The sequence below is a fragment of the Leptinotarsa decemlineata genome, unplaced genomic scaffold (genome assembly GCF_025532065.1).
Source record: "Leptinotarsa decemlineata unplaced genomic scaffold, Ldec_3_MD MMD2_tig00002159_RagTag_RagTag, whole genome shotgun sequence".
NCBI classification, from domain to species: domain Eukaryota; kingdom Metazoa; phylum Arthropoda; class Insecta; order Coleoptera; family Chrysomelidae; genus Leptinotarsa; species Leptinotarsa decemlineata.
The window spans coordinates 4,572,739-4,701,261 of record NW_027412574.1 but is presented as its reverse complement, the minus strand read 5'-3'; the positions used below and the strand labels follow the sequence as shown (position 1 = coordinate 4,701,261).

The 128,523-nt window shown below is 32.8% G+C and overlaps 3 protein-coding genes and 2 long non-coding RNA genes across 10 annotated transcripts; 4 read left to right on the top strand and 1 right to left on the bottom strand.

The window, feature by feature from the left end:
• Window positions 1-8,500: 8,500 nt before the first annotated feature.
• Window positions 8,501-33,112, bottom strand: LOC111514654 (Heterogeneous nuclear ribonucleoprotein at 87F). Of its 6 annotated transcripts, XR_012465844.1 has the most exons (9): window positions 32,947-33,112; window positions 29,789-30,266; window positions 27,768-28,091; window positions 24,176-24,316; window positions 24,078-24,114; window positions 20,910-20,977; window positions 13,098-13,132; window positions 11,943-12,032; window positions 8,501-8,660 (listed from the first exon to the last, which is right to left on the bottom strand). XR_012465844.1 is itself a non-coding variant. In XM_074177086.1 (6 exons), the coding sequence occupies exons 1-5, from the start codon at window positions 32,968-32,970 to the stop codon at window positions 20,913-20,915; spliced, it is 1,032 nt and encodes a 343-aa protein (XP_074033187.1). In that variant the 5' UTR covers window positions 32,971-33,111; the 3' UTR covers window positions 8,501-8,660; window positions 20,910-20,912. The 6 variants fall into 6 exon arrangements, 3 of the variants coding, with proteins under 3 accessions (XP_074033187.1, XP_074033188.1, XP_074033186.1); XR_012465842.1 differs by lacking the exon at window positions 24,078-24,114 and having other exon boundaries at window positions 32,947-33,111; XR_012465845.1 differs by lacking the exons at window positions 11,943-12,032; window positions 13,098-13,132.
• Window positions 33,113-35,861: 2,749 nt separating this feature from the next.
• Window positions 35,862-51,519, top strand: LOC111512979 (uncharacterized). The gene is made up of 3 exons (XM_074177084.1): window positions 35,862-36,103; window positions 47,427-48,028; window positions 50,890-51,519. Exons 1-3 carry the CDS (start codon window positions 35,941-35,943, stop codon window positions 51,310-51,312), a joined length of 1,188 nt encoding a protein of 395 aa, XP_074033185.1. The 5' UTR covers window positions 35,862-35,940; the 3' UTR covers window positions 51,313-51,519.
• Window positions 51,520-59,792: 8,273 nt separating this feature from the next.
• LOC141482996 (uncharacterized) lies at window positions 59,793-60,737 on the top strand. Its single transcript, XR_012465841.1, has 2 exons — window positions 59,793-60,234; window positions 60,288-60,737. It is a non-coding gene; the product is annotated as an uncharacterized lncRNA (long non-coding RNA).
• Window positions 60,738-65,577: 4,840 nt separating this feature from the next.
• On the top strand, window positions 65,578-66,463 carry LOC141482994 (uncharacterized). Its single transcript, XR_012465840.1, has 2 exons — window positions 65,578-66,349; window positions 66,405-66,463. It is a non-coding gene; the product is annotated as an uncharacterized lncRNA (long non-coding RNA).
• Window positions 66,464-69,977: 3,514 nt separating this feature from the next.
• On the top strand, window positions 69,978-92,968 carry Mcm2 (DNA replication licensing factor Mcm2). Its single transcript, XM_074177083.1, has 12 exons — window positions 69,978-70,128; window positions 70,182-70,339; window positions 73,696-74,131; window positions 76,391-76,602; window positions 80,337-80,529; window positions 84,497-84,932; window positions 85,632-85,882; window positions 88,088-88,344; window positions 91,600-91,804; window positions 91,935-92,117; window positions 92,180-92,335; window positions 92,750-92,968. Exons 1-12 carry the CDS (start codon window positions 70,117-70,119, stop codon window positions 92,882-92,884), a joined length of 2,634 nt encoding a protein of 877 aa, XP_074033184.1. The 5' UTR covers window positions 69,978-70,116; the 3' UTR covers window positions 92,885-92,968.
• The last annotated feature ends 35,555 nt before the right edge of the window (window positions 92,969-128,523 follow it).

Sequence of the window (128,523 nt, the reverse complement as noted above, 5' to 3'; positions counted from 1 at the left end):
TTGAATCTGGGAAAATTTCAGCATCCTTCATCAACAATTTTCAATAGCTCATGTAGTATGATTTCATGACTGACTTCAATGTTTTGGTTGGTTTTCGGGTTTTGCTGTTGTCTTCTTTGGTAAACTCCAAACGTTTCAAGTGCAACTACAACAGTCAGCTGCGTTGACGAAGTACTCCTCATAAGATATTCATTGAAACTAATTTCAGTATCAACTTTATTCTCTAAGATTACTTCATCAACGCAACTGAATATGATTGTCTCAGTTGCAGTCAAATATTTTTACTGAAAATGATCAGGGCAAAGCCAGGAAACTAACTATTACGAAATTAGACAGGATGGGTTTATACATTCAGTTCGATTTTAGAAATATTTCATGCTGATTTCAGAATCGAAGTTACACTAAATCATTATTTTATCTATTCAAAATTATATCTGGTTTTATTGATTGTCCAGAAATTCTCTCACTTATAACTTCCAACGTTTCACGGAGGTCCATTAGACAAATAAAGCTATTTATTACACCATATCACTTAACTAACTACGGGTATCATTCTCCATCTCCAACATCTAAAATGTTGAGACTTGAAAATAACTACTCTGATAAAATCAATTTCTTCTGTGATGATGAAAATATTTTTAAGAATCTCACTCTTTGCTCATGCAAATGTTTTTCATTACTTTAATTTTGTCCTTCATTAAACACACATAAATGTGTCTATAATAATTATAGTAGTAGTAGTATAAGTGGTTACAGCACAAGCTTTCTTTGTTATATAATTTATTGTAAACAGAACTGAATAAATTGAGATCCCTGTAAATAAACATGGACAAAAAACTAAAATGGTATTTGTTAAAATTGGTTTTTCTGTAAACCAGCTGTCGTTCTCCTACGAACAGCAGCCCTCAGAAGTCGAAACTTGTGCGAACGAAATCTTACCTTTCAACGTGCGATTCTAAGCTAAATATAACCCTTTGTTCGATAACAACTTTTTCATTAATTTTTTTTTAAATTCCTACTGGCATTTAATTATAACCGTCTCACAAGAAGATTCTAAAAGATACACCTTTTTTTCATTATGTTCTCAGAAGAGGCTGTTTATAATAATGACAACGTATTTATTATTTCCATGTGTAAGCAGTAAGCTTACACAGATATTGACAAATATGAAATATCAGGAAATAGAGGGTAAAGTTAATGAAGTTAATTTTCTGTGAATCAGGCATTTATAGAAAATGTTCTTCAACTTTACCCCTTTCTTCCACTATCACCTTTTATTTATAGAATGATATTAGCACATATTAGCCCGTATTGAATAATGATGTATTTTTATGAAAGGTATCAAGGGAAAATATGGTGTAAAATATTGAACAAAACAGCAGTTGCGATCATTGAAATGAAAAATAATATGAAATGTTATAACTAAACTCCACACATTTGGACAATTTGTGACATATCCCTTTTTCAACACGATTCAATTAAATAATGGTTACATAAATATCTCTTCTCATATTACGTTATCAATAACTTTCTTTAAAGTCCGTTATGAGCCTTATATGAAATTTGTAAAAGGACATTGATATGCTTGAGTTGAACTGAAAACAACAACAATCTTTTATCTTCAAGAGAAATGAATGGCATAGAGTGTTTGTTTCCAACTGCGAACTTCTCAGGGTTACCGTTAGAGAACAGCCGGTTGAAAAGAACCTTTTTTTGTAGATAGGTGAAACTAGAAGAGGTTATTTATCATTTCATATATGAATAATTTGATATTTATCATTTTGATAACACCAAGTGTTCTCTCTTGATTTGTATGTGATCAAATTTGCTTTTGATACCTTATTCAACGGATACTTTCCAACTACAGAAATTATTAGTAAACGTTCTGGAAATGGTGCACGTTTTCTTGAAATTCGTACAATTAAGTACTTCTCTATAAGTGCACCTTGAAAAAATATACAAATCTTTGATAGGATTTATAGGTAGTGCTGTAGAAACTGAATACTCACATGCATGATGGTTTGGCACCCTTCAATAGTTTTTTCTCACCAATGAAATGGATGGGAAAATGCTTTGAGCAAATAAAAGCACCATCAGGCAGATATTTCCTAACAGCATCCATCCAGTTTCCTCTTGTTTTCATCCTATAAATTACAGATTTTGATCAGGTACAATGCACAAATAAAACCATTCAAATCACCAATTGAGAACAAGTAAAGTTAAAAGAGGATACTGTTTGGTTGCTTGGAATTCTATATGCTAACAACTACTACGAGTATATATTTAAGAGAGCATTAGGTTTCTCATCATACATGAGTAGTCTTTTAACCACCCAATAAATTTTTTTTATACAAGTCCACAGTACAACAACACCCTTGAGTTCTACAATAATTTTCCACAAGATTTCAAAAATATACATTCTGTTAGGCTTGGGGAACTATTTGTTTGACATGGAGCCCTACTCAGTCAGTGATTTTCGAACTTAATCTATGATTTATTAATTGTTGATATAGATTTAATTTTTTATTAGTTTTAAATTTTACGCTGATATTAATATCATGATATTTTAAATGGATGTTGAATTTCATGTAACTGTAAACTTACTTACTTCTCATAATAATTCTGTAGAAATGCAATAAATCTCTCTGCATACTGTAATATTCATCTGTAGGTATCTATGATTCTATGAGTAGACTTTTCTTGCAACTAGGTATTAAGTTGTATTTAAAAAATTTAAAAAAAAGCATAAGTGGTGAATGTTTATTTTCAATTTGATATTATGATTAAGAAAGTAATGATACTCTAGTAGCAGAAGGTGGATTTGAAAGGGTGAAGGATTATTCAAAATATGAAGTTGGTTTTTGGTGTAGGCTGATACAAACTTAGTTTATCCATGGTGGATTGACAGTAATTATAAAATGTTTCATTTACCTTTGGCACTGAATACAGATGATTACTCGAATTTTTACACTGTCCACACAAAATACAGAATTGTCCCATTTTACAAAAAGTATCCTTATACACTATATAAAACTATTCCTTATTACTACTGAAAAATGTAACCAAACTAAAATAACTGAGAACTAACGAACGAAAACTATAATAAAAAATGCGAACAATGTAAAGATTGGGATGACAAAAAATATCAATTTCAAAATACCAAAAGTTGAAAATTCTTTTTGACAATGACAGATAATAATTAATTTGACTGACTCAGCGGGGACTCGAACAATTCAGAATAGCGCCATCTTGGGAAAACTCTCGTAAGTGTTGTTAAAAGCAACAGGTGGTTCCTTCAAAAAGTTCAAAACAAAATCTAAGCGTTACCAACACCAGGGTTTCTAGGAATCTTAGACTGGTTGCAAATAGTTTGGGATTCATGTCCTGCTAGAACGCTTATTTGTGTTGATAAATGTCAATTGTCAAATTGTCATTTAAACTGACTTATTAGTTGGAAATTTGAAATTTATATTTTGTGCAGCGAAAAGTGAAGGTGAAAACCGATAAAAATGAACATATTAATTGGCTTGAATAGTCATCGGCTTGGTCAAAATGGAAGAATTCAAAATAGAAGAAATGTTAGAATTGGAAAAAGAAAAGTTATAAATAAGAAAGAAGAGAAATGAATTATTAGAAACAAGAAATAATTTGCTCAGACGAATGAGCAAAAATAAGAATTCAATGTTGATAAATATTCTGAATTCAATGTTAGTATGAGGGATTTAGTTTGATATCTTATGTCATACATAGGGTTCCTGTTATGTGATATTATATAGAAAGAAGTTATTAGTTTATGTGTTAGGACGAGTACTTACCGACCTGATTAACAGCCCGTTAAAATAATCAGTGCTGGGGCTGTGCTGTCTCTGTAGCAAATGACAGGATGTGGTGTCATTCTCAGCACCGATTATTTTAATTGACTCTTAATCCGGTCGTAAAGTACCCACCCTTGAGCAAATTATATTTTTATACTGTTTTAAAAATCATTCTTATTTTACCTGAATGGATATTTATTTAATTTATGCCAAACAATGAAATGAACATCAACAAACAGAAATATTACAATTTTATTGCTATCTTAAAACTCGTCAAGCTACAAAATTTCTGTGGTCTGCAGCATCTCTATTGATGTGATTATCTTCAACCCCTTCCTCATGGTGATGAAACAGCATTTCGATAATAAGTTCCTCATCATTAGATGATTCAGAATTATTTCCCCAATTTGATTCAGAGCTTGATGACTCTGATGACATTTCGGTTAATCCTACCTGTAATAATGGAGTTGAATAGTTGATGCTTAGTTTTCATTCAAAAACATAAAATCATTTTACCTGAAATTCCAAACGCAAATATGAAAAAATTGACAGTTTTGAGGATTGCCGTTCTATAAAAAACAAGATTTTTAAACCAATTATCAGGCCACTAAATATTTCTATTATGGTTTCTCATTTCTTTAGTACATAACATAATCAACAAATCCATATTCCAAAATCATAACAAACGTGATATCGGATCACTTGATCACTCCGAATATTTGCGCATGTCACAAACTGAAAATCCTTACGAATTCCTCTGGACTACTTCGACAGTTCTCATACGGTTTGCAAACTGGATTTCGTCTTCGCTAGAACATGCGACTATTAGTTCGAATCCTGGATTTGCTTTGCTAGAACGCCTATATTCGTATGCGCATGCTTCGTACGATTCCGTATCGTTTGAAATCGCTGCTAGAACAAACCTATTATTACACGTTTGGCATTACTGGCATTTGGTCTGAAATGACTCATGCGCATGTGCTATGCCTAGTCTTGCGCAGTACATTTTGGGTACAATTTTTTTGGTAAATTTCGGTACTTTTTGAATTGACCATGCGGCAGCACTGCTCAGGGGCCCTATTCTTGAATTGCTTGTAGTTACATGTATACGGTATACGTAGTTCTTCGAATCGTTCACGCAAATGATTTCGTAAATCCAGTATTTTTGAGTCCATGCCTCAGAGTAACTCTGAGGTTCATGCTACTATTATTCGCAGTCATTTATACGAATCAGTCGCATAGATCCGAATTATGGGGTTCCCATTCTTGAATTACTCGTCGTTCGCAACATATGTGCATGTTCACCTGACGTCATAGCGAACGGTCCCCAAAAAAATTGACCAGAGAGCTTACAGTTTACTCGTTTCCTGTTTCTTTAGTACCGTCATCCATTTGTATCCCAGGAATTCTCATAAAATATTTTGCTGTTGTCCAAATAAGATCTGAAAAATATTCCACTTGCATAACAGTTTACTATTATAGGGCATCACAATTAATATTAAGGTGTTGTTTCCTTAGGATTTCACCGTGTATTCCTTAGGATAATACGCGATACGATGATATTATATATTATCTTCGCCCTGCCCTCGAAGTATTATGAAATCATAACTTTGTGTGGTGAGGAAAATTAGTGGAAGAGAACACACGATTTATATACCTACATATTACAAGTGTTTAGTTAAAAACGAGTTTCCATTTTTAAACAATCGCGACGATTCAGAACATATTGAATTTCCATTTTTGGTCTCAATATAAATACGATCTAATTTTTTGTGGTAACAATTATTAAAACTTGGTATAATTTGTAAAATATCATTTTTTCGTATAGTATATCTCTGATGAAAAATGTAGTGAAATGTTGAAACATTTCATACAAATGAAGAAATACAGTGTTCCATTTGAAAAAGTTGAAATATGTCTGTTTGAAAATGAATGAAACTTGACCGGTTTTACCCTATATATTGTTTCCCAAATTTGAGATTCCAGAAATTATCCTAGTCGACTAACTATTCCTAAAAAATCCACTTAATTGCTGTAGAGATGCGGGTGGTGAATTAAAAAAATATTGTATGCAAAATAGGTTGTTCTGGAATAACTTGGCAATGCCGCAACGTAAATTCGAAAACAAAAATTCCTTAGAGCTAAAAATATATGGAATCGAATGACGTACTCATATACTGGGTGTTCTATTTGAAAAAACATAACTTTGGTTGGCCACACTCGGCTGAATCACTTAGCATTCGAGAAAATATTGTTGGTGTTGGGATTAAACTTCAGTAATATTCTTTACTTTCGAAGTTTTTGTTTGGAATCTCGACGAATTCTTTTCTCAAATCTGAGAATTGGTTGATTTTCATGAAATAAGTAACCTCCCCTTTCGCGTATTATTTGGTTTTGTGCAATTCGATTTCATGAAGTTTTCTACGAAAAATGTTGAAACGCTGTCGTTCTTCTCTCAGGTTCTTGAATTTGCTATGATCGTTGTGTGGAATGAATGTTAATTTAAAAAAATTATAGGAAACAAAAGTGATTTAATCCGAAATTTCACGTCTGATATTCTAAATAAAAAAGGGTAAATACTTCAAAGGGTTCTTGCCGTAATATATCAAAATTTTTATAGAAAATATTGTTTCATGATTTTTCAAATGATGGAATCATCGATTCTATGATCTATTATAAAGTATGTTTATCGTTAGAGAATAGGTAAAAATGAAAAATAATTAAATCAGATTCTCAATCTCAGAACTCAGATTTGCAATACAAGCATTATGTCTTCTCCCAATCGAGTGCCACACACCTTCAAAAAAATCCTGGGGTGTTGCGTATGTCATACGCAAGTTTGACATTAGAATTATGCATAATTTTATTTCTCAAGTCATTTTCATCGAACATCAGTGTGGCATAAACAAGCAATTTAAGATATCCCTCAAAGAAATAATCCAGAGGGTTCAAGTCTGGAGATATAGGTGGCCATGGTTGAAGTCTTACACGACCTATCCACTGGTAAGCAAAAGTGTCATATATTTATGAGTGGTTACAACAGGTGCTCGTCGTGCATAAACCACATGTTTTGTCCCACTATCAGACATTCACCGAAAATTCCTTCTGATATCCATTTTCCACAGTAGCATGGGAATTCTTTTAGGGCCAAGAATGATTGTTGCGAAAGTGTATGATGGCATTTCTTGAAAAACTTGCCTCATCTGTGAATAAACCTTTCCGAGTTAAATTAGGATTTTGTACCATTCTTTGAAGGAACTACTGACAAAAATCTAATCGTCTAGGAAAATCTCGCAGTAACAGCACCGTAGGCTGCCCGGTGCTTGTGGTATGGATACAATACATTTGTATGCAAAACCTTCCAAACACTTTGACGACTGACATTGAACTGTGTAGCTAATTTTCGGGTACTTGTTGAATAATTGCAGTCAACCTGTTTGAGAATTGCTTTCTCTAATTGTTGTCCTCGGTCCACCAGGATGCTGATTGCTCAGCCTGTTTTGTAAAAAATCAAGTTTTGGTGGTCTAGCGTGTAATCTGGTGAAAATTATTTGAGCTGGAATATCTGTTAGAATTAACTTTCTCAATAGAATGTTTGCGCACACTAAAATAATTTGATGATACTATTTATCACCTGTCAAAAAATTTCACGATACTAGTGACTTGTACCTACTGTGGTTAACAATCAGTATTCGCTTATCTTTGGTATTATTTTTAAATTCTACATAAAAAAAAAAACGGGAGAACCTATAAACATCTTATTTCAACTGAGTAAAAAACGCTATCATATGTATACAAGCTAAGGTCCTTTCAACATTAAATGACGAGATAATTGAGTTCTCTCTCTTTGAGATACGCACCATTCAACATGAAGAATCGCCCGATAACAAACCACACTACCAAAACATTATACTAATCATGTAAAAATATTATCGAGCTAAAACTAACCGATTTGTATTCCAAGAACTCCAGACATACACTACTGGAAAAACACATGATGTAACTCATTTCTCATTTTCTTATAATAACCATGAAAGGAAGGTTGGTATTTCTTTGTTGTACCAATCTAGTCATATTTATTTGCTTCTAGAAGCCTGGATATGAAACGTTTTCAGTTGATCTAAGTGAATTTCATTTAAACAAATATCTTCTTCGTATATCCAACATGTAAGGGGTCGTTTGTTATGTGAGAAGGTATGAATTTAATTGACTTTTATTTCTGGCAAACACATGAATGTATGTCAAGTCAAGATATGCTTTATTGTATGAAGATTCGTATCTTATTGACAAAGCTTGGTTAAAATAATTAAATAAATAAAACAAACAAACAAAATTACACATATTAGCTATCGCTACTTAGTCATATAAAACTGTAAACTATAAAATAATATACAATTTCAAGTAGATACTGAATATATGTATATGTAACAAAATAGGACTGAAAAATATAACAGAAACAGTTTGTATTTACTTAGCACAATATAATACTTTATGAAAATAGCCAGTAATAATGTATTTTAAAAATTTCCAATATTGATTACATGAACTGTATTGAAAGTCAAGTCACAAATCAATCCATCATGGTTTATTGCGAGGGAGTGACTCTTTTTTTGTAAAAAATATACTCAGAAATAAATCATAACTGAACTGCGCAATAGTCAGTGAAAGAAAAGGAGAAATAATCGCATATTTTAAACATATATTTCTATAATGAATAAATAAAAAAAATTTTTCACAAGATAAAATAGAATTTGAATATCTTCCGCAATTTCTTCAGTTTTGGCCACACCTGTAATCAAGTTCCATTTCCAGGATTTATTACCAATCCAGAACAATTTTCTCAACCTGAAAAAAAGGTCGTGGATGAAGCATGAGCAATGAAGAAAACAGATTTAATATATATTATGGTAATAACAATTTTTCTTTCAAATTTCAATTGAAAATTTGGATACAATAAATTTATAAAATGTGTGAGACACTGTGCTTTTTATGTTGTTGTTGTCTAAGGTGAAAAGCTGGTGTGAATCTTTATCACATCTTAATGAACGAAAACAAAACTAAAGTTCTCTCCTTCAAAAGCGAGGTGCCTGATATGCTATTAGGGAGTGACTGGCAAGTGGATGTTTTGACGACTCTGCAGCATATGGTTCGAGTGGTCTTTCAGAAGTTCAAAGTAAATTAAACTTCATGGTTTGTTGTCTCTTGGACGGATACAGACATGTTATAATGTTGATTTATTATTTTACTTATGATAAGTATTATAGCGTAGTCTTTACATAGGTGCATAAAACCATGAGTGACACAATTCCGTTCATATACATGTGCATCGGTTATTAAAATCCTCTTACAATTTATATTATTATCATTAACAATTTTCTAACCAACTGTCATTGATTTTTATTTCTTACATTCATCGATTTTTATTGCTTACACATGTTCATCTCAGGTCAAAACAAGTCATGGGATGTATGACCTTGTTTCCTTAAGTCACTGCTGTGTGACTAGTATTTGTTAATACTAGTTAAAACTAGTATTTGTTAATTTCATCTTTCATCTTGTCGGTAATCTTGGAAGCTATAGGGTGTTTATGGCTGTTAAAGTGTCTGGGTGCTCAATTTTTTGACTTTTAGGTGCGTGCATTTAATATTCAATTCTTGACTTCAGTTTTGGAAACCTTTTTACTAGTTCATATCTCTATGTTTATTCTAAACATTAGTGCAATACTTTCTCAAATTTTCGGGACTAATTTCGCGGTCATGCTCAAATGTAGTTACACTATTTTACTTACAAGTAAGATATGGTATACCATTCTGGGGAGTTGTGTCAAACATTGTATGCATTCTATATTAGCTAGGGTTTTCAGATATCTTTGTAGGGCCTGATAAATAGTAAGACTCAAACAAATCTCTATTCCACAAATAAAAAATTCTGTTATCTCATTTTCATTCTGGAAGTTGTAATTACAGTCAATTCATATGTCTTTCATCAAAACACTCATTTGAAAATGCTTATTCCAATCTCAAACTTGGTATGAGATTTTTTGATGCTTAATGAAGTTGACATATACAATAAATTACCTCATGGAAATTATCATTTATGATAATGGTTTATTGAAAATAGAATAAATTATGGTTTAGCAAAAACCAAGTACTTTCAATTACAGTTGTGAGTTATGAAGATAACTATTAGGAATGTATAAAACAGACTAAAATTGAGACAAACAAAAAAAAACACACTAGTAGAATCCAAGCGAGTCTTTTAATGCTATTATGAAATCACTTGTATTATAATAGTTATTTATTATACAAGGGAAAAAAGTATTAGATTTGGCTCGAGGTTGTGTTGTCACAAAAAACCGAGAGCTAAAATCTAATTTTTTCCCATGTATAATACACTTTTCTTCTGTGACGGGAAAAACAACGATTCAATATTGAAAAATTAAATTTCTACCTCTACTCTTATATATATATATATATATATATATATATATATATATATATATATATATATATATATAGGTTAATGCAGTCAAGCTGCTGGAAAATAATTCCATGAAAATAAAAAAATAAATAGATAAGTACTCTTTGATCATTCCCATATTGATTTCAATTTAAGAGCCACCGGTATACAGCTGTTTCAGCCTATTGGGCATCGTCAGTACCGGGCAGGCGGTCCTCGATTGAAGACAAAATGAAAAAAAAAACAAGAAAGTACTTGATAAAAATAGCTGCGTAAACGCAAGCGAAACATAAGTGGAACCACCTATTGGTGTGACACCCAAGTCAACTTGCCAAGTTTTTATGTCACTGTTGGTAGTTTGACCAATCAACCGACAACTGCGGTAGCAGAAATTTGGGAAGCTAACTCGAAGGGTCTCACGGATAAAGTATGATGAGCTGTTTTTTCGGGTTTCGCTGTGTATTTTATCCCCATAAGGGTTATTTTCACAACGTTTCGGCGAAGTCTCATTTGCCATCTTCTGGTGATGTCTGGTTTTTTCAACCAGACATCCAGACAAGTACTCACTTTTTTCACGGGGACCGGTGAAAAAAGTAATTTCATGAAAAGTGACATTTTGTTACCTGTCGCCAGAGATAAAATGTCAAAACTTTTTTCCCGTCAAAGAAAAAAGAATCATTTTACTAAGAACGTTTCTCAATGTTGACAATGTGAAAACATCTGGATGTTTCAAATTTATTATGAATTGATGGAAAAGTGGAAATGCAAAAAAGGTTTACTTTTACCTCTATCCAAGTATTATTGCTTAAAGGTCAACCCCTTCTCCCCAAAACAATATGGATGTACCTTTGGATTCAATGCTTGCTCATGCAAATCATTAACTTTTATCACAATTATATATACACCTGCATGATTCCATCACAATTTGATATTTATTTTAATTACAGTTCACTTATAATTATGTGTAATCTAAAATAATAGAGCGGATTGAAAAACATCAATCAATAACAACAAATCAGGAATAGCAGACCATGTTTGGACCCATCAACACATCGAGTAGTCCCAAGCTGAGATCTTGCACAGAGAGGAACATTGGTTCAGGAGAAAATTTAAGGAAGCCGCATACATGTTGTCCAACAACGTATTCAGCCAGGCCAGCGTAGATATACGAAACATATGGAAACCCATCATCAAACGAAAAATGACCAACTCCCGCCAAAACGGTCATCTCTCACGAAATCAGTGAAGCGGAAAATGGAAAGTAGAGAAAGTGAAAGTATTTTCAACGACCTATAAAATAGTCATCTCTCGGAGGAATCAGTCCAGTCATCACCCGAAGACGATTGTAGATACCAACAATCGAAACGTCGTGAACTAACGTGACTTGGAATCTCTACACTTTTTTTTTTCATTCCTTTAATTTTTATTTTTTTTATTTATTCAATTATTATATTTTTTACTTGTAGGTTATTTCACTATCACTTCATTTCAGGTTTATTGTTGCTTAATATAATTGTTATTTTCAACTATTCTTTTTTAATTATTCTTTTTTACTTGTTTCAGGGATTTCAAATCATTTTATATAGTAGACAATGGAAGTCCGAACTAGTGAAATTAATCAATAATTCTGTTTGAAATAGTGGCAACTCTTTTAATTTCATCACTTACTTTGTAAACAATCTCTTCAATGTGGCACTTTGACCTCTTCAAAGGAGAGGTTTGTTCTTGTTCCATTTTAGCCAAATATGACTAGAGAAACTGCAAAACACAAAAAAGCATATAAAATTAGTAATTCAACATCGTGAATGACACCTAGTTAATTTCAATTATGAAGGAGAAACGAAAAAAGATATGAAAATATTTATTAGTGTTCAATTTGAAAAAAGAACGGATGTCTTACAGTAATGGGACACTGGATAATCACTGAATGAGCATTAGTTTCAAATAGGTACACAGCACACAACATGGAGATTGAAAACATCTGCCGTTCACCTATATACAAAAGGACAGCAACTGTTCACAGTGTCTCCGAACATTGTGAAGAATATCCAGTGTTATTTATTGATGCTCATTAGTAAAGCGAGTCTTCGAATCTTTCGAAGATTCAGGCACCCCAATAGCACCCCTCCTGCCAATCCACCTACCAGGAAACATGTCCCAGAGCTGGGATTCTCTAAATAATTCTGAGTATCCCATTTGAATTTTCTGGTATGAATGGCTTCTTTAAAGCAGGACCGTTGATCAGTTCTGTTGAGTACTGCCTGTGACTTAGTTATTGTCTACATATTCATATGAAGAGACTTGGGCATTCTGTTTGGAAGACGTTGAAACAGCAGAGGTTATACTTTATGCCTGCCTGCAATGAAATCAATTAGATTTTTAGTATTTGAATTAATTTTTCTTCACCATCGGACCTGATAAGTCATTCACCAAATGAACTTATCGGTTTCGTAGGTATCTTACAACTCTGGAGCGTTGAATATACCCACTCACTTTGGACCTCCCTACCTATTTGAATACGTAAGAATAACCCAAAAAAAAACTGAAAATATTGTTGTTTACATTTTTTTTTCAATCTTCATTAACTAACTCATCCGAACATTTATGTCCTAATATATCTACTAGTAGAGTTCAAATCTGTTAGCAATCTGAATCCCATCATTATTCATTATTCTACAGAGAAATCTCACTAACGAGCCCAAATACTTTTGATTCTTATGAATTAATTCTTTCATACTTCAAAATGTTTAAATTATTGTCTGAGAACTAAAATCATTAAAATGTATTTTTAAAATATCTGTCCTTATTTCATATAATACTCACCAAGCTGTACAAATCCATGTCTCAATTTCTCACATCTATCAGAAAACAAAACAAATTAATTAATTCACTTTTGATATCAGTTACATACATGGTACACCATAAGTTGGTTGACAAATTCAAAATAAAAAAACTTATGAAGGAAAATTTAAATGAATAGTACCTCCTTTGAAAAAATGGTGTTGTTGTGTTATTCAATAACTATTCTGATTAAAAAAATGAGAGATAGCAAATTAGGCGACAATGTCAAAACAAGAGACATTTTGATTACTATATATATTATATATCAATTAAAATTTGTCAACGAAATTATGGAATACCCTGTACAATATAAGATGTAAATCAAAAATTTATTATTTATCTACAATCAATGATATCAACTATTATTTATCTATCATCAATCTATTATTAATAATACTTATCAAATATAATTTTGGTAAAGGTGGCAGATGATGTAAATGTAAATAAAACACAATAATAAAATATTGGACTTTTTTGTTGAATATTCATTTGTTTGTTGACATGTAATTTTATTTGCAGAGAAATATGAAAAAACCATTCTTTTGAAGAAATGACCACTTATATAAAGTTTTGTTTAATCATAGCACATAACATGAATCTGATTTCGATATGGAATTAAAAATGTATCTAGAACTGAATATGCTACCATTAAAATTGTCGAGATAAAATGATAAATAAGATGTACTTCATTTGAAAGATATATTAAAAGTGATAAGTTTTTCAGTTGCAACTATTGATTAAAAGAGGGTTTGAGAAATTTTTGTTTCTGTCTCAAGTTTACATATCTCACTGTAAGTTTCTAATTGAGGTTCAGTTGGTAGGATTCAATGTTAAAATAATGCCTTCCGAATGTAAAATGAGTATCAAACTGAATAGGAAAATGTTTTTATTTTTGTAAATTCTTTTGTTCATATAAAAGTAGTTGTTTCAAAAAAAAAAAAATCGTTTCCGTAATTTAATGTAGTTGTTGTTTTGAGAGGGCTTTTTCTTTCAGCTTCGTGCCAAAGTTATTTCTTTGCATGATCTACACATCTTTGTTAAGAGTTTATTTCGAAATTAATTGCTTTCTTCCTTTCTTTGGAAGATTCCCACATTTTTGTTGAATAAAGACGGAGAAGTAGAAAGTCAAAACCTTTCTTTCTCAACAAGATTTAAAATATATCAAATGAAACGAGCCTCTTCAAAAATCCTCAACAAACATTTTTATTCTAATGTTTGATCAGCTGACTAAGCCGAATTGTCGATGGGTCCATTTTGATCTATAAATATTTTTTGTAACTTCTCAAATCGTTTGAAGAATGAAAATTAAATATTAAAATGTATGTAAGAGAATAAGAGTGATTAATGAAGAAGCAGAAACTCTTAAAGAATATAGATAGAAAGTATGAGAAGACGTTCCCTATCCTGACGAATTACCCAAATACATACTTACTTGAGAACTTTAGTCAAACTTTTAGAGCGACAGTTGTCAATAATAGCATAATTTTTGGACATATCCTTCGCAATTATTATACCACTACCATTATCTTCAATAAAGACTTGTTTACAATTGGATCATTTACACACTAGGTTAGATGGTACAGTTCTTTGAAATTGGGAAGTCCCATATCTTCATCATATTTCGTTGTTTATCTTTTATAGGTCTCTAAGTAAACAACAAAGCATGTGAAAATATGAGGCTCATGGAGGAGGCAATACGACCAGGTTTGCTAAATTGTACAAAATACTGTAAAAGATACACTTTTAGGAAACTAATACCAGGATACACAAAAAATGTGCAATAAGCCAATGAATCTGCAGTATTCTGCACAAACTTGGAAGAAATGAACAAGTCAGATGGTTTCAAACCAGTAAAAATATCTGAATATGTTCCAAAAAGTCCATATCAAAACATCTACAAAAGTGAGTTTTTAAAGCATCCCAAGAAAAGGTTTTGTAACATGAATTTACTGGTTGATATTGGACTCCGTGTACTCCACTTGATGACCGTGTTAGAGTTAGGCAAATCCAAAAACTTCATTATCGAGAATTGTTTTTGATTAGTTCTTCAAAGTACACATTCTCTTTGATGATCATTGTATTGGTATCAGATGAGTAAAAAATAATCAGCCTTTAACAATATCCAGACTTTAGTATCAACCTAATACACCTAATACAGACTCACAGGGAAGTAGATAATCGAAGTGACATCTCGAAAGATATGCTGATAATTGCCATGAAAATTCGTAAAGAAGCAGCGGGAATTCAGAATATTGACCAAAATGGATATGGCTTGTTTTGCAATGGCACGCTTGTTGTAGCAACCTGACAGCACCACACTGTGGCGGTTTTATGATCCAAGCTTACGATGAAGAACAATGCTAGTCAAATTCAATAAGAGGTTTGAGTATGAGTATAAAGGCTCGAATTCAAATAGGACTCAATATTTTTTTCAAGAAACAAATTTGGATGTGATAATATTTAAAAATGACTTAAAATAATATCAACATTTTTTACAAAGCTATAATGTTACGATGGAGGACCGTGGGAATATAGCGAGAGGAAGAATGAATTTTTATAGTCACCAAAGTTCATAAAATCAATCCATAGTTTCTTAGCAACAGAACCAAAATATTGCCTCTTGACTAACCAAATTAGTAGCATCAGGATATGACATAAACTAAATATTACAACTTCGAGCTTTTATATGCATCTGGGCGAACCATCAAATGCAGGTACTTAGGTGAGTACATTATATCGAACTGGTTTCTTTCTGTAATTATTACGTAGAGCAGACAAGGAGCACACTTGATTCTAACTAGGTCTGCGTAACGTGCGTCAAGAGATAGTATTTTTATTCTGGTTTGGAAAAAGTGCTTTCAATAGATTCATTTTACTTCAGAGGTTTCAATTACAAATATCAATATAATGGTTAGGTTGCATTGGAATCTTCAAGTATTACATGAGAATCAGAATTTTAAAAGATACAGAATGAACAAAATGAGCGCGATATTACAGAACCAAAAAATTCAAACCTAAACATCTGCATGAATAAATAATTGAATCATCATAGTTAAGCACTATAACAAAACTTCACAACTTGTTTCCAAATCGGAGACGTTCACTTATTTATAAATCCTGGAACCAATATATAATTATACTTCATGACAACACGTGAACTGCCTACCTAGTTAAAATAATATAAATGATTACCTACCGACTTTGAAGCAAATGTGAAGGAGTTTTAATCGGTCACGAATTTGTAACAACTATTTTTTGCAGTTAAAAATTGTAATAGAATTATATTAGGAAATAAGGCACTGTGATTACTAAAACTATTCCAAATGTTCCCATGAAAGCAAAATAATTAACCTCAAAATTACATTTTAATATTAGTCCTGCAAAATAAGTTCATTCAGGGTGTTAGGAGTATAATTCTTGCCTACAAAAAATATTCTGAAACCTTAAGCTAAAAACGAATATTTTGGAGATATGTAATAGAGGTTCAGATATAAAACATTACTTATTGTTCAATTTCAAAACATATATCTTAGAGAATTCTGATAATGTATTAGTCTGAATACCAACGACACTAGACTTGGTAATTGAAATAATCAACAATAAAAATAGTCACCTACTAATAACATTGTCTATGATGAAATGGAGAGTCAAATGAAGTAAGGTTAAGTGGGGCAAGTGCAGTAGTTGGTAATAAATGTTGCTCTTGAAATAAAAAAATTGTATTCAGTATAATGGTTGAGTTAAGAACTATATGCCGGCATACACCCATCCGTCAAAGAGCGCCTAAATCACGAGTAACCTCAGTGGAAGGTTGTAAAGTCACATGGTGCATTCATCAGTCAGCTACAACAATGCTGAAGGTTGAAAAAATTGATAACTCGGAAAATGATCGTTGGAAGTGCTGCACATTTCCTGGTGAAAGTGAAGCTAAATTCAAGCATTTCGCTGGTCTATTACAAACTCTCAATGTTTTGACAGGGAAAGTGCATAAGTAATACCTTAATTAAAGTCTTTCTGAATATTAATGCTAAACATTTTCAAGGTTAAGACAAAAAATGTATAATTGAAAAAGGAAATTCGGATATATCCATAGCAAAAGTAAATATTAACCCAGTATTAACAGCTGATTTTCGAGGTCTTTCTGTGTTAAACTTGGCAAACCATACTACACACTTGTCCCACTTCAAATCTCCAAAGACAGCATACAATATATACTAAAGAACCAAACATTATATTTTAACCATACATATGAATAAAATGAATCTCATATATTTCGCATGGCATAATTTAGGTGGATTGTATCCCTAACACCCAGTGCAAATAAACTGTACAAAAACATAAATAACCTACCAATATCTAAAACTATACATACCTATTAAATCCTAACCTCATCAATGATCCCTGTCATGTTCTTTCTGTCTACACTAACACTTCTGCTCTTCCTAACAATATCCTATATTCAGACATGAATAATAGTGCTTCTGGGTAGCATTACTAAATCTTCATTGATGTAGAGAATGAAATATGCATTGAAACATCGTTTAGCAGTTGTGAATCTCTGTTCCTAATTGTCTTCAAAACCTACCTACCTACCTCTCCTTTTTTATAAACTAGAATCTATGTAAGTTACAGTATAACTATTGATTTGCTTCTGCAACATAAAAATCACCAATTTTGGATACTTATTTCTTCAGTCAGATTAAAAAGTTCCTGTTTTTTTGTAGTAAAAAGTAATTCAAACTAATTTTGAGTTAGCAGCAACACCATATTGATGGTATCATATTTATTTTGGCCTATTGAATGCCATGCAACTGATTGTTATTCACATACAATAAAATATAAAATAAAAAAATATATGTTAGTGAAGAGGCATTTTTGGGAAGTTTACCTTTGATAGACAAGTTTCAAAAATTCACCAACATAATAGGAGCTATCTTCATTCGGGTTTGAAGGCCGTCGTAGTTTCAGACTGCGTCCCAACGTTTCGCCAGCACAAGTGGCTGGCTTCTTCAGAGGTTTATTCGTCTTGATGATTCACCAATGACTGGTGATTTCTAGTTTGTAGGTTGAATGTATGTTGACTCAGGTAGCCCTCCTCTTTTGTTGATGCATTGCTATTGGCCGAAGTGTTATTACCTGTTAATGGGATTTGGAATCCCATACTAAAAAATGATAAAGTGGCAACAGCGCAATGCAATGTTACGTCATTAACAGGTAATAACACTTTGGCCAATAGCAACGTATCAACAAGAGAGACGGACTACCTTAAGTCAACCTAAATACAACCTATGAACTAGAAATCTCCAGTCATCGATACAAAAAACCTCTTCGATTCATTCAATCATCAAGATGAATAAACCCCTGAAAAAGCCAGCCACTCGTGCTGGCGAAACGTTAGGTTGCAGTTCCAAACTACGGCGGCCTTCAAACCCGAATGGAGATAGTAACACTGAAAATCTCGGCCGCTAAAGCCTTAACCAATTTATATAATAGAAGTTTATGTATAGATAACAGGAAATGTGATAAAAATCTGCTATTATACCAAATAAGAGTTATTTGTCTTGAATAATCCTCATTTTATATATTTTATGATATGTAAAACTTGGTTTTCTGGTGTTTGTCAATTTAAAAAATTGAGAATTCCCAATCATTATTAATGACAATTTCAGAAAATGTTACTGCTTTTCTTTATTAGGATTAACTGATCATATGAATCTGTCAATTCTGAAAAATCTATTCCAGAAAATTTCAACTTGAACCTTGAAGTGAGGAGTCTCCAAGTGAAATAATGGCCTTAGAATTCAAAACATATTCTTAAACATTATTTGTATTCTTATTGTTGAAAAAGTAGTCAAAAACTATTTTCACATGTGAAATTTGTAAAATGCCCCATCCCTGATTATTGTTATTCAAGACAGAGTTGGCTTTAATCTAGCTTTTATTCTACATTTCTACTGAGGCCTGTAACGATTCCCAGATATAAACATTTTTGGAAGTGCACAATTAAAAACCGATACTATTCAACTGTTTTTAGTTTCTTATCAGGCTTAGTGAATTAAAAAAAAATGAATTAAACATAAATACTGCTCCTACAAAAAACAAAATTGTAATACTTTTCTTGGAGCTAGTTTCCACCAATCAAGTCAAAACAAACTTGCACGAAAAGATAGTTCTGGTGTGAGATGCTAGTGGACTTCCCAAACCAAGAGGTGAAACTATTGCAGAATCGCTACTGCATAATACTATATTAGGGTCTCAGTTTTAATTGGAACAATGTGTCAGTAGGTACGAAAGCCATGGTCTTTGTGTTTTCATGTCTGAACACGCATTCAGCGAAAGAAACCACAGAAATCTGTTTGAAAACATGAAACTCATTGCCCCAACCAGGGATACCAAGAATAACAAACATCATGACGGCAAGGAGAAAAGGGGTCAACCAATGTTATTGACTATATACCCAATCCAGGTACAGGAATTAGGGCACCAAACTACCTGAATCAACATAAATATGCTTGTTTGAAGGTGGTTGACAATGTTTCATGGTGAATTTCGTTAGTTTGGACTTCAATTGTCTAATATGATATGATTTGAAATAAATGAAAATTAAAAATTAGGCAAAAGATTCAACAATTAAAATGAAATAAGAATTAAGAGATTTCAAGCCAAGTTACTTCACGACGTTTCGACTGTTAGTATCCACAATCGTCTTCGGCTGATGAATATGCTTTACGCAGTCGGAATACCAAGTTATCGAAGATAAGCTCAAGATGTATGAACCTCTGAAGAAGCTAGCTACTCGCTCCAGCGAAACGTCAGTAAGAATTTCCAAAAATCAACAGCATTCAAACCCGAACAAAAATAGTGACACTGAAAATCTCGGCCACAAAAGCCTCAACCATTTTGTTGATTTAAACTTCAGAGATGCCAAAAATTTGGTTCAATTCTCGGTTTGAAAGATAACAGTTCACAAGATAGAGCAGTCTTTTCAGCAATATCAATATATTTCAGTATAATTTTTAACCAGATTTTAATCCTAATCAAATAATTTTAAATTGATCGGTGGCAAGATATTGACTAATAACGAAAATAAATACCAACTATGACTCTGAGATAATAAAAGTGATCAGGTTCTGTTACTTAAGCAACCAATGGAAGTTCAATAATAAAAAATCAGGAATGGTTGAAGTGAGACCAACCTCCACTTGTAACTGTTCTTATTCAATCAGTTACTTTCACAATGTTCAATTTTCTGACTACAATGTAAAGAATCCGAAGTTAAGAAAGAAATACCCTACCTGCATTTGTTATCCTCATTTGAAAATAACCTAATTCTATCCTATCGACAAAAAACAATGAATAGAATAATCAAACCTTTAATATTCTCATTACATTTTACATAATAACCTAAAACTACCATGAAGTTGAGAAATAAAAGTTCATTAACTCTAAAGAAATATCCTAAATGTACTGTTACACAAACACCAAATTCCTTATATATAGGCATACTTGCCTTAATTATTTGACTACCAATCGAAAATTATAATGTTATGAGCAGAATCAAATTAATTTTAGAAATATGGTTGTTCATTTCCATTTGTTAAGGTGCAGTATTTATCAATTCCACAATTACGAATTTTTTTTTAATAATCATTCAGTTCTAAAACTTTTATTATTTACTCAAAATTTTATAATTGTGTATTTTCATGCTCTCAGAGCAGCAGTACAAATAAATACCTGTACACTTGGCACTGCCTTAAAATAATGTTTTCATTAGCAGTGTATCAGTGCACTTACGTTTTAAAACCTCCTGGGGCCACCTGGATTGCCACCATTCGAAAATCCACCTCCATAACCTCCAGTATCTATAACAAAATATAATATAACTTAACTCACTGCATTATATAGACAAATGGGCCAATCATAAATAAAAATTTATGACAACTCCAATGTAAACTTCCCTAAAAATATTATCACTAATACTATCCCTGAATCAACTGTAAATGTAAAATTTATAGTTTTCAAGGCTTTCCCGTATTCTCCAACAGCTTTCATTAGCTTTTTAAAGGAGCTGTGAAATTACCTAGTCAGTGTTTTTATTTGTGTCATACTTGTACCAAGAGGGCCTCTTTTGGTTTCAAACATTCATGAGAACAATCACTATTTTTCTGACCTACGGTATAATATATTATTGTATAGGGCTATTCAAATTCTAGTAAAAGGTAAGATATAGAGTAGGTTAAATTGTGGGAAAGTTGATTATTTTTGGAATATGTTCATTCATTTATTTAGTAATGGAAATCCTTCAGTTTATACACTATTGGGTAAAATATACATATATAACAAATACTAAGATTGCTAAAAGAAATAAACTAATAATTCTGTTAAAAAAAATTTGTTTAAAATCTGTTTTTCCGTCAATCATTACTTTTTTTTTAAATTCTAGTTTGTAGAATATTTATACAGGATGCCGTCCGCCTTGAGCCAATCTCAACTTTGAAAAGTCAAATATAGATCATCCATCTTTTTAGCATTTTTTTGTCCAACAATGCACACATAATATCTTCAAATAAAATCATTTTCAATATTCTTAAAATTTTTCGATATTTTGGAAGTTCAAAAGATTCATCATTCTTTAATTACCACCCTGGTAATCAAATGAATGGAAACAACTGTTTACTTATTCAATAGAATTCATTGAGTGAACAAAATCATGGACACTTATTATATGTATAAAAGAGGTACCAAATATATATGTTTTCAATTTGAATCCTCTATTTCCAGTGAGATTACAAATCAGTATTGTGCAAAAATGAGCCAGAGGCATGCATTGGGTAAAATTGCTATAAAAATAAAGATCCATATTAAAAATTTTGAAGATGAAGGTGGCCCGTAAAAAAATTCTATGAACATATTCTGATAGCTAAATGAAAGTTCCTGCTACAAAGTTCAAAGAAATGTTCACTATTTCTTCAGACAAAAAAAGAATTTTAATTTTACATATCTTACAAACAAAAAAAGTTAGAAGTCAATTTTTTGGTATTGTTCAATGGTACCAGGAAATAGTCGATTTTGCCAAAAAAGCCCTGTATATTTAACTGGTTTGAAAAATATTTTTATTGCCAAAACAAGTTGAAAATGTATTCTGTAAGATGTGTTCCTAATCTCACATTTGCAGTTGACTCATATGCACCATGAAATGTTTTACTTCAAATATGACAATGAACCAAACTATGTAATGCTCCCTATAATTTGGAATTTTATTTCTGATCCAAATTTCAAAGTAGTTTTCTATCATTCAAATTATGTTACACTTTTCATAAAGTATATGTTTTCTTGTTACCGTGGCTTTCGTTTTAAATGCATTCAAAACATGCTTCAATTTGTCTCATAGTATTTTTAAGACTATCTATAGCACAGTATATATATCAGCAATTGACAGATTTTTCATTTTTTAAAACGAGTTCCGCTGATAAAATATACATTATCAGTGGAACTAGGCAGAGTCATGAATGCAAGAGTTGAATTCATTCTTTTCTAAAGAGAAGACTTCTGTAATTGCTCTATTGAATTTGTTAAAATTTATTTCAAAAATATTTTCAAAATCGAAATCAATATGTAGTGATGAATAATTGTAAAAGTTTTGAAACACTTTCAACTTTTGGTGTCCCACAAGGTTCGGTTTTGGCCCAAATTTTTTATTTCCTCTATGTTGATAATATTAAAATTATAGGTTTGATGAATGATGACTTTTCATTTTCAGATGATCTTGCACTGTTTTATTCAGAAAAAAAAAAGTGAATTCATTGGAAAAGATTGAGAAATGGTTAAATGACCTCAATTTAACAATCAACTTAGGAAAGACAGTTTTCATGTTTTTCAAGCAGAAAAATATGAAACTGAATCTTAAAATTAAGAACAAATTATTAATCAATCAAGTTGAAAATCAAATATTTAGGTAAAATAATTTATAAAGATTCGAATTCTAAAAGTTATATAAATAAAATTATAGAATCGATTGTACCACTGGTAGGAGCAATCAGTACATTTTTAAGATACTCATAAATAATTTATAATGCTTATATTCTCTCTTGAATTAGATATAGCAATTACAATTTGGTCACTGCACTAAAAGGCAAAAAATATAATTTATCGTTTGATGAATGAAGCTATAAAGGTAATATTTAATAAACCATGAGATACTCCAACTGTGGAACTATACAAAGTGACTAATAATATGACTCTGAATCATTTGATATTCTTCAAAAAAGATCATAAATGCAAAATTTGAACTTATTCGGTAAGAAGCAGGTTATGACAGTGATTCACAGAAAATTCATAATACAAATATCACAGATTCACACGTTCACAGACAGATGCTAGTCAGGATGTGCTTACAGAAACAAGCTTTGCCATCAACTGTCAAACGATAAATCGCTTTCATGATCTCTCTATCGATTTTACTGCAAACACACAACTAGATGATTAAAAAAAAAACAGGAGCAGTTATTATATGATAGTCTTATTTTTCTCACTTAAATTTTAGCAACTGTTTCAATGACTCTCCCGAAGTATAAAGACATAATTGGAATATATTTGATAAATATGTTTTTTTCCAAAACTGCTAATATCAATTTGATGAAAACGGTATTTATTTTAAACCGGTCTGAAACTATATTTTTCTTAGAGATTATAAGTTTAAAATATACCTAGCTATCTACATCAACAGTTACATATAAAAAATTATTATTTATATTGCACTAATTTTCAATATTATTCAATATAAGTGATTCACAAAAAGTAAAATTTTATCTTTATCTTTGAATAGTGGTAAGCATTTCAAAGTGTGATTCATTTTCTACTTCCTTTGATATGAAACTTCCCAAGAGAATAAATTTCATCACAAAGGCCCCCTGAATTTTCATTCATAATTATATAATCAAACTATCTACTTGTGCTACTCACCTTCAATGTGGGTTGCTACCTACTCGCTTTAACGATTCTTAACATACATAACACAAACATTAGAAAGCAAGTAAATTAAAAAATTAACTAATACTTACTATATGGAGCAGGTCTCTGTTGTTGATAATTGTTTCTCATAGGGCCACCCCCTCCATAACTCTGTTGATAATTGTTACCAAAGGAATCTTGCCCTGCACTTCCGCCTCCGCTTTGATTCCATGGCCCAGGAGCACTGTAACCTTTAAAGAGAACAAAGTCATTGAAGATACTACTCAAGATTTGTTTTTGATTTGATAAAAAAACATCTTACTGGCAAGTACATGACAACAATCAAACCATTATTTAGGTTTCAAAAGATTATATGATTTGCAATATTTGAAAATATAATTTCTTGTCTTGACAATACTGTCCGGTTTCTCCAATAACTGGAATGGAAGAAGGGGAAAATTAGGAGGCATAGCTTCAAATCATTACAGAGGTATACATCAACCATTAATCGGTTATATAATCAGTGATGACAAATAATGTCAATGAAATCCTCAAAATCACTGATCACCATGATTGACTATACACATTCTAAGGAATATTTAATCAAATCAAACATATAGATAGTATAAGAGACTTCAATAGCAATGATTTTAATCAAATAAATTTATATTGAAGAGTATTAGATAAATGACAAAATATTGGAAAAGTGGTTGATTGATAGGTCCATTGAAAATAACCGATGGTATGATAATGAAATTAAAAAAAAGGTTAAAATAAGAAAAGACAGCTGTGCACTGACCGAGTGTGTTACAAGAAGTTTGTGTTGAACATGTATTTCAGTATCATGTGATACAAGAACATGTTTCGATATTCTTTTATTCATATTCAGAAATTTTTGCTATACCCGATCCATACTTGCTTCCTCCATTATTACAAGATGTAAAGGATAAAGATTCAAGAGTTTCTCCAATTCAGCTGTTAGTTTCCTTTATTCACAAACACGCAAGTCTGCACCTTGCTTAATTTGTTAAAAACATACATATGTTTCATCAATTATATCACAGATGCATCTATTATCATGGATTTAACCACCATGTCTGGTTTCAGCCCTCATGTCTTTCCGTAGGTGCGTCTGGCTAGCATCAGTGATATCTCTGCTTTTCTTTTCACTCTTTCTAGATATTGGTTCCAGGTCAGTTTGGGAACTAGTATCACTCCCAAATATTTGATCTCTGACAGATGTATCTCTGCACCTCGAAATTAGAGATCCTAGGCCCTTTGTTTTGGTCCTCTTGGTGAATGTCACTATGATCGATTTCATTTGGTTTTTGTTCAGCCTTTCATTGGTGAATCTAGTTATAATACTCAGGATACGCTGCATGCATCTCTTTCTATATTATTAGAATTGCCATGGACTAGGAAGACTAAATCGTCTACAATGCTCAATATTTTATCTTCAAGAGTAACTCTTTCACTGTAAAGTTCCACAGTGTGGGGACCAATCCTCCCCTGAGGACTACCCCTTGCTTCCTCATGTCACACCGTCTCTCCTGTAATTGTTATGTATACAAATCTTCTTCTAAGCAGCATGCAGTCTATCCACCTGTAGCTTGTGCTGTTGATTTTCTGGGAAATCCCGATATACAAGAAAGCAAGTAAAAATACTTCTGGTAGTCAGTGTTATGTCCCTAATATGTCTAACAAGTAGTTTTTCCAATGACTTGAATGCAAAAGACATGAGACTGATTGATCGTAAGGCCTTTGCAGAGTCCTGTTCAATTTTCCCAGGTTTTGGAATGAAAGTGGCTCTTGTCCAAAGGATTACACACAATTGTCCAAGTGGAAGTTCTAGTCCTTTTTGCAGCATTACTGGATAAAGGCCATAAGGTCACGACGACTTATGAGGTTGAAATGAAACTAAGATAAGAAGAAGACTATCATCTCCTGATAATGCTAACTTGGTTAAAGAAATGCGCGCCGAGAGACAGCATTTTTGTTCTAGCGAGGAAAAAGTGTATTCAATAGATTGTTAAGGTCATTACTGAGGTTTTTTGCAATTTATCAAAATTGAGAGAATTAGTGAGTCATGGGAGGGTTGAAGTTTTCCTCTTGGTAATTACTTAAAAAGTTTCTTTAATCTTGTTTGTCTCCATTTTTTTTATATATATTTTTTATTGGTATACTTGATTTGAATTTTTTTGGACAATGAAGACATCATAAATTTTCAGAAGATATTTTATTGTTGTTGTGAGCCCTTCTTTTTCTTCCTTCATTTTCCTCACTGGAAATAAATTATTGTAGATAATCAAGAGACAACTGCGAAGGTTCATTCTGATTTAAAATATCTCTTTCAACTTTAATAAAAAGCAAGAGAAATATAACTTGTTAAGTTTTTCTTGTGATACATCCTTCCAATGACGATTTTTTTTTCAATTTTGAAAAAATATTCATTTCCAATGGCTACATGATCAGGGAGTCCTGAAGGAATTACATTACATTCAAAAATATTGGTGCAAACATAATCAATGATAATACTAGATGTTGTGATATGCATGTAGTTGATTTACTTTTTTCCGAAACAAAAATCCCATTAACTGGCCATACAAAATCAATCAATCAGAACTGAAAACAACAAACACAATCAGAGATTTAGGAATCACCCTCAACCCAAAAATGTCATTTAAACCCCATATTGCAAATATTACTTCTGAAGCTTTAAAAATGTTAGGTTTCATTCTTAGATCTGCAAATGAATTATCTCTCACTTCAATAAAAATCATATATTGTTCAATTGTTAGATCAATAATTAAATGTAATTCCATAATTTGGTGGCCTTCATATCATGTGGATATTGATATGCTTGAAAGTGTTCAGAATAAGTTTTTAAGGTACTCTGCATATAAACTGGGATATCATATTGGTGAATATGACTATAAAATTATATTGGACATTCTCAACTTGAATACTCTGGCTCATAGAAGATTAGAAGCAGACCTTACACTAATTCAGAAAATAATCAATGGTAGCATCAATTCCACGGAACTTGTCGAACTTAAAACTTTAAATGTGAATCCAAGGAGAACAAGAAATTCGGATACCTTCAAAATACCCTTTTGTCGCACCAACTATGGTCGGAATGAATCTGTAAGTAGAATTTTGAGAATTGCAAATACATACAATGTAGATTTAGAATTTTTTAATTCTTCTTTGAAAACATTTCATTATTTTTACGATTTTTTCATTTTATATATTTTTTCCTTAAACCTAGCTTACATTACTGTTGAATACATATGTGTGAACTTGTTAATTATCTTGTAAAAAATATGCATTGCTGTAAATAAATAAATAAACATTGAATTTCACTGCCGAAGTCACGATTGATTAGAGGGATCAAAATCCGGCCTGGTGAGTTGTGAAACAAAAGGAACTTTTAATAACAAATGTTTGTCTGCTAATGCGGTAGGTATCTTCGATGGTGTATGTGAGGACGAAGCTAGTATCTCAAAATCTCAGCAATAACTGACGACATTAGCAGATGAAACGTTTGATACTACAATTTCCTTTCAACTAAGGTCTATTAGCCCAGATTTTGATCTTTTTGATTGTATAAATATTATTTAGTTTCAGTTCACCTTTCTACAAAAATGTAAATTGAAATTTGTAAAATGGGTTTCCCATCAATAATCAATATAAAAAATATACCTCCTCCTTGCTGTCCCCAGCCTCCACCGCTTTGATTATCCCAAGGTCCCTGTTGGCTCCACGGGCCACCGCCGCTATTTCCGCTTGGGCCGCCACCGCCATATCCCATATTGCCCTGTGTATTCCAATCGCCTTGTCCGCCCCGACTGTTCCAATTGCCACCCTGGTTAAAATTACCCCCTCTACCTCCCATTTGACCACCTCCACGTCCGCCTCCTCTTGGTCCTCCAGGCCCACCACCCCCACCAGAACGATCCATTTCTGCCTTACTCAAAGCCTTCTTGACATCAACATGCTTGCCTTTGATGTTATGATTACGTTGCACTGCAAAAAAAAGAATAATGTGTAGCAATTTTTACTATACTAAGACATTTAGGAATGGAATACTAAGGTCGTAAGAGGAGACATCAACTTTTTTATTTGAAAAGGTAGACCTCTTGGTTACTTTGAAGAAAATGATCAGCATCGAAAAATAAAAATTTTGTAGTGTCGGCCCGTTGTCGTATGTACAATTTTTGGGAATGGTATAGTTTTGAAATTTCACACTTTTTATGTAACTATACTAATAGTTCAGTAAAAACTAATAGAATATTTTTTCTTGGCCACAATAACAATCAAAACATTTCACTACTGTTTTTTACTAATTGCTAGAATTCAGAAAAAAAAACACCTTTTGAATGTGGTCCTAATATTCACATTACCCAAGAGTAGTTTGACAATATTATTTTATATGAAATTGCATTGAAACTACTATCTGGTCTACTCTCAGTAGTAGTATACTTTTGAAATAAGATGAAATTGTAACCACTACTATTTGGTATTTACATGTAAAAAATCACCATTTCGAGATTATCAACCTCTTCAACTTCTGCGTTGTGATTGTTATTATTACAATCTTTTATTAAACTTAACCTAGTAGTTAGTGCGGAGGATATCTTGAAAATAAATTTTGAACTAGTTAACCTCAAACGTTTTAGCTGAAATTTTACATGCAAGTTTGGTTCTCAAAACAATGCAAAATCAATTAAATGTTGCTATTTCCAATTAATCATTTCCACAATAAACCCTATTATGGGTATTAAATGAAAGAGTTTAATGGAGATCTGAAGAGCTCATAATTTACTGGAAAAAGATTTCTTAATAATAATACACTGGCTGAAATGGATAGTTCAAGATTTACAAACTGAAAAGCTTAAAATAAAATATGTAATAGCACAAAAATATTTCAAAACAAACTATTATGAAAAACAAGCTGGTGTACTAAAATGAATAAAATAAATTTTGCTCAAAATAGAGACGAAATTCTAGTTAAAATAAATTATATCTTACTCAATATGGTTATCATTGATAATAATTCAATGTTGAATTCCTTATAGTTTGCTATAGGCTTTTTGTGCAAGTTGCTAAAGATTGATTTACGCTCAAGCAATTTCTTCATGCAACATTAAATTTTGTGTCAGCAGAAGCGCTAATGTAAATAAACAATGAGCTGACGCAATTTTCAGTCTATTGCAATAAAATCAAATAGAATAAGTTTTAATTTACTTATGATTTTCAATGTCACATCGTAATAAAAGATATATATATATATATATATATATATATATATATATATATATATATATATATATATATATATATATATTACATCCATAACTATAAACCATTTTCAAAAATGACTGTGACATGAAAAACATACATTTCTGCATATTAAATGCATGGTTGCAGATACATTAAATGCATCTGCATGCATGAGCACATCTGAATGATGAAGCCTTCACCAACCCCGTGAGTTATGCAAATTTAATGTGAACTATGAGTGTCCTATTTCAATCATAAAAAATCAGTTTATTTTTTTTAATGAATGTGAAATGAACTACACTATTTCTTAGTGTCCCTTTGAAACGAATGTATGTTTTAGTGTTCAAAAAATATATTTTATTTTATTCCATCAATCATAAGCCAATATCATGTGAGTCATATTGAAATTCATTAAGGATTGAAATAAAAAATATACTCACAAACAATTTTATCAACTGAATCATAGTCTTCAAACTCAATAAAAGCGAATCCTCTCTTCCTTCCTGTTTCTTTGTCAGTAACGATAGTACAAGATAAAATATTTCCATATTTTTCAAAGTGTGCTTTTAAATCTTCTTCTTCGACATCTTCCTTCATTCCTCCAACAAATAATTTTTTAACTGTTGCACCAGACTCAGGTCGTCCAATTTCTTGTCGGGGTACAGCCCTTTTAGGTTCCACTACTCTACCATCAACTCTATGAGGCCGGGCGGCCTGTGCATCATCTACCATATGAGCTTCCGAATAGGTTATAAATCCGAATCCTCTGGATCGTTTGGTGGTAGGATCTTTCATCACTACTACATCGACTATTTCGCCCCATTGTTCAAAATGTTTTTTCAGAGAGTCATCAGTAGTACGGAAATCTAAGCCGCCAATGAAAAGTTTACGGAATTGCTCAGGTTCCAGTTTATCGCCCTAAAAATATATATTACCTAAAGTCAAATTAAAACAGCCATTTTAAAGATATTTTTTCAATTATTAGAAATTTTGAAGACTATCTTCATTCAAATAAAAACTGTCATCTGAAAAATGTTCTCACTCACAACCTAGTATATTGTAGTGTGTCGACTATAGCCATGTTATTTGACTTTAACGAAATGAATAAAAACACTTTTGTGTAATTTTCACTAGTTATTTTATTTTTACGACCGGTTTCGGGTTTTACCCCATTATCAAATATAAAACTGACATATGAAATCTGAAAACTAGGTTATATAGGGAGCTTTTGGGTATGCTAGAAGGCGAGGTAGTTAAATGAACAAGGGTGCCAACTATAAAATTCAACACTGAAGATTTTAGGGGTTGTCAAACTTATGAATTCAAGAGTGGAGACCTACATAAATAGAGTTGCTTCCAACAAGCCATGAAAATTAACAAATCAATTCAAAACCCAAAATATATACCGCTAAACAAGCAACTCAATATATGAAGATTTCCACTCTTGAATTTTATAGTTGGCACCGTTGTTCATTCAACTACCTCGCCTTCTAGCTTACCTAAAAACTCCCTAAATAACCTTGTTTTCAGATTTCACAAGTTAGTTTTATACTTGATAATGGGGAAAAACCCGAAACAGATCATAAAAATAAAATAACTAGTAGAAATTAGACAAAAGTCTTCTTATTCATTTCATTAAAGTGATCATGAATTTCCACAAAATGGACAAGTCATCAATCACACATGTTATTCGAATTTGTCATTGTTGTATCTTCTGACACCAAATGTTATGCTTTCCCTGTGGGTTTACCAATAATTGACTACACTCTACAATAATCAAAATCAACTTTATTTCACTGTTAATACAAACAAACTTTCTTCAACTGTTATTTAAATGTCTATCGCATTGTTAAATCGCTCTGTTGTGCACTGTCCGCAAAACTTCACTATTTGACTTGACTATATTGATATGCTCGTGGGTAGCAAAGTGTTTGGTTGTATTTTTTTCAAGGACAAAACATAAGCACAACAGGAAAATCCTCAAGGCGCTCTTAGAGCGTGAAAGTAGCAATTAACGTTGGATTTGAATCGCTGGATATTAAATCCATTTGGAAAAACGTTCTCAGGACGTTTATGACGCAGTTTATGAATCAGTGAAATAAAGTTAATTTTGATTATCATTCAGTGTGGTCAATTATTGGTAAACCCATGAGGAAAGCATAACATTTGGTGTCAGAAGTGGAATGATTTACGATACATTAATGTAGCACATAATTCAAAATGTGGGGCCACTTTTGAAAAAAAATTATTTTTAATTTTTTTTAAATACTAATCAGCATGACTATTGAGTGTAAGTGCTCCATCATCAATCATGAAACTTAGTAGCAATTTCAAGATGTTTTTTTTCATTTCCTATTTTGATATTCACTTGGAGAAGTACTCACATGGGTGAGAAATGCCCAGTTGAAGCTACATTGTACAAATCAGATACATTTGCTTGGTCATGTAATTTCAGAAGCCCTAATAAAATCCAACTTATTCTAGATCTAGTTTGTAAAGAACTGGCTCAGACCAATGGATAAATAATAATAGAAAACAATACTCGTTCTGTTGAATGGAATTACTACGTTACAAGAAAGAAGCTTCCAGAAAAATAGTGAAATCCTTCAAGCACTCACAGTCACAGAAACATTATTCAGGAAACCATGTTCAAAACAGTAATGAAAGTACTATCAAAGACTGGAAAACAAGGAAGTCACTATTCAAGAAAAGTTGCATTGCAACAAGCTGACCTATGGACGGAGGAATAGATGAAATCGGTAGTGAATTATAATTCAATTGTCAAGGATTACTGGGCTGTGAGATTCCCTAGGTTAACGCAATGGACTACTGTATAGTAAGTAGGAGATACTAGATGAGACAATGGTAGTGCATCAATTGCTCATATTGAGGAAACAAATCAAAGATCTAGAATAATAGTAACTGAGCAGGGGCAAAATACCTATCTTCAGCATTATGAGATGACAAAAACCTGATAATGCTAATGTGGTTAGCGAAACATGAAACTTTTTCATTAGATAAGAAGTACTACAATATTCATCTAATACAGAGGCTGTTTTGATTTGTCATATCAACACCATAACTTTGGTATAGTTACGTACTTGAAGAAATACGCCAATTTACCTCGAAACTTAAAACCGCTCACCACCTTGCGGGATGTTTGATAATTTGAATCAGTTGAAATCTTAAGTAATATGACCCTTACCATGAATATTCTTTTATCCTCTATACACACACACATATATTGTTTTTGTTTTACCATCAACGGTAAGTGTATTCAAGAAACACTTATTCTGAGACTGTTTGGTGAACATCTCACAATAAAGCGTTTCTTGAATACGTTATGGATTTTCAAGTATAGGCCGATACAATTATATTAATGGTAAGTGGTGTCAGCTTAACTAGTGGCATGGTATAACATTACTTGGCAAATACCAGGATTTGTAATAATGAAGTGAAAAATAAAGTAATAGCAAAATGAGGTATGGCATGATCAGGTCGATAGGGAAGTGACGCGTCATTTTCAAGCTTCATATACAAGCGTCCATCTTCAAGCTTCATATAAAAACACCCATCTTCAATAAAAAAAAATACGCACCTTATCATCCTGGTCTCTTCTCATTTTTTATTAAAAATCGAAATAACACAAACTAAATGATCAATGAAAGAATTAACTTTAAGAAATTCAGACGTTAGAATCGTAAAATACGTGTATTGCTACAATCAATGGCGCTGATTCGTGTCACTAGTCACCAGTTATGCCAGTGTTGCGAATACGGGATCATTAAAATCCCCAGAACAAAAAAATAGCCTCACATTTTAACCAATTCATTTGAAATTCCTCACAAAACCCTCACATGGTAATTCTTTTCGTAAAATCTTATTTTTGATATTTTTCAAAAATCAAAATGAATGCTTTTTGATTCCTGATAATTAAATCAGAAAAATAAAAAAAAACTCCATGAATGCATAAAACGTAGGTGTGAAACATAACAATTTTAAAATGTGAAAAAAATGGAAAACTCTTGATTTCAAAGTAGGGATATATAAATTATCTAAAAGAAAAATTCATTTAGGCCAGTCTCAAATTACCTACAGTGTAGGTTAATGAACTGACACCTATCAGAAAACAAGTACTTCCCTGGCTAATACCACGAAGGGCGTTGAATTGTATTCGACAGATGTCAGTGCAGGATTTTTCATTGAAGTTATTCTTGCATATGCTGTTGGAGATACAACTGCCGGAATCGATTTTCAATTATTGGAACACACTCGCAGATCGGTTTTGGTTTGTTTGGCCACTCGTCAGGGCAAGGTAGTATCTATTATCAACACGAAGTCGATGATTTCCGATCATTGAAAATCGAATTCCTTTCAGAGTATAATTCCTCAATCTGCGAGTGTGTTCCAATAGTTGAAAATCTATTGCGGCAGTTGTATCGCCTACAGCATATGCAGGAATAACTTCAGTGAAGAATCCTGCACTGACACCTGTCGGATATAATCCAACGCCCTTCGTGGTATCAGCCAGGAGAGTAGTTCTTTTCTGATAAGTGTCAGCCCTTTAACCTATAGTTTAGGTAATTTGAGACTGGCCTAAACTAATTGTTCTTTCATATAATTTGATTTACAGCCAATCTCCAAGTATGCTCACTGATTTTATGAAGTAATATATAAAACAGGTATGTTATGTATTTCTCAATATGTTTAAAAATACTCTGTGATTCTAACATTATTGGCAGGACGATTGTTTTGTTTTACTAATTATAGAAACTATTCCAATATTTTTCTAATTTTATTTTCATTGTTTAAACAATTATTGGAAACAAATACTTGGTTTATGCATGTAAAAATCTAAATATACCTCATTCGGTGCACTGCAATAAAAATGATTCCTTGCCAATTGGGAAAAATCGTTTCACATTTCGAACTTCAATGGGTGAAAGACATTCGATATAGTAAAATATTTTATATTGATATATGATATGCGACTTCATTGATATGGAATCAATGAAGTCGCTCTGGAGCGCCAATTATTTTTGTTGTTGTTTTATAATTTCATGATTTGTTCTTTTAAAATATTATCTTTATTCATTTCTTATTTTTTTTATAGCATAGTTTAAGATAGCTTTCCAAAATCTTCTTGGTTTGCAAGTTCTCCATTCGAAAATAAAAAATATATTTCAACCATAATAAAAATGCGTACGGGGCCTTTTTTATCTCCAGCACACTCATATGAGATAGGAATAAAAAAAAGACCCGATGTGTACATGTGGCGAAATAGAAAATCTATCACACATTTCAATTGAATGTCCGATGAATTCCAACTTAACCATACTTGGAACTTATTGAAGGCAAACATGATTTTGGACCAGTTTCATTAATTTCGATACTAATTTCAATGTAAAAATCCATCAATTCAATAGATAAATTTCTGTCAGGGAATCCATATTTGATTGATACTACCACACCTCAGATAACAATGAATGAATTCAAACCACTAGTGAACAAATATTACTCAAGAATCAGTGTCACTATTTTTCGGGCTCGAAGGCCATGGATTTTTTGAAATTCCTTCCTGACGTTTCACTGGCGTGAGTCGCTACCTTCTTCAGCGGTTAATACATCCTGGATTGATATCCGATGACTGAATATTAATGTTTCGTAATGCGTATCTGTACCTGGATTACGTAATTTGTCGGTAACATTCATTGCTGTTTTCTAAAAGCTGCTATGCTGTTTGCTATCCTTGAACTTCTCAGAATGGAATTCCATATTCGATTGAGGTTCACCGCTTCTTCTTTTCTGTTATAATAATAATAGCTTTATTCTGTTGAAATTATCCATGTGTTTGTGGATCTGAATTGTCTTCCATACCAGTCGGCTATGGTATCCCTGATTGGGGGCAATGAGTTCTGTGTTTTCAAACAGAATCCTGTGGTTTCCTTCACTGAGTGTTCTATCACAGCCGACTAGTCCGTTTGACCCAGTCTGCAGTTTTTTCATGCTCCTTCAGCCTTGTTCCAATAGATCTTTTGGTGGTTCCGATATATTCCTTTCCACAAGTGCACGGTATGCAATAGACGCCCGCTGCTGATAGCGAGTCTAGCGAAACGTCAGGAAGAAATTCCAAAAATCTACGGCCTACGAACCCGAAAAATAGTGACACTGAAAACCTCGGCCGTTACTTTGTCGTTACTCATGAATGTTACACAGAATTACAAAAATTAAAACGACTTGGTTTAAAAGAAATTAAACAAAACATAATAAACTGAATAAGGTGAAATAAAATTGATAAAAAAAAAAATATATACCCTATTCTTTCATTTTCTGAATATGGAGAATTATCGTTTACCTTCCTTTCTGATAATTCAATCCTTATACTAAGTGGAAGAGACTGAAGGGTAAACAATCTACTTAAGAATAAGGACAAAATACAGGCTATTTTGTCGAAACTGCGTAATCACCTAGAAGCCAAAAAAAAGAAGAAGAAACAGGTTATTTAATTTTTATTTATTATCAATATTCAATATTGTTTTTGCTTTGGATCGTTGTCTTTATATTTACCGAGTAACTTTTTAACTGTGACGGCATGGACACAACAAGTGTTAGTGAAGATGTGAAAGATACTTACATATATTTAGATTTCAACGGTAAACTGCCAGTTGATGTCTTTGAAAAAGAAGTTTTCATTCGATTTGCCAATCTACATAAAAATAATGCATTCGTTCAAGTTAATGATAGTGTATATAAAGGTAATAAGGTTTTTTTGTTATTTTTAATATGTTTTCTAACGTCTATACAGTAAAAAGTACAGCAAAAACCAATACAGTAAAACTTTTTGATATATTGGTTCGAAAATGTCCGTATAGGACGAAACTGCAGAAGCGATAGTTACAAATAAAAGTGGTAAAAAATATAGAAAGTTTCATTTATCATTTTTCATAATGATCTACCATGTAGAAACGACTGCATCAATCAATTTATTATTGGAAAATGTTTCCGTGCGCACATTAAACATCTTACAAAAGCTTTGCAATGTTTGCTTATATGATTGGTTCTCAAACAAGAAAAGCAACCTCTTTTTTCCACATCTTTCTCTTTCCTTTCTTCCAAAAAAAGATTTTGTGCAGCGAAAAAATCTTGACTTGCTATTTTACAAAATATAGGTACTGTTTGGTTTCTTACTTTTGGAGGATTTTTTTGGATTAACATTATACAACGCTACATCTGAATAATAATAATATTTATTCACCATTTGCGATACATGGCGTACATGTTGTAGAGTTCAGGCTCACCTTGAAATAAACATTTTCCCTTACTATTATGTTTTGGCTGCTTCTTTTCAATTCCAAAACTCGTTTTTTCCCAAATCGATTCTTCTGATTCCACCTCGGTTCTCAGGAAATCTAACAACATTGTAAGATAGTTATCAGAAGCATAAGTATCTTTTTCACCTTCGAAATACGATGTCTTTTCCAAATCTTGAGTAACTTACTTGGAAGTGCGGATTTAACTGATGGGAAAAACATTGCAACGTTCGTAATTGAGTTGTAATTGTAACTACACTTTTGCACTGCTCTCATTGCATTTCCATCACTAATGTATCATATAAAGATGGTAATGACATGTCTGATTTATTTCTGTTTACCTAGTAAAGAACTAGGTTCAGCAACTCTCTCACATGAACCTCAATCAGAAATTTGTCCCTAGCGAACCATACTTTCAACTGGTCAAGTGCTCTTTGGTAGGTTGCACCAGATAGATGAATACTAGTGATCCTTATTCCATTGCCTGCACCAAATACTGAAACTTGTCTTCTAAATCGATGTCTTCATCCTCGTCTACATCTAGGTCGCTGCATATGCATATCAATATTTTAAATATGGTATCAATATAATTTTATTATCAAATAAAGTCTCAACGTTTGTTTGAAGGTGATTGACAATGTTTAATATGGTATATGATCTGAAATCCCTGAAAGAACAAATAAAATTGAAATGAATAGCTGAAAATAAAAATTATATTACGCAAAAAACCCTGAAATGAAATTAAATAAAAGTTGAGCAAAAATTGAACAATCAAAAATGAAATAAAAATTGAAAGATTTCAATCTGAATTACTTCACGACGTTTCCATTGTTAGTATCCACAATCTTCTTCTTGTAATGACTGGACTATCCTTCGAGAGATAAATATTTATAGGTCATTCGAGTGCTTTCATCTATCCCCTCTTCTTCCTCTCCGCTTCACCAGTTTAGTGGGAGATGACTGTTTGGCGGGAGATGGCCGTTTAGCGGGAGTTGACTGTTGTTGCGCTAGCTTGGCTAAATGCGTCTTTTAGTCCAATAAAATGAGGATTTAAATTACCATGCAAAAGGCAAGCCTACATTTCTCAATATAAGTTGATTTTAGCATACATCCAATGGATTTATAGTTAAAAAATGTTGAATTTCACTTAGGAGATAGAAAATGAATAAAAACTACCCCAAAAATCCATTTTTTGAATATATCTCGAAAGCATAAAAATATATGAATAAAAAGTTGAAATAAAAAATGTAGGCAATAAAATTTTCTATTAAATCGTTTCTGATCACTTTTGACGTATCTGCAATAGAAACCGAGATATTTGCAATAATCAGTTAATACTTATAGTTCAGACGGGCTGCAGTAGAACGGCTAAGACAGTAGAGCGATAAGACATTCACCGAGCAAGCGTTATAGATTGTGAAATAAATCATTGTAGTTGGGTGTTTGGGAGAGTGACCACACTTCACACTTCCCGATTTTCGCGGGGCAGTCCAGCTATTTGGTGGGTTTGGGTTACAAGATCTTTTTTTGGAACTTCTGTCCAAGGGCACCGAAAATTATGATCCAATGCTCATTCGATTCAGAATGACCCCTAGCAACTTGTTGAAAAATTTCGAGAGAGGCTCAAAAAATTACAAAAGTAAAAATAAAAAAAAGCGGGGTTTGGTTTTTTGCAAATATCTCTGAAAATATTAGATATTCGAAATTAGAAAAAAGACTTTTGGAGTGGAAAAAAGTTACTAAAAAAACAACCTTCCCAAACTCTATCACCAACATTTATAATTTCAATTAAGAAGCGAAAATAGCTCTAAAAGCAGGCAATGCGCGTCTCGTACGCGCTGATCGATATGGACCTTTGTACAATAATAATTATTTCAACCCATTAAATATCATCATTAAGAAAAACAACTTCACATACCTTCTAGACACTTGAATGAACGAAAATCAATGAAAAAAAATTTTTCTCGTGATTAATTTATTAGATATACTTTGGTTAATTAACTAAATTTTAAAAGTTTTGAATTTACATAAAAACCTTGATAATTTTTAAACCAAAAACCTCAATTTTTTTACTTCTTGAAACTCCTCTTGGAAGCTTTTAAAAAAGATTCCCGTTAAAAAAATATAAAAATTTTGATTTTTCACTTTATTAATATAATTAAAGACAGTAAAAAGTGCAAAATTCAATTGAAGCAATGAAAAATTTTTCTTTATATTCGGATTTATTTATATTCTTATTATTGAGAGTTTCATAAAAATGGTTTTACGCAACTTTCAGCTCTATTTGTTTGAAAAATTGTTAAAAACAAATGTATTGTTTATGATATATTTGAAATTTTTTTTGAGGGGATTTTTATCAGTAATGAATATTATGATTTTTAAAAACAAAATCATTTCTCAAAAAAAATTATTGCTTAAAAACACATTTGTTGATTCACAATTTTGTTTGCTACTAAATATGAATATTGAGGAATGATTTTTTTTAATCATAATTTCTATTTTTTTGATATCCTGAATAAAAACTATGTTTTTAATTCATATTTATTTAATAAACAATTTGTTTTGAATAAATTAATTTCTACAATTTATATTTTTTAAATGCTACCAAGAAAAAAACAAAAACCACAATTTGTTACTTTTTGTGACACATGGTTTTTGAATTTCACTAGTTCTAATATATAAAATGATTTGAAATCCCTGAAACAACTGAAAAAAAAGAAGAATTAAAAATGAATAGCTGAAAATAACAATTATATTAAGCAAAAAAACTGAAATGGAATAATAGTGAAATAAAATACAAGTGAAAATAGAACAATTGAACAAAAAATTAAAAAATAAAAATAAATAAATGAAAATGAAAATAAAAAGTTAAGAGATTCCAACCCAAGTTAGTTCACGACGTTTCGATTGTTAGTATCTATAATCGGGTGATGACTGGACTGATTCTTCGGAGAGATGACTATTTATGGGTCGTTCGAGTACTTTCATTTATCCCCGTTTTCCATTTTTTCCGCTTCACTAGTTCAGTGGGAGATAACCGTTTGGCGGAAGTTGGCCATTTTTCGCTTGATGATGGGTTTCCATATGTTGCGTATCTCTACGCTAGCTTGGCTGAATACGTTGTTGGACAACATGTATGCGGCTTTCTTGAATTTTCTCCTAAACCAATGTTCCTCTCTGTGTATGATCTCAACTTGGGATCACTCGATGTTTGTTGATGGGTTCAAACATGGTCTGCTATTCCTGATTTGCTGGTTTCCCCTCGCTGTGTGTGTTTCTTGTGCTCGGCATTGCGAACATTCAATGGTCTCTTAGTTTCACCAATATAGGATTTTCCGCACTCACAGGGTATCCGGTAAATGCAATTCTTGGAATCGCAGTCCGCGTTTGGTGACCTGGTTTTCGTGAGGCTGCTACGGATAGTGTTACCGGATCTGAAGCAGGTTCTGATGTTGTACTTGGAACCAATTCTTCTTATCCTCTCCGATAATCCTCTGATGTAGGGAAGTGCCATTTCGTTGAAGATCATTTTTGATGATGTCTATTTCCTTCTCGAGACCTTCGTTCGTATTACATAGCCCGAAAGCACGGTCTAATAGTGTCTTGATGATTCCTCAGATACTGTCCCGTGTGAGTGGGTTTTCGGTATACAGATGTTTCCCACTTGGTGTCGGTCCTCTTCACCAAAACGTCTAAGAATAGTATTCGTTGTGGATTTTCTTCTCCATTGTGAAAGTGATGGAAGGTCTCACGCTGTTGATGTGTTTTAGGAAGGCGTCTAGGTCAGTATTCCCATTGTTCCATATTATGAACAGAATAAAATTCAGAATAAAATTGTGTTTGTTACAAATATCTGATAAAAATTTCGTTTGTGTAAATGTAACAACCATATTTTTGTCAAAATCTACATCTGCAGCAACATTTTTCTCTTGTCTTCGATATCTTTCATAAGACTTGACACCAAATTGATCACTGCTGTATCCATACAACCACTGCATTACTAGTAAAATGAGTAACAATGTATTGACGATAAGATTGAAATAATTCCAAGTATGTTTTACCATGAGGCCAGGTGACTTGGTGGAGTAAAAACCCCCATCAACGACGAATGAAAAAGATGATAACAATTTATCACTTTCAAGACTGGTTTTGAAAACAATAAAAAAATCTGACTTTTGGGTCTTCCTCATGAAGCCTGCAGAATCGAATAATGATAGTGAAAATGGCGCTAATTCGTATTTAGAAGCTTTTTTAGTAAGCTCTTCATCTTCTCTAGTTAAGACGTTATGTTGTCTGATGAGTGTACTTTTCTCTTAACGGTCATGCTAATCAGCAAAATTGCCGCTACTGATCAACGGAAAATCATCACTGGATGAAAAATCATTATAATCATTTGAAACTCAAAATAATGTAATTCCAAGTTTAGCCAATTTATATCCTGATCCAGGAAACCCTTTAGTTCCAGTGAATACGATATGGTTTTAGCAGGATGGAGCATGGAGGCGAGGATCGATTGAATGGCCAGCACGATCACCTGATCTTTCATCATTAGATTTTTTTATGGTGATATGTGAAGGGCAATGTGTACAAAACTATACCTTCAGATTTTAATGACTCAATAGAACGAATAACGCTTGCGATTAGGTCGGCCATGCCTGATATGTTGAATAATGTTAGAAGACAATTTTATTTGAGATTAGGATATTTCCGTTTGCGGTTAACTTCGTTAACATCGATAATCTGTTTCATATTCTACATTCAATTACGTTTTGCATTACATTTAGTTTTTGAGTGTATTTAAAAGCGATAACATCAAAAAATTGGAGGTTATACCAGTCATTCGAAGGGGGCTGAAGGTAGGGGTGACATTTTCAAGTAGAAGAATGTCAAATGATAATTTACATTTGACGTCTTCCGGTTTTTTTTAATATGTACTGTAAGCATAGTAATGAATGTATTTCATTTGGCTTTTACACACTGTATATATTTCACATAATATTAAAGAATACAAATTTATTTTCGATAATATTTTTGTGACACATTTGTATAATAAATTATTCAATGAATGAATAAGATGAATAATTCATTATATTCTTATAAATCATTTCTTGCAATAAAAACATTTTACTGTTTTCTGTCATCGTAAAGTAAAACATAAAATAATATACAGTATATACAAATCATCATGAAATCGACATGACTCCCCTTGCCTTCCCACATTTTATATTTCAGGTCATTTTTCACTTAACTTTTGTCTATCAATGTCTTCAAATGATTTTTTTCACAGTTGCAATTGTGTCACTATCACTTTCAAGAGGCAATTCACAAATTGAGTACAATTCACGTTCCATTTTCACTTTTCACAGGTTCTTCAATAAAATGCAAAAAAAACACTCTAATGAAATGGATGCAAACACTTTCGGGAATGAAAATTAATATAATTCGCATTCATTCATATGTGCACCTGGGAAACACCGACAACACTTGATCTATTTCGTAGTGTTGGAGAGATATAGCCGCTCTACTGCAGCCTGTCTGAACTATAAGTATTAATTGATTATTGCAAATATCTCGGTTTCTATTGCAAATACATCAAAAGTGATCATAAACGATTTTATAGAAAATGTTATTGCCTACATATTCAAATAGCACAGAACAGAACCATAAAAAAAGTCTATTAATTACCTAAAAATGTACAATCTTTCGAATTTAACACAATCCTAATATATTTCAACGAACGTCATCACAACTCACACCTTTATTTGTGATAATCTCACAACATAACATCATTTATCAAGGGGGACAAATCTGGTGAATTAGGTGGCAGAGGCATGATTACAGTCTTGTTTTTGTCCAAAAAAGTACGAACAAGCAATGACGAGTGAGCAGGTGCGTTATCGTGATGCAAAAGTGATGAATTGTTTTTCTACAATACCGGATGTTTTATTTGTATTGCTTCTCGCAAGTGGCGCATAATTTCAAGATAATACTCCTTATTGACCATACGACCACGTGGCAAGAAATCCTGATACACTACGCTATGGTAATCGAAGAAAAAAAGCGAGCAAACCCTTGGCATTTGATCGAACTTAGCGTGCTTTTTTTTGTCTTGGCTCTCCTGAGCTCTTCCATTGGGACGATTGGACTTTGGTTTCGATGTCATAACCATACCCATGATTCGTCACCAGTTATGACCCTTTTAAGCAAATCTAGATCGCCGTTGACGTCATTCAACATTTCCTGGGCGATGCTCATGCATGACATGAGTCAACCGATATGCTTACATCCTCAGCAACTTCTCGAATAGTGATTCGACGACTCTCCATAACAATTTTCTTCACTTTTTCAATATTTTCATCGGCTGTTGATGTGCTGGGGCGACCAGGGCGAGCATCGTCATTCACATCTCGACCTTCTGTGAAAAGCTCTTATAGGTAGTACTTGTAAACATTTTTCTGGCTCAGGGTACAATCACCATGCCACTGTCACCACTTCAAGTGTTTTTGAGTACTTAATTCCAATTTTTACACTTTTGTCTCTCACCAACAAACTAAACATATGTTCGAGACGAGTGTTCCAACATTACAAAATTAAAAATAGCTAATCCAATATACGTAGCCCGCGACCAGGCCTCGTATATTTGACATTTCATAATTATTCAAATTTTTTTTCATTTCAGGTCACAATAATTTGTTTGCTTCACAAATTAGCGTTCTTACTTTTTTAATCTTCATGCTCAATGCTCATTTATGTTTGCTCAATTTTTTCTGTCTTAATTAACTGTTTTAATTAAGTCACTGATCTAGGTGTTACTTTTGATTCATCCCTCTCTTTCAATAACCATATTGACACTACTCTAACAGCAGCTTATCGCATGTATGGATTCTCAGTTAGAAATACAAAAGTCTCCGAAAAAGCTTCATTGAAATTACTTTATTTCACTTTTGTTCGATCTAGGCTGGAATATGCATCTGTCGTGTTGAATCCCTACTATCAGGTTCATATAAATCAAATAGAGGCGCTTCCTAAAATATATGTCTTTTAAACTTCAAGGCACGTAATCTGCTACTGTAGGAATACCCTATTATGAATTGCTTGTAATTCACAATTGTTGTAGTCTCGAGGTATGGCGTAAATATTATTCATTTCTTTTTTTATTCAAGGTCATAAACACTATCATTACCTGCTCTCAACTGTTACGTATGTAACAGTTGAGAATTTTAGGGTTCCTAGAAGGTCATCTAGGAATAGTGTCACATTTTATCTCAACACTCCGCGTACAAATATAATGAAAACATCTCCAATTTATACAATGTGCGATATTTCTAATTCTGTTAGTCATGTTCTTAGCTAACTGACACTTCTGTTTTTATTTTTTTTATATAGATTCACAAATTATATTATGTAAGTACATATTTGTAAATTCCACTGTTACTCCCTATTCTGTAATTGGGTTCATCATGTACAATAGTGTATGAAATAAATAAATAAATAATTATTTCAGTACAGTAATTTTAGGTATTTTCAATAATTTTAATATTTCATTCGAATTCATTCTAATTGTTCTTTGATAGATTTCAAATCTGTCAACACCTTTTTTAGACAATGGAAATCCGAATTTGTAACATTCAACTATATATTACACTATTATTGTTAGGTTTCGTTTTTAAACGAATTGTATTTATATAGGGTAAGCCTTTATTGTGATTTTTTTTCTAGAAGTAAGCTATACTGACGAAGCTATTGTATAGTGAAATACGTGTTACAGTTTTATGAAATGTTCAGTGAAAATCTCACTATGAAGTTTTACTTAAATTCATTATCATGAATTTTCATTATCATGAATTTTCATCAAATACCCTCACATATTTCAAGAATTGGATTTCTCAAATTATACTAATTGTGTACTAATTTTGCCTGAATCTTTCTTGTGTTCCACATACAGGGTCTTTCACGACGATCGTTCGTTATGAATATATGGAGTACGATTCAAAATAAAAACTTGAAATTTTGTGATAGTGGGTTTTACAAAATTGTCTTCTCAACTAAAATATTTTCAACTTCCAGTATCTTTCCGTTATACCGGAAGTTGAGGGCAACTTCTTTATTTCAAATATAACACCCTGTATTTTATTACATTTTTGAATTTCTCATAACTCATAGACAGTAACAGTTGCAAATGTGAAATTTCACAGAATCACACCTTAAGCATCAAGTCATGAAAAGGTCCATCGAATTTTCGAAAATACTCTACAGGGTGGTCGAAATTTCCACCTAAAACATAACATCGAGAAAACTGATGAAACACAATTTTTTCAAATGGAAACCATACACTATTCTAGTATTTTGGGATACTACGAAAAAAAGATATCAAATTCATGAAGAATGTCCAATACTTAAAATACACCCCTGGCAAGATACATCCGATTTTGGGAAATATTTGAAATGTAAATCATTCGAAGCAATACCAAACCAAAAAAGCTTTGAAAACAAATGAAGTTACAACCAATATGTCAAAATTTGATGCGATATAATTGACGTGTATATTTCGTAGTTTTCTATTTGTGTGCAAAATGTCTTGTTTGGGGTATTCTAATGAAGATTTCCTGAATTTAATAATCATTTATGGTGAATGCAATAAGATAATGGACAGAATTTGTCGTGTTTTTGCAGAAAGATTTCCAATTCTACACAGACCGAATAAATATTCGGAGAAGACTTCTAAGAAACTGCCGTGATTTCGGATCTTTTTCGTCTGTCACCAACAAAAAAAAAACACTCGTAAACAATGAGGACATCGAAATTGTAGTTTTGGCCTACTTCAGCCTATCCAGAAAATTCGTTGAAAGACGCAGAAAAGTCACTTAGAATTTCATGTTCGTGAATAAACCGTATTTTAATCAATAAGTGGCGCCCCTTTAAATATCACCAGATTCAAAATATGAATATATCAAAGAAAATGTTTATGCGGATCCTGTGAGTGATAAAGAAAACATGAAACGAAGGGTTCTGAGAGCTTTCAATAATTTGATTCCTGACTCCATACAGAAAGCTACAAATAGTGGTATGCAAAAAAGAATATATTCTTGTTTAGAACAAACCAGCAATGTCTTTGAACATCAAATGAATGAACCACAATATTATTTGAATTACCTTTTACCAACGACAGAGTTAATATGCTTTATTGTCGAAAGAATACAATTCTTGTTGACAAAGTCAGTTGTCGTACATGGATGTATGTTAAAATATTGTTAAAATAACACTTACAGATGTATAAACACAAATGAACACAGGATCTGATCAAATTAGAGTAAATAATGGTACATATATATACACCCATCCATACATACATATTCACATAATTGAGCCTCAGCAATGACAGATATGGATAATGAGTTCATTCAGATAATTTGGCTATAAAAAATTCATCCAAGCTATAGAAGGGATGATCAAAGAGTAAAACCTTCACACTACCTCTGAATCTATCATAATTCTTGATTTCCCTAATTCTTGCTGGAAGGTAGTTGTATATTTTCAAGCCGTTATATATAATAGAGTCCTTTACGAGGCGACTTTTGGGTATAGGCAACATAAGAGTCGAGTTTTGGGAAGATCGAGTATTGTAAGACGATGACGCTCCTTTACATAGATCACGGTGCTTATGAATCAAACAAGATGTTTCCAATATAAAAATAGAGATCACTGTGAGGATTTGGTGATTTTTAAAGTATTCTTTGCACGATTTGCGACTCTTAATCTTGAAGAGGGCTCTAATGGCTCTTTTTTGTACAACTTGGATCATCTGTAATAAATTTTTATTGCATGCACCCCAAAAAGCAATTGCATAACCTATATGCGATTCAATTAATGCATGGTAGGCAGATTTTGCTGCTGCAAATCCTACCTCATTATTGATGACTCTAATGGCATAGCACCCAGAGGATAGTTTTTTAGACAGTTTTTTAACATGTTCATCGAATCTCAGGTTACTGTCAATATGAAGACCCAAGAATTTTGTGCAGGGGGAATTGTCAATATTAGTTGAATCAAGAATGATGATATTAGTTTATTTGTTTTCAAAGCTTTCTTCGTTTGGAATTGCTTCGAATGATTTACATTTCAAATATTTACCAAAATCGGATATATCTTGCCAGGGGTGTATTTTAGGTATAGAACATTCTTCATGAATTTGATATCTTTTTTTTTCGTAGTATCCAAAAATAATAGAATAGTTTATGGTTTCCATTTGAAAAAATGTGTTTCATCAGTTTTCTCGATGTTTTAGGTGGAAATTTCGACCACCCTGTAAATTCTTTTCGAAAATTCGATGGACCTGTTCATGACTTGATGCTTGATGATTCTGTGAAATTTCACATTTTCAACGGTTACTGTATATGAGTTATGATTTTTTGGAGTGGTGCTGTAACTGTAAAATTTTTCAGAAAAAAAATAATATCTCGAAAACTAACAAATTTGGGTATAGTCATTGTTATACAAAGTGGGCCTAAAATGTGCTGAGAAATTCAAAAATGTAATAAAATACAGGGTGTTCCATTTGAAATATGGAAGTTGCCCTCAACTTCCGGTATAACGGAAAGAGACCGGAAGTTAAAAATATTTTAGTTGAGAAGGCCATTTTGCAAAACCCACTACCACAAAATTTCAAGTTTTTATTTTGAATCGTACTCCATATATTCCTATGGTGGCTCGTCGTGAAAGACCCTGTATAGGTATGTATCATTCAGGAAAGTAAATTTATTTTTTTCAGGGGTGTTTGACCATGCCATTGGAACTAATTTATTTTTCAACTATGAAAAGGATGTATCTCAACAAATCGATGCCTTCGATAATAGAGGACCAATTCATCTTGAGTATATTCTCGGAAATACCAAGGTACTATCTTTGAAGCAAGTAAAAGTTCCTCCCAGGAAAGTAAATTTACCAAAGGAAAAGAAAAAAATAATTTTCAATTTAGATTGGGACTACAATACACTCTTAGAAAAATTGGAGAATGGTTCGTTGAGTGGTGAAGATATTGTCAGTAGAACAAAAGATGATACTTGTATGAAAACAGAACCGATTGATATTCGTGAAAATCATGAAGAAATTAATAATGAGAATCTAGATGAAACGATTTCAATTGACCAAGATCCTGAAGAAAATACAAAAGTGCAAAATGAGTCACCTGATTTGTATAAAATCGAACAAAATTGGTATAATCATTCACCTGTGAAAAAGTTGGAAGAAAAATATAAAAAACTGAAGGATTTGGCACTGAGACCAATGCAAGTACAGGTTACTCCCGAAATTATTGAAGAAAGTGATTCCAAATATAGAGCAGCTCATGAATATGACTCGCTTGAACGACAGGTAAATTCACCCAATACTCTTATTTTACTAGGTACAATATAGAGTGAAGGTTATTATTTGTGGAGGGTAATTGCTTATTCGTTTAGATATACTCGAACAGTATGGTATTAGAAATGTTGACTTGAATGGTACCAAAAATAATTTCAAACAGGGTGCCATTTTGAGACCAATTTTTTATATTCATTTACAAAACCGATATCATTAATGCAGACATTTTTTCTTTGCTTATATCTGACTCGAATCAACCAGTACTTATGGAACAGTGTGCTCGAGCCATACATAACACATCATCTTTTTCCTATACTTAAGATCTGCATTTGAATACAATTACAGCATAATTAGCTTTCATATGTTTCAAAATACAAATGTGTCAGTTTTTTATTCATCGTAAACAATACTCTGTTGAGTACAAGTCAAACCTAGTAAATTTTCCGGATGTATACGAGGTATGTTAAAAAAATAACGGTATGTTTCATTATTTGAAAAAATATTTATTCGTCTACAATAACGTGTCAACTTCAAAATAGTCCCCATTAGATATTATGCAATTATGTAGGCGCTTCTTTCAATTCTCGGAATACTTCTTAAACTTGATATTTGGGATAGCCTTTAGCTCTTTCGCCAATGCACTTTAAATGTCATCTTTGCTTGTAAAACAACGGCCTTTTAAGGTTCTCTTTATTTTTGGGATTGAAAAAGTCACAGAGTCATGTCTGGCAAATATGGAGGCTGGGGGATTGTTACACTATTGTTTTCAGACAAAAAATCACGAGCAAGCAATGTAATGAGCAGGTGAAATTCTCGACAGTGAAACACAACATTCAGATCGGTAACAAAATATACAAATACCTACCTGTTTAAAAGTAGTGTATGTGGGTCAGTGTGCCATAATAACTGGGCAGCAAGAGTAAAACCTTGCTGTGATGTAGCTATTACTAACCTAAAACAACTTGAGCCCACTCAGCCCAACAAATTTTTGAAACAAAAAAAAACGAATTTCTGAAATAAATTATTGTCGATAAAAATACAATTTTCCATGTTTTTACCTCTTTTATTTGTAACTGTCGTTACTGCAGTTTCATTTATTAGTTTTATAGGACGAAACCACAATAACGATAGTTACAAATAAAAGTGGTAAAAACATTGAAAGTTTCATTTTTCATGATGATCTCCTACCACGTATATAGTAATGGATACATAATTCAATTTATTAAAAATACAATTATTAAGGAAACTCTCATTAATCTACAGAAAGATAAAATACATGTACTTGAAGCAAAGTTGGAATATGTATTTCTTGGAATTCAACATAAAAATGACCTTGGAGTGATGTGTGCGTGCGTGCGCGTGTGTGTGGCGCGCGCACGGTAAATTTTATCACCTACCGTATAAATGGATTAACTAGTACAAAAAAACCTACTTCGAACATCTAGTGAAAATGAGTACCAGGAGTTTAAATTTTGGTACACTATATTACTTTTTGTACACTAATGTCACTTTTTCATCAAATTAATATTGCTTATATTTTGACCTTTATACATTTTGAAAGTAAATAGCAAATAACAAAGAAAATATTTTTGTCATGGTCATTCCCATTTGATGAAACGTTGTGTTTGCCAATGAATTCGCGACTGAATTAATAGTCATTGGAATTTTCAATATCAAAATCAACTGTAAACCGCTTTTATCTCAATATCATGTTTTCAGATTCACTTATAAGGAAAATCTATATCCAAATATTCCGACAAATCTAACTGTATTTTAAAGTCCTCTGGTTCCAATTTGTGGACTAGTTTCACTTTATGATGAAATTTGTTCTTGTTCAATATCCTACTACAGGAGATTCTTGAAATCCCACTGTTGATTCATATTTCTTCTAGACATGTCTTCGGGTCATTATCAACTTGTTGTGATCTATAGCGGAGGCCTGCTTTCTTTCATAATATGGTTTTTCGAACCATATTTTTCTACATTTCCACATATGAGTTGTTTACAACCATTTGATCATTAGCAAAAAAACAATGATCAGTCTTCTGTTGAACAAAATACTGAGAAGACATCCTACATCAAAATCTCTGTTCGGTTTCTGCTCAACTTACTATGGAATTTTTTTTTACAAATGACTAAAATGAAGTTTTCGTTGCGTCGTTTGTATCATTTGACTAACATTAACAGTCTAACCAAATATTTTTCGAATAAGATTTTAATATTTTGATACTATGACACACTTATTTTTATGTCACAAATTTTAGAAAAAATCATGACAAACGAATTCATATGAATATTTTCGGAGGAATGTATTTAATTATAGTAATAACAATCATTATAATAGGATTGACCAAAATGAAAACACTTTTATATTTCATTATCAAGCAGAAATGGATAGATAATAACAAACAGTAACAAAATTTATTCATATTGAGAATATAATGTCGTATATAATGATTTTAGAAGTTTCATCGAAGACATTTTTGATATTTTAGAACTTAGTAGTAAATTCCTTTTCTATTTCTGAGCTTCAAGATGATACAAAAAACTATTCATCTACATAGTTTCACATACCAAATATTGATGAGGTCATGAGGAAAATTTCCTTAAATATTTTTGTTTCATTGATATCATTTAAATTATCAATGAAATTTCAATCAAGTTTCTCACATACTGATTTCATCCAACGCTTTATACAAATACATTTGAATTTCTAATATTCATGCTATGTTCAAAAATTGCTTTTCATTGATTTCTGTTTCTGTAGTTAGTAAGACTTCTCAGGGATTTATAATGCAAAAGATAAAAATATTCTGAAGAAATGTATTTGAGATATTATGTTTATAAATAAATAACTTTTCAATATTTTTTAGGTTGTCAAAATGAGCAACAGTTTTCGTGAGGAACCTACAGCAGAAATAAACTCGAAAACGTTTTTCAGTCATGTGGATATTGACCGTTGTGTTCTTTATGGAATCTTACCAAAATCTGTCAAAAATTCACAGCTGCTTAGTGAAAAGGAAAAACAGAAAGTTCTCACTCTCGATAATTTTGACAATCTCTCCTTGGTTGCTCGTTTCAATGTATTGAAAAAGCAGGTTGAAAATTTGGAAGTAGATTTTAAGAACAAAAATGAAAGAGAACTCAACCTGAGAGATGAGTTTGGCAGAACCCCATTAGAGACTTTAGATATCTATAGAAGATTACAAGATGCTGTGAAAAATCGTATTGACAGTATTGGCTGTACTCTAACTAATTCTGAGATTCATAAAAAATCTCTAGATGGAATTAGTTAGGAGTTTCATTTGGCAAACTTACACCTGAACAGATAAATTGCTCACCAGATCTTTGTTGACTGCTCAGAATATCCCAAAGTGTTTGAACAAAAATCAAGAAGGAGAGGGCCAGAAAGAGGAGTTGCTGGTTGTCAAACGAATTTATTATTTATTTATTTATTTATTATCAAATGAATTCTGAATGATTACAATAAAAGATTCAAATTTTGTGGTTACCCATCCTTTACCCTTCAAATTCATAATATTTGTAGGTATCATCACCTATAAACGACAATATTTTTGAATAGAACTGGCCGATACTTGATGAAAATCCATATTGAAAAAACTAATCAATACAGTTTATTGTATGATTTTCACTATAATTATATTCACTATAGTTATAGTGACATTCATACAATAAACTATCATACACTATAACTATAAGTTATAGTGAAAATCATACAATAAACTGTATTGATTAGTTTTTTTTGGCAATATTTTTCATCACTGTCTGAACTTCGTATGAATGTAGTAGTAGTAGTAGACTTTATTTTAGGAATTAGTCACTCAATAAAAAACTCATCTACTTTATAGTAACATTTACTGATTAGAAGCTTTCTCAATTTGCTTTTGAATATTCTGTAATTCCTCTCACTCGCAATATCCTCAGGCAGCTTATTGTATAGTTGAACCCCTGTAAAGGAAGGGGCATTTTCGAACAGGGTTGTTCTATTTTGTGGTATCTGCAAGCGAGTACCGTATCTTGTAGTATAATTGTGATTATCACCACTTGTCGGGAGGTTAGAGAGTTGTAATTTAATTGACAATAATGCTTTCATGATGTATATACATGGCACAGTGAGGATATTGTTTTCTATAAAGTAGGGTTTGCAAGAATCGGTACGTTTAATTCCGAAAATGAGGCGTATTATTCTATTTTGTGATATCAGCAATCTTGGAGATGATACTGTATTACCCTAGTAACTATATTATAGGATATATCGGGATATATGAGAGCATAGTAAATATTGATAAGTTGAAACTTATTGAAGATGTTCTTCATTTGCAGAATGACATAATACCCACTATTTACTTTCTTGCTGATATGATCGATACAATTTCTGAAGGATAGATTGGAGTCTAAGAACGAGCCTAAAAACTTCGTAAATTCTGACGTAATCAATGTCCCGTTAAGTTACATATACTTATTTCCGGGACCATATTATTGTTTTTTATAGAGTATTGCATAAGAATGGTTTTGTTGTGGTTAAGTATTAATCGATTAGAGACACACCAGTTACTAAATTTGTTATGAAGTTCGTTAACTTTCTCATCAAATTCACATTCATTTTCGCTGTGAAATGCAACAGATACATCATCGGCATATAATACTAAGCAATCGGCATTCATATACTCTGGCAGATCATTGATGAACATAAGGAAAATCAATGGACCCAGTATAGATCCTTGTGGTACTCCTAGATTGATGTTATGCAATTCAGATCGTGCTCCATTGAGTTTCACAATAATTTTCTGGGACTCAAAAATGACATGAACCACTTCAATATATTTCCACGAATTCCTACTGAGTACAGTTTGGTTTCAGTATGATCTAGGTCTAGGCAATCAAAAGCTTTAGTGAGATCGAATAAAAGAGCACCTACAAGTTTTTTTCTATCGAGATATTTATAGATGTACTCAACAAATGTACAAATAGCTGTCTCAGTAGATCTCCCAGGATAGAACCCGTTTTGTGAGTCCTTAATTATTTTATGTTTGTCAAGGTAAGGTATCGGTCTATTGTACATAGCTCTCTCGATTATTTTGCTTATAATGCTGGGTACAGATATTTGCCTATAGTTATACATTGAGAGAGGATCGTCCATTTTATAAATTGGAGTTACCATGCTAAGTTTAAGTTCTTCAGGAAATACCCCCGATTCAATAGATGAATTTATTATATTTGTGAGCGGTTCAGCAATTTGCAAAGCTATGCTCTTCACCAATTTTGTTGAGATGCAGTCAACTCCTACTGAATTTGAATTCTTCAAATTTTTTATAATTTGTACAGTTTCTTGATTACAAACCGGGTTAAAGTAAAAGGAATTATTAAAATTCAAATTGCACTTGGTACATGGTTCAATATGATCAATTCCAAAACGATTGTCTATTGCAAGTTTGGCAGTTTTTGAAAAATGTTCGGAAAAACTATCAGCAACCATTTTTTCATCATAAATAATTTCACTACCGATTTTAAATTCAATATGTTTTCGATAAATCTCTATATTCTAATTCTAAGTGTTCATCTGTGAAATTATTTTTGACCCAGTGCAAATTTTTCAGAGTTTCCCCCATTTCTATCGTTTCCTTAGTTATCCAATATTTTTTATTGTTAGTTCTTCCATTTTCATTTCTTTTTACAAGTGGGCAATATAGAGATTGAGCGCATAGGTAAACATTTCGAGAAAGCTTCTATACATTTCATTAATGTCAACAAGGGTATTCAAAAAGGGAAAGTAGTCCTCTGTTAAATGATTTCGTAAGTTTTATATGTTATCTTCTCCCACGTCCCGGAAAATTGATTGGTGGCTTTGCCTTATGCATAATTTCATTTTTATATTCAAATTAAGGCCATAGTGATCGGCCAAATTCAGATCATGATTACTTTCGTCATAGTTTTCACTGGGCAAATTAGTGAAAAAGTAGTCAATTTTTGTGCTTATTGTCTTTCTGTTAATGTTTTTGAATACCCTTGTTGGCTGGGTATTATTTGTACATAGATTGTAAGATTGCATGAGATCTAAAAAAAAAATTTTTGTCAATCATATGTCATGTATTATAATTTGATATATTCTAATAATAACTTTTTGAATACTTTCAAGGAATTTACATGTTTTATTTCATCAGGTAACTTATTGAAACTATCTAGACCTTTAAAGAACAATGAATTCATTCCACTCTCATAGTTTGTTTGGGATATATAAAATGTATTAAATGTTCTTGTGTTATATGAATAAATGTCACTATTTCGAACTAAATATCTGCTAAGATAGGCTGGTTGTCTCCCACTCGTAATTTTGAAAATAAAAATCATGCTGAAATAATACAGTATTTTATGTACCGGCTGCCACTGTAGAGTATTCAACATAGATTCAATAGGGGTATACTGGTTGCATCTCAAAATGATTCTCATACCTCGATTTAGTAGTTTCTGCAACTGTCCTATTTGATTTTGGTTGGCACAGTGTGGCACAGTAGTCAAAGTGTGGCCTTATTATGCAGTTGTAGCATGTTAGTCTTGCAAAGGTTGATAAAGATTTTGAAATTCTAGAGAAAAAATACATTTTCTTACATATCTTTCTAATGGTATATTCGGCATGCTTATTCAAATTCAATTGATGGTCTATAATGAATCCTAGGTACTTAATTTCATTTAAAATTGTGAGTTGATTATTGAATATGCTGATATTAACGTCATTAGTATCAATCTTTCTTTGATTCAAATTTGTTGTAGCAATCATTGCCTTAGATTTATTGATATTCAATTTGAGTTTATTCACTTGTAGATATAATTCAATGTTCTTTAAAGATATATTGATATTTTGTACAGCTTCTTTTAAATCACAGTTTTCCGTATATGCAAGGGTATCATCAGCAAATAAATTAATATGGTGTGAACCAGGTACATACTTGATATCATTTATATAAATAATGAATAGCAGTGATCGCAAAACACTGCCTTGTGGTACACCTATGTCATTCATAATTTGATCTGACATTACATTACAAATTTTAGTCCTTTGACTTCTTTGCTCAAGATAACTATCTAACCAGTTTAAAGCTTTTCCATTTACACCATAATACTTCAGTTTATTGATTAAAGTTTTCCTATTAATTGTTTCAAAGGCACGCTTGAAATCTAGGAATATATAGCAACAATATATTGTTTCTTATCAATACTTTTTTTCCACTCTGTGACTGTTAGTTGTAACGCTGTTTCGCATGAGTGATTTTTATGAAAACCTGACTGATTTTCGATGAATAATTTATTTCATTAAAGTATGTAACTAGTTGTTCATATACTGCCAGTTCCAGTACTTTTTCAAGCGTTGGAAGACTGTTTATTGGACGAAAATTACTTGCATCACTTGTATTATTTATTTTTGGAATTGAAGTCACTGTACTAACTTTGTACTGGTTTGGAAACAATCCCGTGTACAAGGAAGTATTTATAAAGTTTAATATTATATGCCCAGACACATCGAAAGTTTCTTTTAAGAATTTACTATTTATAATTTCACTTTTATTTACTTTATCAAGAGAAAAAATTATTATTATTATGTTTATTTTTTTCAATTGATTCAACCTACTGTTTATGGGTTCATAGTTATAGTCATAGTAACTGTATTTGTTGAAAAAATTTATGGTATTTTTGTATTAACATTTTCTCTGAATGAATGAAAGATATAATTTCAAATCTGCAAGTATGTTCCAATAATTGAAAATATATTGCGGCAGTTGTATCGCCAACAGCATATGCAGGAATAACTTCAGTGAAGAATCTTGCACTGACACCTGTCGAATATAATCCAACCCTTAGTGGTATTAGCCAGTGCAGTAGATGTTTTCTGATGTGTTCTAGGGCAATTACCGAATTCCTATTATTACTGCATCTCATATTACTGGCTTCATTCAAAGAAGTATTTTTGGAGAGACTATTGTTTCGGGAAAAACTCTTTTGGCATTCAACTTTTGGCTTACTACAAAAAATATTTCAAATAAGAACCAAAAATCAACAAAATCATTAGTGAATTTCCTCGTCACATTTCATGAATTCAGTTCACTATCGCTACAAGCATAACCGAACCACTCAGAAACATTGTAGATACCCAGCAAGTTCTATGAAAATAATCTGAACTTCATGCTGATTATTTCCCCCAATGTATGAAAACGAATCAGTTGAATTATATGCAACGTTTAACCAAATAAAATGTACATAAATGGATACTCCTATTCCACGTAAATCTTAAGATTTAGATTTTGAAAATACGTTTTGATTTTGAAACGACTACATTGATAGTCAAAGTTAACTTATGTGATATTTGTTAAAGATTAGAGGATTGGCCTACAAAGTGCTTTGTTGAAAACTTCTCTAGGAAGTGTTAATAACTTTGGTGCCTCGAATGAATTATGTATGAGCAAGTATGAAGCAGATCAGTTTTGTTTTCACAATCTATAAAGAGCAGCCCGAGGGATGTTAAACAAGGCGAAGAAAATGAAGTGTGTTTGGCTTGAAACAAGCCTCAAGAGCTTAGAATAGAAAACCTGATGAGGTTTTCACACGATTTGGATACAAAAGATCTTTTTTGGAACCATATAAGTACTACAGAATTATTGGCAAGAGTATCATAATTATAGCAGTTTTTGTTGACGATTGTATCATTTTCTCAAATGACAAACAGAAAAAGCAATGATTGAAAGAAATAATGCAAAGATTTGGGAGAAGCCAAGTTCTGTTTGGGAGCGAGAAAATAAAAGAACATTATATCAGAGATATCCTAAAAAATTGCTATGGTCGACTGTAAACCAGTAAAAACTCCTATGGACCACAATCAGGGCCGTCGCCATGGGGGGATGGGGGGAGCCTCCCCCCGGCCGGGAGAAGGTTGGGATTTCCCAACATGCATAACTTGGAGATCCCATACTTTGAAATTCTGAGTTGTTTGAAAACTACAAAAAAGTTTAATTTCTCCCAAGTAAGAGAACAGTCCTGAACAGTCCACAAATTTTGAAGTGACAATTTCACAAAATTCCCAACTTTTCGCTGTTTTTTCGACTTGGAAAAGTTGGGAAATTTCGGGCCGTGAAAATAAAAAAAATAATAGTAGAAAACAAGCACAATATTATTTAAGTATTGTTTCCTTTCAGTTGTATTGAATATTCCTATACATGGTGGATATGGTGAAAGATACCAAGGACCTTGGTCCAAAGTAGAATAATTTCCATTATTATTTTTATAATTACCAAAATTTATTTTTGTTTGTGCATACCCTAACGGGCATAAGCATTCAGCCAATCTTTGGATAGCTAAATAAGAAAATTATTATATTAGAGTAGTAACTGATCCCTCGGTTTTCATTTTTTCGAAAGTTGGTAAATTTTGCTGGTGGGGTTGGGAAAATTTGGATTCCCTCTCCCCTTGGTATTTCTTTTCGCTACGGCCCTGACTACAATCAAAAATTGATACGTCCAGAAGAAGTTGATCAGGAGGAATTGAAACGATTTCCTTATCGGTGTATGGATCATTAATGTACCTAGCAGCATCCACAAGACCAGATATTGCACACATGGTCATTGTTCTGAGTCAGTTTAACAATTTTTACACTGAGGAACATTGGAAAGCAGCAAAAAGAGTACAAAGGTACCAGCATATACAAATGTTCAGTTTTCTCAAAAACTGGAGAAGGAGTAACAGGATTCGTTGATTTTGAATGGGTAAACGACGAATCGGATCGCAGATCATACACAGGATACATGTTTGAATATGGTAGAGCAGCCATATCATGGGAATCAAGGAAACAGAGGACTGTAGCAGTTTCCAGCTCTGAAGCAGAGTGTATGGGGTTTACTGAAGCTGCTAAAGAGGCCACACATCTCAGAAATCTTCATTCAGAGATAACGGGAAGAAAAGAAACGATTATTTTATTCAACGACAAGGAGCACAAAAATTATCCAGAAATTCTGTTTATCACAAAAGGACTAAGCATATTGATAGAAAGCACCACTTTATACGGGATTGCACGGGAAGCACATATATATATATATATATATATATATATATATATATATATATATATATATATATATATATATATATATATATTTGTTCATTGCATATTGGTGAGCCCGGTATATGAACGGGGCGTTGGTCCACCCAGCACTTCCCGAATATATTTAGGTATATACTTTTCGGAATACTCTTCAGTGGTATGATTTTATTAATAGGCCCATCAGAGGGGTAGATTTTTTCTGAAAATAAAAATTTTACATATCCTTTAAACCTTTGTCAGCCCCATGCTGTTGGTCAGCCCATAGTTATACAAATCGCTATATGAAGAGCATCTTGGTCAGCCCTACAATGCTGCCACATCGAAGGGCTGACCAGGAACGCGATCCATTTCAGTGTATCATTGGATTTCATCGTGAGGGTATCAAGTGTTTTTAAAATCCTGGCAAATCCAGTTTTTCAGAGGTAAACTATGTGTTAGTTTACCGGAAAAAATATATTAGGAAAAGAAAAAGATGCCGTTACTATTGATTATTTATGTTTCATATAGTTTCTGTATTATGTATGATTGATTACTTGTTTATTTTGTGGTAATTCATGATCACTTTATTGAAATGAATAAAAACACTTTTGTCTAAGTACCACTAGTTGATTTTATGTATACGACCAGTTTCGGGTTTGACCCCGCATTATTAAGTATTTTTTCAATACTTCAAATCAAATCAAAAATCTTTATTTCCGTAGACCTAGGGACGGCATGGAAAAAGTCACATAACTCAGTACAATTACAATGAGGTCACAATCATAAAACAACATAATTATATGATATATTACATAACATTCAGACCATAAAAGGGGTACAAAAATTAAAATTTAAAATTCCAAATCAGACTGAAAAAATTCATCAAGCAAATAAAATACCTTTTCACATAATACTTTCCGAACTTTTTGTTTAGAGAGCTTTACATTAGTTATTTTTTAATGGATATTGGGAGCTTGTTGTACAGTTTTTTTGACATGATATGAGGTCCATTAGTCACCTTGGCTAACTTATGACTAGGAATTAAAATGTTATAGTTTTTTCTCAGGATGAAGCCCGAAAGAAGACATGTATCATCTCTGTTCTAAAACTTGGAGCAATTTGATTTAACGTAGATTACGCAATTAAAAATATACATGCAAGTAACAGTTAATATATTCAACTTTGCAAATAGTGGTTTACAGGAATCGAGTTTTTTTTAAAACAAATTGTTCTATTTTTTTCTGGAAAATTAATAAGACACTGATTCTATTGCAGTTGCCAAAACAAATAATACAGTAATTGAGGGCAGAGTAAATATATGCATAATAGTAACTTTTAAGAATTTCAATAGACACAAAATTACGCAGATTCCATATAACGAAACAATGTGTCGCTAATTTCTTCAGTATGAAATCAACATGATGATTCCAATTGAGTTGGGAATCAATAAAAACTCCTAAGAATTTTTTATAGTTTACCTGTTCAATATTTTTAATCTCAGACCTAACCAATACACTACAATCAGTTTCCTGAATTGTAAAAAAAATGGTGTTGGTTTTAAGATTATTTAGAATCAAGCCATTCTTAGAACAATAATTTTGCTTTTTGAATACAGCATCATTTGCTCTTACTGACAATGTTTCACATTTCGAACCACTGACAGTAAAAGATGTGTCATCAGCAAATTGGATGATTAATTTTTGAAAGGTCATTAACAAATAAAATAAATAGTGTAGGCCCCAAAACACTACCTTGGGGCACACCTGTAACAACGTTTCGAAATTCAGAGAAAAATGACCCAGTCTGAAGCCTAACTTTAACAACCTGTGTACGACCAGTTGAATAGGTTTCAATCCATTTCAGACTTGGACCACGAACGCCCATGCCAAACAGTTCATCAAGAAGAAGACCATGATGACTGATATCAAACGCTCGTGTCAAGTCGAAAAGAACACTAAGTGATTTTTCATCGTTGTCGAAGTTTGATAATACATGATTATGTAGAGAAAGGATGGCATCCTGGGTTGACAAGCCCACTTGAAACCCATATTGGTTGTCAGATACGATATTGTATTTATTTAAAAAGGACACAAGTTTTGATATGATTCTTCAAATATTTTCGAAAATGGAGATAGTAAAGCAATACCTCTGTAGTTCGACATTACATGCTTATCGCTTTTTTTATAGACTGGGACGACCATTGCTTGCTTGAGTCGGGAAGGAAAAATACCTTCAGAGAAAGATAAATTGATTAGATAAATCAGAGGTTCCATTATTTTCAAAGCAGCCTTCATTAAAACATTGCCTGGCAATTCATCAACCCCACTGGAATTTTTCGAACATGCGAATTTAATTATTTCCACGAGTTCAGTTTCATCTATTGGATAGAGGAAAAGACTCTCAGTTTTTACACAACGATTTTCAATGCCACCAGGTGCAGTATTTTTTACTAATGACTCCACTGAATCGACAAAATAACTACTAAATGCTTGAGATATACCGGGACCATCGTCAACAAGTACACCATCGCCAATGTCTTAGATGAATCGTTTATAATAGTATTTTTCCTGATGATAGACCAGGCAGCTTCAGATTATGTTGAGCTTTGGGGAATTGATTATTAAAGTATTGACTTTTTGAGAGCACAATTTTTTGTCTATGATTTTTTAAGAGTTGCTTATATTGACCCAATAAATGTACATTGGTTTGGCTCTTGTTCAAATTATAAATACCTATCTCTGAGTAATATACCTTCTTCAACGATATCCTTAGTAATCCATGGTTTGTGTCTACTTGAATTTTGATTTTGTTCAATTTTTTGAAACTGTTTAGGAAAGGATATATCAAAAGCTTGAAGAAAAACATCATGAAAATGGGAAAATTTAGTATCGAAGTCAAATTCAGTGAAGTATAGAAAATTGCACTTTTCATCCGATAATAAATTTATGAAATGGAGTTTATTATGATCATTAAAATTTCTCTTCAAAAAATAAAGGTATATATCAGCGGCGACGAAATTTATAGGTAAGGTAATACTTGGTATTGGGGTCAAACCCGAAAACGGTCACATAAATAAAATCAAATATAGGTAATTAGACAAAAGTGTTTTTATTCATTTCATTAAAGTTTCAGTATTCCTACGAAATCTGCAATTGTTTGACACGCGTTAACTATTTTGGCGCGAAACTGTTTGAGAACCGTTAAGATCTTTGCAATGGTCCTAATGCTATTTTGTTAATTGGCTTGCCAATATTTTGGTATACTTAGAGAATAATTATAGAATATATAGGTATATGACGATTACAAATAAATATCATAGAATCTACTTAATTTTAAGTAATTCACTGTTTTCCAATTCCTAACTCAAATGAAATATTATTTTCCTGTGTTTCCATTTTAGTTCCAAATTAGGTATATCGATTTGATGTGAATGTGTGTAGAAAGTAGCAAGTATTAGAATAAATATGATACTTCACGGAAGCTCATCATTTTTTTTTTATCAAATAGACGTTACAGTTTGTTCAGGACTGTTGTATTAAATATTCATTATGCATGTATTTCTTCAAGCATTACGATATCCATTTATCACTAGTGAATAATGAAATCATTACAGAAAAGCAAGTGGGCAAGTTCGTTGAATATGTCAATTCCATCCACCCGTCAATAAAATTTACCACTGAGAGGAAGGTAAATAATTCATTAAATTACCTTGACTCAACCATTACAAAAAATAACAATGAACATGAATTTGCAATTTTCCACAAACCATCTTACACGGACATTATCATACATAATTCCTCTACGCACTCTTACCAGCATAAAGTTGCTGCATTCAATAATATTCTTCATAGACTATTGAATAATTTCCAGAGAGAGCTGAGTTTAATCAAACAAAAACTACAAAACCAAGCCATGGACCATATCTACCCAAATTCAAGATGCGATAACGTCAGTTATGAGACATTGTCATTTTTGGCTGAACCAACTAATAATATTTTTTTAAGAAAGACTGCGTAAACTTAGCTCACAGAAATAGTAATAGTCCGGATAATAGTGTAAGTACATTTATTAAAAACAATAAAGACAAAACTTCGGTATCGGATAGATCAGGAGTATATCAGCTGAGTTGTGGCTCTTGCCCAAAACTGTATAATGGCCAAACAGGGAGATTATTTTCCAAAGAATTAAAAGCTTAGATGTAATTTTGTGAATAGAAAGACCAATTTCACATTTGCAAACCACCTTTTAGCAGAAGTACATGAGTTCAGTCATGAATATGACATGTTATATTTAGAAAAGAAGAGTTTGAAATTCAATCTTCTAAAATGTCAAGCAATCAATAGATTCAAGAATTCGGGTAACTAACTAAATGATCAATTAGAATTGAATAACCGTTACTGAATATTTTTCGAATGTGGGGACTGGGACATAAGCTCAGGTCATTTAATTCATTACAAACTTAAGTACTTGAAATGTAGGTACTTTAAATTTTAAAATTAGGGATACCAAGCATTAAATTTGTAAAATATAGTAGATAAAGATACGCCCGAAGAAGCCATTGCATGGCGAAACACGTGTCGCGTTTTTATAAAACTGTTTAGTGGAACATTTTTGGCTGTGAGTTTTAGAAAGTATTTTGAAGTGTTTTGTGTGAGAAACTTTGCCAAAAATCCGACAGATATAATTCAACGCGACAAAAGTTGTTTTCTGTTAGGAACTTAACAATAGAAATAATTGTTGTATACATTTTTGTGAGAGATTGTATCAATTAATCTAAAAAGTTGTTCACTTATACTTCAAGGTCCTTCTTCACAGTAAATTAGAAATCAACCCTGAAAAATCATTGTTGAATTCCTGATAAAATCACTTATCCAATAGATGGCATATATGGGGTTATTTTGTTTGATATTTTGAAGAGGAGTGTGTATACGCATCTTAACGATACCTTATATTATTTCACAAAAATTAGGTGTTTCGGGAAATTTACATTACTGTCTTATTTATGGAGATATTGAACGTCGCTCCTTTTGAAAAAAAATCCCTATATGCAATCAATTATTTATATTTTGAGCTGTTTTGGAATCATCCGTATCTGTGAGTATAGGTTGGAAATGAGTCAAATCACTTTTCAGTATCGTCCTTCCATTTTTTATTTTTATCGTTCATTTTTGGATCCATTTTCAACCCGTTTTGAAAACAATAAAACCTTCTCAAAAACAAACTTGGTCTAAGGAGCAAAACGAAATATAGTCAAAAAGTTTTTCGCTCCGAAAAAAAAAGAAGTGCTAGAATTGAATTAGTTCTTGTTTGTATCTAAAATATGAGGAAAAGAAATATTCATCATTATTAAAAAATAGAAACTGGGCTGCAATCAAAGAATACGTTTACTGTTGTTATAGAAAGAAGAAATAATATTAATAATTTTCATTTGATATTTTTTTACCCATGTTGTAGTTTCATTTCATCAGAAATTATGTTATTTTTTCATACTACGTGTTTATTAGTTTACCGAACAATTTTTGTCAGCAGTTCTCAAATTGAAGAATAATACTCCATTCAAATAAATGTTTATTCAACCTGATCAAATTTTTTCTGTGCTGAAATATTCCAAGTCTTTTTTATTTTGATTGAAATGTCTGCTGCAGGTTATAATCGATGATGATATGACGTATTCAACGTCATGAACAGTCAACATAATAAAAAAACATTGGTTTAATCTCCACTTCATTATGTTCAACCTGAACAACATCATACCTCCAAAAACTGAAAGGGAGTTTTCGAAAAAACTATTGTTAAGAAAAAGAGAATTGAAACTTATCACTAATATCTGTTTCACAAATTATATCTTACTTTATGCTAGTCACTCAGAATTTCGTTTCGTCATAGAAAACATACTTAGTGCGATTTTTACCTAATTTTTGAACTAAATTATATATCGGAAATCCGTAGTGCTGCTGCGGATTTTTATATAGAATTTATTGAAACTGTAGACATTCTGGATATTCACTATTCATTTCTCAATAAATTCATTACCAGATCATTCATCACATTTTAGATTTTTCGTTTGTGAAAAAAATGTCATTTTTCATCTACTCATTTCTACTCAGTCACACTTCGATTATTTTTGTGCAGTCAAGTTTTCAAATCTACAATTTCAAAGTCAAATCCGAAGTTTCCTGCTTAATGTCTAAAATTGATTTACACAACGCGATTTCTGTTGAGGCGTCCATGCCAAATAATTAGAATTTGAAAATCTACATTTGAAAATACAAACAGGAAACGGTTTAAAATATGTTTGTCGCACCCCTACGAACGACAACCCTCAGAACTTGTACTAGCTATAGATTAACGAGGTCTTACATTTTAACGTGTGATTCCGAACACTATATTGATATTTTCAACTTATAACATATTCAAATTTTTGTATCTAAGATAGTGCAGAGGTTAAAATTGCTTCGACAAGCTAAATGGAATACGCACTGTTAGTAATTATATTATTATTATCCTAACTAGAACGGAAACAGTACATTTCCGTACTCGACACCGTTATCCGAAAAAGCTGATTTCGGGTAAGTAGTCGAATGTGGGAAAGTATGAGTTCAGATCAAGCATTTTTCTACAAGTGAATATTTTACGAAGCTCTGATAAAACTTTTATATGCGAAACAATTCCTGATCTAAATTGCTTGTATAGATATAGGGTGATGCACGCACACGAACGCTTGTACAAAAAACATACAAAACAGGAACTTTTTCATAAAATTCTACATCTCTCAAAAAATTTTCCATTTCTATTATCGAATTTCTGCACCACGACAATCTAGTTAGAATCATGAAATGCAAGTGCAGCGTTGCCCGATTGTGGGCTGACCAACATGCTATCCATTGAAAGTATTCGTATAAACCTGGGCTCACAAAGACACTATTCACATCAGGTGTATACAATTACACAGCCACGCCTCCTGGCGAAGTTTTGTGAAAGTAGGTGGTGTATCAGCTATGTGTATATGGTGTAATGGTCGGCCCAACCTAAAATTTGCTAAACGTCATTTCACATGATAACATGTCCAAAAAACACTATATACAGTGGGAAACGTTGGTGAGCCCGAAACCGGGACGACCGACGTTTCCGAGGGCTGACCAGAGTTCACATCGTATATTCTACGGGCTGACAAATGACCGTTTACATATATATATATATATATATATATATATATATATATATATATATATATATATATATATATATATATATATATTCATATCCAAAAACCTTATTAAACAAGATATTGTTTAACACGTCCCCAAATGAAATAGATCATAACGTTCGTCTTTCAATCTCTTCAAGTCAGGACAATGATATCAATAATAATAATAATGAAATTCAGATAAATAATTATCTTTTTACTTCCTTACCATATACCAGTGAAATTACACCAAAACTCAAAAATATTGATAACATACAAATTGCACACAAACCTATTTTAACAATTAATTCCCTTTTTTCAAACTTAAAAGATAAAATCCCAAAAAAATTTCAATCTCAAGTGGTTTATAGTATCCCTTGTACAAGTTGCAGTGCTGAATACATTGGTCAGACTGCCAGATTATTAAAAGACAGAATTTCTGCACACAAAAGTGACTGTAGACTTCATCCAGAAAGGTGTGCCCTTAGTGAACATGTTTACAATAATGGACATGTAATGGACTTTAACTCAGTAAAAATTTTGACCAAAGAGAGGAATGTTTCTAAAAGATTATTCCTTGAAATGACTTACATTTCGCAATCACAAAATTGTCTGAATAAAAAAACAGACTTACAACATTTAGGTGAAATATATTCCTATTTACTTTTTATAGACAAAAATTGGAATTCCTTCAAAGACAACTCATTTGACATTACTTAAATTCATTTATCAACTTATTAACAAAAATTATACAACAAAACTCTTTCTTCTGGAGGCAACTGTAACTCTTTGATTAATTGCACCAGCGGCAAATGCCAAGTCTACTTCTTCTTCAAAATTTAATAAATTGACAAGTGATGTGTTTCTAACCTAAGATCACCACGTTCTTTCTCAAATTAAAAAAAAACATTTTATGAATATTCCTCATTTAACTTTTATATTTGTAGCTTTCACTTACTTCATATGTCTTGTAATTTTACAGTTGTTATGTGTTTTTATCATGATCACAACTTTCATATTTTAATTTTAACTCAACTCACATGCGACCAATCTCACTAACATTGTAAGTATCCGTCTGTTAACTTAGTTCTGTATTAATTCAAAATCTATCATCTTAGCTCCCTGATGATGACAATAACCATTGTCGAAATATTGGAAATATAATGTTATAAGAGTACACTTGCGCTTCGCTGCTATCCCAAATAACTCCAAGGAATTGTTTATATATATATATATATATATATATATATATATATATATATATATATATATATATATATATATATATGTTACTCCCATCCATAAATGTACGTTCGATAGTGTACATTTCCAAGTAAAGTCCACTTCTGGATGAACATTTTTGGATATTTAAATCAAAGTCCACAAAAGTACGTCCATTGGATATCCATTTTGAATCCATGGATGTTTGAATCTGTTTTGGATATAAAATGGACGTCCGTTGGACGTCCCGTGCTATGTGGGTGTCTCTTGCATATGATAGGTTCCATACGTATGATACGTATTTAAAATGAGTTTTTACCAGAGAGCAATAAAGACTTTATAAATGAAGTCAGAGGTGCGCATTTTGGGAAGCCAAGCATTTTGAAAGACTTCATTAACAGTGACTGACGTGGGGCTGAAACGAAAGTGAGTTGTCTAGAAGAAAACTCAACTTATTTTAGTTTCATAATTTTTTGAGTGAGACTTGATTTATAGATTGAGAAAATGTCATAGGAATATATTCACGGCTAAAAATCATGGAATGATATTTACATGTGTATTAAGTTCCATACTAGTAAAAAGAAACACCTAGTAAAAAGTTGTTTCAGTCCGCTCTATAATATAGAATTCAACAGAGATAAGGAAAGACGACAATATATTCATCTAGGACAGAGGTGTCCAAACTTTGAAGCCTTCGGGCCATAATTATTTTTTCAGTTTGTTCCAAGGACCAATTTCTGCCCTTAACTATATTTCTAGACTAGGATAGTCGCAAAGTGCATAACCTAAGCAAACTTACGCTTTTTTTGCATTTCAATCATAATTGTGTATTGTGACACTTAACGACATCTAGTGGCGAGTAGTGGTACTATGTACTATCTTTTTCAGCTACCCGCTAGGTGGCATTAGGCGTAATTAAATATTTAGAATTACCGCGTTGGTTCGAGAAAGTTCTGGTTTTAGCTAGTGTATTCCGATCACCTCGAGATGGCAGTAATAATTGCATATAAAAAGGCTAGCGGCGCAACTGCGAGTTAGTCTGCGTAGGAAAGCCGTCAATAAAAGTATTTTGATTTGACTTATTGTTTTTATGTGTGATTTGTTAGTAAGGAAAAGAAGCGAAAAATCGACAGTGAATACAGAACGTTCCAAGAAAAATGGAACTTTCAGTATTTTGTGATTGAGTTCAGTAATAAGGCACTATGTTTAATTTGTAATGAAACCATAGCTGTTCTCAAAGACTATAACATTAAACGACACTTTGAATCGAAACATCTTCAAAGTTATTCCAAGTATACAGGAAGTTTGCGGAAGGAAAAATTTGAAGCTTTGAAACGCGGACTCAAATTGCAGCAATCTTTGTTTACCAAAGCGAATACTGAACAAGAGTCTGCAACTCGCGCCAGCTTTCGTGTGGCTCTTGAAATCGGAAAACGTGGCAAACCATTCACCGATGGAGAAATGATAAAGAATGCTTGATTGCAGTAGCCGAAGAAATATGCCAAGAAAAGGTAAATTTATTTAAAAGTGTCAGTTTGTCAGCAAACATCGTGGCTCGGAGGGTGCAAGACATCGCAGAAAATGTATCAAAAATGTCTGACAAAAATGGACATCATGAGTGGTTTTCTCTAGCATTGGATGAGTCAACGGATGTGTCAGATACTGCTCAGGTGTTGATTTTTATTCGCGGAGTAGATAAAAGCTATGAAGTGTATGAAGAACTTCTTGATATTGATAGTATTCACGGCACGACAACTGGGGCAGATATTTTTAAGGGGGTTGAAAATGCCATTAATAAAGAGAACCTTCGATGGAGAAATTTGAAATCTATAACAACTGATGGAGGCAAAAATATGTATGGTAAAAATAAATGAGTGGTTGCACTTGTGTCAAAGGCTGTAGAAAATGATGGTGGATCAAAACCATTAGTCTTACATTATATCATTCATCAACAATCCTTGTGCGGAAAATGTTTGGATATGTTTGAAGTTCTAAAACCAGTCATATCAGTTGTTAACTTCATCAGATCCACTGGGCTGAATCACCGACAATTCCGCGAGTTTATTCAACAGATTGGAGAAAATGATTTACCATATCATACTGCCGTACTCTGGCTTGGTTGCGGAAAAGTCCTTAAGCGCTTTTTTGAACTTCGAGCAGAGATCGAAATTTTTTTAAATGAGAAGCAGCGCTCTTTTGCCGATTTAGAAAATAGTGAATGGATGTGGAAGTTAGCCTTCTATGTCGATTTGACAAATCATATGAATGAACTGAATTTGAGATTGCAAAGAGAAAATCAGCTTCTCCCTGATTTATACACCAATATCAAATCCTTCAGGCAGAAAATAATACTATTTCAATCGCAATTACGTAAAAAATGTTTCACACATTTTGAAACATGTGAAATATTCAGCCACACTACAGAGACTGAATTTCCCGTCAATTTTGTAATCGAAACTTCGAGTGCTTTGAAGATAAATTTTGATACTCGTTTTTCAGATTTTGATGTCATTGCGAATGAAATTAAGCTTTTTCAAAATCCTTTTGATTCTGACATTGAAACCCTGGTTCCGGAAGTCCAAATGGAAATTATTGATTTACGGTGCAGTGATATGCTTAAGAACAATTTGATAATTTGTATAAAATTGCTCGTGGGTTGTTTTCTGTTTTTGGTACTACTTACTTGTGTGAGAAAACGTTTTCCAAGATGAAGTACACAAAGAATGTTTACAGATCTCAATTAACCGATGAGCATCTTAAATCTCTTTTGATAATTGATACAAGTAAAATTGATCCACAACTACAAAGTATTGTCGGTGTAAAATCACAATCACATAAATCTCATTAGTGTTTTTGTTTTACTGTGATTCATTTCAATTATTTGTTAGTTATTAACATGCTTAAACTTAGATACTTAAGTTTTCTTTGTCATCATTTCTGTCGTTAAGTTTTACCTTGCAAGTGAATAAAACCGAATAATTATCATTCTGTGTTTTCTTTTTCAACTTATCACATCAACAATAGTAACAACAATTAGGTAATCATTGGCTGTCGCGGGCCAGATTGATGACAGTAAATCATTGGCTGTCGCGGGCCGGATTGATGACACTGGCGGGCCGGATTTGGCCCGCGGGTCCTAGTTTGGAGACCCCTGATCTAGGAGGTTGACGTGATGTTACAATTGGGATGTTGTGAAAATATTATAGATAGATATTTGCCATCATGGTGTAACGTTTTACTGATATTGCAATCTGATATTTTCACCATATATTAATAAGTATGTAAGACAAAAAAAGGAAACCGATGAAATGTCTTTTTGACATCTCAAAACCATATCGCAAAACTTTGTGTTATCCCGCCGTAAGATGTAACCATGTTGGCTGATATTCCCTATCACTTGTCCTTTTCCTGCAGAAAGGCTGACTGTTGTTCCGGTATCTCTCTAAAAACATTTGAATCTTCTAAGAAGAAGAATTTATAGGTTACTTCAATTTTTTATGATTTCCCGGTTTCCCGCCAGATCTCACCGTTAACCTTCATATTGTTAAATTTTAATTTGTTTTGGGCCGTGTTGTTGTGAAGTATTTTTAAGTGAAAAATAATCGAAATATGTCCCAACGTGTAATAAATATGATTATGAAATTTATCTCTATTTTAAGTTGTATTTATTTTAGCCAGAGGAAGACTCTCCTGTGGGGACTCCGCGCTCCAATGTATCTTCTCCAGGACCTGATTTCGAACCTTTTGAAGATGAAGGTGCTCTTCTTGGAGACATTGATGCAGACATGGAAGAGGAAGATGGAGAAGAACTATTTGGGGATAATATGGAAAAGTAACTGACACATTTATAGATCTGACACCTTTTTAAGTAGTATATTAATAATAATAATCGTTTTTATTGACTGAAATACAAATTATATAAATGCATAATAATATGACATTACAAAATATATAGAAAATATAGAGAAAAAAATGTCAGTCAAAAGGCAGAGTTCAAGTCTAGTAGGCAGAAGAGACTTGTTCTTCCACTCAACCACCTTTATCATTTATTTCACTTCATTCAGCAAAATCAAAATTAAGATTGATATTCGACTTTTGGTGCAAGTTAACAAAAGACCTGGCATAGTCTTCCTAATAATTTTTTATAGAAATTTCAAATTTTTCAAAATATATATCAGTATTCTCACCAAAAAAGTTGATTTTCGTTTATTTTGTCTATTGTAATGCAGATCTATGTATCCTATCTGTTCTGCCTCAAGGAAGCATTGCAAACTGATATAATGTTCTTGTTATCAAAATTTGGCAAGCTTTAAAACTTTTTTGTTTTTTCCACAAGTTTTAGTTGGTGGATAAATGGGGTTTCTCAAACTACTGATTTAATAAAGAAAAATTATAAGCAACTGTAATCAGCTATTTTTTATTTGCCAATATTGCACTATTGCATTTAGGCGTAAACCTGGCAAACATGAGCATCAGTTTGATAGGAAGTTCTTGCAGTCTCTTTTTCTATTGAACACAATTTTGGAGGGTTTCAATAATTGTTTAGAGAGAAGAACCGATTTTACATGATTGAAGGCAATTTTGTGTAACTGAATGGGTAGCAAATGCTTCTGCCACAAATAGGGCCTTGGAAATGATCAGCAGTATCGAGATATTTTAATACTTTAAGACACATTTTCATTTCAATATTTCTGTTACAGATGTGAAAAACTTGTTTTAGTAAATAGATAACAAAATGTAAACCAATAGGGTTATTTTTAATATTATTTAGACCTTTTACATTTATTGCAGATGAATTGATCAAAATATGTCTTGAAAAACTCAGAGCAATTAAGTACTACCTTGATGCTCATTGAACTCTGGAATAGATGTAACATATGAAATCGAGAAAAATATGCCAACTAGTGAAGATGACTCCCAAGAGAAATTTCAAAGATTTCATCAAAATCCAAGAAGGTTCGAAGATTACGACATGACTTGTCTAACTTTGAAAATATTGAATGGTGATGCAACAGTTTATGAAGAAGCAATGCACTAAGGAATTAAGGAAAAATGGCAAGAATCCATGGTAAAAGAAATGGAGTCGTTGGCCAAAAATGAAACTTGAAATTTAGTTCCTCTATAAGATTACATGAAATCGATCGACTGTAAATAAGTTTACTAAATAAAGGAATGAAGTGACGAAAATATAGATTCACTATATTTAGAATTCTGTTGGAAATGGCAAATCAACAAAGATTATATATTCACCAAATGGACGTCAAAACAGCTTTTCTAAATGGGTAACTTTCTGAAAAAGTCTACATGAAACAGACTAAAGGATTTGTGAAAAAAGTTTTGTGTGCCAACTAAACCGAAGTTTTTATGGACTAAAACAAAGCCCAAGGAATGAAGCGAATGAAGATAATCATCAAAATTTCGATAAACCGTACAGGCAACTATTAGGATCACTTATGTTTGCAATACTTGGATTCAGACCAGACTTGAGCTATTCTTTGAGTTACTTGAGCCGATTCCAAAATTAACCAAATGAATAAGCTTGGAAATGCCTGAAAAGAATTTTTAGGTATATAAAACGAACTTTAGGTATAAAATTAAACTACAACTATACGATGATTCAAATGGGGGTGATGATATAAATGGAAGAAAATCAACAATTGAACTTTTATTCAAAGTTTATGATTGTCCAGTATCATGTTGCTCCAGAAAGCAATCTATGGTAGCTCTTTCTTCAACAAAGGCTCGAGTATGTAGCCTTATTTACTGAAGCATGTGAACGTATGTGGATAAAAAGTATATTGGAATAATTAGAGACTCAGAAGGATCCTGTTATATATCGTAACTTCATACCGATAATTAAAATAACCAAGTTTAGAGTTAGGAATTAGCCAACTTTATCTCTTGAAGACGCCGACTTAATTTTTAAAACATGTGTTGAGAATAATGTTGAGTTATGGCGTTTGTAAGCAATTCTAGTTTTGGAAAATTATTTAATTACATAGTTCGGACTTCCATTGTCTAATATGATATAAATTGATTTTGAGATCCCTGAAAGAATCTATAAAAATTAAAAAGATTAGCTGAGAAAATAACAATTATATTAAGCTAAAAAACTGAAATTACAATGAAATAAAATACAAGCAACAGTAAAACAAAAAACTGAACTATTAACGCGAGATGAAAATTAAAAATTATCAACAAGACAAGAAAAATAAAAGATTCCAAGCCAAGTTACTTCATGACGTTTCGATTGTTAGTATCCACAATCAGATGATAACTCATCCTGGATACTAACAATCAAAACGTCGTGAAGTAACTTGGCTTGGAATCTTTAATTTTTTCTTGTTAATAATTTTCAATTTTCATCTTATGTTACTAGTTAAATTTTTTGATTTATTAGATTGTTGCTTGTATTTTATTTCATTGTAATTTCAGTTGTTTGCTTGATATAATTGTTATTTTTCAGCTAATCTTTTGAATTTTTATAGATTTTTTCAGGGATTTAAAATCAATTTATATCATATTAGACAACCACCTTCAAACAGACGTTAAAATTATTCAACATCGGATGTATCAATATCACATATGACAAGTTTTCACAAAATTAGAAAGAAATAACTTAATATGTTTTGCTTATAAATAAATTACGTAATTACGTTCACCATCATTAGATGCTCTTTTCTGTTTTTTGAAGAGACGTATATGTATAACCCTCATTTGGGAGATATACAGTCACAGGCCATTGAAAAAATTCAACAAGAAAAAACTGCCAGGGAAAGATCTTTATGCAAAAATCCAAAGACATGACATTTGTTTGTAAGAGGGATAGGTTGTGACTGAAAAGAGCTTTTGATCACCCAATTGAAAAAGGTTTCTGATTTCTTAAGCAGATAATGGTTGAGGATGGTGGTTTTGCAATGGTTTTTGGGTGAAAACTTGTCTTTCTCATAGACTTGACATATTTTTGGATATTTGCAAAAGTTTTTATGCCTTACATGACCCACATGCCTTCGAATTACTCACTAGAAATTTATAATAGTAATCCTGTAAGTAGCTAATGACCTAGCAGTTGATGTGGCCTAATAAAAAAAGGAATACTATAGAAATCCTGTTCGAGGAAACATACAAAAATTGACTGTGAATATTTCTCTCGGAATTAATAAATTTCAGTGAGATATATGATTTTAGTGATTATCGTCCCATGCCTCACTTGGATCGTTATGATGACCGTATTTTGGATTCTGAAGAATATGATCAGATGTCAGTTGGAGAGCGGTTGGCAGCAGAAGAAGAACTCCGCAGAAGAGATAGGGAAATGGGTGTATACAGAAGAGATGACAGAGAACTCTTCTATGATCAAAGCGATGATGAAGAAGATCCAAGACAAAGAAGGCGTAAGGAAGCAGAGAAAGCCGCTACAGGAGAAGTAGATGATTCTGAAATGATTGAATCAATAGAAAATTTGGAAGATACAAAGGGATACTCAATAAAGGAGTGGGTTATTATGATGGGTCCTAGGACTGAAATAGCTAACAGATTCAAGAACTTCCTGAGGACATATGTGAACAATAAAGGGCAGTATGTATACAAGGAGAAGATAAGAAGGATGTGTGAAAACAATCAGGTAATTATTTTTAATATTAAATGTTGAGTTGAAATGTATCATGGATATGAGAGAGTACCAGTCAATGAATAATCAATCATTTATTTAATCCTGTGGAACTTACAAAGTTGTTGGACTAGTCAATTTCAAATGTAAGTGTGAAAATCACTCATTAATATAGTATAACTAGTCATAGGACAGCTAGTTAATTCCATCCTTTTAATTTTTTGTAATTCAGTGGTTCAAAACAAAGACTGCTTTCTCAAGTTACTTTGCACTACGTAGCTAAAGCGCATAATTCAAACAATCTATTGTTGCTAGCTCTATAGACATATAACACATTGTTTCTAATTTGGGTGATCAAAGCCTTCTCTGAGGATAACAGTGCAATAGAAATAATTTAGAGGTAATAGTAAACAAAAGTCTGTTGAAATTGAAAGGAGATATTTTTAGGAGAGATTGGTTTTTGACTTTTTACTTCTCCATATTTATATAAAAAATGTATCTGAAAGTAACTTCTATTTATGATTTGGGTTAGGGTTAGGTTAGGTTAGGTCCAAAGTGAGTGGCTGTATTCGACTCTCCAGCGCAACCTGCAAGAGTTGTGGGTCACAACTATTCACACTCGACCAAATAAACCCAGCTTCTTAACGAAGCCAATTAGTTTGTATGGTGAGTGGTCTTTCAGGTCAGATGGTAAGAGTACGGCTCTGCCGAACTCTAAAAACCTGATTCGCTCCCCAGCGGGGCAGGCACAAAGTATGTGCTCTGCTGTTTCATCATTTTCCAAACCGAGGCGACACACACTGTCTTCCGACAGTCTGAGTCTCTTCATCTGATGATTCAGATGACAGTGACCTGTAAGAGGGCCTGTTAGACATCGTAGTTCATCCCTACTGTAGTCCAACAACTGAACAACTGTTTGGTATCTAGCTTCGAAGGGTGAATAAACGCCTTGGAGTGAGCCAATCCTGGAAGATTCTTCCAAAAGTCTATAAATCTTCTTGCCACCCAGGTGTTCAATTTTTGTTTGACAAAGCCATTGTGTAGTGTTCCTCAATTTCATAACGAATGTTTGGAGTACAAATTGAATAGAAAAATATGATTTTCATATAATTCAATGATCATATAAAAGAAGTTGTTTGAAAGTACTCTTTATTTTGCGTAATTCAATGTTCATGTCAAAGTAGTTGTTTCGGAAGAGCTTCTTCTTCTAGTTTGAATCTGAAAGTAATTTGTAATGCATAATCTACACATCTTTGTGAATAGTTTATTTCAAACTTAATTACTTTCTTCTTTCTGGAAGTTTTTCACATTTTTTGTATAAACATGGAGAAGTAGAAAGTCAAAAACTTTTCTATCAAAAAAAGCCTGTTAGTTCCATTTAAATTGTGTATTTTTGAAACATTCTCAAAAACAAGTGTGAGAATACATAATATAAGTAAGTGAAAATAATCCCGTTATATTCTGCGTGAAAGTCATTCTTTTTAGATTGCCCCTTTTTTTAGTACCACTCTGGTTTATAGGAAGTTTGACTCATGATGAACTCAAGCAAACAGACATTTTTTACACTGATTCACTGCCATCAGGGCATGAGTCAGAGCATGACATATTATTTGATAATGAAAACTAAATAGAGAGTGGGTTCAATTATGATTTGGGTACTATTGAATAACATACAAAAATCGATTTTAGCTTTTTCGGATCCGGAGATATCAGGGAGAAACAAAAAATCTTGGTATGTATTTTTTGCAAAGATATGGGGAATCTGTTTATACATTGCACCATGAATCTTCAGTGTAATTTCTATACAGAATGTCACGTTAAGGAAGGTGTCATTGCCTCATTGTCTACACTGTCTGGTGTTGAATCATGAATGCTTTGTTTTTGGGCTCTTTCAGCTTGACAATATTTAATACAGTTAACAATTGGCAATTTTGAATACCAGTAAAATAAGTTGAATTATTAGATAAATAGCTCAGTTTGTGAGAAATTCTAGTAGTTTAGATGATGATGAGGAGCTTATTCTATTCTCGCATTTTAGTTAATAGCAACAAAACCAAATTCATCAACTATAAATCCTAGAATGAAAGATTTTATTTGTTATTGAATCTAATTTTAATCAAGAGTATATTTCTAATAAACTAATAACCAGTAAATATATAGTCTTCACAAATTAACTTACACAGTTAACCAGTAATGTTTAAAAAAAATTGCAAACTTCAATGAACCTTTGATTTTCTAAATATCGATTTTACTTTATTTAATTTTTTTTTGCAGTCCAGTTTTAGTGTGGAATTTCCAAACCTTGCTAACAAAGAACATGTACTTGCCTATTTTCTCCCAGAGGCACCATTTCCAATGCTGGAAATCTTTGATGAAGTTGCAAAGGATATTGTGCTTTCAATGTATCCCAGTTATGATAGAGTTACGAATGAAATTCATGTGAGAATATCCGATCTTCCACTAATTGAAGAACTACGGACATTTAGGTGAGGAAATAATTTTAAAAATGGACAAATCGTGTTTTGTAGATACTAAAATATTTCCTTGAATTTCCAGATACTGCTTAGTGTGCATTTGAATTTATTATCCTTTGTACGTATTATGCAATGTTATGAATAAACTTACCTTAATTCCACAAGTTTAAGAAATACACTTATTTTGAAGAAAGCAACTCCCTGAAGAAAGAAATCCGTAGAAACTTGTAACATTTCAGTAACAAATTGTAACTGATTTCAATGAATAGCTTAATATTTACAGAAATTTTCATTTGGGGATAATCTCTTCCTATGACACTATATTTTCTCTGTTTTCACATTAACATTTTTGCTTCCATAGTAGAAAATATCTTACCCAAAATATATTCATTACATTAAATCCAGTTGAATAAATTTCATATACTTTAAGGGTGGTACAATGTATGACATTTATACAGGGTGTTCCTTAAACACATGCTAATATTTGAGGAGGTAATTCTTAGACCCATTTTAAGGAAAAAACGTCCTATGGACGTATGTCCTAAACGCCTTAACTTTTGAGATACAGGGTGGCAAAGTTTCCAAAAATAATCAGTTTTTTAATATTAACTGAGATAATTTTGTAGACATCTTTGGCATATTTGGTACATATGTTCCATGCCTCAAGGCGCATTTTCTGATGTACAATTTTCTTAATTTTCTCTGCCAGTGGCGTACGTACAAGTTTTGAAATGTATATTTTTGGCGAAAAAAATACTACGCCACTGCTTTATCTTGAATTAAAAATTATTTTTAAAATCTCCATACATTTTTGAGCACATTTGATTTGCTGGGTTTTCTTTGTCCGACGCATGGTTTTCGCTCAAAAAATTAAAAATCGCTTTACTTAAGGATAAATTCCTTAAAAATCTGATGCGGTATCGTACATCGACTGAAAGCAAACTAAGAGATCAGATTTGTTGCAAAATAATTGAGGATCTAAAAGGTATTTGTTTGTTGTCAGATGCACTGTTCTTAATTAAAATTACGTCATAAGCAGCACCGCTTAATAATTTTTGAAAACATAAATTTAGTTATCCTGGAATAAATGACGTGTAGCAGAATTTATTTACTGCACCTCTTGGAAATATGGAGTTTGTCGATATGTGATTTCTTTTAAAGATTAAAAGCAGAAAAAACAGCGTACACACCATAGCAATAAAAAACGAATTCTCTGTATGTACAAACGTCAGTAGCTAATATTGATGTTGGTTTAAAGTAAGGTGTTGGTGTTAAAAACTGTCACAGCGCGCTTTGATTAATTTTGAAGTGTTATTGAAGTTATTTTGGTAGTCCGCTGTTTTTCTGAATATCAGTAAATATGGTAAATTATACGAATGCGGAAATGGCGCAAATGCATTACGTATATGGCCTTGCCGATGGTAATGCAACAGAAGCCAGGCGCATTTATCAGGAAAGATATCCTAATCGTGCCTTACCAGATAGCCGAACCTTTTCAAATATTCATCGTCGACTTGGGGAAACTGGTAGTTTCAAGAAAGGGACTCCGGAAGGTAGACCTCGTGTACTAAGAACTCCTGAAATTGAGGAAGCGGTGCTGCAAGAAATTGAGGAACATCCTGAGACGAGTACGAGGAAGATCGCTAGAACTCTGGATATTTGTCATCAAATTGTTTGGCGTATTCTGGTTGATTTTTTGTTATACCCATACCATATTTCAAGAGTGCAGGCATTACTCCCCAGAGATTTTCCACAGCGTGTGAACTTCAGTCAGTGGAATCTACAAAGTATTCTCGGAATGCCATTCAAAATTTCCATAACAATCATGTGTGGGCTGAAGAAAATCCCCATGCAATAACCGAAACCCATTTCCAACACCAATTTTCGGTTAATGTATGGGCAGGAATTATAGGTGATCATCTAATAGGCCCATTTTTTCTACCAGTACGCCTTGATGGTCGTTCTTATTTACACTTTCTCGAAGAAGACTTACCTGGGTTATTGGAAGATGTGCCACTTGCGTTAAGGAATCGAATATGGTACATGCACGATGGCGCCCCTGCTCATTTCAGTGTAATTGTCCGAAACCATTCAAATACAGTTTATCCTAATCGTTGGATAGGTCGCGGAGGACCTCAGCAATGGCCAGCAAGATCCCCCGATCTCAACAGTTTAGATTTCCATGCGTAGAAGGGCGGAAGCATGCATACTAAGTGCAGGTGGCCACTTCCAACAGTTTTGGTATTATTACTAATTAACAAATTTGTGCTATTCGTTTAGACTTACTGTCACAAAATAAAATAAAACTCGTTTTTGTGAAAAATTTATTTTTTTGCAGATTATGTTTTCAAATATTATTAGGGAATTGGTACTGCGTTATGAAGCAATTTTCAGATTCTCATTCATTTTAGAATTGATCTAATTTCTTAATTTGCTTTCTGTCGATTTTTATTTTTTTGAGTGATAATCATGCGTCGGACAAAGAAATACCAGGAGATCAAATTTTCTCAAAAATAAATGAGGATTTTAAAAATGATTTTATTTTGAAAAGAAAGCATTGGCGTAGTACTTTTTCCCCAAAAATATTCAATGCGAAACCCGTAGGGATGCCACTGTTTGAAAAAATACAAATTTGTGTACATCAGAAAATGCGCCTTGAGGCATGGAACATGTGTAACAAATATGCCAAAGATGTCTACAAAATTATCTCAGTTATTATTAAAAAACTGATTATTTTTGAAAACTTTGCCACCCTGTATCTCAAAAGTTAAGGCGTTTAGGACATACGTCCTATTTCAATCTTTTAATACCTAATAATCACATTTTATGAGCAAGAAGAACCTCAATCAATAGATAATTGAGCAAAATTGTTATTTTCATCCAATAAACTGCATTGTTTTGGAGGAGAATATATGTAAAAATAGAACTCTTCAAATTCATTTCAAAGTCTAAAATATAAGCATTTTAAAAATCCACTCGATGATCTTCATCTATTACGTATTCTGCTAAAGCACAATATTATATATTCCTTCTACATTCACTTTTATGTCCACTCATTCGATCTTCTTTATAAATGGAAAGTTGAAGTCAACTGGATTAACTCAATCGTCTAGTCTAGAAGATCAATTAGTATGTAACTTGATAAAATAGATGATATACTTGAACCCAAATATTTGTTTGTAAATTTTCCTTCAAATACCATATCAAAAATGAAATCTATAGTGAATTGAAGGGGTTATATTTTTAGGAGTGATTAATTTTTTGGGAAAGAAAGTAGAAAGCCAAAAACTTTTTTTCCCAAAAAATCTATAGTGTTCATGAATGTTTTTTCATGAGACAATTACTTCATTTACTTTCAATGTTTGTTTTTACCAAATTCAATGAAGGATTTCTAATGAGATATTCTACATCTAAACTTTCAATAACACATTTTTTTGGTAATTTATTAAAAATTATTTATGAGACTGCTGAATTTTGAAGAATCGCTAACATAATTATCAGTATTATACAAATTTGTTAGAATATCTGATATCAATTTAATCATTCCAGTGTTTGGTGAATTTATTGATGAAGTGATTGGTCTCTATACAAGAATGGTTTTATGAATTTTAGTAACTAAATGGAATATTGGTACTTGAAAGTATGAAAAAATTCAATAACAGATAAAAAAAATCAGATTCATACACTATGCATTTGATGAAAAAATCAATTGAAAATACAACAGTGCTATACGTATCTTGTTTCAGAAAACTTCATGTAAACCAACTTGTGCGAACTTTAGGTGTTGTCACTGCAACTACAGGAGTTCTCCCACAACTTTCCATTGTCAAGTTTGATTGTAACAAGTGTGGATTTATCTTGGGACCTTTCACACAGTCACAGGATTCTGAAGTTCAGCCAGGTGTCTGTCCTGAATGTCAAAGTAGAGGACCATTCATGGTAAGCTGTGACAATTTAAATGTTCAGTCTATTTGCCATAACATACTTTTATTTTTTTTATAGAAAAAATATGTGCTAAAGTTATCATTATTTGGGTTCAAACCACTATAAAATCTATTCGTTTTTGAAATGGCCTATGAAAGGTGGTGAGTTGAACCTTGAAGGGATAGGTAGTCTTAGTTTGCTTCTGTCATACTTTTGGAGAAATCAAGTAGAATAAGTCAATCGAACGCTTTCCATCGAAGCAACTACAGAAGGAGGTACCAGTTAACCTAATAATTCAGACTATTAAGTTTGCTCATGATGTTCAAATGTTCAATTAGTCTGATGGGTGTTTTTAAGAATCACGCAGCCTTAGATTATACTTCATGGTGAACCTCGAAATGATCAATATAAAATTTCAAAGAGTTGTGATGATTGAATTCAGATGTAATGCAATCACAAATTATTTAAACAGATGACAAATATTTAGAAATCATATATGTGGAGGTGATGTGAACTGAGAGAGAGAGAAAGCGAGAATATGCTTTTATTGTTGCAAGATACAAAATCTTGTTGACAAATTGAAGGCCTAAAACTATCTTAAATCAAGGTAAAGTAAAATACGCATACCTACAACAATATATAAAATCTAGCACATGAGATACGTCATTATGAAATGACTATAATAGGGTTTATCCAATAGGAGAGCTTTTACTCCCTTTCTGAAATGTTCTACGGAACTTATTTCTTTAATGTGTTTTGGTAAGTGATTGAACATCTTACCGTCTCCATAAATTACTGAATCTTCAATTAGTGTCAGTGATGGGATCGGGAGTTGGAAGTTGCCAACTTGACAGGTGAGGGGATGTGTGTAAGTAGTGTCAAGTTTGTGAATATGTTTTTTATTTAGATATGCCGTTTCCATAACAAAAATTGTGAAAACTGTTTACATTTGAATACATTTTGAATACATTTTGTGTTTAACAAAAAGAGGTTTGCAGGAATCTTGAATTTTTGCTTTGTACATGTATTTTACTGAACGTTTTTGTAGTGCAATAACAGAGTCCATGAGATTCATATTACACATTCCCCATAATGAGATTCCATATATATCAAATGGAATTCTACTAAGGAATGTATACATCCTTGGCGGAAGAAAGACCAAATTCATTCAATGTCATTCTTACTGCATAACATCCAGAGGACAATTTTGTGTTCAAATTTGAAACCTGTGTGATTTGATCCCGTTAGACTTTTTCTTGTGAGATCTTCTCAATTCGCAGGTATATGCGAATAAGTCGCAAACCACAGCGGTCCTCAAAGCCAACATAACCCATGCCATTGGTCAGATTCAGCCTGATTTATGCACCTGTGTCATGGAAGATTGGACATTTCAGATGCGCTCCACCTAGAGAAGCCTTGGACATTTGACATCAACAGGTCTGATTGGAATAGTGTCTTGCTAGAAGAGACACTGTTCGAGGTATTCTATAGAATACTTGTTGAACATTTGGAGACCGTGTTTCCCAAACAAAAAATTAACAAAAAGAAAAGGAAACATTGGATCAGTAAGAGAAAAAATATAAGATCTCTTCATCAAATCAGAAAGTTTACTAATAGTTTATTTTTTGACTGTTACTTCAATAATTATAGGAAAGTCTATAGAAAGGTAATCAGGGCTGCGAAAAATTTGTACTATAGTAACAGAATCACGGAAGCTGACAACGAAGCTTAAGAAAGCTGGTTAATAATCAACGAACTCAGAGAAAAAAATATGTATACAAACACAACAGATACATCCTTAAATACGGACCTTTTAAACAGCCATTTCTGCTCCGTAACAATAAAACCCGGTTAAAACATTGTACCTACTCACGATCCCCTAGAATATCTCAGTGATATCTATGTAGACAGTACCTTTTCATTTCACCACATCAGTATAAATGAATTGAAAGAAGTGATAGAAAACATAAAAAATAAGAAAGCATCTGGCTTTGATGGAATTTCTATTAAAATTCTCGAAAGTCTTCCTGAGACTGCGCTCAATATACTTGTTGAACTGATTAACAATTCCTTCGAGTAAGGAACATTTCCTTCAATTCTCAAAACCTCGCTTGTCATTCCTCTCCATAAAAGTGGCAACAATGAAGATCCAGCAAACTTTAGGCCCATATCGCTCATCCCAACCTTAACAAAAATAATTGAAAAACTGGTAAAAAAAGATTAATGGAATTTTTGAGCAGTAATGGGATATTGAGTAAACATCAGTATGGCTTTTAGAATTTTAAGAGTACAAGTGAAGCTATATCAACAGTATTGCAATTGGTGTATAATGAAATCAATAGCGGGGAAGCTACTGCAGCAGTGCTTTGTGACTTATACAAAGCTTTTGACTGTGTCAATCACAGCTTATTGCTTCGGAAACTCATAAGATATGGTTTTAGGGACAACAGTCATATTTGGATTAGTTCTTACCTTTCTGACAGAAAACAATTTGTAAGAACGTCATCTTACTCGGAAGTGGGAGAGATGAGTTGTGGAGTACCTCAAGGCTATGTGTTAGGTCCTATACTCTTTCTGTTATACATTAATGATTTGACCAACATATTGATTACAGGAAGCTTTACCTTATTTGGTGACGACCCCACATTAGTGTGGCATGACAAGGACAAAAACAGATTGTATAACAAAATGTGCCAAGACATGAAAAAATTGGTTTGACTAGAATCTTCTATCATTGAATACTAATAAAACAAATATATTAGCATTCAAGTGTAATATACCTGATATACCCCTAGACAATAACACAATAAAAAATAACTCCACTTTGAAATTTTTGGGAATTTATTCAGATGAAAATTTAAAATTCTCTCAGCATATTGCACACATCAACAAAAAATTGGCATCAGGATGTTTCGCACTGAGAAACAAACAAAGGAACTGGGGTTTGCTGCAGCGAAATTAGTGTACTAGGCCTTAATAGACTCTCATCTAAGGTATGGTATACCCTTTTGGTGTGTTTACAGTAAACAACTGCTTGCTGAAAAGGGCTATCAGGTCCTTATGTAAAGTGAAATGGCGGGATTCATGTAAACCCCTTTTTCGAGAACATAGAATCCTTATGGTTATTTCAATATTTATATTGGAAACCGTGTCAATTATACATAAAAATAAGGAGAACTATGAATCTACAGCTACAACAGCCACATACCACACAAGGCGGTCAAATGAACTGAGTCTACCAATTCCAAAAACATGTTTGGTTCAAAACTCGTTGATATATAATGGAATTAGGATATACAATAAACTTCTCAATGAAATCAAAGAGACTCCTTTCATCATATCTAGAAAGAAATGTACAAAACTATTAAGTGATAAAGCATATTATGACCTACAAGAATTTTTTAACGATGCCCTGTAATTTAAAATGTGATGAAACTGCGATTGTACTGTGTGTGAAACATATATTTTTATTCGTTGTCCTAGTTCTTGTCATGTAACCTCTGCATATGTATGTATATATAGTCAATATTTTATTTTAATCGTTTATATTTTATACACTTATACTTCACATCTTATACTTCATGTTTATATTAATATTTATTTATGACATTGTATTTGTAACATGAATTTTATTTTTAAACAATAAACATATTACCAATCAATCAATATCTCACACACACTTTGTTTTATTCAAATTTTAATATAGAAAGCATTTAATGAAAGACCCTGTACATAGTCCACCATAGTTTAATGTACTAAAACTAAGAATTTTTCAAAATAAAAGTTATTGTAATTTCTATGCATGTTTTGCTTAACTCAGAATAGATGCTTTCAATTGTGGTAACAGGTTTTTGATTGAATGATTCCTCCTACATTTTTAAAAGTGACTTCGAATCTTTATTAAAATGATTTTGATTAAAAGTATAATTACGTAAATATCTTTCTTGATCCAATATTCACTATTAATATTTTTTATTTACAGATTAATATGGAGAAAACATTGTATCGTAATTATCAAAAAATTACATTACAAGAATCACCTGGACGTATACCTGCGGGCAGGGTACCCCGATCTAAGGATTGTATCCTTCTGGCTGACTTATGCGACCGTTGCAAACCAGGAGATGAGGTTGATATCACTGGAATATATACAAATACATTTGATGGAGCTCTTAATACTGATTATGGTTTTCCAGTATTTTCAACAGTCATTTTTGCCAATCACTTGATAGTGAAAGATTGCAAGCAAATTGTACAATCAATCACAGACGATGATATAAACTCCATCATTAAAATGAGTAAGGATCATAGAATTGCAGAGAGAATTATAACATCAATAGCCCCATCTATTTATGGGCATGATTACATAAAGAGAGCATTGGCTTTATCCTTATTTGGTGGTGAACCAAAAAATCCAGGTATGATATTTTTTATAATTTTATTAATTTTTTCAAGAATTCTTTTTTTTTGTTTTATGCTGTGTCTTATTGAAACTTCATGACTGAAATTCATTGACTTCGACAAGAAAACTTATCGAAATTCTTCACTTATTACAGAATGCTTTACTTTTAACGTTAAAGTACTTGGTTTAATATAAAAATATTCTTTTAAAATTGTGGCGAAAATTTCATCAGTGCCGGCAAAGAATTTTTTCTTATGATTAAGAATTATATGCTTGATGTCGTTTTCAGTAGCAGGGACAAAAAACATGAAATTTGACCTCATCATTTCAATCTTTGATTGAGCGAGATTGAGCGAGTCTATTTTTTATTTTCTGTTATGTTTTTGTGGTTGTGATTTAAGGTTATTTTTTTGTTTTTGTTTCGTGCGGTTTGTTTTGCTGTTCACTAAGTTCCATAAATTCTTTACTTCAAGAAGGGTTGATACAGTATAATAATCTCTGTAGAGATTACAGAATGTTTAACAATTCACTCTTTCAAATGTTTAGTTGAATGCTTGTTTTCAAAATATCCAATTATTTTATGGAAGTTCACTATATGTGAGTTTTGTATTAACATCTTTCAATCAACACACATGAAATCGTTAGTCATACACACGAAGTTCTTCAGACTTCTGTGATATTTACTCATTAACAAATTGGTGTACTTCATTTCTAGGAGATAAACACAAAGTTAGAGGAGATATAAATGTTCTCATTTGTGGCGACCCTGGCACAGCTAAGTCACAGTTTTTGAAGTTTGTTGAAAAAATCGCACCCCGAGCAGTTTTTACTACAGGGCAAGGTGCAAGTGCAGTGGGTCTGACAGCTTATGTGAGGAGAAACCCAGCCAGTAGAGAATGGACATTGGAAGCTGGAGCTTTAGTTTTGGCAGATCAAGGGGTTTGCTTGATAGACGAATTCGACAAGGTAATCAATTCTAAATTAATTCCTCATTAATAATTTCATAAAATTTGCAAAATATACATAGGTAATCTTTTGTGTTAATATAATTATAGTATTTTTCGAAGTTCAATCTATTCAAAACAATTTATAGGATTTTCAGATTTGAGGTTTTTTTTGTGATATAATTTTAAATGTTTTCGATGTGTTCACCTTTCCAAAGAGGTATTACTGTGGGAAAAGATTAGTCATGATATGACAAATGAAATAATTTCGGGTTAAAGTAATATTCATAGATTGATTTTCATTTGATATATAGTTCTTATATTTAATACATTTCAAAATATTCTTCATAGAATTGCATATACACTGCCAAATGATTATAATCATCTGGAAAAAACAGTCTCGTGGAGTTTACTTCCAAAGATGTTTTTTCCAAATGAAATATTTTTTGAAAATATAGTTAGAGGGGAATTGAGGAAAACTTGAAGCGATGGGCAGGTGTAGTTTGACATGTTCTACTGCGATTCCACTTTTGGAGGAATCAATCTCATTCTACTTGTGAGAATATCCGCAGAAGATAGACAAGTCCTCAAATATCCTTTGATGTTACTATCAAGGTTGCTTTTTTGGATAGAATCTAGCAACATAGGAGTATGCTTGGGGCAGAGCCTGAACATTATTCCAAAAATGGTATAATTTGAGATTCACAAAGTTTCATACAGGCTTTAAGAAAATTGCCAGGTATAATACATTCTTGAGTAGAAGACAAAAGTATTTAGAAACCAAATTCTCCATATCACAATAATTGGCGATTTCAAAGATTTTCACTTTCTATACAGTGTGTGTTACATTGACCTTCCATTAGAAGTTGGAGATGAGGGAGTTCAAGAAGACAGTGTAGGCTGAGAGTGTTTCACTTATATTTTGCCTTGCTGGATGTATGTCATATTCTTCTGGACATAATTTGGGTTGTACATAAATTGTTTTCCTCTCGTGATCCAGTCCCAGACATTCACATAAAATATGACGAGCTGTATCTGTCCCATTGTTGCCATTGCCTGCAATTGAAGTCTCCATTGTACCCTTATTTTGTTTGAGTGCCCTCTGAACGAATAATGTCCATCGAGTAGCGCTGTAATTGTTCTGAGTGCGATCCCTCCATTGTGAAGTAATTCTTCACTTCTCTTCTGAGACAGTTTCCTCTAGGGGTTTCCCTGTGTGTGTTCCCAGTACTTTTAGTTTCTTATAGACTCCTTCCCAATCTAGTTCTATACCAAAGACCTCTGAACCACTGCAGCTATATATAAAACGAGATAATCCTGTATCAGATCACAAGAATTATCATATGAGAAGTTACAGTTAGGAAATAGTATAATTCATCTCGTGATGACGCCAATTTGGTTGTTGAAATACGCGTCGAGAAAAGTGTTTCTGTTCTGAAATGTAGGGGTAGTGTTTGTTTTGGAGAATTTTAAACGATTCTTGAACAGTAGATAGAAAAAAAATTGAAAAATTTATGAAAATTTGACTTCGCAGTTAGTTTCTGCTTGAAAAATTAGTAAAAAACAGCCTCTCTTCTTTTGTCATGTGCTACTCCGAACCTGTCAAATTTGACATTTTTTGTCAAAAAATCTAATCAAATCAAAATTATTCCGTTTAATGAATCAAGTTGATTTGTGTACAGATTTTCATACATTTATAATTCACAAATAAGTTTTATGTACAATGTTATCCACACAAGACAAAGTGGAAATCGTTCTTTTATGTGGTGAGAATGTGCCATATCGAGATGTTGCTTGTATTTTGAATCACCGGCATCCAGGAAGAAATATCCACTTTAGTACTGTGGGAAACTGGCTCTGTGGACAGTCGTTTCAAGAAACCAAATAATCCAATAAAGTATGATGAAGAAGAACAACTCAATGTTTGTTTGAGCGTTGTTGAAAATGGAAAAACTAATATTAGGAGTATTAGTGGAGATACAGGGGTTGACAGAGAAACAGATATTTTGAGGATTTTTGAAAAAAATCTCAAATTTGACAGGTTTAGACTAGCACATGACGAAAGAAAAGAGGCTGTTATTTACTCATTTTTCAAGCAAAAACTAACTGCAAAGTCAAATTTTCATTATATATATTAATAAAAGAAACTTCTATATGTCGCAAACTTTATGTGTGACACTGTATTATTAAATATATACATGAGTTTACAATTGTTAATTTTTTACAGATGAATGATCAAGATCGTACTTCAATTCACGAGGCAATGGAACAGCAATCTATCTCTATTTCCAAAGCCGGTATTGTGACCAGTTTACAAGCTCGATGCTCAGTAATTGCAGCATCTAACCCTATCGGTGGTCGATATGACGCTAGTATGACCTTTGCAGAAAATGTTGCTTTGTCAGATCCAATATTATCACGTTTTGATATATTGTGTGTTGTGAGAGATGAATATGATCCAGTTCAAGATCAACACTTAGCTAGGTGAGGAAGATAATAATTTTTTTATAACTTGCTTCTTTTAAATTTTGTCATTTTATATTGCCAGTAGCGTGCCAATCAATCTAACAATGGTTGGTGAATGCTTCAAGTGTAGTGCTGATTGTGTATTGCAGGACAGTAGAACTAAGACCTTTGGTTATCCCTGTGATCAGTATAAAAGCTGTGCTGGATTATCAACTACAGAAGTTAGAGCAAATTTCAATGGTAAATTCATTACTTTAAAGTAGACAATACTAAAAATGGTAGGGATACTGGTATCCCATGAATGCATAGAAGAGAACATATGGAATCTAGAAGTCTGGTGCAAATAGAAATAGAAAAGTTACATATGGAGGTTCTAGATAGAGCAAACTGAACAAAACTTCATATTGTATTTTGATATCCAGGAATGCCAGTTCCAAGATCACTTACAAAGAATCTCATTTGACAAACAACAATACCAAAAGGTCTTAGATATATTGGAGGTACAGGTTGGTGAATTTGAAGCCATTCGTCTCGACTGCCCCAGTAATGATGGTACCAAATAGCTGCCAATATGTTGAAGTGAACAACATAAAGTCAGACTTCAAAGAAAGGAAGCATGGCTTTCCACAGGGCTCCATTTTAGGTCCACTATTGTTCTTGATCTATATCCATGATCTATGCATTTTCATAAAACCAGCAAGATGTTCCTTGTTTGTAGATGATACGACTTCATGTTCTAGCAAAGACTTAACCAGCTTACAACTAATGATGCAAGATAGAGAAACATTACCATATAATTGGTTTGCTGCTAATAAGCTGACTCTGAATGAAAATAAAACTCAAAATATAATTGTATCTTCCAATCCAAAGATTCATCCAACTAAAAGTATACATTTTTTAGCATTTGTTATTGATAATAGATTGAGCTGGTCTGATTATATCAAAGCTGTGACTAGCAAATTTCTACTGTTTTGTTTGTGGTCAGCTTCATGATGCTCAAAAGAGCCTACTATGGATTATTTCACTCAGTTATGTCATATGGTATTGGTGTTTTTAGGTGCCAGAAAAAGGCCACAAGAATAATAGCCAAAGCAGGTTACAAAAAGCACTGTCATCTTTTTTTTATTCAATTTGGCATTATGCCACTTCCAACATTATATATCTATAGAGTTTATTGAACCTGCCCTGACATAAATTCACAATTAGGAAGAAACATTCACTAAAGTTACATTTGTATAATCACTTTCACTCGTCTCTGAAGTCACTAGGCTTTGCAAAATGTAAATCTACTATTGAAAAGTTTTTTCTCCAATACTGTTTTTATGACATTGAGGAATATATTGACGTGACAGGGTATTTAACTTGTGAAAGATCTCATTAAATCCTTAGTTTCTTAATTTTATAATTACACTTTTAATTGACCTCTAATCTTTACTTTAATTTTTTTTCAGTAGATGATTTTATCTTTGTAACTCCGAACAAGGATTTATGTATTTGTGACTTGCCATAAATATATTATAGTATGTGGAATAGACGAAGTGCTCAACTCTAATCTCCTCTAAGGCTCGCCTTTTAAAAATAATCCTATCAGATAATCGTCTCCAATGATTTTAGATCTGACCCCCACCCAACGAAAATATATTTCATGGGAAACTGACATTTAAGACTCCGAAATCCTGAAATGAAATTTCAATAAAATGAAAATTGATCAAATATTGGAAATTGAACAATTAAAAATGAAATAACAGCCAAAGATTTCAAGCCAAGTTACTTCACGACGATTCTATTTTTAGGACCCGCAATCGTCTTCCTTACACACAAGCGACCTTCCAAGGTCCTTGTGAGGGTATCTCTATTCGCTGAAAATACGGTTCTCCTCGCCTCTTTCATGGATCGTGATCTCGGGAACGTCCATATGCAACGTGCATTGGACGACCTCGAGTGCTGGTACCTCAAATGCAAGATCTGAGTGAAACCGAACAAGACTCAGGCTATAACCATGGGAAGAACGATATCTTCTCCGGCCCTGAAAGTGAGAGTCTGTGTAAGTGGCAAACGCTGGTTAAGTACCTCGGTCTTCTAATAGATCATAGACTCACTTGGACCCCACACTTGGAATGCGAGAAGGCAAAGATCGAGAATGAGCCTTAAGAACTAAATCACGATCTATAACACGATGTTTAATGAATGCTCCATGGTTCATGCGAATAGACGTCACCAGCAGAGATTTGCAGCTGCCTTCCATTCAGCTGTCCATTCAGTTGAGGAATCAGAAAGTTCTCGATAGCTCGGAAACTCATGATAATCCATTAGTTAGGGAATCTATATGTAGATTATGCTATAGACGACCTCTCCTGATATTGAAGGCTCCAACACTCAGTCGAATGAGGCCCTCATATCATCTGTTAATGGATGAACAATTTTCTCACCCAATCACCCCAGCCAGGTAGAGGTACCCTGTGAAGGGCGATGCGGATATCTGAAGACCTTCATACCGTCATTAATCTACAGTCAGATGTGTCTCGTTTGTCCTCCTGACGAACACACTTTGAAAAGATAAGGGCGCCAGGCTCCATTCTCACCTAAGTTAAGACGTTCAGTAGAATCATCAGTCACATATGATCGACATATCATTTGTGATTTACTGAATTTATGGATTTTTTCATTCAATAATGACAATTTTAGTAACTCTGATGTAGAGTATCGAATTAGTATACAAAAAAGAATATTGATGTTAATACTTATTAATATTTACATATTGTAAAGTTTTTGATGTACCTATTTTTTAATAAACCTTTACCGAACCGGATATTCGGCCGAATTATTCGGTTTGAATATTGATTTGAAATTTAAAAATAAATGTTGATATGTTTTTAAAAATATGTGTTAAAAATAATGTTGATTTAATTAAAGTTTACAAATGAATATTGTTTTGATTTGAGGTTAGAAAGTAAATGGTGATTTGAAGTTTGATTACTTACTTTTATCAGCTTTATTCAACACATTTTCCATAGGATTTCTTTGACTTACAATATAACATAAATCTTTCATAAAAGATTTGCCCTTTAGTTGTATACCGTGTCGTGTAGCCAAGAAAATAGAAATACTTCAACCGAATAAATCCGGCACCGAAACGTCGAATACCAAACGAATAGTTGACGTATCATTAATAAAAATCATGAAATATATGTTTTCAATGCTATAATAATATTCTTCGAAACATTTGCTGAGATGTTCTGTGGAAAATCATTCACTACAGTTTCTTGTTTTCAGATTTGTGGTTGATTCCCACATCCGTCACCATCCTTCTAAAAAAAACTCAGATAAAATTGAAGAACCTGAAAATGAATTACAAATACCACAGGAAATGTTGAAAAAATATTTAGTTTATGCAAGAGAAAACATTCATCCGAAATTGCAGAACATGGATCAGGATAAAGTTGCAAATATCTACAGTCAACTGAGGCAGGAATCTTTGGTAATAATTCTTCAATTGATTTGTTTATTTTTGCATGCTTTTAGTGATATATTTCCAAGCATTACAAAATTCTAATTATTGTAATGTCTACTATGTACATTTAGGTGTGTGAACTAATGTTTATTTGTAGGCTACTGGTAGTCTTCCTATAACAGTACGTCACATTGAAAGTATGATAAGAATGAGTGAAGCACATGCCAAAATGCATCTCAGAGAATATGTCCAAGAAGATGATGTAAATATGGCTGTCAGAATGGTGTTGGAAAGTTTTGTAGAAACTCAGAAGTACAGCGTTATGAAGTCTATGAGACAGGTAGCCTTTTACAAAATACAGTTTTTGATCAATAAAAATAACGCTTATAATTTTGTTTGAAGGTATTCCGAAGGTACCTTCTTTTCAAAAAAGATCACAGTGAACTGCTTTTCTACATTTTGAGACAATTGGTTCAAGATCAACTGACATTCCAAAGGAGTGTGACAGAAATGGAAACACTGACTATTGAGATAGATGAAAATGATCTCATCGACAAGGTAAAGTATCCATTGTTCTGCATTCTCTAAAATGTTCATTGTGAGATTACTCGTTGAGTATCAGAAATGACTTAGATTTTAGTGAATCTGAATTTTCTCTAGTAAGAAACGTGAGATGAATAATCATTGTGTAAGGATAATGCAAATTAAAAAAAACTATTTAATCTATTTGAATACTCACTAATTTATAAATTTTTGATATTTTTTTGAAAATGACAAAATATGTAAAAATACAGGGGAAAAGCTAACTAAATGACGAGGAGAAAATCTACAATCAATGGTCAAATCAGTAAATGTATATACGTATGTAGTTTTCTAAATATCCTGATTTCCATTACAATACTCAAAATAAACACACTCTTGCTATTTAATGCACAATGATTTCTTCATTCATGTATTTTTTTTTAATTCTAGGCCAGACAAATAGACATTCATGATTTGAAACCATTTTATCACAGCAGGATATTCGAAAGTAACAACTTTGTGTATGATGCCAAAAAAAAAGTTATTCTTCATATTGTACCTGTAACCATCACAACAGAGGACTAACATCATCAACCCAACCATTTTATATCTATATTTTTATACCTTTTTTTATTTATTTTTTTAAGATCAATAAACGTTATTTTAACATTCTGTTTATTAAATTTATATAATATAAGGTAGCAAATATTTTTGGAAAATACTTTGCAAATTCTGTCAGAGAGAAGCTTGAATCTCCTAACCTCCTCGTTGATCTGTGCACAAAATCACCCGTCACAATTCCTAATTCTATGTTCTTTGCTCCTGTGACTGAACATGACGTCAAATCTATTGTGTTAGGCTTGAAAAAGAAATTTTCCACTGGCATAGATGAAATACCAGCAATTCTACTGAAAGAGTCCATTGACAATATCTCAAGTACATTAGCCATTATTATAAATCACTCTTGTCATTAGTGGAGTGTTCCCAAATAAATTGAGAATATTAAAAGCAGTTCCGGTCTTCAAGACTGGGGATATCCAGTGCTTGGAAAACTACAGCTGAGCTGTTTTTCCAAAAGTATGGAAATGGCAGTCTATAATCAAATCTGAACGACAGTTCAGATTTCGACCTGGCTATTCTGTCGAAACAGCCTTAGCAGATCTTGTACAATATATACATGATAGCATCAACGAAAATAAGCGTGTGGTTGGACTATTCTTTGATCTGTCTCGTGCATTTGACACAATCAACCTTAGGTATCTAAAAATGAAACTGGAAGCTCTAGGCATCCGAGGTCCAATTCAGAAATGGATCAAAAAATGTCCGGTAGATCTATTCAGGTGCAGGTTGAGAAGCAGTTCTCCGAAAATTTTGATATAAAGATTGGCACACCCCAAGGTGGGGTTCTTGGGCAACTGCTATTTCTGCTGTATGTCAACGACCTTCATGACCACATCAGTCAAGGACGTACTTTCGTATACGCAGACGACACAACAATCGTTGTTACAGCTGAAACTATCAATCAGGTACAGGCTAAAATAGATACTGTAATAAAAGAATTTACATATTGGTGTGAAGTGAATCACCACATCAATAATGCAAAGAAAATGATCTCCATTGAATTCACTAGTACCTTAAAGCGTAGTAATAAATTATTAATAAATGTTGGTAACACAGAAGTTCACAACTCAGAATCAACGAGATTCCTAGGCCTCGAACTAGACCAAAAACTTTCTTTCAATAGACAAGTTGATGCTCTGTTTAAAAAACTCAACAAGCTGTTCTTTGCATTTATTACTCTGAAATCGAGTTTTCATAGGCACCACCTAGTAAACCTATATTATTCTTTAATATACAGTATCATTAGTAGTAACATCATTGTTTGGGAAAGAGCTACAGACACATGCAGAATTTTCATATCACAAAAAAAATTCATAAGGTTAATATATGATTTGGACTATAGAGAAACGTGCAGAAACATGTTCATTGAAAACAATATCCTAACACTAACATTTATCTATCTCTACAAATTATTAATATATACCCATCAGAATGCTAAAAATATGAATAGAAACAGTGACTACCATGAATATGATACCAGACAGAAGAATGACTTCCATTTGCACCACTTGCAAAGAAAGCAACATATAAAGAGCCCTCTATATGCTGCACATTTGTTCAATCTTTTGCCTGAAAACTTGAAAGTCATTACCAATATGAAACATTTCAAACTATCTTTGAACAAGTTTCTCATCCGCCATGCTTTTTATTCATTAGACGAGTATAAAAAACTTGCGACTAGACAGTTACGTTTCAATGTATTTTAACATGTGTTTATATTTAAATATTTCATATTTTATTTTATTCTTATTATTCTTAATTAATTTGTAACGACTAGGATGTTTGTGATGTTTTTTCTTAATGTTTATATCCAATGAGAATTTTTTCTCATGTTGTAAAGCAACCATAAGAGATTAAATAAATATCTATCTATCAATAAAATGTCTAGGACTGGAAAAAATAAAAAGCTGAAACTGTTATGGTTCTTCCATGACTTGATATATATTTTTAATTAGCGAGCCGCCCCGGCTCCGCACGGGTGCAATGCTGCTACTAAATATACATATAAACAAGTACGATTGTTGCTAATCATGAAGTGCTATAGGGAGAAGCGTGGTCTTCGAAGCGCGGGTGGCTCTCCGACCGGTACCGCCGCAACCGCTATATCCCTGCAATTTAAATGTGTAATATCTTCGAAAATATTCATTTAAATGACATGCCGTAAAGGTCCATATTATTGGATAAGGATTAATGCTGTATTGCTTGAAATCGCTTTGTAAAAACGTAAAGGATAAAATAATGGTTATTGTGGGTTATCCCTAAGAGATAGACATATACCATGACGGTCTTTTTTGTAGACCTTTTTAAGGTGTACAATAGGTACTGTAGTACATTAATTTGATCTATCTTGTAGCGATTTTGTTTTATTCTATGTAATGGTTAATTCAGTAGTTGTTTCTTATGTAAGAGGCAATTCAGTTGTAATTGTTGAAATTGAAGTTCAATAAGAATATACAAAAATTGGGATAAAGATGGAGAAGTGAAAGCCAAACCTCCAAAACTTTTTTCTCAAAAAGTAATCTAAAAATATAACCCTTTCAATCAATTGTATAGTGAATCACATGTCGCAAAATTTGTAAACCTTCCATAGTGAAAATCACAGTTATAGTTGCTTCTAGACCAATACAAATCCAAAGATTCACTATGAGGTTCATACTTTACATTCTCAAAAATTAAATGATATTTTTGGAGATCACATGATTGGACTATTTTTCTAATCAGAAAATTCAAATGAAGATTCTTAGAATGCTGTCAACGCTGCGCTAATCGAAATTATGGAAAATGACAAACGCTACAATGAAGAAAATCCGATATTTTACCATAAAGGCTTTTCTGGTAGATACATTGAGAGGAGGAGTGCTATCGAAAGGCCTGTGAAATAACCCGATTTATCTCTCGTTGATTTTTTTTACAGCTGAAATAAAAAATTCACTAATTAATACCTACCAACAAATAACACTAGATATTATTTTCAATGTCTGGGAACATTTTCAACAGTTGTTCTATTGTAATACCAGTAGAATAGCCTGAACAACTAATTGAAATTAGAATAACAGTATCAATATTTCCACCTTACATTTGCGAATTAACAGCAAAATCAATAAATGCATTTTTGTGGCCGGTGGTTTCCATCACAATAATCATGTCTCCTACTTTCCTTTTTCTAAACCATTTTGTTTTGAGTATTAGAGTTGGTAAAAAATTTTCAAAATAAACCTGTGAGATATTGAGATGCTCACCACCTTGATATCGAATGCAAACCTTCCTTTTAAGTTACATCCATCGCTAATAGTTTGTATTTGGGGCTTATCAAAAAAATTGAAATATGACTGAGGGGTCTAGAATCTATTAATTTCTTACATTCTATAAGGAGTGTTCCAAACACCATCTATATCTCGCGCCAATGACGCGTTGAACTGCCGCTTTATATTTTTCATACTCCTAAAACAATAATTTTTAATTGATCTGAGTTTGCGAGAATATTTTTCCACCCCTTCTAGACTCCTTTTATATTTGTGCCATTGTCGTTACAGATTTCTTTCGAAAATCCTCTGTGGCGTCTAAATTGTCAAAAAAACAATTATTTTTTTGTGACTTCTTTCAACGGGTATTTCTGAAGGACCAACATCCCTATTTAAATAAAGATTGTTGATTTCGATCTACATATTGGATGCTGTCAATTATCAATTGGAAGGACAATTAGCCTTTACTGACAAATACAAGCAAGAGACAAGAGCAATTTGTGTAAAATAAACTGAATATTACTGGAGTTTTTTTCTAAACACCAAACCATTATTTTAACACCTTGACACGATCAAACTGATCTTCCTCTTGAAGATGATCACTTGGTGATCGAAACACGTGTCTAGGTTTTATAATAACGGTTTAGTGATGGGAAAAAACTCCAGTAATATTCATTACTACACCAAAGGTTCCAAACAGTGCATCACAAGTAAAATAAACTGAACTTGTAATAGTAGTATCTGACTTTTTTGCAACAACTCTCACTGCATGGCATCCTGCTGCTAGTCTTTTACATAAGTAGTCGACATGGGAATCAAAATTTAGATTTTCATCAATGTAGAGCCCAAAAAATTTGTTTTTCTAAAACTTTCAAATTTTTACATGTTCCAAAAGTGTACTTCCCCAATGTTACATATAAACGTGACCACATTTGTTTTGTCAAAGTTGAATGATGAAAGCTTGGAATCGCACCACTCTTTCACCCTTCTTATGTCGACGATGCCACTTATGTCAACATGGACTGAGTCATTGACATGAATGAGAAACAACACCGGCCACAAAATGGAACTTTGTGGGACCCCACAGCCAATCAAATGTTCCTCTGATGAAATTCCATCTATTAGAACATTCTGCCGCCGATGAGAGAGGTACGTCTCAAACGAAAGTAATACAGATCCTCTAAATCCGTAAACTTCCAGCTTGCGAAGAAGTAGCATGTGGTCTACATAATCGAAGGCTTTGGATAGGTCACAAAACATGGCTGACGCAGATTCTCTTTCATTAAGATTGGTGTACAGGTTTTCCAAGAGTGAAAATATAGCGTCTTTCGTACCTTTTGAAGACTGAAAGCCAAACTGGAATAAATTTATTATGCTGTATTTCTCGAAGAAGGATATTACTCGTTTGCTTACTAGTCGGGTAGCAAGGTAATTGGCCTGAAATTAGCCGAGTTGTCAAGATCGCCTCATTGATGTAGAGGAATGATTGTGGCAATTTTCAGACACGATGGGAACATACCTTTGGAGAATGAGAAATTTATTGCCTCTGCCAACGCACTCATAGCCATGTCGAAAAGAGTTATCTGAACTGTTAAGGAAATAGCATATCCCACCCCACCGAATTTTTATCTTTGATTTCACCAAAATTTTCTTTTATTTCATAGATATTCGTAGGTGTGAAGAAGAAAGTAGGAGGTACTGGAAGTATGATATTGGGTCGTTTTTTTACAATGATTTATATTCCTATTCTTATTAAAGTAGTTCTTGAAATAAGTATTATCGATATTTACATGTTTTCGAATGTGATGCGATGCTCGTATATTTTTTGCAGATACAGTACTCTCTCGCTAATCCGCCGCTCCATAATCCGACAACTACTATAATCCGCCGTTTTTTCGCAAGTTGATCCAATCTATAGACTCTCTGTAATCCGCCGTTATTGAACGAGTTTGGTTCGGTAATCCGCCGCCGCAATCACCTCCCTCTCTTTTTTTTCTGGAATGTTCTATACATCGCCGTTTAGTCTTAGACAACTATGTACTCGTTAGTCCGCCACTAGGAACAAAAACGAACGGTCGCGCGTCTTTCTTTCTTGTTGTTAATTAGCAAAAAAATGGCTTCTTCACCAGCAATGAGGCTGCTGTATCACCATTTCTTGAAGTTTTTATGAAAAAAATTGAAGAGCTTAATTTGACGGCGGATCAAGTTTACAATGCCGATGAAACTGGCTTATTTTGGGCGACTTTTACCATATAAAACGTATGTTCACACAAGTGAAACGTCTGCTCCAGGCAGAAAAGTATCCAAGAAGCGGATAACCGTTATGCCTTGTTGAAATGCAAGTGGCAGTCATAAGTTGAAACTCTTAGTTATTGGAAAATCTAAAAACCCTAGGCCATTCAAGAACATAAATCTCCTGGTTGTTTATATGAGTCAAAATAAAGCCTGGGTAACCAAAGATTTGTTTTACGACTGGTTTCATCATGTTTTCGTGCCTGAGGTGAAAAAATTTTTAAAGTCGCTAAATCTACCACAGAAAGCTCTTCTTGTGCTTGATAATGCTTCTGGACACGGCCCAAATGACGAATTATCATCTAGTGACGGCTGTATAAAAACACTTTTCCTTCCTGCTAATTGTACGCCTCTGCTCCAACCAATGGATCAAAATGTGATACAAACAATTACAAAAAGAAGATTTTACTTAACGCCATAAGTCGAGAGGCAAACATTTCTGAAACTCTGAAAATGTTGAATATCAAAGATGCAGTTTTTACAGTTTCTGATGCCTGGGACGAAGTTGGAGAAAGAGCAATCAAATCATCATGGAAAAAATTGTGGCCTAGAATTTGTGAAGATGATGACACTTGGGAAGAAGAGGATCTAATTCCATTACAGGAATTGATACAGTTTGCAACAAATCCTAATGCAGGTTTAACACGTGAAGATGTTGAAAATTGGTTTGAAGAAAACCCAGAAATATATGAGACACATTTAACCGAAGATGAGCTTGTAAATGAATCATTTGACTCATCCTTTGATAGCTCATCAGACGAAATGTCGGTACATGTAGATTGCACTGTCAAATCAGAGGACGCTTTGGAAAGTGTTGACACTTGCATTAAATGGGCTCAGGAAAATGGAATGACATACGATATGGTTAGAAATTTACGTAAAATGCGTGATCAAGTAATTACGAAGATTTATTATGGCAAAAAACAGGCCAAAATAGACCAGTATTTTTCAAAACCTGAGTAATCAGTTACGTGTCAGTTTATTTTCTAATTTCAATTCATTTTTGTAAACCTACATACTAATACAAAATATATCTGCATATGAGTAAATATCTACATATGTTTTTTATTTTTTTGTTGCTAGACACTATAATCCGCCGATGGTCCGGATTTTATGGTGGCGGATTAGCGAGAGAGTACTGTACTTTCAGGGGCGCCGTGGGTGCTCCAGCACCCACGAGAGGTAAATAGTGAGTGCAGAGCACCCACGACTGTGAATATCTAAAATAATTAATTTGGTTTCTATTATCATTTTTTCGAGATAATAATTATCCTATTACGTAACCAATATCTGTGCCAAATTTCATCCATTTTATAAAGGTCCTCTAAATTTTAAGGCTAATAAATATCACTACATTGTATGAAATGAAGTCGCTTCCTGCTGTCTGAATATATGTGTGACTCAGTGGCCGTGGCGGTATCTTTATACAAGCGAGTGAACTATTACAACGACATACAAAAAACGATCCAAAATATCGACCGCAACTCCAATGTTTGAATTTTTGATTTGTCTTTTGATAGATGCAGGTGTCTTTGCGAAGCGCAGAACTGCCGAATTTCACTTTTGTTTTTTTTTGTTACCTATGTCTATGATTCATAGATTTTATTCGTTACCGTTAATTATAATTTATTAAAGTCAAAGAATGAGATAAATGACGTGCAATTTTATTTATTTTCAATCGAATGTTTTAAAACAAAAGTGGGTGTGCACGGTGCAGCATTTAGTATATCGGCGCGGCGGCGGCGGTACGAAGTTCCCCAGGTCAGCTAGTACTGATATAAATAACAAAAATATAAGTAGCTATACTAAAACCAATAATGATTGAGAGTAGAAGTAAGCCCAGTTGACAGCAAATCGGGGGCGTGCTTAATAATTTTTGAGAGGGTTAAGAATGAAAGAAAAATTCTTAGTACAATTAGTTAAAATATTCATATATATTTTTTATTTATTTCAATAAAACTTTGCAATATCGTAATTTACCTAATCGTTGTAGTCATTAGGTGGGCCTTATGAAAACGGAGTAATAATCGTGGTAATTATAGTAGGTACTATATAATTATAGTAGGTACAAATAAATTAACAATATTAATAAAAAACACAATAACTTTTTTTCACTATTGGGTTGCAGCAATTGATAAGTGAACTCTTTATAACTATTCTCAAGCTTTCGAGTAACTTAAACTCATCGTCAGGGATACTAGAAAATACAAATTACACATTTTTGATAATAGAATATAATATAAATGTAAATGTACAAATTTTCGTCTAATCTTCAACCTCAGATTCGTCACTGTTGCTACCGCTATCATCAAAGTGAATTATCATTGGTTCAATATTGTGTTCAATACGGTTGTCTACGTCCCACATTTTTTGCTCCTCTTTTAAAACATGCCGCATGCATTTCTTCCAGTCTTCTGCAGAAACAGTTCGAATAGCTTCTTGTAGGTGATGTTGCACGTCCACTAATTTAAATGTTCTGTTTTCTCGTGCCACATATCCTTTTACTTGCGCCCAGATTAATTCTATTGGGTTTAATTCGCAGTGGTATGGTGGTAACCTTAAAACTGTAATTCCACGACTTAACGCCATTTCATCCACTGCGAATTTTTTATATTTGTCTGTGTGTAATTTTGTTAGCTGAAGTAGTTCTGCCTTTAAACTATCTTTGTTATATTGGATGTTCTTATTAATTAACCATTCTTGAATTGCTGCTTTTTTCCATGATTGTTTCGGTAATGGTTCTAAATGTCGACTATGGTATGGGGCATTGTCCATGACGATGACAGACCCAGGTTCCATAAGTTGAATGATGCCTTCAAACCATTTTTCAAACACCTCCGCATTCATCTCTTCATGATAGTCGCCTGTTTTCTTAGATTTAAATATTAATTCACCATTTGGTAAAAATCCACTGTCGCTTCCTATATGCGTAACTATCAGACGACTACCTTTTCCAGATGGCTGTTTTAACCCAACTGACAAACCTTCAATAAAGGCTTGTCGTGCACTTGTTATATTACCATCCTGCCTTACTTTTTTGACCGTATGTCCTTGGTTAACCCATGTCTCGTCCATGAAGTACAATTTTTTTTTGAGCTTCTGAAATTCGTCAATTTTTCTTAGATAGTTTCTTCTCCATGCTATTATTTCTTGACGTTCAATGAGAATGCTTTTCCTGTCAACTTTTCCGTACGTAAATTTCATTTCGTGTATTTTAGTTTCCTAAAAGTTTCTTTACCCATTTTTGGGACCAATTCATGATCGCTAAGTGCCTCCAGAACTGTTTGTAGTGTGGGCAGCTCATTTCTGGAAAAGAAACTGTGAATAGTTCTGCGTATACTGGTTTTGGCTTCTTCATCAACTGTGATTTTTTTTCGTCCGCTACTAGTTTTTGGCGTTTGTACGTCCTCATGAATTTCTGTTTCTCTTAGTATTTTGTAAATCGATGATTTTGGTACACCGGTATAATCAGAGCACATATCAACTAATTTATCTTTTGTAATTGTGGAACTTAATGATGTAGAAATGTCCGGTTGGTTATTCGGAGGTACACACGTAGAATTACAGCACATATGCACAAAGTCATCTTTTGGTGGCTGATGATCTCTTTCAAGACAGTGAAATACTCGCAGTACAATTTGTTTTTCTCTTACTGACCGAGACTCCGACCGTTTTACCTTGGAAGGCCCGACCATGTCTCCCATTTTTTGGGTAGTTTGAGAACGGTGTAGAAATATAATTATGCAACGCTTAAACACTTATTAGCACTATTATTTTCACCAATTGTTATCACAACACGTCGATTACTGACTAACTTAACTGTAAAACGTACAATTCACGCTGTATAATTCACAAACCAATGATACGCTCATGGCTGCAAATATATTAGTGAGGACTGCAACGATGAGATGGAAGTTACTGTAAAGTGACAAAGACAGAAATATCGTTGCGTACAGCGTTGCCACTAGTTGTAATAAATATCTAACACTATACGGAAAATTATGAATTTTAACTGATCATAATCAGGAAATGTATAAGTATTACTCATTACAAGCTCATTACTGATTTTTGTCATAAATAATACCTTTTAATCGTACTAGTATTGTGTATTATCTATAATTTGCCACAACCTACAACTCTACTGCTTATTATATTTTGATTCTGCTATAAACTGGTAACGTAAAATTTGGATATGACAACGCGCTTTACTCTCAATCATTATTGGTTTTACTATAGGTATGTCATTGAAAAAGCTGTAGCACCCACGGGAATTTTGAAAACCCGGCGCCCCTGGATACTTTTATACCTTTTGTAATCCAAGGTTTTTAGTTTTGTTTTTTAAAATTCGAGTGGGAAATGCACAATTGAAATTTACAGAAAGTAATTTACTTATGGAATTCACTCAGGAGTTCCTTTGAATGTAGGACGTTGTTCCAGTCAGACTCTTCACAAAGTTGGGCAAACTTATTAAAGTTGTGTTTACTGAAAAGTCTACCTCGTCACATGCACTTTTTGTTTCTTTCTAAATTACACAAAATGGCTTCATGGTCTGATAAACTAGAATTTATAACCATTCATTCAACTGCATTAATATTTGTACATAAATCAATGATCGTGGAAGAATAATTAGAGATTCCTGTAGGAGTGTCTACTTGCATATGCAGTAGACAAATGTCAATAGGTTGAGCAATAGGTTATTATTTGTGGATGTTATATCGCAAAAGTTTATATTAAGATCACCTGTGAGAAGTAAGGAGGCATCTAAGGAAAGCTGATCTAGAAGAACCTCCAATCTCTTCAAAAAAATTATCACATTAGATGTAGGAGGGTCTGTATACACAAATTATGAAAAGATTTAATTCGATGCATCTTATAATTGAGAAATCAAACTCTCTTCCCACAATTAAACGATTCAATTCGTCAACCTTGAAGAAATTAGAACTGAGATGATCTTTAACTAAAGAAAAGGTGCCTCCACCAACTTAGTTAAAGCGACAATAATTCGAAATCAAGCTATACAGAGGATGACACTATATACAGTGCCATCCCCAAAGTATGCACCATATGAGAAACGGTTTATTAACGGTTTTTCGACAAAAAGTTTTTCTTGATAAAAGTTTGTGCATCCACTAAAACTAAACATGCACTAACAAAATACAGTAAAACACACGTAATATACCAGGAGCTTTCAAATATTTGATTTTGAAACAAGAGTAAAGTACTCTTATTTTGAAAAATTTCGGGAAATGTTATTTGAAAAAGTTGTTCAGCATTGAGAAATACATCTAGTTTTGAAGTCGTGGCCATCTGAGTAAAGTTTTATTTTTTTACTATTTTTTTTTTCAATGGGGACTACGAAGAAAAAATTTGACAAAACGATAAATAGACAGCATCCTGTATACGACGGTTTATTTTGAAAGCAGGTAATATTTAGGATTACACAACTATGGTGTTAACTACGGTCAATTTTTTTGAAGAGTGAAATAATTTTCAAAGGTTTTGGTGCAAAGTTATTTCTATTTTTTGTCAACACCGAAAATTATAGAGCATTGTAACAAGAACTCAATATTCAATAATATGAAATCACAAAACATCAAAATGAAAAAGTTATTTTGGAACAAACTCATTGATTTTCTGGAGATTATTTTGGAGAATTATTTTGGACAATCTTTAGACAATGACATCACTGGTTAGGGTTGTGCCATTGTTTAAATCCTTAGACAATTGTTGTGCTTGTGCCATTAGGTGCCTACTTTTTGGTGGATGTATTCCTTGCATCGAGAAATCTTACTTTACTGTTCAGATTCTCTTCAAGAGATGGCGCAGAAATGTTCCTGTAGAAATGAGTATGAAATTTACTTTCACATCATGAAATATTCGAGTAAAAAAAACGTAGGTATTTCTTATGAAAAGGGATATAATAAGGATGTAAACAAAATTGACCTATTTAGTATATTTGTTTTCTAGTGGATCCAATCTGTACCTACTTCAATATCTGTTATGTGATGGAATCGGCCGATATTTGATGAAAATCCATAACGTATTCAAGAAACACTTTATGGTGAGATTTTCACTAAACAGTTTCACAAAAACACAACACGTGTTTTGCTATACAATAGCTTCTTCAGGCGTGTCTATACTAACTGTTAAACACGCTTGAAGAAGGTATTGTATAGCAAAATACGTATTGCGTTTTTGTAAAACTATTTAATCTCACAATGAACTTTTTCTTGAATATGCAATACCTGTTGTGTTATACAAAAGCGTAAATTAGAATAACTTATCTGTTGTCTGATTTTCGACCGGGATTCACGTAAGTATCTACCTACATAACCTTTTTTTTATTATTCTCATTTACTTAACTTTGACGTAATCATTATTATGGAATAACAGAAGCGTTAAAAGTGGAAATACATAACAACTGTCATTCACAATAGCTAACAAAAATAAATTAATATAATAGCACACCTCAGAGGTAGGTACATTAAATGATTACGTAATGATTGTTGTGTATTAACCACAAGCAAATGAAAACTTTCAATGTATTAGATTTTAAAATTCAACAATGAATAAGCCAATGAATGACATCGATGACATGAATATATTTAAGTCATTCATAACATAATGTCGTAATTTCATGAATTGAGTGCCTTATCCTGTATTGTTATTCAGAATGGTGCTGAAACATCGATGTCTGCCACTGAGGATGACAGTGTTTTATATAAGTGAAATTTTTTACCTCTTTCATATACTATATTGTGTAGCAATCCTGTGAATGATATCTGAGTCAATATCATAACGAATGTCTTGAATACAAAGTGAATAGGAATTTTGTATAATTCAATGTTCATATAAAATAAGTTGTTTCGAAAGTATTTTCCTTTCGTGCAATTCAATGTTTATATTGAAGTAGTTGTTTCTAGATTTTTCTTCCAGTTTGTGCCTGAAAGTTACTTATTTGCATGAACTACACATCTTTGTATACGGTTTATTTTGAAAGTAATTGCTTTCTTCCCTTTTTTGGCATATTTCCACATTTTTTGTATAAAGATGGAGAAGTAGAAAGCCAAAACTTTTTTATGGCAAAGAATATAACCCTTTCAATTTAGTCAATTATTGTACTCAAAAGTATTTTTGAATTTGTTTGTACCTCCAAACAAATTCAAAAATAGTTTTCAGTACCAGTTACATCTCAATTTCTTTCGTTCATAATTCTAAGTATAAGGTCAATAGGTTTATGCAAACATACTTCGTAGAATGCATACTGATGTGAAATAGCCCTAGAGAACTTTAGAATTTTGTTTGAAGATTCAAATAGGTATTTTGTAGGGTTACTAGAGAAACAACTAAACTATGGAATAGGGTCAGAATTTTCCTTGCTTTCTTCAGTGGTTCAATATGAGTATTTCTAAAATGCTGGTGTATCTTATCCCGATTGATGATAGGAATATTCATTTTCTGACCATATAATGTTTAGGGTGTTTATTCATAGAGTAACAATATCATTATCAAAATGAGGATCTTGTTATCGAGCAATAATCTACAACTAAACCAATACATTTTACATCTTTCACTGTAATATGGTTTATTCAAATACTCTGAAAATTGAAGCTGATCATCAAAAACACACCCAGATTCTTTGAGAGGAAACATATTTCAGTTCACGATAATTAATGGAATAAAGAATAGGTATCACATTTTTTATGTTTCATGTAAAATCTCACTGAATATACACACTTTCACTATAAAACTATATTCAGTTATATGTGATTTTCGGTGCACCACAACGATAAAGGATTCAAATCATCTTGCACAAAGTATAGAATCATGTTGGAAACGGAGTCCAACAACAAATCACTTGTGATCCAACATAGGTAATGCTGTTTCGAACCGCTAAGCACTTTTGTCCTAGCACCAATGGTGCTAGGCCATTATGCTCTTATGGGATCAGTCTGAGTAAGAAAAAACGATGATATCTTCCATTACAATGATGTATCTACAGAAGACAATTATTATATGACCTAAGTGGCTTGAACAGTATACGATCGTTTGCGAACATAAAAAAATATGATTTTTGAAATATTTGACAATACCGTTAATGAAAATATCAAATAACTTTACTGCATATTGGTAACCTAGATGCCCACGAGACACTTGGATTATATGTCCGATGTTGCGCTTTGTTGTTGTTGGGTTTGGTCACCTAAAATACTTCTGAACCATTATTCTGTTACGTTTTCCTTGTGGGTTTAAAAATAACTGACTACACTGTACAATAATCAAACTCAACTTCATTCCACTTTAAATACAACAAACACTTCAACTAAAACTTCAACTATTATTCGATAGTCTATCGCCTTACTAGATCGCGTCGCGTGCCGCACTGTAACGTCCACTTCAGTCAGCCAGCGCCCTCTGTAGTGTAAGCTAAAATGTGATTTTTCTAATGTCTAATTTTAAATAATTTCAAAATGAATATTGAGCCTAGTTTTGTTAAAGCTGACTCCGATAACTTACCAAGAATCGATTTTGAAGAGATCGATGAATTTTATTTGAAAATTTTGCAATACTTTGGTACCGAAATGAAGAATGAAAAATTGAAACGGTAGGTCCTTTTTATTTATATGACATTCATTTCAGACTTTGTATTATATTTAATTTTTATTTTAGCTCGGCCAAGGTAGTAATAGTAAAATTCAATCCAAAAATAACCTGAAAAAAATTTTTTCGGAATGTAAACTAATGACACGGAATATGCAGTAAAATAGGGTGCTGCCGAGACCCACCTTTCACAAAAAAAACGTTCTTTAATTAGATAATTATTGTAAAAGTTGTTTTCACACCGAGTTGACAACAATAACAACAAAAATGGCGCCTGTCAAATTGGATCATCAGATCTGTGATTGGATTGGCAACTCCACTCTAGACACGATCAATTTTATTGGGCAACAGACACACAGATAATTTGAATTCTTACTTTTCGAATTGTTCTTTTTTCTGCAAATATAAAGAGATCTTGGAACCGAATAGGCTTGATAAGTATAATATATCCCTAACTCGATTAATCTATAAGCAAACCAGTATCATTTTCCATAGTATTGAAACAATCACATTAGCGATGCGACGGTCGCGAGTGCCCATTCGAGTTGAGCACGGTCATGATGACATCACAATTGATTTGTGACGACCAGCGGCGGACGGCGTTATTTTCTTTAATTTACAACAATACATGCCAGAAAAACCAAATAGTATCAATTTTCACGAAACAGTGTACAAATAACTCCATTTGTCTTTCCAAAACATTCATTATTTTGTTTATCATATGAATAGGTTGGTTATGTATTCAAAATATTCATTACTTTGTGTAGCATATTAGTCTGGTTCACATGTACCTACTCGATTTAGCTCTTTTTGGTGACATTTTTCAGCCCTGTCCAAAAATTACGACCAAGGTGTCATTCGATTCGTATTTTTGCCTAGAAAGTTTAAGGAAAGGTCCGAAAACGCGCCGATAAAAATTACAAAAGTTATAAACAATTAAGTGAAAAAAATGGGGCTTTAGTTTTTTCTTAATATCTCGGAAAGTTTTCAAAATTTTGGAAATTTGGAAAAAGATTTGAAAAGATCAATGAATTTGCGTAAAAAAAGTCCCGACTCCCGAAACTGTATCTCGATTATTTATAATTTTTACATAGCCCTGAAAATAGAGCCAAAAGCGAGTAGTCTGGCTTCCGCGCGCCTTTCGTCACTCTGACATAAAAACAAAAAAAATTATTTAAACATATTAAATGTAAATATTAAGGAATGAAAAAATTCATGTAATGTTGGGATACATCAATAAACAATAATCCGCAGTCAAAAAATTTTTATCCCAATTTTAACGTTAATTATAAATTTGTTAATTAACAACTTTTTCTGAATTGAAAGTTAATATAAAAATCTCTATAATTATTAAACTAAAACTCTGGCATTTTTTCCTTTGGTGAAGTTATCCTTAATAGGCAAAAAAATAGATTACCGTTGCCAAAATAAAAAAATTGTTATTTTCTATATTTTTATTAACAATTGAAAATTATAATTTTATAAAAAATACATAACAAAATTTTTTTTTTCTAATTTTTTATTGTTTCAATATCTCATAGCTAAAAACTGAATAATAATATTTTTTTAAATTTTTTTACAGCTATTGTTAATAAATTTATTATAAACAAATACATTGTTTATAAGCAATTCGAAATTTTTTTTTTAATTATGTTAATTGAAAAAAATCATGATTTTTAGAAAAAAATGGTTTCTTAAAAAAATTTCTTTATTGCTGAAAATGCGTTTGTTAATTAGCAATTGTTTTTTGCAACTAAATATCGAAATTAAGGAACCGTTTTTTTAAAATCATAAATTCTATTGTTCTTTAAGATTTTGAAAAAACTGCTTTTGAAAAAAAGCAGATGTTACTTCCACGTAACAAAAGAATATCGCATACAGGTATAAACCGGAATTTTAAAGTAATTTAAACATTTGTGAGCATCGGAAATTTAAAGAAGGTTAATGAGTAAACTCATTAAAATTAAATTAACAGAATGACTGATTGCTTCATTTAATTTTCTTAAACTCCATATAAATATGACAATAAGTGAATTTTAATGATCCTACAACTACTAAAAGTGCAAATAATAAAATCCTTATGATTTATTGTTACATGACACGAAGTTTATGTTGAAAAGACTCATTTTTTTTTAATAAATAACGATCAATAATCAAATGAATAATAGGACTACAACTTTAGTAAAAGGCTTAAATTGTTAGTAAATTCATAATGAACAAAAAAGACTTGAAGCATATTTATCATAACTGCAATAGTTTGAAAGTTATTATAATTATAAAAGCGAAGGAGCGAATGAAAAAGACAAGTATCAAGATATCACAATATTAAAAGTTTTATAAAAAATAGAATAGAATAAATAAAGAAAAACACATGGTTACTTTTATTATAGAACAAAGTATTGAAAAAAAAATTAAAAAATATGTTTATAACAATTTTTTTTAATAAACAATTAAAAAATAGAATAAAAAAGAGTTTTTTCAAAATCTTAAAGAACAATAGAATTTATGATTAAAAAAAAACCGGTTCCTTAATTTTAATATTTAGTTGCAAAAAACGATTGTTAATTAACAAACGCATTTTTTACAAACAAAAGAATTTTTTTTAAGAAATCATTTTTTTTCTAAAAATCATGATTTTTTTCAATTAACATAATGTAAAAAAATTTTCGAATTGCTTATAAACAATGTGTTAGTTTATAATAAATTTATTAACAATAGCTGTAAAAAATTAAAAAAAATTATTCTTGATTAGTTTTTAGCCATGAGACATTGAAACAATAAAAAATTAGAAAAACAAATGTTTCAATGTATTTTTCATAATATTATAATTTTCAATTGTCAATAAAAAAATAGAAAATAACAATTTTTTCATTTTGGCAACGGTAATCTATTTTTTTGCCTATTAAGGATAACTTCACCAAAGAAAAAAAATGTCAGGGTTTTAGTTTAATGATTATAGGGATTTCTATATTAACTTTCAATTCAGGAAAAGTTAGTAATTAACAAATTTATAATTAACGTTAAAATTGGGATAAAAATTTTTTGACTGCGGATTATTGTTTTTTGATGTATCCCAACATTACATGAATTTTTTCATTCCTTAATATTTACATTTAATATGTTTAAATATTTTTTTTTGTTTTTATGTCAGAGTGACGAAAGGCGCGCGGAAGCCAGACTACCCACTTTTGGCTCTATTTTCAGGGCTATGTAAAAATTATAAATAATCGAGATACAGTTTCGGGAGTCGGGACTTTTTTTACGCAAATTCATTGATCTTTTCAAATCTTTTTTCAAATTTCCAAAATTTTGAAAATTTTCCGAGATATTAAGAAAAAACTAAAGCCCCATTTTTTTTCACTAAATTGTTTACAGCTTTCGTAATTTTTATCGGCGCGTTTTCGGACCTTTCCTTAAACTTTCTAGGCAAAAATACGAATCGAATGACACCTTGGTCGTAATTTTTGGACAGGGCTGAAAAATGTTACAAAAAAAAGTACATGTGAACTAGACTATATGAATTGGTTGGTTATGCAGAACTATATTGGTGAAAATCTGTGTTGAATTTTGAATAATCTCTCCTTACAGTGGAATTTCAGCTGATCAATAACTGAGGAGTTCAAAATTTTTGCAAGTGAATATTGATTATGAACTCTGCGATAGTTTTTACAACTTGTTTATTACCAGTGACGAACAGAGGACGTTGAAAATGAGAAAGATAGAATGTGTCAAACTTCACAGAAACAGCTTTTGAAGAAATCCTTAAAAACTCATCTAATCCAATATTCAATATTCAAAATTTTGTTTGAAACGTTCAGAACTGATACATATAAATCATATTCAATAGCCTCCGAAAGAAAATATAGGCAAAATGTAGTGAGAATAATGCTACCGACTTCGATGGAATTCTGGTGGATTTTTTACCGCCTTCGATTACGATATATAAACGCTAGCCACGAGCATATGGACATAGTCAAGTGGACGTTACAGTGCGGCATGCGACGCGATCTAGTAAGGCGATAAACTATCGAATAATAGTTTTAGTTGAAGTGTTTGTTGTATTTGAAGTGGAATGAAGTTGAGTTTGATTATTGTTCAGTGTAGTCAATTATTGGTAAACCCACGGGAAAAATGTAACATTTGGTATCAAAAGTGGGATGATTGACTAAAAATGTACTGTTTTATGGTGAAAACAAGGAGTGTCGATCATGACGAGATGGAAGAGCTTAAGAAAATGTTCGAGGCTTTGCAAGCGGGCTTGGCGGAGGATGAAAATCGCAGAAGATGAACGAAGGAGGAAGAAAAAACAATTACTGCTAGGTATTCTGAAAAAATAAGAAATAAACAGAGAGAAATATCGTAAATTATTGGTAAATATTTAGAAGAAACAGGAAAAAGACAATCAGATGTACCTTCATTTATTGGAAGATTTAAAATCTTCCCAAGTGAGTAAAGTAGAGGTGAAGGAATTTATTCAGGAATAATTTGGAAGAGCATTTCAGGAAACAAAGGAGGGATTGGAAAAAGTAGTCGATGAGAAACTTGTGGGAGTCGCAAGGAAATTTAAAAGAAAGTCTGAAGGAGTCGACAAGAAGTTGAAGGAGGTTTTCCAGGAATTTCGGAAAGAATTACCGGAGCCGAAGAGGGTTGCTGTGGAAAAGTCCAAATCGAAAACGATATCATCCCCTTCTAGCAGTAGTTTTATTTAAACTCTGACCTTCGATGGTGAATATTTATGATAAAGCGAGAAAAGGCCTCCGAAATTCTGCAAAATATTCCAATGAATAAGCAGAAGGATCATTAAACAGTCGTATCAGCTTTGGAGATCAGGTATGGTAGTGAGTACCTTCAACAAGACTGCCAAGCTCAACTAAAGGTCCATTAGAGAGTATGCAGGAGTTTGGGGCCGAAGTCGAAAGGAGAAGTGCTTGTTCATACTGGACACGGATGAATCCCAACATGGAATAGGAGCAGTAGTTTCTCGGGTGCAGGAAGAAGAACAAGTCGTCATTAGATATTTTAGTGAGTCCCTGGGAACATCAGAAAGAAATTATTGCGTCACTAGAAAAGAACTCCTCTCATTGCTCAAAGCGGTGGATCACTACCACTTCTTTTTATATGGCCGTAAATATTTGATCAGGTCAGACCACTCAGCACTTCGGTGGCTCTTCAACTTCAGAACACCAGAAGGACAAATAGTCATATATATTGAAAACTTACAAACTTATGATTTTGAAATTCAACATCGGAAAGGTAAGAGTCACGGACATCCGGATGCAAATTTTAGCAACGCCTAGAGGACAAGGATAACCAACTACCAGAAGAAGAACTTTCCACCAGACGTGATAAGGTAGCGGACAGAGACTCCTTTATGGACAGCTCTGATAGGGGGATAAGCTCCCCTACCTCCCGCCGCTTCGGGTTCCCTCTGACACGGAGGGTAGCAACCTGTAAGGGTCCCTTGTCTAGGGATATAGAGAGATAATTTGAGAAATTACCTGACCATGGTGTGGTACGGTCTTTAACGACCTCTGAGGGTGATACTACCAGAAGGAGGATCTGATCATGAAACCTGTACGAGAATGGATTGCGAAAGGAGTGAGGCAGGAATGGCAAGCACGGCCAGTAGGAAAAGGGCTACTGGCTTCAATGGGACTCCATGAGCATTTGAAATGACTTACTTACTCGGAAATGGAAAAGCCATGGAAGAACCCACAAATTCCAGATAATACTTCCAAAGTATCCTGAGTATCCTTGAACAGCTCCACAATGGTCGCACTGGAAGGCATTTAGGAGTAAATAGAACTCTAGCGAGATCTTGATCTTTTTTCTCAGTTGATGTACAGTTTAAATATCTTTACGTGTTGAGTTCTATTGAGAAACTCGTCATTATTTATTTTTCTTCTATGCAATGTATTTATCTCATTCATTCGTTGGAAAATCTCTTGTCCCGGGCGTTACATTTTTGACGAAATTACAACCCTATTACTCTCCGCAGACTGTCGACAAGATATATGCCGGCGTTGCCTCAGTTCTTTGTTATGTCGAACAGCCTTAACGATTGCAAACGTCATAAGGATGTCCCTATTCAATATTGTTAAATCATCGCTTCGATGGCGGTAGTAATTGTCCGTATTGTGAAGAATTCTTGATTTTGATCCGATTTTGAGTTAATCCTTAACAAACATTAAACATATAGGAATTCAAAGACACAACAAAGAGAATCATTCGTAAAATTGTACGGAAATACGAAAATACTCAAAATATGGAAAACAGAAAATTATTTACATTGGAATTAATTAGAGATCCAAAATCTCTACGAGATTCTTTCTTCAGAATGTCTGGCATTGAATATATTTTTACAATTTAGTTGCACTTGATTTATCAGAATTGAAAACTGACATTATTATTGTGAACACCCGATACTCTCACAAGTTATTGCTAATAATCTAAACAATTGGTCAAAGAATGTAAACTTTCACGGTCGGAGATAACTTCAATTTACAATTACCCATTCTATTTTTATTCAATGTTTGGGTGAAATTCTCCATATTAAAAATAATTTGACTAAAGTTTGGCCAAAATGTAAATAAATTCAAACAAGGAACAACCTGTTAGACATTCAAGTCAAGCATCCTCATTCACCTGGACCAGCTGCACAATAGGGGTAGGTTTTATATAACAGTTGACCTTTGATCTGCCCCAGTTTTCATCTCAAATGCTGAACGTGTTTACAGGTTGGCCAGTTCAGAGGTCGACCTTATTCGGTATTTTCATCATTATTCATTTCATTTATTGTGTAAATAAAATAAAATTTGTCAGTTATTCAACATTTATTGAAGAACTGCCTCCAGGATTTTCAGAACAGGCAGATTTGAGAACATATGAGTAATTCAATTAGGTTATTTCGAAAGTTTTTTCCTTTTTAATGTCATGTGTTTTTGTAGCTCCATATCTCCATACTGATCGATACAGATGTTTGTACTCTATACATTTATGTTGTTCATATTATATGATGTAATTAATTTTTGGCCAATTTTTCTCTACGAATTCAAATTGAACCAAAGCGCTGCCAAAACAATCCAAAAAATTAATCAGGCATTTGGCAATGCTAGTGTTGATGAACGCATTGTTCGACGTTGGTTTGCGAAATTTCGTTCCGGAGATTTTAGCTTCGAAGATGAGCCCCCCGAAGTGTTCGACTTATAGTAATCCAGGACGAGGATTTGAGGACCCTGGTGGAGAGTGACCCATCACAAATGGTGCGTGAGTTGGCGGAAAAACTGGATGTCAGCTCCCATGCGGTTTTTGATGATTTGAAACGTATTGGAAAGGTAAGATAGTTTGAAAGGTGGATGTGCCACGATTTGAACGAACGACAGAAATTTTCACATTTCGAGGTCTTTTCTTCTTTGCAATTGCGCAACGAAAAACGATACTTTTTTGGATCGGATCTTCATGATCTACGAAAAGTGGGAGACGTTCAGGACAGTGGTTGGAGATCGATGTGCCACCCATGCACTTCCCAAAGGCGAAAAACCACCAAAAAATACCATAGTTACTCTATGGTGGTCAGCGGTTGGTGTGATTCTCTGAAACTTTCTGTAACGGGGCCAAACCATCACAGCAGACTCCCATTGTGAGGAAATCAAAGAAATGTATCGAAAATTATGTCAGCAGCACCCGGCACTGGTCAATAAAAGAGATTCGACCCTGCTTCACGACAACGCCCATCATAAATCACCGTCCAAAAATTAAAAGAACTGAGATACTCTCCAGACCCCTCACCAACCGATTGCCATCTTTTCAAGTACTTCGATAACTTTCTCGTTGGTAAAACTTTCACCAATCAGGACCAGGCAAAAACGGCATTCGTCGACTTCATCGCATCTCGAGCACACAATGTTATGCTGATAGAATTATTCGACTTGTGTTACGTTGAATATTACTGGAGTTTAATCCCAACACCAAACCGTTATTTTTAACACCTCGACGCGCGTTTCAATCACCAAGTGAGCATCTTCAAGAGGAAGACTAAACAGTTACGTTGTCAGAAATTCACTGATTCAAATGGCGCATATTTAATTGAATAAGTATCCACTGAGATATCACAGTTTAAAGAAGAATCATGAAATAGGACAGAACTTTTGAAATAAGCTAGTTCCAGCAGATCTGTTGATGTGTATAGGAAGTCTTTTTGGGCGGCTTGCGAAATCATCTATTCTGAAAGCACTTGCATCTCTTCGCTATAAGATTAAATCATTCGGAAGACTGCAAAATTGCAACACTATACAACAAGCGCCAAACGTGATGGCGAGCCTGCCACCATGCGCACAAACTCATTTTCAATGTAACCCCCACTACAGGTCTTGTAAGACATACAAATGCTCTGTAGAGAGGCGTATCATTACTTGTCCTCCAATGCTGTTTGCGTTTGGCATTGTCTGAATAATATGTGTTGTTTTCAAAAAAAATGTTATCGCCTAACAAAAGTTTATTTTTGAATAAATGTATCATCATATAACATTTTAATGAACTGTACTACTATCTATAATAAAATATGAAACAAAATTACAAAGAAGCAATGAAATATATTTCGACCAACAGAATGTAGCGATCAGTACCGCCGTTGTGTGTGTTATTGAAGGGGAACTGCTGGAAGGTAGGGGGCACTATATCTTTTACTTGAACTATACACCCAGTCACTTGAAAAAAAAATTAAGTACAAACTGTGAAAATTCGAAATTACAGAGATGTTAACTGAATGAAATCTAGCAACTGACCGATATATAAATGGAGTTGAGTCTTTGGGTCGATTCAGCAACATCAGCATAAAATGGCGTCTGCGATGCTCCCTTAAGGTGGTACGATGTAATGGGCTCTTTCAGGCTAATTTAGTTTCTTATTGAAAATTATATATTATGAAAGTAAATCATCTCCCAAGTATCCCACAAAATTTTCCGGTTTATATGTCAATTAACAACTGAGCAAGAGCAATTGAAAATGTGAGATCGCTCGCGGTACATCTTGACGTCACACCAGGCAAACGAGTTTCGAGCGGTGGCAACCGGGCCTGTAGTTGGATATTATGTATCGCTGCTATGTCAATTCAATTTAATTTTCTACAAAGTAATGTATACAGGGTCGTAGCCCTTGGTCTTCCACCATATCCACCATGTATAGGAATATTCAATACAAATGAAAGGAAACAACACTTAAATAATATTGTGCTTATTGTTTTCTACTATTATTTTTTCTATCTTCACGGCCCGAAATTTCCCAACTTTTTTAAGTTGAAAAAACAGCGGGAAGTTGGGAATTTTGTAAAATTGTCACTTCAAAATTTGTGGACTGTTCAGGAATGTTCTCTAACTTGGGAGAAATTAAACTTTTTTGAAGTTTTCAAACAACTCAGAATTTCAAAGTATGGGATCTCCAAGTTATGCATGTTGGGAAATCCCAACCTTCTCCCGGTTCTTTCCCTTTTCTTATTACCTCTCCCTTTCTTTTCTCTCATTCTTATTTTTTTAATTTTCATTAATTTTTTTACTATTATTTTTTTCTATCTTCACGGCCCAAAATTTCCCAATTTTTTTCCAACTTTTCCTCAAGTCGAAAAAGCAGGGAGGGAGGCTCCCCCCATGGCGACGGCCCTTAATGTATATATCAATTCTGGGTAACTGGCATTTTTGAGACAAAAGTTCTATAATAAATAAAGATTACCTTGGGATTCCAAGACATAATTTCGAATTTTTCTCTATGACGTAAATAGATCTTCGCTCAATATTGTTTTTCGAGTTCCAGTTTTCAACTAATATTCGAGACAAAGTAGAATCTGATGATGTATCAACAGAAGTCATGTCTGTTGTACTCAAACTCTCACTGTCGTCGGGGGAACTTAGTAGTAATTTTTTCCAATACTTTCTGTATTTTCTATTCCTTTAGAATGATTTCTTTTCGGTGGTATATAATATTTACGGTCTGTTTAGCTGTTGATCTTCGAAAAACCTGTTTATTAACTTAAATTCCAACATCAAAGGTCTTTTCTTGTGTCCCTGTTTCATCACACATGATTTGATTTTCATCGATATCTTCGTTACAAGTATTCAACAAAATTTGTTTTTCCTGTTTTTGAACAAATAGTGGAGCTTCAGATATATGGGCCGTCGGTCTATCAATCTGGCAATCAAATATTTGCGGAATTACGCCTGGTTTCAATATAATTTTTCACACTTTCATAGTTTTGATATAGGTACATGTAATTTTCTAAGCCTGTTTCAACCTCAAATTTAAAGTAGTGCTCAGAGTAAACTATAACTTTTTTATTAATCATTATCATTCATACTTACATTAAAATGATATTCGCAACAAAAATGCGTCCTCTTGGCAGATACAAAGTCGGCCCTCCGCATAGCGCGCTGCCATAACTTTCATAATAGTGAAATAAAAATTTTGTTTGGTGCAGATACCGAAGGATTCTTGCATTTAGGAAAAATGCAATACTTGTAACGTTATTTTTTTATCATTATTCATATTCACGCAGTTAACATACTGCAGTAAACAACACACAACTTGCTATCTACGGCTTTAGCACACGTATTTCGCTAATCCGCCAGCACTCCCTTGTCGCCGAGTCGACTGATGTGACGTCAAGCTTGACCATGCCCCGTTTCGGTGAACGCCAGATTTTTTGCAGATGTACTATTTGAAACATAAACTTTCAAATTATGAAATAAAAAAAATTTGTTAAATGAGCCCATTCATGTTCCATTTGCTACCCTAATTGAAACTATTCATAGGTATTACACTGGCCGGCAAGGGGCTTATCGTAATCTAATAGTGATTTATTTGGGAGAGTCTATACCTGCGCGATCGCTCGCCATCACGTTTGGCGTTTGCTGTATATCTTTAATAAAGAGGAAATAGGCAAGTTTGTGACAATGCTTGACATATTGCATTGTTAGATACATGGTATATTGGCACAATATTTACTGAGCAGATTATCCGAGTGTATGAAAATTAAAACCAGAGGATTTAGACCAAACTGGTCTTCGTCGGTGGACCAGATATTTTCCCTAACTGAATAAAAGTGCGCCCCGTATACACTTTTTGTGGGTGCATGTGAAGGCCTAAAATACCCAATAAGGTGACAATCTCATTGAAAATGACGTTGAAGGAAACGGAAAACGAAATAAGCTGGAACCAGTCAATATCAGCAATTTGGTTCCAGAGACAAATTAGCGAAGAAACCAGATGAAGATGGCAGAAATAATCTGTATAAAAACGACAACCAATTCATAGAATTTACTGACGAAGTAACAATACCAGTAAAAACAAAAAAATGAGACGAGACCTAGAAAGAATAGCGAAAAAAAAATGAAAACATTTGGATAGGAAATAATTCAGAAAATGATGAATGAGAGATACAAAGCAAGATATAGTGTTTAGAGCAAGAACAAACTTATATTTGTTTGGGAGTGTTTTACAATGTTTCTGTGAAAATATTTGAAAAATAAATAAAATGAAATTGAATGAAATGTTGACATTGAAAACAATAAAAATAACTGGACTGAAATATTCGGATAATTTTATTCAAATAGAAATAATGCCGAGGAAAAATTAATAAACAACGAGTACACTATAAAATGAATCTAATTTTTGAAGAAAACAAATCATTGTGATCTAAAATCATGATTGATAAATGGGTTGAACAATAGGTTCATACATACAGACACGAAAGTTCATTCAAATATTTATTGTTACATCGTTGTAGTTCTTTTCGAAAACAATAAAACTCTTTTTCCATTTTTTAGTTTTTCTGAAATAAACATTTTTAGTTTTTCCCGTATAACTCGTGGAGGGCGAAAATCCCTGTGAATTTTTTATGACCATTGTACTGTTCCCCACAATAGTTTCCTATTGTTACCTATAGTTATCGAAAAAATACAACTAATTAATAAACAAAATGAATTTTAATTTAAGAAAGAACTGAAAAACTGGCTCAAAAATTCTGATATATAGTTTATTTTTCTATTATTCTAATTCATTTTGCTAATTTATAGTACCAGTTTATATCTATTCATTGTATGAAATACTCTTATTTTTTAGTTTAGTTATAGTTAAAATTTTGGCAATATCACGCACAAGGAACAATTTTTCTGAAACGTCGCTTCTGTAATGCTTGCGTTTGTTTACCAAATCTCTGTTACATAAATGAGATCAATATGGTGAATAAACATATTATTATCATTACTATATCTGTTTATTTATAGAATATACCGATTGTACCACATGATAAAAGGAATGGCCTGGATAGTACACATTGCTTCTACGGAGCCATACAGAAAAACCTTCACAATAATAATAACAAATCTGAACCCACATAAACAGGTTTTCTAAACTATAAAGAAAGCCTGTCATACACTTAATTCAATAATCCCTCATCCGTCTGGACCAGCTGTACCACTTGATACTACCGGTTGTGTCTTTTGTGACAACTGACCTTTGATCTGCTCTGCTTTTCGTCTTGCAACCAACAATATAACAGGTATGAAAAGTTCAGAGTTCGGATCGTTTAGGTTCGTTATTATTTATTGTTTGTTTTGTCATTCACAGACTACCTTCAGAATAATGAATGACAAATAGAACAGCATCCATGGAGAATCTTCATTGGATATTCCAATCTTAAATTGAAATACATATTTGTTCAAAAAGGATCTCATCTATGCAGTGATTTATTTTGATATTTTCTAAATATTATATGAGTTATTCGAAATCACTGTCTCATTGAAAAATGTAAATATGGACAAAATCAAGATACAAATGCTGTATGTTATAGCTTTTTTTCTATAAAATACTTGTACAGAAACGTCCAAATTTTGAAAGTTACACATATCGAGAGGGGCTAGGGCGATTGCTGTTCACAATTGTTTGCAAATAATGTGGAGATATCTGACTTCACTATGACTTTGAAAAAATTGAGGAAAGTTAGTAATGCTTTTTACTAAGTAAACAAATAATTATATACATGCAGAAAATGGAAAATTATTCGAACTCATTCATCTCAATACAAGTGTTGTCACCAACACAAAATACTCTTATCTTTTCTCTCGTCTTCTTTTGTCTTGAACGAGTCAAGTGGAGATTTTTCCCTTAAAATGTATTGACGAGACGATATTGTTATGTTTTTCCCCGTGGGTTGACCAATAATTGACTACACTGAATAATCAAATTTAACTTTATTTCACTTCAAGTACAACAAACACTTCAACAAATTTCAAATATTATTCGAATGTCTATCGTCTTAATAGATCGCTTCGCGTACCGCACTGTAACTTCCACTTGACTGTGTCGATATGCTCGTGGCTAGCGTTTATATGTCGTAATCGATTATAATAGAAAAATTTCGCCGAAATTCCATCGAAATCGGTTGCTACATCTAGAGCGGCAGCAAACATCGTACATTCGCGCGCCTTAAGCTACGTCACAATTGGTCTAAGATTATCAGTGGCGGCCGACGTTATTTTCTTAAGGCATGATTTACAACAATATATTGAATAAGACAAGATCTTCTCTCGATAAGAGAGAAAATGAAGCAGATTAAGGCCTCCGAAACATTGAAACAAGTAGACCTATTTACAATTTCTTAGCTCTTGTTTTGAAAGACATGAATAATTAATTTAAATTTACTGATTTTCCTGCCCTTTCACGATATTAAGATCTAATACATACATTTAATCATTTATTATGGGTACCTACTTTCTCAAAAAATATATTTTTAGGTCCCCATCTCGAAAAATAAAAAAAAACAGTGGTTTCCTTCAACGTTTAGAGCGATTTGACACTTGAAAATGATTTACGGGAAGTTTACAAAAAAGTTGAAATCTAAATGTTTTCAAACCCATACTATCAACGGAATCAAAATTTTTGATAAGAGAAGGTCATTACTCTTATCAAATCACCATTTACAACGATATTACCAAAAATGAAAAATAATGACTAGTTATACTGTACTAGAAAAAATGAGTAATTTCACTGAGTTGAAAAACATTTCTCTTTGTAAAAAGTACTTTCAATTTGTGCAGTAAATTATTGTGTTTTACCATTTTTACATCTACACCTTTATACAGTTCCCCATTACAATTTTTATATTCTTCAGATTGTGGTAGGCGAAAATCCCCAGAATGAATGAAAAAAACTCTAATAAAAACTCTGATTTTCCCTACAAAAATTGAATTATTTTCGTAATGTAACGAATCTGAAGCCGGCCCTGACTGATATCTCAGACAGCAAATAAACACATGACTCACCACGAACCGCCGCGAAAAGTCTAGGTGAGTACCGTAACCACTAGATACATCTAGAGCTATCGTTACCGATATAAAAGGCCGGCTTCTCGTCCAGAGATGGCAGTCTGAGTTCAGAAAGCGAATCGAGCGGTTAAAGAAGGAATTCAAATAGTGAAGATAAATTAAGCGTTAGTTGCAGAGTGTTGAATATAAATTAGTTTGCGATAGTGGAATAATGTTAGAAATAAATTTGTTTAAGACAGTACGTTCTTTAATTTGTTATAGTAATTTATAATATTCACCGTTCAGCAATCAACGGTTACCTTCACAGTCGAAATACTTTAAACTTATATAATTAGTGATATACTGGAAAGCCCTTTGGGAGATGCAAATAGACACTAGACTCAGTGATAAAAAAAACAAAGACTTCGTATGGATACATATCAATTTTCGAATACATAAAAACCATTATGAAATGAAATATACTCATGAAAGAATTCTAGTTCGTCTCTTTGTTATGGAAAAATATTCAAGTATCTGGAACAGTCTCAATAAGTTTTCGATGAATGACGTTCCTACATAGCCTATGCCAGAATGAATTCTTCACAATTATTCACAATTTAAAAAATATATGTTTTAAAATATGTTTTTCCGTTAACCAGCTGTCACACCCCTATGAACGACAACCCTCAGAAGTCGAAACTTGTGCGAGCTAAGGATTAACGAGGTCTTACCTTTTAACGTGTGATTCCTAACACGTAGTAGTAGGTAGTTTCAAAAGTTTTATCCGTTTAAGGTCATGTGTTTTTGTAGCTCCATATATCTCAATAAATATTCATTCTATCGATCGATAGAGAATTTTGTACTCTACACATTGATGCTGCTAATTTTTTCCAAACTATAATTTTTTACCTATTTTCAGCTCATTACTATAAGATGTGGTTTTCTACGAACTCGAATTCAACCAAAGCGCTGCTGAAAAATCAACCAGACATTTGGCAATGATAGTGGAAATTACCGTACTGCTCGACGTTGGATTGCGAAATATCGTGCCGCAGATTTTAGAAGCGAAGGTGAGCCAAGTGGTCGACCTTCAGTAATACAGGAGGAGGATGTGAAGACCCTGATGGAGACTGACCCATCACAAACGGTGCGTGAGGTGGCGAAAAAACTGGGCATCAGCTCCCATGCGGTTTTTGAAGGTTTAAAACGTGGTGGAAAAGTGGTACCTCAACGACAACCGGATACGTCTAGGGCAGTGGCTGGACACCGATGAGCCCAAAGACGAAAACACACAAAAAAAAACATAACTACTGTATGGTGCTCAGTGACTGATGTTATTCACTATAACTCTCAGCAACTTCACCGAACCATCACAGCAGATTCCTATTGTAAGGAAATCGAAATTTACCAAAAATTGAGTCAGCAGCAGCTGACGGCTATAACCGACTTCATCGAATTACGAATACCCAATTTTCAGGCTGACGGAATTAATCAACTTCCGTTACTTTAGTAAAAGTGCACTGATCCAAATGGCGCTTATTTTCAATAAACTGAATATGTATTCACTGATATATCACAGTTTGAAGTGGATTCTTAAAAACGGACAAAACTTGTTCTCAAAACTCAAGAGCTTTGAAAAAGTCTGAACACCACAATAAAAAACGAGATATAAGTAAATTGAAATTAACACAGCATAGTATGAAAGTAAATGATATTCACACAGGATGGAGCAACAACAAAATTCTAAAGACAAAGCCCAACGAAACAAGAAAGAAATTAAAAAAAACCACATGCATAAATCTGAATGGATATGAGAGCAAAGCTTCATGCTCAAGCAATGAGTTGTGAACATTGTAAAGCAGATTGAAAGGGTAATCCTACAATATCTTGCGATAGCTGTGATAGATTAGTTCACAGGGAATTCAGGTGCTCTGGTCTCAATGCTTCAGAGCTCAAAGTTATGGACTTGAAAGGTCCACGCAGCTTGAGATTTTATTGCGAGGACTGCAAATTAGGAGTTAAACCGATACCCAAACTTCTTGCATCTATTGATAATTTTCAAGCCGAAATAAATGATTTGAAAATAAAAATGAACTCATCTCAAATAACAATATCTGAAGATGATATAATAGACGAAATTAATGAGAGGCAGAGAAAGAAGAACAATGTTATGGTTTTCAATCTTCCAGAAAATGAAAATTCACCAGATGGTGACTTAATAGAAGCAAACTATCTTGTTGATGAAATAACAAAGGAAGAACTGAAAATTGTTGCCACAAGAAGAGTTGGAAAAAGGATAAAAATGGTGAAAGAGTCTTAAAAATAATTTTTTCTAACTCTGAGGATGCTCTTAAAGTTCTCAGATATAAGAAAAATATAAAAAAGGAAGGAAAAGCGTTTATCAAGGCTGATTTAACCTTGCGTCAAGCTGAGCACTTGAGGAAAGTTCAGAAGGAGATAGAAGATAGATAGAAGGGGTAAAGGAGAAAATGTTTTTATTCGATATGTTGGAGGTATTCCTCGAGTGACAAAAAACTTAAAACAGCATTCGATACTAGGGTCTGATTATAATATTGTAATTCTTGTAAAATCCTGGCTAAATAAAAATTTTTGTAATGAGGAATTAGGTTTGAAAGGTTATGATATATTTAGGCTAGATAGAGGTAATATAGATAGTAATAAGAAGCGTGGTGGTGGTATTTTGATTCCTGATAAATCTGAATTGAATGCGAAAACAATTAATTTACCACATAATGTATTAGAACAACTATTTCTTTTTCTCAATATTAAAAATCGTAAAGTAATAATTGGGGGAATTTATATACCACCATCATCATCAAATAATAGAACAGAACAACACACGCATGATATTGACTATATTTTTGAAAACTTTAGAGATTGTGAAATTATTCTGTTTGGGAATTATAATATACCAAATGCGGTTTAGTTCAACGATGATTTGGGTCTGAATGTCAATTGTCCAGATAACTCTCCCGCTATTGTGTTACAACACTCTTTTGAACACCATTGCTAATAGTAGAAATATTACACTCGATTTAGTTTTTTCATCATTAAAAGATCTTTATATTTATGAATCGTTGGATTTGCTGTTTCCTAACAGTGTGCATCACTTCGCAGTTACCTGCAACCTGAAATTTGATACAAAACCGCAACTTAGATACGAAGAGTACTATTATGATTTCTAAAATGGTGATTATTATGGAATAAATAATTTTTTCGCTAGTATTGATTGGAATAGCATTTTTGAAAGTACACCTAATATCGATCAAGCTGTTCAGAATCTATACGGAGTGATTTTCACCGTTGTTGACTTGTATGTACCATTTAAAAGATTTGAAAACTCTAACTTTCGCGTCTGGTATAATTTTGAACTGAGAAAACAATTAATAGAAAAGAAAAAATCTCATAAAAGATATAAAAGTACAGGGTGCATTGAACACTACCATCAATTTGCTGACCTCCGAACTAGATGTAAAGAACTTCAGAAGCATTGCTATGAATCTTACATTAAAAAAATCGAAAATGCTATTCCAAATGATTATCGAAGCTTTTGGAAATATATAAACAATAAAAGAAAATCACATAACTTACCATCAACCATGAATTTGGAGGATATCACTTGCAATAGTAACAATGGTATTGTTAATCTTTTCGCATCTATTCTGACGAAAAGGTTTTTCAAATTCGGCAAAACAAATGCACAGAGAGTTTTCAGGTTTCCAACTACTATTTTGAAACGGCAGAAATAATCAATCAACTCATGATAACCCCAGGAAAACTCTCAGGTGGTCCCGATGGAATTCCTTTGCAATTTAAAAAAAATGCATATTTACTCTAGCAAAACCCTTACGAACATTATTTAATCTTTCTTTATCTATGGGAATCTTCCCTGAATTCTGGAAGCAAAGTTTTCTAACTCCAATCCACAAATCTGGTGATAGAGAAAATATTAAAAACTACCGTCCAGTGAGCAAACAATCTGAAATTCCCAAGTTGCTGGGTTGTTTGATAACTAAAAAACTGACATTCGATACAAAAAACATAATAAATGAACACCAACATAGCTTTATATCTGGTAGATCTACCGAATGTTTTGCTTTATCAACATTTTCTTTTGAATAACCTAGAGGAAAAACACCAAATTGACTCTATTTATACTGATTTCTCTAAAGCCTTTGACAGGGTAAATCATGATCTTCTCATGGCTAAGCTTCTAGCATTAGGCATCAATGGTAATATGTCAAAGTGGATAAAGAGTTATTTGGATAATAGAATTCAGTATGTTGAATATGCTGGTTCCATATCATCACAAATTCCTGTAACGTCTGGCGTCCCTCAAGGATCGCACATAGGTCCAATACTCTTCATTCTTTTTGTAAACGATGTGTCGGATGTCATATACCACAGTTATTATTCAATGTTTGCAGATGATCTCAAATTTTACAGGGTTGTAGATAACTTTTATGATGTAGAACTGTTACAGATATATGTAAAAGTTATCTCGTTGGTGTGATGAAAACATGCTTCATTTAAATATAAATAAATGTAATCAAATATCATTTTCAAGAGCTGTGAAACATATTGTATATCCATATAAAATCAAAAACAATAATCTAACGTTGACTAACAACGTTCCGAACTTGGAAGTGTTGTTTGATAGCAAATTAACCTTTAAAGGTTATATTGATCACATTATATCTAAATCACTCAAATTATTGGGATTTGTTCAACGATCGACAGATGAATTTTCTATAAATATCTTTTAAATATTGTACCCATCTTTGGTACGCTCGGTCTTGGAAAATAATTGCGTGATATGGAGTCCTCTATATCAGATAAATATATATATGATTGAGAAAGTACAAAACGAATTTCTGAGATCATGTGCATTAAAGCTCGGATATCTGAGGTCCAACTATGAGTACTCAGACATTCTGCTTCTTCTGAATTTATCTACTTTGGAGCACTTCTTCATAAAGTTATAAATGGTGATATGAACTGTTCATTTGTAACACAAATGATTAACTTCATTGTAAATTCAAGAAGAACCGGAGTGTCAGAGTTGTTTAAAGTTCCTTACCATTCTACCAGCTATGGCTTGAATGAAACCATCACTAGAATGCTTAGGATAGCAAATAAGAATAGCAGCTATATTGATTTGTTTGGCTCTTTCCTGTACTCTTTTAAAAATCAGGTTACACGTATTGACCTACGATGAAACTGCTGATTATTATTATTATTAATAGTTTTTATCTTCCTTTTGAAGATGATCACTTGGTGATCGAAACACGTGTTGAGGTGTTCAACACGATTTGGTGTTGGGAAAAAACTCCAGTAATATTCATTAATAATTTAATTGATATTTGTTTTTTCATATTCTATATTATTATTTAATTGTTTATTTTTCAATCACACTATTCATATGTTCATTGTATAATGGCAAGTCTGTAAATAATGAAATAAATATGAATTTTGATTAAACACGGTTTCCTCTCCTGAGAGAGATAGCTGATCTGGATCAACATCCAGTGTACAGTACTGTGTATATGAAAACTGTCATTCAATTTCGAACGATCTTGAAGTTGCTGTATACGATTATTTACAATTTTCAAATGTTTTATACAGATTATTGAGAAAACGAGCAGAAGTGGTTTCCAAAAACGTAATGTGAATTTTTATTCGAAATCCATACAAACAATTTTTTTTTCAAAGTTTATAGACAACATTAACGGTAAGAAGTGTTACACATGTTGAATGAATCTTTACCTTAATTTCCATTCAAACGCAGAGATATTTCTGGGCAATTTTTATTTTATTAATTTGAACAAAATCGAACCTGGGGTAGTGAAAACTCATAAATGATAAGAATAACTCGCTGGCCTCCCCGAATAACATTCAGATAATATTCAAACCTCAAGTGTACGTTAGTTACCTATTCATTCGAATAAAATCAATTCCTGAATGAATAAATCCAGAAGTGACGTACTATCTCAAATTAATGGAACAGGGAACAGGATCTAGGAGAGACGAAGTGTTAAAGTTTTCAAATTATTTATATAAATGTTTGGTATCAGGTGTGGCTTCCGCTCATGCCAGTAAGAAATGTAAGGACGGGTTTTTAGTCCCTTTGTGGTGGCGCGCGTGGAGAAGGACCTCGGCTAGTCCCTTGAGAGTCGTACGGCCTCCTTGACAGCCCCATTCTCAAACACACACCTTCCTTTTCTCGCCTCTAACATATTCGGAACGTGAATGGCATTTCACCACTTTAATGAAAATAATATTGGTGTTTGGGTATTTTTATGTACAAAATGATAATAAAATTGAATTGAATGATATTTTGAAATATGCACTTGACAAAATGGTTAGGGTTTTCGCAGGCGAAAAAGCTATTGTGCATTTGACAGATAGAAAACAAAAAATCTTGTGGTTACTGGAAGTGTGAAAAATCAAATAAATATCAATTGTTCAAATGTTCTATTTTTACTTGTATTTTATTTCATTTCAGGTTTATTTTGGTCAATATAATTGTTATACATTCATCTCCTCTGTAGACTAGCTCCTGGACTAAATTTACAGGGAGGCCCGTTGGAGTCGTAAACTCGACATCTATCTCCTCTGGAGACTTGCTCCTGAATTTAATTTACAGGGAGGTCAGTTGGAGTCGTGAACTCGACAACCATCTCCTCTGAAGACTCGCTCCTGAACTAAATTTACAGGGAGGTTATTTGGAGTCGTAAACTCGACATGCATGTCCTCTGTAAACTCGGTCCTGGATTAAATTTACAGGGAGGTCAGTTGGAGTCGTAAACTCGACATCCATCTACTCTGTATACTCGCTCCTGAACTAAATGTACAGGGAGGCCCGTTGGAGTCGTAAACTCGACATCCATCTCCTATGTAGACTCGCTCCTGAATTAAATTTACAGGGAGGTCCGTTAGAGTCGTAAACTCGACATCCATCTCCTCTGGAGTCTTGCTCCTGAATTTAATTTACAGGGAGGTCAGTTGGAGTCGTGAACTCGACAACCATGACCTCTGAAGACTCGCTCCTGAACTAAATTTACAGGGAGGTTATTTGGAGTCGTAAACTCGACATGCATGTCCTGTGTAAACTCGGTCCTGGATTAAATTTACAGGGAGGCCCGTTGGAGTCGTA

Excerpts from the sequence above, each read along its gene's own strand:
- LOC111514654 (XM_074177086.1), bottom strand. The coding sequence starts at position 32,970 with ATGAGAAGAGACCAGGATGATAAG. Across the intron at positions 24,317-27,767 it reads CTGGGGACAGCAAGGAGGAG|GTTACAGTGCTCCTGGGCCA; the intron begins GTATATTTTTTA and ends TTCTCTTTAAAG. Across the intron at positions 20,978-24,175 it reads ACAGAGACCTGCTCCATATA|ATACTGGAGGTTATGGAGGT; the intron begins GTAAGTATTAGT and ends ATTTTGTTATAG.
- Mcm2 (XM_074177083.1), top strand. Across the intron at positions 70,340-73,695 it reads TTTGGGGATAATATGGAAAA|TGATTATCGTCCCATGCCTC; the intron begins GTAACTGACACA and ends ATATGATTTTAG. Across the intron at positions 92,118-92,179 it reads TTATGAAGTCTATGAGACAG|GTATTCCGAAGGTACCTTCT; the intron begins GTAGCCTTTTAC and ends TTTTGTTTGAAG.
- LOC111512979 (XM_074177084.1), top strand. The coding sequence starts at position 35,941 with ATGGACACAACAAGTGTTAGTGAAGATGTGAAAGATACTTACATATAT. Across the intron at positions 36,104-47,426 it reads TAATGATAGTGTATATAAAG|GGGTGTTTGACCATGCCATT; the intron begins GTAATAAGGTTT and ends TATTTTTTTCAG. Across the intron at positions 48,029-50,889 it reads ATGACTCGCTTGAACGACAG|GTTGTCAAAATGAGCAACAG; the intron begins GTAAATTCACCC and ends AATATTTTTTAG.